Source organism: Mesoplodon densirostris, chromosome 8 (assembly GCF_025265405.1).
Source record: "Mesoplodon densirostris isolate mMesDen1 chromosome 8, mMesDen1 primary haplotype, whole genome shotgun sequence".
In the NCBI taxonomy this organism is placed as follows: Eukaryota; Metazoa; Chordata; class Mammalia; order Artiodactyla; family Ziphiidae; genus Mesoplodon; species Mesoplodon densirostris.
In genome coordinates, this window is record NC_082668.1 from 8,272,517 (window position 1) to 8,414,845 (window position 142,329).

A 142,329-nucleotide genomic window follows, 5' to 3' on the forward strand; every position below is an offset into this window, starting at 1 on the left:
CACTGTGACATTCTATCAGGTCCAGTAAAAATCAACCAATTGCTACATTAAAAAAACAAAAAGCTTTGAAGTCTCAAGCTATTAGAATAATGACTTTTAAGTACAAAAACTGGAATGTGGTTTGCTTTCAGGCAACCCAGCACATGAAAGATAGAGAAAACAGCAAATACGTAAAATATCACAAGCTGTTTGTCATATAAGCTTCTTTGATAACTACCCTTTCCTATCACTCTAAAGTTTGGGGATGGAAATTCTTGACCAGTGGTGGTCATCTTGGATTTGGAACACAACAGCCTGTACTTGGGGGCTTTGACCACCTCCCTAATGTTACCCAAGAAGAACCATAATGCCTCTCATCTGGAAAGAAAGTAAAGAAGGTCAAAGAGGACTTCAGGAAGCAGACAGCTTAGAGTTAAAGAAGGTAGCCAGAGCCAGGCGAAAAGCACTGCTACCAAGCGAATTGTTTCATACTGCAGTGTCTCCTTCCTGACCTAAGATGCTTCCCTGTTGCTGAGGACACCTCTTCTGAACACTGTATTTTTATGTAAAACACCTACGCACATTTCAGACCCAAGCCCAGCTGTCACAGCATGCTAGACGGGAAACTGCAGAGCTCGGAGGCCAGGCCTCCTACCAGAGTCGACAGAGCAAAGAACATTCCAGCTGTTCCCACAATTGCTGGAGCCCCACTGCCACACTCTCTGCGTCCATATAAAGGGGCTGGGTGGGTTTGGGAAGCAGAGGCTGCGATGTGTTAGGTGTCAGTAAAGAGCAAGATGAGCCCTCAGAGGAATAAGCAGCTAGAAGGGTACCAAGGGTCAGTCTGGGGAGCAAACTCTAAATCAGAATGCAACACAGGGAAGATGGCAGGGCACATAAGTAAGGAGATCCAGGAGTCTTCGTTTTACCACTGAACACCAGGGTACTTCTCACATGTAAAGTGAGGATGACTGTAACAATACTTACCCTTACCAACCTCAGGAGATGGTCTGGTGGAAGGGATTCAGTGACTTATTGTGGATGAAGACATTCTGTAGGGCACTTTATGAATGCTGTTCTTATTACTGTCATTACTCTTTTTTAAGGAACAGCAGACCCATGGAGAAGGTGAACCTAGAGCTTCCTAGGGCCTGGGGCAGTCAAACAACTAGTGGTCACACATTTCATACAAGTGAGTCACGCTTCCTACCTAGTCTGCTCCCCAGTGGGAAAGAGAAGGATGGAAGACCACTTGCAAGAGTGAGAGTGACTGTTTTGTGTCTAGAAAGAATAGTTGGAAAAACCTATAAGGCTGGGAGGTGTTTTTGAGAAATACGTTTCCAAAAATTTCCCCAAAATGTGTTCTACTAAATATTACCAAAAAAGGATTTGGTGGTGAAATCAGTGTTGGGAACAGGCTTCCTCCCCCAGGCCTTCTTTGAGACCTTAACAATGAATTTCCAGTGAGGATATGGGATGCAGGATGTGCCGAATTTATTTAACAACAGAACCCCTTTTCCACAGAGCATCTATCAAAGGGTTTCATGAAACATACTTTGGGAATTAAACCCTCCAGCTGGGCATAATGTTATATGGGGACATGAATCATAAAAAGGGAAACAAGAGTATTTTGTTAACATTTGATCAATGATAGGCAGCTGTTGGACATTTTGGAAAAAGGAGAAATCCATTTTTTAACCATGGCACTGAAACAGTATCACATTTTCCCTGAACCACCCTAATTCTAGCCCCTCAAGATCTACCAGCTATGCAACCTCACATTCCACAGTCACATACATTAAATCTACTTTTTTTTTTCTCCCTCTCTAAAATGTGCTTTTTCTCTCTTTAATATCAGTCCAGGACCTCCACCTCCCCTTAAAAAAAAAAAAAAAAAAACCCACCACACGCACACATACACACACCCCACCCTCCAACCAGGTGAAACTCCCCGGCGATTAGTCTATAACAAATATTGACACGAGGGGGAAAAAAAAGCATGTTGAAATGTATTAGAATCAGAACCTGTACAAAAAAAAAAAAAAATTAAAATATAACCTGAAACTGTTCAAGTTCAGAAAGGCTAGTCAAGTCCTTTTCTCTTGCCAGGAGAATGCCATCATCAGAGGGCTCTGGGTCACCGGTCAGGGAGGGTGGGAAGAAAGGAACAGAAGCAGCAACAGATCCTTCACCAGATAGAGGGGCCTCAACACCACCATCCCCACCACGGATGCAGCCGGGAAGAATTAAAGATCTCGGGAGAACAAGTGTTGGCAGACAGCCCCAGTGGGCAGCCGGGGGCCTTCCCACCAAAAACCAGTCTGAGTAGTCAGAGGCGGCAGGGAGCGAGGCCGGCGGGGAACACCAAGCCGGAAGAAACTTCCGCCACCCAGCAGACCCGCAGCGACCCCCACGGGTGCTCAGGTTCCAGAGGTTAATCAGCCCGGTGCTCGCAACTAACGAGAGATCGGAGCTGGGCGTAAGAGGCTGAAAACCCGCAGGTTTAGTAAACACAGCCCAGCATCACATCCCTCCATCGCCTGATCTGAGCTGCCAACAAGGGATAAGGCAGGAGAGGGAAAACAAAGCATTTGGATACCTGGCTAGGGCGCCTGCACCATTGTGGGTACTGTGGCACATGGGCTGGAGAAGGAGTGCCTCCCGTCACTCAGAGGGGGGCCTCCTTCGCAGTCATCCCTGTGGGCCAGTTAAAGCTGCTTCCAGCTTATGACCAGCCTGACAAAATGACACGAAGCAAAAGAAAAAATGGGAGGGATACAAGCCCTTAGACAGAGACAAGAACCTCCTGGAGGGAAGCTGGGCAGTGTCCGGCCCTGTTGGGATGGCATCCATGGAGCCCCTGAGTCTGAAGGGAGCAGCTGGGGAAGAGGGAGTGGGAGAGGGAAGGGAGTTAACGGTTCTTCTGGAACAGTACCAATGTGGGGGGAGGCGCTGGTGAGGGGACGGGCAGGTCTGGAACTCATGGAAGGTAGAGAGGGGAGGAAATAGGCCCTTGGTGTCCCCTCCCCACCTGACCCAGGCCTGGTGAGTGCCAGCTGCCCCAGCCGGCCCTAGTGGCGGCTGGAGACCAGACCTTTCACTTTGGACATCTTCTTAGTGGGCTGCCTCTGCTCAGCGTGGGGGGGACACTCTCGTTCAGCCAACTGTTGCTCCATCTCCTGAGCTGAGGAGGACGCGGTAGCTTTGAGTGTCTTCTTGATGTTGGTAACCTGGAGGGAGACACAGAATTGGTGTGATCAGCTTGTAAGCGCCAGAAACTCACTGCAACTTGTTCTCGCTATAAGGGGGGCCATGCAGGAAAGAAGCCAGACTCCTCTGCAAGAAAATCTGAGATTATCTTCAGAAACTCAGATGAGAAACAAGCAGGGGCTGCTCATGGAAGATACATGCAAATGAGTCAAGCAAAAAAGTCGAACTAATGCTTTCTTGGTTGAAAATGGGGAATAAGCCAAGTGGTAGTGGACCATTTGGCAAAAAGGTACAACACAGCAAGTGAAAGAAAGCACTGGTTAAAATGGCCACAGAAAAAGAAAGGGTGACACAAGGTGCTATACTCAGCTCATTACTGTTCACATACGAAACCACAGATATTTTCACCAGAACTTTGGGAATACAATTCCCAAATTCCCACGAGCCCTTCTTGAATAAGCAACTAGAGGATAAACTTCAGCCAACTAAGTGACAAATGACAAAAAATGTAGTAAAAGAAAAATGCGACCACAGTACTGTTTTCAGCATTCCTTTCTTCAATTAACAGAGAGGCTCCAAAATATTTAAGCAACTCCTAAACATATCCTATGCAATATCTGTGTATTGTTCTAGGATGAATGTTCTACCATTTTTTACTTAGTTCCCAGTTTGTTTTTCACTTATGCATGGTGCTCCTGTGAACAGCCCTCCATGTTTACCTTTGCATACTTTTGTGAACACCTGTGGAGGACATATTCCTAGAACTGAGCTTTCCACATCAAAGGGTTTGCACATTTTACTTTAGTAACTATTGCTATACTGCCTTCTGAAAAATGATTGTACCAACTTGTCCTTCTAGCAATTGCGTACTCCTGTGCCCGTATTTATACACATTCCCCAACACCAATTCTAATGGATTGTTCATGCCTTTGCCCTTCAGCTAGCTGAGGTGTATTGGTGCAGAGTGAGGTGTATGTCTGTCGGTAAGAAAGTAAGGGGGGGACTTCCCTGGTGGTGCAGTGGTTAAGAATCTGCCTGCCAGGGCTTCCCTGGTGGCGCAGTGGTTGAGAGTCTGCCTGCCTATGCAGGGGACACGGATTTGTGCCCCGGTCCGGGAAGATCCCACATGCCGCGGAGCGGCTGGGCCCATGAGCCATGGCCACTGAGCCTGTGCATCTGGAGCCTGTGCTCCGCAACGGGAGAGGCCACAACAGTGAGAGGCCCGCGTACCACAAAAAATAAATAAATAAATAAATAAATAATAAATAAAATAAAATAAAAAAGAATCTGCCTGCCAATGCAGGGGACACAGGTTTGAGCCCTGGTCCGGGAAGATCCCACATGCCGCGGAGCAACTAAGCCCGTGCGCCACAACTACTGAGCCTCCACTCGAGAGCCCGCAAACCACAACTACTGAAGCCCATGTGCCTAGAGCCTGTGCTCCGCAACAAGAAGCCACCGCAATGAGAAGCCTGCGCACCGCAACGAAGAGTAGCCCCCGCTCGACTCAACTAGAGAAAGCCTGCGTGCAGCAACGAAGACTCAACGCAGCCAAAAATAAACAAATAAAATTTTTAAATAAATAAATAAAAGAGATACTTGTTTTTGTTTTACTTCAGTGTATTTTGATGGCCTTGGGGGAGAGATTAAGAAATGTGATTTCTCCGTTATCACCGCTTTATAAAATAACAAGGTTTGTCCAGTTTGATATGTTTTCTAAGCATTCATTCAAATGCCTATTTACCTCCTCAAGTAGCTTTTTCTTATAGAAACTATCTCCCAGTAAGCTATTATTTCAGGTGCTCAGTGACCCTGGTAAGTCAGGAAAAGAAATGAGACTTACCCCAAGGAAAAACCTGGTTTGTTCTGCACTTCTGACACGCCACTCAAGACCCTGTACCTTCCTTCCCTTCCACAACATGTGCCCTCCACTCGAGCCACGCTAGTCCCCGGCCTCACACCCGGAAGCAGTCATTTCTTCTGCCTTGTTGCCTTTCCTGCACCCTGTTATTCCAGCCTGGGCAAGCCTCCTCCTTCGCTGGCCACCTCTGACCCTACCTCTTCCACAAACCTGTCCCGACCACTAACCTCCCCATAACCTATATTGCCTGGCAGCGCCCTCTCACTCTCGGATGATGGCCTCCTGTGTGCTGTGTCTCCTCTGTGTTTCAGGGGTTCACATCTAGCTTCCAGTAAGACTATGTACTGACAAAGTTGAGTCCTCCACAGTCAGGTAAACATGCCATAGGGAAAAAGAGGGCTTCTTGGGCAAGTGTCTCTTAGCCTAAGAAATGAGGTCCTTTATCTTAAACAAGGTCTCAGCCTGGATGGGGGGAATGACGTGGCTCACAGCGGGTACTATTATGGATATGTCGTGCTCAATCAGTTTGATTGTTAGCATTTTAAACACAGGGAACTCACAAAGTAGACTGCTGAGCCAATAACGGACTCTCATAGTTGAAGGGGAGTTAAGAGTCAACTAGCTTTTTGTAATAGCTGTGCAGGTCTACCTGCAGATAGCTCCTTCCGGGACCCAAGAGTGGCCACTCATGTAGGTCCACCAGTTAAGCCCATCTCAGCTTCAAGAAACAATCCTGAGAAGTGTAACTCCTCTTTCACAGAGACGCCCTTTAAACGATGACTAATATCCCGCAGACTTTTCTTTGGCCTAAATGCCCTTGACCCTTCTAATTTTCTTCCTTGAGTAGTCTGGCTTGCAGGCCATCCCCATCCCATTACCCCAGATGACCTAGAGTTTGTCAAGCCCCTCAAATCATGGGCCTCAGGAATTTTCAGGTGGGACTGCGCCTGCTAACAAAATCACAGCCTAGTTCTACTAGAGACTTTAAATATTCAGGCAAAAGGAGAAAGAAGAGAGTCTTAGGGTAGGAAAACCTCTTTGAGCTATGAGGGCAGAGCAAAGGGAGACAACGGAAATAGAGTGCACGGTGGGGAGAGGGCCACATAGAAAAGAAGGACGGGGAGATGGAGAGAAGCACTCTCCAGGAAGCACCGAGAAGCACACTCTTGGTGCAGCACACAGCCAACAGGCTCAAGATCTGTCACTAACTTAACTCCTGGGGCATTTTCTACATAAAGAAAAACAGAGCTTACTTTGTCCAATTATGCTCTATTACCTACCTGACTGGAACACAGCCTATTTTGTGAATGCAGCAAGAACTACAGATGGACATTCCAGAGAACATCAGACTTATAAGCACACTGAAATATGAAGAAAAATACACTCCAAAATCAAATGTAAATGAGGAGGTGCTTTGTGGAGGTGATCATTACCTCCCCTCCAGAGTATCTGCTCAGAGGTAATGAAACAGCTCATAATGTTATTGTTCTATCTCCTCCAGGTACGCTGGAATTGTAACTAATTATGTGCTATTTCTGTGAAAAACTAAAAGGAGAGAATATTCTTAGGCAGTTTGTGATAGGGCTGACTTCGTTAAGAGGGAAGACTCTTAAAGCTAATACTCAACAGAAGATAGCTGCTGTTATAAGATGCTGGGAGAAAAACGTCAAGTTTTCCCCTCTGGGAACAAGCAATCTAACTTAAGGACAAATAAAGAAAAGATCAACTCAGTTGAGAAAATGACTAAAAAAGTTAAGTCAAGAGGAACGGAAGCATAAATACAAGCAGAATAGGACAGAATTACAGCTGTGTTTGTGGTTCATCTGTTTTATTTTCAAGTCAACAAATACTTAGTGAGCACCTTCCACGTGCCTTCAGCTGGGGGACGGTCAGCATCCTACACATAGTAGCCAGATCATGCATTTGTGAATGGAAAAACTGTCAAGGCTCTGGGCTTTGACCATGCTCCTACTCTTCTCATACTTGTCTGTTCTAGATTTCCTAGAAGATTATTAAATTAGTAGACTGTTTTAATTGGTAGTGGAGGTGACCTTGGAGGTTTCCTCAAATGTCTTTCTCTCAAACTTAATCAAATCCTTACTGCCACCTGGTGGCAGCGTCAGGCTCTGCCAGCAGGAGCAGCTGTGTTTTCCAGCAGTGGGCCGCTGAGAGCAATCCAGGTGTGCCGGCTCTCATTTAATAACCATAATTTAAGGAGCCCACACTGTTGTCTACGTATTGGTCGTGCCTCAACATTAGGCAGTGCCTTCCTTCATCAGATGCCATTTTTTCTGGAAATAAACTTGAGCCATTCAAAATTCTAAAACTAGTATCATTCAGTTTTGCAAACGACCACAGTCAAGCCCACCACCTGCCACACAATTAGCAACAGTCCAAGCACAATGGGGCAGCCAGTAGCGATCAGACTCCTCCTCCTGGGCCACCAACCAGGTTTAAGTGTGTTTCAGGCTATCCCAGGTCAGGTGGGCGTTTCGCCTCCAAATCTACTGTTTCCAGGGTTTGATGTACAGGGAAGAATCAGTGAATACTGTCCTACTTTGCTCAGACATCAATCCCAGGTCAGAGAAGTGACCAAAATATTCAAGAGGGGGATCACAGAGCTTATTAGAGAAGCTGCAGGCTTACTTTCCTAATTGCATCTCTCTTTGACTAATGCTAAATTAAATATAGTTCACACTTCTTTGGCTAGAAGTAGAGTTAAAAATTTACAGTGGGGGCTTCCCTGGTGGAGCAGTGGTTGAGAGTCCGCCTGCCGATGCAGGGGACGCAGGTTCGTGCCCCGGTCCGGGAAGATCCCACATGCTGCGGAGCGGCTGGGCCCGTGAGCCATGGCCGCTGAGCCTGCGCGTCTGGAGCCTGTGCTCCGCAACGGGAGAGGCCACAGCAGTGAGAGGCCCGCGTACAGCAAAAAAAAAAAAAAAAAAGATTTACAGTGGATGGAACATTCACAGAGTAGGTATGCATATATATACAGGGATGTGTGTATCTGAAATAAATGCACTCTAGTTCATGAAAGCAGAGTTCAGCAGTCCACTGACACTTAGAGGGTGTGCCTGAAATATAAACACTCATTTGAGCACCTATTATGTGCTCATTAGGCATGGGACAAGGAGCTGGGCTTACAAAGACCAGGTTTTCTTTTCAAGGAGTACATACAACACAGCAGGGGAAATCTTCAAAGTTTACAAATCCCCCTTAGAAAGGCACAGCTACTTATTTCTTATGTTCCTTAGCTGTAACTCTGGGTCCCATTCTGCTACACTTGAGGATACCTGACTTCTAAAATTCATTAAATACCATTAATGCTTCAAGCTCCATCACGCTAGAAAAGGACTTTCAGTGCTAAAATTCTGATCTTCAGGGCTCCAAACAAATTGGGAGATGGTTCCACAGGTGTCCAGGCTATAGGCAGACAAACGCCCCTTAACTCAAGGGCTGGAGCCTGCGTCTCTCCCAGAGGCTGAAAATGTCTTGAACAACCAGGCGTCTAACACCACAATCACACACTTTTATCTTCACTTGCATTTCACCCACCGAAGTTTTTCCTTTTTCAAGATGAAACATATCATGCGTTTTAAAAGGTTACAACATACACATACAGATTAGAGAAGAACACAGTGAACACTGTGCACCCACCACACAACGTAAGGGGCAGAGCAGCACCGGGGCCCTGAAGCCCCACGTGCCCCAGCCCAGCCGCACCCCTCCCTCTGCCCCGCCTGGGAACCACCATCCCTCCATCCATCTTTAAGACCCATCCCCACACTCACTTCTTTTGCTCTACAGCTGCAAAGTGCGTGTAAACTGAGGAATTACAACAGTCCGCTCTCGGAGCCCGCTCACGTTCTGGTGACCAGGAATCAGAAACGAGACGGACAGCACCAAGAGGGGGGCCTGGGTCGCACTCACCTCTACCCCAGCACCTCGCCCAGTGCCCACTAGCAAGTGAGTACTGTTTCATCTACGCCAAGATCACAAGACAAGGGACAAACAGGGATAGCCTGGAGTGGGGACAGGCGTTCTCTTCCTCACCTCGGCCTCTACCTGCTGCTGAGTTCGGCTGTGGTTCTCCTTGTACTGGTTGGCTCTCAGAACTTGCTGCTCGATGCCCAGCAGGACTGCCTCGCAGCCATCGCACCTATATAAGAGATAACCAGCCCTGAGCCCCAGAAAAGCCTGGTAGTTGTCCTCCAGCCTCCCAAATCTCCCTCCCCAATTCCTTAGAGACTTCCTGTAACACTCCATCTGCCAGGGCTCTTGCCCCTTCACTCCTTCAAAAGACAGGTGTTTCTGAATACATAACATAAGGCATATGGAAACAAACATGGAGGATGTGGGGTGGTTTCTTAGAATACAGCTTTAAGTGCCAACCTTTGTATCCCATGGGAAAGCTTCACAGGCTGTGCAATTAAAGGAATTAGGAGAGACTTCACAGGTGGCACTGATTAATCAGTTTTCTCAACAGAAAAAATTATTTTCTAAAAGCATCCTATTTTGAAGATTGCCCTTTTTCTCAGAAGTGTGTTACTTCCCAACTGCCACCCCCTCCTCATTGTATCATTTTCCCCACTTTTTATTTTGAAAATTTTAATACGTTAAAAAAAAAGTTGAAGGTATAGTACAATAAACAGCCACGTACCCTCCACTTTAGAGTCAACAGTTGGGAACATTCTGCGTATTTGCGGTGCCACTCTACATACCAATTTTGTTTCAAATCTAACTCCAATGCATAAAAACAAGTTGTAAGAATTTGTACTAGTAAACATCCTGGAATGGGGGCTAGAATAGGCCCTCTGGGTGCAAACACGTTGAAGCCAGACTATGGAGGTGAAAAACGGCGTCAGTCATCTCAAAAACGGAAAAAGACAGCCAACTTTAGTGGGACTGGAAACCTAGATTTTGTATGCCAGACCATTTTCATGTTAGGGGTGTTTTCTAAGTTTATTTCCCATTTAGTCTGACTTCACTATTTTAAAATCTTTTGAAAGTTCCTGCTTGTGTCAGATGTTGTAAAGGGAAGGTGTCTGGAGTCACACTTGGGACAGAACCTGGGGTAAAGCGTGGGCAAGTACATGCCTGGGGATCCAAGAGTAGCTGAAGTGAGGGAAACTTAGGGGCTGTGGACCCCCAGAGGGTCAAAGCTAGGCTGTACATCCCTGGATACACACCTCTAGAGGCTAAGCCAGAGAGTCAGTCTGTACATCCCTGGATACACACCTCTAGAGGCTAAGCCAGAGAGTCAGTCTGTTTAAAGACAAAATGAGCCCCAGCCCTCTGCACAAAGTCTGCCTACTCTGCTTCATGACCTCCAACGTGCCATGTGCTGCCTGGGAACACACTCTCCTCACCTCCAGTTATACTCTCACCCTGGCCCTCCTTCACAACTCAGTCTTGAATAACACCATAACAAATCCGTGTAGAATGTGCAACAGCTCTTGCGAACATCAAATTCCATTAAAATAGAGTACATGCAAATGTTCCACTTCCTTTTATATACCAGAATATGGTTATCAAATATTCTGTATATGAGTCTGTGTTCCAACTTAGAATAACGCATTCCTTGTCTTCAATATCCGTCACAATATTTTACAAACACTAGCCCAATGTTACTGATGCCGAACTTGGTTCTCTTATCCAAAGAATCTTACCAACACTAATTCCCAAGCTTGGTCAAACACTGAGGATGAGTTTGCAAAGCACAGGATCAGTGTCACACAGCGAGGCTTCAGAGGCTCCACCTGCCAACTCTGGGCATTTTACAGCCTGCTACTAAATGGCCCCCAACTGCATAGAACAAGAACTATTTTACAACCACGGCACTAGGAAACCTCAAGTGATTCCTACTGCCACACAGCTGTAGTCACAAATGCAGCCCCACTCCCTAGCTTGCTGTCCCAAGGCCCCAGCTCCCAGGCAGCCCCAGCTGATACCTGGAGACCACATTTCCCCAAACAGAGGCATAGGGGATGCTAGGTATCCCCTCCCTAAAGAGGGGGGCACCTCCTTCTTTGAGCCTCACCATTCATGCAAGGTCTTGACAATATTATTGATATCTTTCTTTCGGATGTCACGGCCAATGCAGAAATCCACTTCCAGCAGCTGGTTTCGCTGATCCAGCTTGCCCTGGATGATATCAGTGTAGACAGCCTCGATGATGAGGTCTTCCAGTTCCCGGAGATTCCGCATCTCCAGGTCCTTCAGCAGCACAGAGTAGGGGATACACTACAGATAAGGTACATGTAATGTTTACAAAAACCATTGGTAAACATTAAAGAAAATTCAGGTTATTACTCAGATAGCCAACATATGCCTCAGGGCTTTGGGAAATGCAGTCTAGTGGTAATTATTAACATCTATGGCAACAAGAGATGGATAAATGAGCTGTGAGACCTGTGGGATCCAAACAAGACCCACAGCATCTAGGAACGCATTCTCCTCCATCCTCTGCCTCCTGGACTTTGCTCAGCTTCCAGCTTTCATGCTCTGAAGCATACTCTTAGAGATCCCAAAGACTCTTTCTAGAGGAGAAAGGGATATCCTCAGTATCTGGCACTCTGCTGCCTTTTGGAAGCTTGCAGAATTTGTATAAAATGCCAGATCATCAAAAAAAACTCCCAAGAATCTCAGACACTGGAGAACAAACTGGCTGCTTGCCCAGCAGAGCACAACTAAAAAAACTTACAGGCTAACGCATCCACCTACAGGTGGCCAGTGGATACCGCAAGCTCAGAGGTCATCCTGAAGTTTACATGTTTTCTGGGTCTCTTACAACCAATGTCAATTCCCCAACAGTAGTCCTGCAATGGACTGTACCAACATTCTGCATGACTCCAAGACAACTAGATATCTAAATACCAGTTTTCTGTAAATCCTATGATACATCACTATTAGTTTGAAAATTAACACAGCAATCAAATCTGCAGAAACAAGAGGAAGATGTATGAGGAGAAGAGGGCAAACATACCTGGGGAGTTTTCTATGACTAAAGGTCTGAAATCCAGGGTTGATACAGGGGCTTAGAATGACAGGTTGGACAAAGGATTAATCTCCGAAATATACAAGCAGCTCATGCAGCTCAACAGCAAAAAAACAAACAACCCAAGCCAAAAATGGGCAGAAGACCTAAACAGACATTTCTCCAAAGAAGATACAGAGATTGCCAACAAACACATGAAAGGATGCTCAACATCACTAATCATTAGAGAAATGCAAATCAAAAGTACAATGAGTAATCACCTCACACCAGTCAGAATGGCCATCATCAAAGAATCTACAAACAATAAATGCTGGAGAGGGTGTGGAGAAAGGGGAACCCTCTTGCACTGTTGGTGGAAATGTAAATTGATACAGCCACTATGGAGAACAGTATGGAGGTTCCTTAGAAAACTAAAAATAGAACTACCACACAACCCAGCAATTCCACTACTGGGCATATACTGTGAGAAAACCATAATTCAAAAAGAGTCACGTACCACAGTGTTCACTGCAGATCTATTTACAATAGCCAGGACATGGAAGCAACCTAAGTGTCCATCGACAGATGAATGGATAAAGAAAATGTGGCACATATATACAATGGAATATTATTCAGCCATAAAAAAGAAACGAAATTGAGTTATTTGTAGTGAGGTGGACGGACCTAGAGACTGTCATACAGAGTGAAGTAAGTAAGAAAGAGAAAAACAAATACCATATGCTGACACATATGTATGGAATCTAAAAAAAAAAAAAAAAAAAAACGGTTCTGAAGAACCTAGGGGCAGGACAGGAATAAAGATGCAGAGATAGAGAATGGACTTGAGGACACGGGGAGGGGTAAGGGTAAGCTGGGACGAAGTGAGAAAATGGCATGGAAATATACACACTACCAAATGTAAAACAGATAGCTAGTGAGAAGCAGCCGCATAGCAAGATCAGCTCGGTGCTTTGTGACCACCTAGAGGCATAGGATACGGAGGGTGGGAGGGAGACGCAAGACGGAGGAGATATGGGGATATAAGTATATGTATAGCTGATTCACTTTGTTGTACAGCAGAAGCTAACACACCATTGTAAAGCAATTATATTCCAATAAAGATGTTAAAAAAAAAAAAGGACAGGTTGCAGAAACGAGGGAAAAAGTCACTCCTACTCTTTGCTACACTTGAGAAGTTCATGATCAGGACAAAAAAAAAATTCAGGTCCTCATTTCCTAACAAAATAGGCCTCCCACCTGAAGTGCCCAGCTGAGAATCAGAAATTTGTGATTAGGCCAGATAAAATAATTTTAGCAAGTGAAACAGCAATCCAAGAACAAATATACATCTCTCCAGCTCAATCACAGAGGGGAAACGCAAAAAGCAAACTTTTTCAAAGGCACAGCCCCCCAAAAACTGAGACATTTAGGCTGGGATTGGGCAGAGAGCCAAAAATCAACTATAAATTAATCAAACCTGGATCTTCTTTGTTAATGGCTATGAGCAGTTGGTTGCACGTCTTTTTCTAAAAAGAAGAACTCAGAGGTATAGTGGAGTGGTATCTTACAGAAGGTTAGGGTCAGAAGTTAGCATAGAAGGCAAAAATTCCAATTAGTATAATTAACCTTGAAAATCCCCAGAGGAAGGCAGCATATTAAAAAATCTGCCTCTCAGTACGTTCAACATAGCAAGTTTTTCCTCCAGCACGGGAACAGTTCACTGTGCACTGAGCAACAGCTGAAGCAGTTAACTTGCCTTGAGATGTCTTGCTGTTTGAAAAATCTGTATCTTGAAATAGCAGTCTCCTTTAAGCATGGCAAAATGCTCACAGCACGTGGGGTATCTCGGCATGCCAGAACTGAGACCTGCTGATTCACAATCACTCCTGGGCATACTTTTCCTAAATGGAATGGTGAGTAATTATCTACACTATTTTAACTGTTATATTTTTCTCTTTTGTCCTTTGCCAGGCAAATTTTATGCATTTATGATGCAACTCTACTGTGTGTAGCTGGGAGTTCCCGCACTGATGCCAATGAGACACCTGCCTCGAGGTAAGGAGGAAGACAGGAAAGGATTTGGACCGTACCTTCATCCTTGACGCCAAGCTCACGATGGTAAGGTGTTTCAGCTTGTTCTGCTGAGCTGTGCTCAGTTCTGGCAGGCTCTCCTTGTTGGCTGTTCAGTCCCACCCACCACAAAAATCAAGACACAAAATAAAATTAGGATTTCTTCATGGAATAAGCGCACCAACTCCCCACATCAAACCTACTATTGAATCACTGTCATGACTCTGCACTTATTCACTAGGCAAATGTTCCATAAGCACCTCCCATCTTCTCTGAAATACCATGTCCTTCCAAAGAAGACAAAACTGAATCTCTACACACAAGAAGCTTAGTCTCCTAAGAAGCTGGGCATGAGTGCACAAAACGATATATGACAGTTCTCTTACTGGAGTACTATTTTCAACATGTCTTCACTGAGCGTCTGTTTTGTGCAATGCACTGTCTTAAGTGATTCAAGGGGAACAGACGGGCCTTGTCAGGGCTGCTACACTCCGCAACTCCAGGAGCACCAACTACCACCCAGAGTTGTGCAACTCAGTGGCCCTGGACTTGTCCTCAGTCTTACCATCCAATGTTTCAACAGCTACAAATGCAAGAGAGCTACCAGAAGAAAGGTACAAACTACCAGAGAGAACAAGAGGGTGAGGAGGAGGGGGAGAGGCAGAAAGGGAAAAAGAGAGGGGGAGAGAAAAAAGAGAGAGTGCAAGTGAGTGCAGTCACACTGGGGAGCTGGGGAGGTACAGGAGACAAAAAGAAAGAAAGGTGGACTATGAGATGATCCTTGAAGGATAGGCAAAATTTTAGCAATAACAATAATAGCAACAGCAATGGCACCAGCCAAGGCAACATATACGGCAAGCTTTACTTAGTGTAAGTGCACACACAGATCCGTTCATATATACACACATCCAGTTAGTCCTCACAACAGCCCCACAAGACAGATTCCAAATGTCTTCAATTCCTTATCCATAATGCTGGATTCCAAAAAGGTGAATCCACACTGCTTTTTCTCCCTTGAGCACGGTGCTGAAATTCATTTGGTGGCAATTCCTGACCTAAACTGAGTTAGGCTTTTTATCCCACTTGTTGTGAATATTCATTTGTTTTGCTGCAAAACTGTGAATGTGTTTGACTACCGGTGCTGCCCACATCTCTCGAGGGTGTTACATAAAAAAGTAGATGCATCATATTACCTTTTTAAAGTCCCCAAAATTCTAAATTATGAAACGTCTAGCCCAAGAAGTGCAGATAAGGGATTGTGGACCTTTTTATTACTCCCATTTTACAGACAGGGAGACTGAGGTACAGAAGATCATTTAAGTTACCAAAGAACACACAACTATTGAGGTGCACACAGAATATAATGCAAGAATCCTGGTTCTAGAGTCTGTAAAATGCTGCTCTTTAGTGAGGATGGAAACAAAGGATACACGCATTGGAACAAAGTGAAGGTCAGAAAAAGCTGGCAAGTGGCAACCTGTCCAGTCTGGCAGCAGCACCGAGTAAGTAGAAGTGACCATGGAGAAAGAAAATGAGAAAAAAGGGGAAGTCGAGGACATAGTAGAGAAGACCCTGAGTCATACCACTAAAATAAACTGCCAGGCCTATGTCATATCACTAAAATAAACTAGGGAAGCCAGACAAAAATGGCTTGGGTGGAAGGTAGGTTAGTGTTTGGACATTCATGCACCTCATTCCTGATATTTAAGATTCTAATTTATCAATACAATGACTCAAATGATCTACAAAAGAGAATGGGGTAAGTAGATTATGGAGTATTCGATTATGGAACATTAAAAATGACTACAAAGACTTAAAACATGGATAAATTCTTATGAAATAAGTGAATAAAGATATAAAATGGTATACATAATCTAATTACACCTACATATCAGAAAGCATAAGCACAAGGAAGAAAAGTCCAGCACCATAACGCTAACAGTAGTTTAATGGGAGTACAAGTGACTTTTTTTCCCTGTTTTCCAAACTTTCTTCAATACGATGATAGTATTTAGATAAAATTTACAATGCTTAAATACTTTACAAAGTATTCTGACATTTCACAACACTCCAAGTGTTCTACAAACACCAGTCCTCAAGAATCTCATCTGGAAAATAAACAAGGGCTATATTTATGGATGAGCATAAACATAGTCCCCATTTACCCACTGGGAAATAAAAGGTGGGAACGAAAGTCCTCATGGGAGGTCACCTACAGAGCACAGTAAAATGAGAAACAGCCAGGTTAGGAAGATACCACCCCATGTTTTATATCCCAGACCTCAGTGACCCTCATGAAGGCAACATATCCAGACAGAGCAACATAATTAAGCAAAGTCTTTAGAGGACCTTAACCAACTCACCTATGTAATCTGGGTATGTTCCATAGGCAAACAGGTTCAGCAACTGCAAATAAGCAGCATTACCTCCTTCTGCAAGCTGAGGAGGAAAAAAAAAAAGCAGTTCACAGACCGGGCTACCAATCACTGCAGTGTTCAAGAAGAGGGCAGGTGATCACGTGCCACAGTTCTGTACCGTTTTATTGCTTGGTCCCTGAGGTCCCTTCCAACTCTTTGAGTCTTTGGGAAAAAATAAATAAGGCCCCAAGTTTAATTTTTCTCTCTCAGGAATACATGCTTTATACTGCACAGAGCATGCCCAGGAGCTACTTTTGTCACACAGATGCACGCACACACACACAAAGCAGTAAGCACTGGGAGCAGTTCAGGTTTGCTCAGGATTCCCTTGCCATCAAAACAGACTGGAGGGGGCTTCCCTGGTGGCGCAGTGGTTGAGAGTCTGCCTGCCTATGCAGGGGACACGGGTTTGTGCCCTGGTCTGGGAGGATCCCACATGCCGCGGAGCGGCTGGGCCCGTGAGCCATGGCCGCTGAGCCTGCGCGTCCGGAGCCTGTGCTCCGCAACGGGAGAGGCCACAGTGGTGAGAGGCCCGCGCACCGCAGAAAAAAAAAAAAAAAAAACAGACTGGAGGGGCTTCCCTGGTGGCGCAGTGGTTAAGAATCCGCCTGCCAATGCAGGGGACACGGGTTCAACTCCTGGTCTGGGAAGATCCCACATGCCGCGGAGCACTAAGCCCATGGGCCACAACTACTGAGCCCGCGTGCCACAACTACTGAGCCCGCGCGCCTAGAGCCCATGCTCCACAACAAGAGAAGCCACTGCAATGAGAATCCCGCGCTCCACAACGAAGAGTAGCCCCCGCCCTCCACAACTAGGGAAAGCCCGTGCACAGCAACGAAGACCCAACACGGCCAAAAATAAATCAAATAAATAAGTTTAAAAAAAAACAGACTGGAGCAGCCTTGTCAATATACCAGCTTGGTGGGTACAGCACAAGCCACTATCAATCCAAACTGAAAAAAGTATAGGGTTGGCTCCAAGCTTCAGGACTACATGTGGACTGTGAATGCTGGAGATTAGCACAGCATAAGGTGTGACAGAACAGCCCAGCTGGGACAGGAAACCAGGATATCAGCCCCAAATAAAAATTTTCATTAAAATTACTTATTCCTCGCTGATGCTAATGGCAAAGAGCCATCTGCAGAAGAAAAACACAAGAGACACTGTTCTGCCAGGAACTGCTCTACCCTGCTCTGCTGCCGGTTACCGTAACTGGGTGTTTCCCTTACTCACAAATATGTACCTGTTACTCTTCCAATGTACCAAACTCAATAAAGTCTAAACAGGAACCAAGTGGTATTCTGTGGACACCAACAATAATACCACTTGATTTTAACCATCTTTTAAGAAAAGCTTCCACAAACGACGTCTGTAATTTCTGACCACTGAAAGGCAGCTAGCTTATTCCCAGCTCACATATGGAAAAAAACAAACTATGGGAAGATAAGGGTGATTCGCTACGCACTCCAGTGAGAACTCTGGCATCTGAATAGCCCAGCCTCTGTCTCAGGTTACCGAGAATCTCCTGAGGCCCTGAATCAGAAGTGGAAGAGACCATCAAATCTAGCCCCCGCTTTTCAGACAGACGATTACAAAACTAGCCATAAAAGACTATTTTCTCTAAAGCAGACACTCCAAAATTTCTCCCACTGGACTACGTCAACAAGGTCTTTCTGGCTTTAATTTTCATCCATCTCCTCTTATCCAAACTTCCATATGAAACAACCACCTGGCATATTCATTCAGGCTTTTCACAAACCTGAAGAGACACACTACCCTTTGGTCATCTCTTCTTTTGAAAAACGATGAGCTACCAAGCCATGAAAAGACAGGGAGGAAATTTAAATGCAATATTACTGAGTGAAAGAAGCCAATCTGAAAAGGCTCCATATGTGTGATTCCAACTACACGACATTCTGGAAAAAGTAAAAAGATCAGTGGTTGCCAGGGATTAGAGGGGAGGAAGGGATGAAGAGGCAGAACAGAGGACCTTTAGGGCAGTGAAATACAAGTGTGAACCCTAATGTAAACTACGGTCTTTGGGTGATAATGACGTGCCAGTGTAGTTCCACACTGGTGGCGGATATTGGTAATGGGGCAGGCTATTCATGTATGAGAGCACAGGGTATATTAGAACTCTCTGTACCTTCCTCTCAACTTTGCTGTGAATCCAGAAGTGCTCTAAAGAAATAAAGCCTATTAAAAAAACCCCTCAGTTTTCTTAAATTTCCCTCACAGGATTCCTTTTCTATCTCTGGTAATTAAATTTTTACTGAAAGCCTACTGTGTGTCAGGCTACATAATAAGCTCTAAGGAAACAATGGTGAGCACAATAGACCTTACCCTCACAAAGCTTACAGTCTAGCAAGCCAGGCTGACGTTAAATAAAACTTTACAATTAAAAAATAAAACTAGGGGCTTCCCTGGTGGCGCAGTGGTTGAGAGTCCGCCTGCCGATGCAGGCGAGATGGGTTCATGCCCCGGTACGGGAAGATCCCACATGGCGCGGAGCGGCTGGGCCCGTGAACCATGGCCGCTGAGCCTGCCTGTCCGGAGCCTGTGCTCTGCAACGGGAGAGGCCACAACAGTGAGAGGCCCGCATACCGCAAAAAAATAAATAAAACTAGGTCTTCCTGTTTCCAGCTGTTGCAGGGAGAGGAAGTGATGCCATATCCACACATCTGCAATGGATGATCATGGGGAACTGCTCAAGTTTACTAACCAAGAGGAATAAGCAGACGTACAGCAGCGAGTCCAGTAACGTGAAGACCCACACTCCTTCTGCTACAACGGGCTGATTCACAGCAGGGCTACGGGCATGGAGCCGGCAGCCAATGGCAAAGGTGTCCTAGTGTCATGAAGAGAAGAACTGGCCAGCAAAAGTCAGCCACCCCATATGTGTGGACCACCATCAACAAGAACGCCTGGGCGACGCTCAGTAGCATCGTGCACATGATCCTCAAGGACAAGTACTGCCCAGATCTGCACATGGTGGCCGTCAGCAGAGCAGGCACCACCCTGGGCAGCCAGGAAGAAGCTGTGATGGTAAAGAGGAAGCCAACCTACCCCACCAAGAGCTCCTGAGCACATCCTCCAAAGTAAAAAAGATGTCACCAGACTTTTCGATCAATCAGTATAAAAGTATCAATCAATAAATATAAAAATATCCAAAATGGGAAGTAGAGGTTGAAAAAGTATAGGTTGCTTTACATGTCTGTTCCACCTGGTTACTCTTCACCAGATCTTCTCATTTTTAAGGCACAACAACCAAAAGTGATACCCAAGGTTTTACTAACAACATCAAACAAGCAAACAAAGCAAAAAGGACTACTTCCCAGCTTTTCATGTCATATCTTTTTTTTTTTTTTTTTTTGCCAATGTTGGGGGAAGACGTGGAATCTTTTTTTTTCTTTAATTAATTTATTTTTATTTTTGCCTGTGTTGGGCCTTCGTTTCTGTGTGAGGGCTTTCTCTAGTTGCGGCGAGCAGGGGCCACTCTTCATTGTGGTGCATGCGCCTCTCACTATCATGGCCTCTCTTGTTGCGGAGCACAGGCTCCAGACGCGCAGGCTCAGTAGTTGCGGCTCACGGGCCCAGTTGCTCCGCGGCATGTGGGATCTTCCCAGACCAGAGCTCGAACCCATGTCCCCTGCATTGGCAGGCAGATTCTCAACCACTGCGCCACCAGGGAAGCCCTGTCATATCTTTTTTACACACCTTCTTCAGCACAGTACTGCCCTTTTCACAGGAACAATATATTCTTTTTTTAAAAATAAATTTATTTATTTTATTAATTTTTATTTTTGGCTGTTTTGGGTCTTCGTTGCTGCGTGCAGGCTTTCTCTAGTTGTGGCAAGTGGGGGCTACTCTTCATTGCAGCGCACAGGCTTCTCGTTGTGGTGGCTTCTCTTGTTGCCGAGCACGGGCTCTGGGCATGCCAGCTTCAGTAATTGTGGCACGCAGGCTCAGCAGTTATGGCTCGTGGGCTCTAGAGTGCAGGCTCAGTAGTTGTGGCACACAGGCTTAGTTGCTCTGTGGCATGTGGGATCTTCCTGGACCAGGGCTCGAACCCATGTCCCCTGCACTGGCAGGTGGATTCTTAACCACTGCGCCTCCAGGGAAGCCCAACAATATATTCTTTATTCATGCCCATCTCATGTTCAATAACAAACATTTTCTGCTATGTATGTACCTGACCAATTTTCAATGTCTATATTTGCACTGGAGGTTTTTTGTTCCTAAGAATGACTGAAACTACCCCTGTTAAACATCAGTCCATGCTTATACTCTACTTTTCTAATTTATCAGGTTCAGTTGGATTTTTCCCCTATCTTTCAAATTACTAGCAACCCAATCTAAATTTGCCCCCAATTCAGATGAAAACCTTGACCAGAAGGAGCCCAGGACATCATCCTTGCCCTCTTCCCCTGCCTCACCAATTCCTCAAAAGGATATCTCATGGGTCCACAATGCTTCAGCACTGAAATTCCTTGGAAACCTGGAGAATCACAGGAAGGTTGAGAACAAAGAAGATGGAAAAATTGTTTAGAAACTGCTCGTACCTCCTGCACATTGGCCAGCTCCAGCAGTTCTCCAAAGACATATACTCCAGGAGCCTCCAAAACTTGGCTTATGAGAGCAGTGAGGGCTGAGCCACTGGTACCTTTGGCTAGTAAGATAAACTGTTCCAGGAGGTTACTTGAGGGTTTCTGTTCACCTGCCATTCTCTGGTCTTGAGATCTGTCCAAAGAAAAGTATTTCAGTCATTCTTCCTTCTCCTTTGCAAAGTCTATGCCTAGTTAATGCTGGATCAGACATCAGAATACTTTAATTTTACAGTATTCAAAAAGAAAAAAACAGCTCCTCAGTCCAGATCTCACTTTGTGAGATGGGTAGCGTTTAACTGGGAGTTAAAGGGATTTTGTCCTTATTCAGAGGTTTGAAACACATTTAGTAAAAGCCACTTCATTCCATCTGGCCCTTTGCCAAAGGCAGCACCTTCCAAGCCCTTTAACCTAACCAGGACCTAAAGAAACACACAGGAGTATCTCAGTAGGTGTCTTATATCTACTTCATTTTTAGACTCTGGTTAAGAAGCAGAGAACCTTGCCAAAACACAGAGGCAGCAGATGTAAGCAAAAGTAATCAGTTACAGCTTCGGTGTGTCATTAGAATCCCACCTACAGCCAGATACAGATAAGGAAAGACAAAAAGCAGACAAGAAAGATGGCCCATTTATCAAATAAGTCATTGATCAGATAGAAAAAGGGGGAAATCATCTTGAAAGATAAGCAGCAACATATTCAAACTAAGAAAATACACACATACATGCTGTGTAAGTCCATGAGGAAAATCCCTTTATTTGGCCTCCTACGGATATGTGACATTTTACCAAACACGACTTCAGAATTTGTACAAAATCTCAAGAAAACAATAAAAAGACTTGAGAAAACAATAAAGATATAGTATTACCATCCTGAAGACATTAGGACAGGAGGGTCCCTCAACTGTATAATCTACTTACTACAAGCTGGGTGTGTGAACACACACACTGCGTATCTATTCTACAGGAGTTCTCCATGAGAAAAGATTACTCCTCCAAAAATGATATATACTGGGCAGTGTGACAAAATGAAGAAGTATAGTAGAGTGAAAAAGACAATAAATCAAAAAAGGTTAGCTTCGTGCAAGAGAAACTAAGTTTTCCTTTGGAGGCAGGCACCAAGAGTGGCAGCCCTTTCACAGTATTACAAAAGCAAGTATGTCGCTTCATCCAGGGTTACCTAAGAAGCTCTTGTCAGAAACAGCAAAAATGAAGTGCTAGGGAATAAAGGTTGCTGAGGGAAGGGGAAACTGGGGGGAGAGGGTAGGAAGGAGATGTCGGGGGAAGGTGATGGTTAGGAGAGGAAAAACAAAACCCTCGCTTCCAAGTGGACACGTGCGAAGACATTGAATGACAGGGCGTGGAGATGGAGAAGGGGTAGAAAAACGGACAGAACTTCGGTCCCTCAAAAAAACCTCGGTCTAAGGAGCAAAGCCCGCGGGGGCAAAGAGATGAGGAGGCGCCGATAATCGCTTTCTTCTGCAGCGGGAGAGCCCGAGGAGGCGGCTAGGAACTCAGGGGAGATGAATTCCCATCCTAGGGGGAGGCGCTACTTTGATGGACGGCAGAGGGGCAAAGGAGCAGCCTTTACGGGTGGGGAAGCGAGAGCAACCGCGGTACGGATGCTGAGAGTCGCGGACTGGGGTGGACTTCAGGGCGGGTGGCGTGTTCCAAGCAGAGCCGCGGGTGCAGGGTGATGAGCCGCGGGTCGCGCTCCCTGGAGCGGGGGCGGGGCGGTGTGGCCGAGGGCTTTTCCCACGGCTGGCGCTAAGCCTGAAGGCCCAGACGAACCTGGCACGCCGGGTCCCACCCTCTCGCCGGCCCCTACCTGTCCTCGCCGCCTCTCCGTCCTCTCGGTCGCTGGCTTGGCCTCCCGGCGCCTGCCCGCAGGTTGTCAAGCATCCATGATCGGCCCGGCGTCCGACGCTTTTCTGCCTCCGCCGACCCGTTGCCCTTGCGGCTCCCCCGGAAGCCTCCCGCCGCTGCACTCGAGTTCCGCCCACACTAGGTTCCCCCGCCGCGTTTGCCGCCTCAGACCTCCAGTGCGGCCATGGCCGGGGAAAGTGGGTCCCGAGCCGGGCTGTAGCCCAGGACAGGGTGGGGGCCCTGAGGAGAGGAATATAGCCTAGGTAGTACTTGGCCCCCCAACCATCGCCATCACCATCCTGGGCCCTAAATCCATCCTCTTTGGCCGAGCTTTACCCTCAGAACTTCCGTAGGGCGACTGTGGCTACCCTCGGGGTACAGAGACATACTAAGCCTAATAACTACCGTTTACTGAGCGTTTTTCCATGTGCCATGTGCTGTACATTGTCTCACTGAATTCTCATAATTACTCTAGGCCTGTAATATTATTCCCATTTTTCAGGTGACATAACTAAGGCTAAAAATCCAAAAGCCAGGGACTTACCTGGTGGCGCAGTGGTTAAGAATCTACCTGCCCATGCAAGGGACACAGGTTCCAACCCTGGTCTGGAAAGGTCCCACAGATCATGGAGTAACTAAGCCCGTGAGCCACAACTACTGAGATTGCGTGCCACAACTACTGAAGCCTGTGCACCTAGAGCCCGTGCTCCACAACAAGAAAAGGCACCACAATGAGAAGCACGCACACTGCAAAAAATAGCCCCCGCTCGCCGCAACTAGAGAAAGCCCTCGCGCAGCAACAAAGACCCAACACGGCCTTTAATTAATTAATTAATTAATTTAAAAATCCAAAAGCCGGTAAGTATCAAAGTCTGCTTTGAGGGCTTCCCTGGTGGCACGGTGGTTAAGAATCCGCCTGCCAATTCAGGGCACACGGGTTCGAGCCCCGGTCCGGGAAGATCCCACATGCCACAGAGCAACTAAGCCCATGTGCCACAACTACTGAGCCTGCGCTCTAGAGCCCGCCAGCCACCACTGCTGAGCCCACGTGCCACAACTACTGAAGCCCGCCCACCTAGAGCCGGTGCTCCGCAACAAGAGAAGCCACCGCAATGAGAAGCCCACGCACCACAACGAAGAGCAGCCCCTGCTCGCCGCAGCTAGAGAAAATGCACGCACAGCAACCAAGACCCAACTCAGCCAAAAATAATTTTTAAAAAAAAAGTCTGCTTTGAAACCCAGGCTATCTGAAGCCAAAGACCATGTTCTTCATCTTTATTCAGAAAATATTTTAAAATAAGCAGAAGATGGGTTGAGCCAACGATGGTTCTGTGACCAAAATGACATTCGTGGCGTTGCATTTGGTACTTACCAACTCCCCTGGAAGATGGATGAGAATGCCACGTAACTGAACACTTAGGCTGGTTCCTTTAAAGTGTACACCACAGACTTTCAGGTCTTGAAGATGAGAAAAAAAAACCCTATTTACCTTTCGTGCATTTGGGTGCAGAAATTCGACAGATGCAAAGGAGCTGAGCACAAACGCATTCATTTATTTAAAAAATTTCTTTAGCACGTATTACGTTCTAGAAGTTTATATGAAGATAAGACAAGGCTCTTGCCCTCAAAAAGCTTCAATGTGTTAAGTGCTGTGAGAGAGAGATGACAACACTTTGGAAGCCCAGAAGAGAACGTGTTAGGGAAGAGAAAGTGGGCATCTTATGGGCAAAAAGGGGAAGAAAAGAGGGCAGTGACCATAGTCACAGAGGCCTGCACTGTGCAGCATACACGAACGCAGAGAAGAAACCCACAGTGACTGGAACCCAGGGTTCCAGGGTAAGAAATGAGGGCTACAGAGCTGGAGTCGGGTCATCAAGGTTCTTGGAAACCACATGCACAGCCCTATACTCAGTAAAAACCTAAATACAGCCAAGTACCTACCTGGGAGAGCTCAAGGTTCCTGGGAGAGACAGGTCCATCTGACTAGGACAGATGATGCCACAACGAGTCCCAGGGGTACAGATAAGTCTCTCCTGGCTGTGTCCTGGAGAGAGGTGATTTAAGGAAGGCTTCTGGAGGAAATGAGGCTTGAGTTGAGCCTGGAAGAATGAGCAAGCAAATCAGAAAGAATACTAGCCATGTAAAAGAGCTTGTTTGTTTGTTTTACCTTAAGGGCACTGGGGAGCTGTTTAGGGTTTTTAAGCTGTGGAGGGGTCTGAATAATTGCCATTTTGGACACTAGCTGCTATAGGAAAGTATTGGATGTGGAGAGAACTGGAGGCTGGGAAACCCTTGAGGTGACTGATGTATTCCAGTTAAGAGATTGTAAGATCTTGAACAAAGGTAGCTGCAGCTGGGCATGAAATAGAAGGGTCATTGTCGGAGACATTTAGATACCTTAGAATCTATCAGACCTGGTGACCAGTTGAATGCAGGGATAGAAAAGGAAGACATCCCCCAGGATTCTGGCTGGGGAGGCCAGAGCTGTCTGGAGGTGGTGTTAGAGGACAGGGCTGCAGAGGAGAAGGAGCAAATTCGGTGGTGGAAGGAGAACAACTAAGTTCTGTTTAAGTTCATAAATATTCCAGCTGTGCCTCCACGTCCTCCAGAATAATGTCCAGACTCCAAGGCTGCAGTTAAAGCCCTTCTCAGTATGCCTCCCTCCTACCTATCCAGCTTTGTCTCGCCCCACCTCATTAGAGCCCAAATTCCATGCCTTCCCGGCCTAACAGGACTCACATCTTCCCTCTCTGACACCAGGGCCTATGCTCAAACTTGCTCTCTCTTCCTTTTCACAGTGCTCTTCCCTCATATTTGTTCAAATTCCACCAACCATGTAGACAAAGGTTTAACCAATGCAAAAAGCACTAATCATAAAAAGGAAGCATTGAACTATGGCACGTGATTAAAATGAAGAATTTCTCTTCTCAGAAGACACCAGTAGAAGACTAAAGAGGCAAGCCACAGACTTGGAAAAGATATCTACAAAGCATGTATCGGACAAGGAACTCCATATCCAGACTATATAAAGGACAACACATCAATAAGATAATTAGCCCAATTAAGAAAGTGGGCAAAAGACTTGAACAGGCACTTCACAAAAGAGGACATCAAGTAACCAACAAGCATATGACAAGGGCTCAACACCAAAGACAATGTAAATGAAAATTATAATGAGATACCACATTTAGCCAAAATGGCTAATATTTTAAAAACTGACACCACCCTCTATTGCCAAGGGTAAGAGTCAACTAGAACTCTCTCATGTTACTGGTGAAGGTGAAAATTGGTACAAACATTTTAGAAAACTGGCAGTATCTACTATTGCTGATCGTATGCCCTCCACACAAGCCAGCAACTCCTCTCCTAGAAATAAATGCATGAGTCCACAAAAAGAAACATTTAAGCATGTTCATTGCAGCTTTGTTAATAAAAGCCAGAAACTGGTAAATGAAAACCTAAATGCCCATGAACAGTAGAGAAGATAAATGGTGCTACATACATACAATGGAATACTACTCAGCAATTTAAAAAAAAAGCTACTGCTACATACAACATGGATGAATCTCACGAAAATATTGATGAACGAAAAAGGCCAGACTCATATTGCACTTACTGTATGATTACATTTAAATGAAATTCAAGAACAGCAAAATTGATCTATGGTAATAGAAGTCAGAAGAGTAGTTATCAGGATGGAAGGATGCAGCACTAACTGGGAAGGGGCACCCTGGGAAGGGTGCTGGAAATGTTCAATATCTGGATTTGGGGGTTGGTGACAGGTGTATACATATGCAAAAACTGTGCTCTTGCTGTATGTGTTACACTTCATTAACAAAAAAGATTTACAGATAAAAATTTTTAACACAGAAAAAAATCCTACCCATGCCACCTCCTCAATCAAGTTTTGCCAGATGAAATACATCTTTCCATGGGGGCCTCTGTAGCATTCTAATGTCCTTTCTTTTGTGCCATTCATCACAGTTCATCTTGAATTTCAGTAGAGTCTCTTTATTTCCCTAACTAGATGGTTATCTTGCTTGTGGCAGTGACCATGCCTTTCACCTTCTACCAACAGAGAGTCTGGCAAATAACAAAAGCTGAAAAGGGTGGTTGTTGAATTACATGGAAGGAAAACGTGGGTGGGTGCCCAGATAGGCGAAAGGAGTACAGGAAGAGGAAGGAAGGCCTCGGAAAAGAGATAGCAGATCTCCAAGGAAACCTTAAGCTATAAATTTACCTAGTTTCTGAAATCATATTAAATGTTGCCTTGAGTAAAAAAGAACAAATCAAAACACCAAGTCTTACCTAGACTGAGGATAAACAAACATTGCACCCCTTCACTTGCAGGAAAGCCACCAAATAAATGCTTACCTAATGTCGGCTGAAGAAAAACGCACAACCTAAAAGTTGTGAGTTATGTTTTATTTGGGGACCTTACTGAGGACTATAGCCCAGGAGACAGCCTCTCAGATAGCTCTGAGGAACTGCTCCGAAGAGGTAACAGAGGAACCAGGATACAAAGGAGTTTTTGCTGAAAAGAAAATATGTAATTGAACATCAAAAGATTACTGCTAATCAACAAAAAACAAACATCTCAAATAAATGATTTTAGTGCTTTTCTATGTATGGGAAGATGCAAGTGTCTGAGCTCATTGAAATTATTCCTTAGATATGCATCTTAATTATCTGGGGCAAGTATCCTGTTTTTCTCCATCCTGAATTCCCCTCTGGGCCCATCTTCAAGGGTGGCTTCAGTGGCTGATGGCTTGTTGGTGGCCAAAATTTGTTGTTGTTTACTGGAATGGCAGGCAACATTGTTTATTGAAATGGCAGACAACACCTCTGGGTGTTTCGACCTTGATGGGAAGACTTCACCAAGGAGAATAAGATCGCATAGCCATGCTGCTAAAAATATCATCACCCTAGTGTAGTGGAAAAAGCCCAGACTGCAGGAGACTTAGAGACGAATTCTAACTCTGCCCCAACTTGCTGTGATCCCTCAACAATCTCTTTGCCTCTCTGGGCCTCAGTTTCTTCATATGTAAAAATAACAGGGGTTGGATTAGCGAATTCTCTGAAGTCTGACTGTACTGATATTCTGAGTATACAATCGATATCTCTCTCAGTCCAACGCAGGAGCACACCAGAAAGCCCTGCAAAACACCTAAACGGCGCCCCAGGCCAACGAACAAGTACGACTTGAAGGAGTCATTTGTTCTATTATCTTTCATAATTTAATCAGTGTTTGTGTCTGTTGTTTCGTCCTTACCATGATTTGCAGGAGATTTCTGAGTTCCATGCAAACAGAAGTTACCTCTCTGTGGGCTGTCATCTTTTGAGGCTGAAGAGGATCTTCCCGCCTGGTTTCAAGTCTAGGGATTCAGAAACCACGAAACCTACAAGCAGGTTTATGAACTTGCGCGCACTGCGCGGCACACTGGAATCGAAGTTACAGAGGAATTGAGTGCAGGGAATGCTGGGATTTGTAGTCCCTGGGCTTTCTGTTGCGTGTTGGGATCTGTGGTCCCCGGGCTCTCCCCTGGAATGCTGGGAAGTGTAGTCTCCGCCACATCGCACAGGGCAACCTGCAGTTATCTCAGAGCCCTACTGTGCCCAGCGGCAGGAGCGGGCTCGAAGCGAGCCTCTGCAGATCTGAAGCCAACCTTCCGCAGGGGCAAACTCTAGGCAACACCAAATGAAAATTTTGTCCTACGGGACTTCCCGGGGAGGGCCCTTCCCATTGACGCTCTCTGTCCCCCTGCGAAGCCGCTGAATGTTTCTATTGGTTGATCAAGATGCCAATCGCCGAGGCGGGCTTTCCATTGGCTTCAGAGCGGGCGCTCCGAGGCTAGAGGGAAGGAGAAGGGATCCGGAGCGGGAGCTGAGGGGAAAGAGGCCGGTCCGGGTCTGGGTGCTGCAGCTGCTCGCCCGAGGTCTGCAGGCCGGGCTGCGGCTCAGTCCTCGGCTCCTGGGCACAGTCTACGAGGCTCCGCCGGGCCAGCGTGGGAGAGCCGCAGGCGGCGGCCGCCGCATCATGTCAACCAAGGACGAGCGGGCCAGGGAGATCCTGAGGGGCTTCAAACTGTATCCTCCCGGGAGCGGGCCTGGGCCGGGAGGACTTGGGAGGCGGCCGCTCGCTGAGGAGACGGGCCGGGGGCGGGCCGCGCCAGGTGGGCACCCGAGGAGAGGGCGGCGGGAAGGGAAAAATGGAACGCCGTCCCAGGCCGCCGGCGGGACCGGGCGCGGGAGGCCGGGAAAGGGGCGTCCGGAGGGAGGGAGGGGACGGTGATGGGAGCCCCGTGGGTAGAGGCGGAGGAGCCGCGGAATTGGGCTGAGAGAGGGGCCGGGCGTCGGAAACAGGTGTCGGGAGGCGCGCTTGGGTCCGAGAAGAGAGGCCGGGAAGGGGCTGCGGCACGCAGGGGAGGGCCGAGGGGGCGCGGTGGGCTGGCCTCGAAGCCTAGCTGCCTCTTTGGCGGGAAGCCCACCAGGGCAGCAGGGAAAAGTGACTTGGAGCGAGTGACCTTGTGTGGGACAAATGCAGACGCTGGTGTTGAACTCTCTCGGGTTCTCCCCTCCTCCCCCCCCACCCCCACCCCACCCCGGTCTTGTTTCCACAACTTCTCTTGCTCACTTGTGGCTCTTTCCAGGGTTGGAGCGGAGGAAGGTGGGGAGTGAGAAGTCCGAGGTGGACCTCATCTTAACTCTGTCTTGGCCCTTGGAGGCACTGGACGGTCGCTGCTTCTCCCTCAGCTCCTCAGTTTTCTTTCCAGCGAGATGAGAACCCTAAATTTGTGCGTGCGAAGCCTTGAGGAGTTACGGTTTTGCCCTGGGACTCCTGGCAAAGGTGTCTGCTCCCTGGATTTTGTGTGGTTAATGCGTAGACATGGTGGAGCTGTCCAGCAATTATTTGATGACGTTGGGGACACGGTAGCATTTAGCAGGATATCGAAATCATTGCCTCAGGCCTGTGGTGGGGCCGCGGGTGCAACCTTCTCCCCTTCCCGTAGTGAAGCTTTGTGTTTTAATGGAACGTTAATCTGTGACCATATGATGCAGGTGAAAAAACGCAATCTCGTTCATTCCAGTTTTACATTTTCCTGCGGACCTTAATCTCTTCTTACATCCTATGGCTACAATATGGAACACTCTTAAATTCGTCTCTCAGTGACGATGTAGGGTTCCTCTGCTGGAGGTTTCGTCAAGCACCGTTCTCTGAGCTGCCCGTGTGTTTCCACAGTGTCCATTTCACCCCTGCACATTTTAATTGCTTTGTCATAATCAGAAACCAAGTTGGTAGTAAGTTCTAGAACACAACAGCAAAAAAGTTACAGGAAGTTTTGGATGTACAAATGAAATTTTTCAATTGGAAGCCGACCTGCTGTGCTTTTTTTTTTTAAGGGAAGGCCTTCAAAAAAGGCCTTTACATACTGCCATTCAGTATGAACTTGCAGTACTTTTATGCAGTGATGTTTAGTAACAGCCTCTTTTGTAGCTCCATGTACCTTCCCGTGTTTCTCTTCATAATAGGGCCTGTAAGTAGATAGGCATGGCTGAAGTATTAGAAAAGCTATGACATGGATTTTATTTTTCCCTTAAGTAATTTATATTATTACTTAACGTTTATGCTGTAAACTGGAGACTATGGCGAATTGAGAGATTTCACAAGCCATGTTTTTGTCTGGAGTTAACACTGTTGCTGAAAGTAAGAGTCTTTTTAATGGCTTTGGAACATCGCAAAAGGGGAAAGTTTGAGCTTCTCACCTTCAGTCTTGTCTCTTGAACCTTGTTCAAGAGAAACTGTGGCTCCTGAGAAAGAGGCTAAGGGACAAATATAGAAAAGAATAGAAAGCAGAATCTGTGTCGTTTAGTGCATCGAGAAACAGGTTTTCAGGGAAAATTTGACCTGGGCTGATGAAATCACAAGGGAAGCAGCCACCAAAAAACAGTTAGCATGGGAGCAAAGGAATGCTTATCCTCTGGTGGCCTTTATTGGCATCTGAGAATTAAGAGAGAAAAGGAAAGGAGTGCTAGGATTTGTTACTACCTTCAAGAGAAAATAAAATTAACATTTTAGTAAGAAACTACCTGACGGTTGTCCACCTTTTATTGCATAAATTGTTTTTCTGAACTTTCAGAGCATCTGTTTCTGAAGAGTTTTTACTACAAAAAGAAATCGCCATTTTATTCTTTTACCAACAATGTTGATAATACTCATTTGCCACATTGACTATGTTGGTCTTTTTTATTTTTGTCAGTTTGAACAACAGATGACATCTTGTTTTAATTTGTATTTCCCTGATGCCTAGATCCCTGGAGAGGTCATATAGGATAGTGGTTCAGTGCTGTACTGGCCGGTAGAGCTGTACTGTCTGCATTGGAATGCTAGCCCTGCACTCCTGGTTGTGTGTCCCTGAGCAGCTTCTTTAACTGCTGCCACAATCTCCTCCGCTGTAAAAAGGGATAAAAATAATACCTTATCTCCTAGGGTTGTTGGGAGGATTAAATGAGTTGATATCTAAAGCACGTAGCCAAGCTCCTGATGCCGAGTAAGCATTATGTATTAGCTATTATGGTTGTCGTTGTTTTTAGTAGAGAAGTCACAGAATCTTCTGTTTGGCCATTTCTTTTTCTTCGTGAATTGCTTGTTGATATTGAATTGTTTATTTTTCTTTTTGCTTTATAGGTGTTCTTTCTTGTAGTATCAATCCTTTGCCTGTATTGTACGTTGCACATGTTTTCTCTCAATGTATTGCTTGTCTGTTTTTTGTTGAACAGAAATTTTAAATTATCACTTCAAATTCATCAATATTATTCATGTGGCTTCTGAATTTTGTGTCTCATTTAAGAAGACCTTCCTTATCTTCAGGTTAATTAAATAGCCTATGTTTTTTTCTCTTTGTAATGTTTAGCTCTTTAATCCATCTGAAATGTATTTACATTGATGGTATGTGGTAGAAATCTAACTTCCTTTGCTATTTGGATAGCCAGTTGCCCACTACTGTTTACTAAGTAGTTAGGCCATCCTTTCCCCTCTGTTTTGAAAGCTATCTTTGTCAAATACTAAGTCTCCATAAGACGGGTTTATTTTTGGAATATTTCTGTTTCATCGTTCTGTTTATCTCTTCCCATTCCTTTCCTGCACGCATTAGTTCAATTATTATAGTTTTATAGTATGATTTAGTACAGTTTACAATAGGATTGATATGTCATGAACAGAGTTATGTGTTTGAAGTCATAAGTTCCTTGTAAATATTCATGCCCTTTTTATACAAACAGAAGCTTGCCCATACGCCCATAATAGATACTCAGTAAGTATGAATAACATACTTCATAAATCAGGGATAGCCTTTGTATCTGAGAGAATTCAACATAAACTTTTGTATTTGTCATAAGTCTTTTCAAAAATAAAATATTTAGGACTTCCCTGGTGGCACAGTGGTTGAGAGTCCGCCTGTCGATGCAGGGGACACAGGTTCATGCCCCGGTCCGGGAGGATCCCACATGCCGCGGAACGGCTGGGCCCGTGAGCCATGGCTGCTGAGCCTGCGTGTCCGGAGCCTGTGCTCCGCAACGGGAGAGGCCACAACAGTGAGAGGCCCGCGTGCCGCAAAAAAAATAATAAAATAAAATAAAATATTTTAAAAGAATTTTTTTTTTTTGGCCACACGGGCTTGTGGGATCTCAGTTCCCTGACCAGGGATCACCTGTGCCCCCTGCAGTGGAAGCTCGGAGCCCTAACCACTGGACTGCCAGGGAATTCCCAAGATTTCTTTTTCACATCATCTTCACCCCACTGCTTTTAGCTCATACACATTAAGAGTCTTACATTTCTTTCTTGTTTGTTAAAAACATAACATTTTGTAGTTATAAACTAAAGTTATGAATGAAATATTACTTGGGGAACAAATATGATTCTCCTGCAAGGTTTTGAATTTGTTTTAAGTAGCTGATATGGAGATTTTGTTTGTAAATCCCGCCTTCCCCATTTCATTCATTCAACAAAGGTCTTTCGGGAGACTTCTGAACAGCCACTGTGCGCTTACAGGACATAAAAATGAATGAGTCACAGACCCTTCTTTCCAGAAGTCTAACCATCTTTGTGTCTGTTTAGAAGGGATATCTTCAAAAGCAATGCTTTTTTTTAAATAGTACTGAATTTTTCTTTTACAAACTCCAGCTACCTAGAAATGACCTTTGTTAATATTTCAATATAGCCTTCTGATGTAGCTAATGTGTTTCCTTTTATTAAAATGGAATCATAAGTATTATTTTGAAACTTTTTAACTTAATAAATTTACCACGTTCATAATTTTCGAAGATAGTTGCTTTCAGTTGCTTTCAGTGACATAGATTTGTCACTGAAAGTCTTCTTATGCTAGTTTTCTAGTATAGGCTGTAATGCCCTGTTCAGTCTGTTCAAATTACTTTTTCCTCAACATAAATCCATAATTTTATTAAATTAATACCAAGAAACTGACACATTGCCATAAGAAAGGATTATGCTTTTATGATTTCATTATTTTTGATCCATCTGGAATTTGCTTGGGTATAAGGTATGAAGCAGATTTATTTTTTTTAAAGATTAGCTAATTGTCTCCATTTCTTTCTTTACTTATACTCCAGATATTAATATAATATCCAGAATATAAATGACTGCCTGCAAATCAATAAGATAAAAATTTAACTCAAAATGGGCAAAGGATATGAACAAATAGTTCACAGAAGAAAGATGCAAATGACCAATGAATAAATTCAGAGATGTTCAACCCTATTAAAACAACAGACTATCCCTTTTTTCCCAATTAACTGACAAAAATTTAAAGACTGATAATATTCAGTGTTGGCAACTGTTGCGGAAAAGGGATGCTTCATTTGCTCTGTGTGTGTGTGTCTGTGTGTGTGTGTGTGAGAGAGAGAGAGAGAGAGAGAGAGAGAGAGACCTTTATGGAAAGTAATTGATATCTATCAAAAGTTTACGTGTAAGTGCAGTAAAGCAGAGAGCTGTCATCAATGGACTCTAGGTTCAGACTTGATTACCCCCACCACTGTGACCCGAGGCAAAGCACTCAAACTGTGAACCTCACTATCCATTTCATTTCTTTAGAGGGTTGATATGAGGATTAAATGAGACTGCATATAAAATGCTTAGTACAGTGCCTCGCACACAGTAATAAATGTTAACTGCTGTATTATTTTTTATTAATACTTAATATTATTGACGATAATAATAGCGTTAATATTTCTGTAAAACCACTTATTTTTCTGAGGTATAACCAATGACTTCATGCTATTATTCTCGTTCTAACTGAGCCACTGTAATATCTGTTTTGCCTCTGAAGAAATGATTCAATTGAGAAGCATTGATGTGTACCTAGTGTTTATCTTGTTTTCTAGCCTAGTTTGGCTCAGAAGGTTTCTGAAAGCACCTTTCACTTGTGTTCTTGCATTTCCTCTCCATAGTTTGCTTCTGGATCTCCCACATTCTCTTTCTCACAGCAACTTGATGTTTAACTTTACCTCCAGTCAAAAATAGTTGGCTTTACATCTTCTATGGACTTAGATTTCCTTGTTAAGAATAGTAGACTGTTGAACTTTTCTTGAATGTCAGTATTGCCTAAGAGGTGCCTTGGCCAAGTGTTAAAAATGAGTCTGGGGTTTATAATTCCTAAAATATAGTTTTTATCTTATCAACCCAAATTTTGGGAAAGCAACCAAAACATACCAGCCATACAGCCAATAAATACACAGATTGTGTTGAGCACAGATTGTCTAGTAATAGACTTCATGTAGATTGTGATCAGTAGTTTGTTCTCCAGAATCCTCCTGCATGGGCTCCGAGAAGTTGTTATCGTTATCCTGAATGGATTAAATGACTATAACATCCTCTTGATTTTGTTATTTAGGATTTTTAAACAGGAATTGCTGTTTTTGCATTTGGGGGAGGAATTTGGAATATAATTAGATACTTATAGTCTTCTTCAGACCTTCTAAATTCCTTTCCAGGATTGTATTTCTAGTGAAATATTATATTAACCTCTGGAAAAATGAAACAGAATATGGTAAGACTCTCACGGAAAATTCTGGTTGTATCATCACTATATTTGATAAAAGGACTGTCAATAGGGCTGGGGTTTGCCAGCTCTAGGTTCTTATTAGGCTTGACCTCACTTTTGCCTTACAGGCTTCACTTGTCAGCACTCTGCATCCACAAATCCCCATGTTAGAGGAGGCCTTGACTTCTTAAAGTATGGACCTGTCCCTATTCCTGAGCTTTAGCATCATAGGAAGATATTGTAAAGGCAAGGCCATCTTGTCTAGTAATCTGACTGTTCGAACCATTGCTTGAATGCTTAAAACTCAAATTATCAAGATTTTAGGAGCAACATTCTTCTTTTGCTTTTGATCTGCTGATAATTTTGAAGCTGAGAGGAAAAGCAAATATATTTTCTTATAGTCCAATATCCGTAAAGATCTTAGTGGATTGGACTAAATAAGCACGCTGTTTATAGAGGAATTTGCTTAGGCTGCAGTGGGGGGGAGGGGTACAACAAAGTGGAGCTGGTCCAGAGGAGAGGCACTTGAAACATGTCAGTACAATAACTGGAGGACTGAGGAGGATTAACCTGAAGATGAGTTGGGCAAAGGATATGAGTGTTCTAAAGTTTAAAAAACTGTTGTAGGGGCTTCCCTGGTGGCACAGCGGTCAAGAATCCGCTTGCCAATGCAGGGGACACGGGTTTGAACCCTGGTCCAGGAAGATCCCACATGTCACGGAGTAACTAAGCCCGTGCACCACAACTACTGAAGCCTGTGCTCTGCAACAAGAGAAGACACTGCAATGAGAAGCCTACTCACCACAACAAAGAGTAGCCCCCACTCACCTCAACTAGAGAAAGCCCGCGCGCAGCAATGAAGACCCAATGCAGCCAAAAAAAAAAAAAATCTGTTCTAAAGAAGAAAAAGTAAATGTGTTCTGTGTGGCTCTCAGAGGATACAAGGTTAGAAGTTACAGGGGACAGATTTTAGCCCAGTTTTAATAATTAGAGTTACCTGAAGAAAAAAATTGTTTCAGAAAATATTTTAAGCACCAGATGGATGCCTGTCCATCAGGAGTATTGCAGAAGGAAATTATGTATGCATCAGATAAGGCATTAGAGTAGATAAACTCCAGAAGGACTCAAATCCTTTCAACACTGCAATTCTTTGATTTGGTGACAACCTTTCTTAGTTAACAAGGACTCTTCAGCAAGTATTTCTATTAAGGTATGTACTACACCTAAAATAGGCAGAACATTTTTGTGTGTGATTTAATATAATTAAAACATGATATTGTTTCCTTTTTGTTTTTCAGACAACTCTTTTCAGATTAATACTACTCAGTATTAGTGATGTATTTTGTTTAGTGTATTGCGGATCCACTGATTTCAAAGTTAGGGAGAGCAATTTTTGCCTCTGAATTTGGATAAAGTCTAGAGAACTAAACATAAATAACTAATATAAATAACACTTTAAATATAGCCACAAGAAGAAAGGGGATAGCCTAATAATATTTGACATTCTTGTAGTCTTTTTCAGTTTTTCAAAGCACTTTCACATATTATTACATTACAACTCTACACATTATTATCCACACTTTATAAATGGGGGAAATAAGGATTGACGAGGTTGTCACTCAGATAAAGTCAGAACCTTAATTTAAACCTTGGTTTGTCTTTCTACAAACTACTGTTTTCTATAGTATACCATGATTCCTCTCTGGAGAATTTATTTTTGTTACCATATTATTGATTTTGACTTTAAAATTTTTCCTCAGTGTTTAAGTCACAGATTTATTTTTCACTTGAAAATTATTCTCTTCCATAGTGATCACATCCCCTATACTCTTCTTTGTTTTTCCTCAACTCTCAGATACAGAGGGCAGGATTTAGCTTGGGATAAGGAAGAATTTTCTAACAATTAGAGTTAGCTGAAAAAAAGACATTTTCCAGAAACTATTTAAGCAGCATGTGTTTTTCTGCTAGGGCTGCCACAACAAAATACCGAAATACAACAGACATTTATTTCTCAACAGTCCTGGAGGCTAGGAAGTCCAAACTCAAGGTACTGACTGATTTGGTTCCTGGCTTACAGATGTCCACCTTCTCCCTGTGTCCTCGCATGGTAGAGAGTGGATGGGCAAATTGTAGGAGTCATAGCTGTTATACCATGTGTGGCACCGCCACCTGTCTGACCGTTCCACTTGAAAAGGGTGGTTCCTAGATCACTGCAAGGAAAAGAAAAAAAATTTTAAGGGACTAAATGTGAGAATCAAGCCTGATCACTTACTTTCATGGAATAAGCAGTAAGAAATTTAAAAGCCTTTGCTTTTGAGCCACCTTCTGTGAGAAGGACAAAGGCAGAGGCCTTACCGCTGCCACTTACCTGGTAGTTCATTCAGACATTTGTTAGCAGGGTCTGTAAGTGCCAGGTAATGTGCTAAACCCAAGAGATACGAAACGATAAGCCAGTTTCTATATCCAAAGAACTTTTATGAGGGAGGGAGGGAGGGAGAGACAGAGACAGAGATGATAACACTCAAAATATAGTGTGATAAGTGCCTAGTAGTATGAAGTACTGTGGAACCTCAGAAGTAATGTGGGACCTGCTGCTGGAGGTGTTCTGGAAGACTTCAGAATTGTCATTTGAATCGGAGCTTGGATGATGAGTAGCTGTTGAGCAGTTTAATTTTAAAGATACTGGGGAGGACTTCCCTGGTGGCGCAGTGGTTAAGAATCCGCCTGCCAACGCAGGGGACACGGGTTCGATCCCTGGTCTGGGAAGATCCCACATGCTGCAGAGCAGCTAAGCCCGTGCGCCACAACGACTGAGCCCGTGTGCCACAGCTACTGAAGCCTGCATGCCTAGAGCCCACGCTCCACAACAAGAGAAGCCATCGCAATGAGAACCCCACGCACCGCAACAAAGAGTAGCCCCTGCTCGCCACAACTAGAGAAAGCTGGCGTGCAGCAATGAAGACCCAACGCAGCCAAACATACATACATACATACATACATACATAAGTAAAAATAAAGATACTGGGGAGTAAGAGAGGTAGGAAGGTGATGGCATGAAAAATGAGGGAAGAGAGTGTTTCAGAGGGAAGTTGGGGTCAAGAATGAGGAAGAATGAGGATCAAAAACAAGTCCTTGAAATTGCTGGAAATTTCATTCACTCATTGAATATTTGAGACTACTGAAAGTCCCATAATACCTTGTAGGTCACTGGTGATCTTTCTGAGAATAGCAGATTTTGAGAATAGTAGCTATTTGGGGAAACAAATTATCATTTGCCAAGATTAAAAAATGGATACTAGATGAGGAAGTAAATTCAGCAAGAATAGATTACTCTTCCAAGAAATCTGTTGACCTGAGAAAGCAGAGATTAGGGGAGTAGGTAGAGAGATTTTACTAAAGGATGGAAGTCACTTATTTAAGCTTATCCAGCTTTGTGCAAGTTGCTTAACACCTGTAAAACAAAGATGCTTGCTCTGTCTGCCTTACAGAGGTGTTATGAACTTTGAGTGGAATAATATATGCCAACTAGCTTTAAAAACTAGAGCTCTATAGATGTATTATGCTTACTATAACATTGTTTAAATTATTTATTTATCTTTGTTTTGAAGTTCAGGGTTGCTATTTTGCAAATTTGTAGGTTTCAGGTTTCGGGGTGTTGATAAAGCCAGAGTCTTAGTGATCCTTTTTTTTTTTTTACTCCAGATTAGACATCTGAAGCCTTTTTCACAATTCTGGGAAGTAATTATGGCTGTTGGAGTGATAGCAAAATAAGCCCCCTAGGGCTTCCCTGGTGGTGCAGTGGTTGAGAGTCCGCCTGCCGATGCAGGGGACGCGGGTTCGTGCCCCGGTCCGGGAAGATCCCACATGCGGCGGAGCGGCTAGGCCCGTGAGCCATGGCCGCTGAGCCTGCACGTCCGGAGCCTGTGCTCCGCAACGGGAGAGGCCACAACAGCGAGAGGCCCGTGTACCGCAAAAAGAAAAAAAAAGCCCCCCTACATGACACGTATGTCCCATTTGAAAGCCAAAATCATCTTTGGCTTTGCTTTTTTTTTTTTTTTAAAGATGGTTGTAATTTGAGGAAGTTGATTTCTCAGTACTGTAGCATTTTTAAAGCTAGGTAAAATTCAGGATCTCGGAATGTGGATTTCGATAGGATTTAAGGTAATATCCTCATTCCTCTGAATAATGTATAAGAAACAGTTGCTGATCCTTTTGGGGATGCACCTTAGGAAAGTGCCTTCTGTTATCTCTTCTTCGATCAGGAGGTTCTGGGAAGCAAATAAAAATGCAAAGGGAGTCTCTATGAATCTCTTTGGTTATATCTATTCTAGTTTGTTTCTGAGCAGTTTCAGGCACATAACTGCACATGTATCAGTAGAATAATAGACCTACTAGAAAAAGAAAGGTTTGTTTCATTGTTTGACTTTGCTAGTGAGAAGACAGTGTTATGTTTCAAATAGCGCTCTTTTTCTCATTACTAAATTTCTTGCCTCCACTGTTTCCCAGATCAGTTTGAATTTTGATTGTATGCTTTCCAAGCATAGTACCTCTGCCAGGGCCAGAGTATTATTTCACAGGCATATCACCACTGATTACAGTGCTGCATATTATGTTTCAAGGATACTGAAACCAGGTTTCTCAGGGATCCATTTATATTTTCTCACCTTGTCCCCATAAATAGGAAAAATACCACAAGGAAAAATCACTGGGAACTTATTGGTCAAAGAAAGATGTTTAAATGCCCATCAATTAGAACTGGTTCTTAAAATATACTAAAAAATAGGATGCTCTGTATAACCAATGCTAGTGCAGGAGGAGCCTAAGAGGAGGGCTTTGATATTTAAGAATTAATGAAAGTGGGAGTAGGGGAAGGAAGTGAGTTCAGAGAGTGAACAAGGAAGAGAGAGTTTGAGATGGGAGAGATCATGAAGGCAGAGTGTTAAAGGACAGAGAACAAGAACAAAAAGAAAAAAACACAACCAAAAACTATGTAAGCAGAGCCAAGAAAGGCATTCCTGAGATGAAAATGTTCGGGATACCACTAAACAGAAACTCCCTTTGTTTACTGCTGGTCATTGCAGCTGCTTCCACCCCAGATGAATGAGAGGGGGAAGTTTTTCTTCATGCCTGTGACAATGGTATTGGAGCTTTGCCTCCTATTACTCAGGTCTGCCATAGTAGACATTAGCATATGTCATTTGTGCTTAGTCAGCCATTCTGCCTGAAAATTCTAGCTACCTTGAAACTCCTCAGACTACAGGTAATGAGCCACATGCCCATGTATAATTTACAGGTACTCTGCCAAGTCGTGAATCCAACTTCAGAATGGGCTTTTAAACTCGAATGTGTTTCTACCTGCACTTTAGCTTCCTGACTCAACTGTTCTCCTTAAGGAGAATGGGGGTTTTTTGGTTTGCTGCTTTTTGGTTTTCACTGAGCTCCAACTCTAATCTGGCCTTTCTATAGCCTGCTGAACCCTGAATGAGCAGCTCTCCTTGTTTGGCTTCTAGACACTCTTCAGTGAGCCTTGATTTCTGGTTGCTCAGCCTGAATGAGAATTCTCATCAACCCCTCTGACTCGCTCTCTGATGCTCAGTGTGGTTCAACACATATTTGAGAGGCAGTTATGTGCTGAGCACTGAGAAGAGAAGGATAAATAATATACTGCCAATGGAATTTGACTTGCAGACTTATATGCATGGTACGTTCTGATAAGTACTGTGACGCAATTATAAACAAGTGTACAGGTGCACTCAGGGGGAATCAAAACTTTGCCTCAGGGTGTACCAGGGAACGTAATCAGAGAGGTTGACAATAGCACTGGGTCCTTAAGGAGAGTGCTGGAGGGTGGGATGCCCATTCTGGTGGGAACGGAGCAGCGGTCTGCTAAATACTCAAGCAAAAGAAGACGTTGTCTTTGGGAAGTTGAGCAATGAGGGATGGCTGGAGGATAGGCTGTGCCTAGCAGCTAGGGTAGGAGGTGACTGGAGAATGCAAAGGATGGCAGAGACTAGACTCGGTGTCTTCCTCCCTCCAGTAAGCCTTGAGTTACCCTATTAACTTCTTCACTCCAGACTTATAGCAGTTCATTATACCTGCTACCCTCCTGGTTGCCTGTTGATTTCCTGTTCTTTATTAAATTGTCCTTTCTACTTGACCTACCTTCCTATCTCACCCTTCTCCATTGTTCTTTTAACCTATTATTAACTTACAACCTTTTTTAAAAATCAGTATTCCCAAACCTATTTCCAAAGCCTGAACTTATATGTTCCTCAGAAATGTGTGTGTCTGAGGATGGAAGAATTTTTTTTTTTTTTCCTTTGGACAGTCACATAGGATTAACCGTGCCCATGTCAAGCAAGAGCAGAGGTCTTTCTGTCCTCTAGAACAATGCTTCTTAAACCATTACTGGTAACAAACCAGGTTTTTACTTCTAATCCTTTATAGACTGATATTTTTATAAAATAACTAAAATGAATTATTAGAAAAATGACATAGAAAATAAGTCAAAAATTTTATTGTTAGAATCAACATTCAAATTACTCTGCTAAATTGCTATTAAAATTTTTAAATACTTGTCACATATATGCACTACCAAATGTAAAATAGATAGCTAGTGGGAAGCAGCCTCATAGCACAGGGAGATCAGCTCGGTGCTTTGTGACTACCTAGAGGGGTGGGAGGGAAACACAAGAGGGAGGGGATATGGGGATATATGTATACGTATAGCTGACTCACTTTGTTATACAGCAGAAACTAACACACCATTGTAAAGCAATTATACTCCAATAAAGATGTTAAAAAAAATAAAATTTAATTTAAAATAAATAAATAAATACTTGTCACAAACTGGTAACCAATGCCTTCACAAACCAGCACCAGTCTGTGGACCATATTTTGAGTAACGCATCTGTAGAATCCCCAGGACAACTTGTGCCTGATACACAGTAGAATTCAGTGCATGTTTGGGGAATAAATATGTGGATGAAATGGTTAGCGTCATTATAGTAGTAGGAGGGTAAAAATGATAGTGGCAGCTCTCTTTGGAGAGTTGAAGGGAAATGATTTAGTGAGAAAGTAAAGAGTACTGTAGTAATGTTACCCTCCATGTAAAACAAACTTTTTGTCATCACTCTCTGAGCTTTGTTCCTTTGGCTCTCTAGTGAGGCAAATATGTACTAGTAAATCACCTGTGTGAATTTATGAGAAATATTAGTTTTGATCTTGCCAAAAAATATAAAAGTTACTCTGAGTGTTTGCAGAAAAAATGTCAACCTACTTATCTGAACTTCGTTTTAGGAGCAATTCTGCAGTTGGCAAGGATTGATTTCAAATACTAACCCCTGCTCTTTAAATGAAAGTATTTCTCTGTGTTATAATGTGGACCATACTGCCAAATGCTTTCCCTGCCTGAGATTTTCTCATTTCCTTTTGCATCTTCTCAGAAGATTAGCTGAATAGGATAAGAAGTCTTTATATCAAAAACTTGGTAATAAACAAGGCTTCTATGTCAATTAAGATAATTTCAGATTGCTTATAACACTGCAAATTTTCAGTACTTAAAAGCAAATTGTAAGGTCTTGAATCCCTTTCAAATAAGGAATTCGTGGCATCATTCAGGGAATAGAAAAGCAAGAGGTGTACTTTTTAGTATTTGAACACATAGCTGCATTTCAAGGAGATCATTAATTTGAAATATTTAATTAATTGAATGCAACTTATAACAGGGTAGTTTTATTATCATAAACAGAGTTTTGTTTCCATTGTGGATCAGTAAAGTCAGCCCTCCATATTCGTGGGTTCCACATCCCGGGATTCAACTGCATATCAAAAATATTCAGGAAAAAAAATTCCAGAAAGGTCCAAAAAGCAAAACTTGAATTTGCCATGCCAGTAACTATTTACATAGCGTTTACATTGTATTAGGCATTATAAATATTCTAGAGATGATTTAAAGTATGCGGGAGGATGTGCATAGGTTGTATGCAAATACTATGCCATTTTTTTTTTTTTTTTTTTTTTCGGTATGCGGGCCTCTCACTGTTGTGGCCTCCCCCGTTGCGGAGCACAGGCTCCGGACGCGCAGGCTCCGCGGCCATGGCTCACGGGCCCAGCCGCTCCGCGGCATATGGGATCCTCCCAGACCGGGGCGCGAACCCGTATCCCCTGCATCGGCAGGCGGACTCTCAACCACTGCGCCACCAGGGAGGCCCATATGCCATTTTATAAATAAGGGTCTTGAGCATCCACAGACTATAGTATGACAGGGGTCCTAGAACCAACCCCCCGCAGATACTGAGGGACAACTGTACAGCATCAGTAACTCAATACATAGTCCTTATTGTTTACTAACTATATCCCAAGAGAACATTGTTAGGAGGGGCAAAAGGACAATTTCTGTGGAATATTTGGGGATCTGCCTGCCTTTCTCATCCTCTCATCAGTTTCCTCAGCTCTTCTAGCACTGGAGGCCTGTCCTCACAAAGATACCGAGCACCTTGCAGCTGCCTGAAGCCACTTCTTTCCAAGAGTATGTAGTGTGGACAGGCCTCTGCCTGAATGCAAGCTATATTTACTAGCTGTGAGTTCCTGAGAAAGGTGTTTAACTTCTGAGAGCAGTACTGTTTCATGTGAGTGTCATTATTAAGTGAGATAAGATTGAAAAATAGAAAAGAGAGGGGCTCTTAGGACAGTGCTTAGCATGTTCATTGAATGTGGGTACTTAGATATTAGTTCTTTTACCCTGCCTGCTCTTTCTTTGGAAGACCAGCTTTAAGCGATTAATGTAGCCAGATGCCAGATAAGGCTGGAAATATTATTCACCTTTTCCCTGGCCTTGTGTCTGCAGTTATCAAGTTGAACAAGACTGCTAGGAAGCTATCTCTGAGAAAGGCAAGAGTTAGGGCTTTCTTTATCTCTCTGCACTGGTAATGAATCATAGATAAAGAATTATTTGACGTTTACAGCATTGTTAGGCTACTATAATCAGTGGGGTTTCCCTTAGCCTTTGGAGATTTTATAGAAACTCAGAAGAGAGACAAGAACCTCAATCTGAAACTGATTTCCCCCAATCCTGACTGGACTGGATTGTCCAGCATTACCTCTTAACATTTGAATGTAGAAGGGACCAACCCCTCAACTAGTACTAGATCTGTTATCTGGACATTGTTGTGGCTTTATTGATTTTATATAGTTAGAGTGGTTCAGTAATTTCTGGAAAGCTTGCCTAAGCTAAAAAAAATTGTGTCTCTAGGCACAGAGCCTATCCTCTGTAAATATGTCATCTATCCATCAAGGATATGTAAAAGATCAAGAATCAGGGACCCCCAAAAGTAAATGAGTTCTGACCTGTGGAATACACTAACAGCATTATCTGAGCTGGCATTCCACACCAGAAGGCATCCTGTATTCTGCAGTGTTTGAAGTGCCTTTCTAGCCTCATGTCCTAGAAGAACGGCTTGTCCTGTACCACAGGCTTAGGGATCATGACTTACTCTTCTTCTGTCCCCCAGTCTTGAGTATAGTTTCTCCCTGGTACAGACTGGGCATGCAGGAGGCCCGTTTATGTCATATAAATGTTAAGAGAATGGATGTTGAAATCAAGTACTCAAAAACCAACTTTATGACTTATTGGCTTTGTGACCTTTACGCATGGTACTTGCCATCCCTAAACCACAGATACCTCATCCATACAAGGGCTATAATAATAATACCTATTTCATAGGGTTGTGAGGATTAATTTAGATGTGGATAAAGCACTTAGCCAGTATTTGGCACTCAACACATGTTAACTATCACCATTATACAGTAAATTAGTGCTGAATATAAGGATCAGGGGACTATTATGGTTGTGCATGATTCTGCCAAAGATTCTTACATCCAAGAGATGTGTAACATGAATCATCTGGCATCAGAATTCTTCCATTTCTTGGTAAAGGCTTCCCCTTTAGTTTCTTCTGTTTATTTAAACAGAGGTTTTCTCAGATATGGCCCATTTGATAATGTCTGATAAAGTGTACCAGCTGATTCATATAATACCCCAGATAATTTTATATGAAAGTTTTCCTGTTTTATTGGTTTTAGAAATTATTTTGAAGGAATAACAGTCTGATGGCGACTTATGAATACTTTTATATTAAATACTTACTTTGTCATTCTAAAAAATATGCTAAACATTTCTAATTTCCATGGGAAAGCCCTCAGGAAAAAAAATCCCTCCGCCTTTTTGTTATATCTCTAGTGAAGTTTAGAAATTCGAAGAAGAGTATTGCCAAGAAGCTGCAAAGAGACCCCATGTTTGAGCTTCCCATGTTCTCTCTGCACACAAAGAGAAGCATTTGGGGGCTTCCCTGGTGGCGCAGTGGTTGAGAGTCCGCCTGCCGATGCAGGGGACACGGGTTCGTGCCCCGGTCTGGGAAGATCCCACATGCCGCGGAGCGGCTGGGCCCATGAGCCATGGCCGCTGAGCCTGCGCGTCCGGAGCCTGTGCTCCGTAACGGGAGAGGCCACAACTGAGAGGCCCGCGTACCGCAAAAAAAAAAAAAAAAAGAGAGAGAGAGAGAAGTATTTGGGCCAATAGTCCACTCTTTGTTGTTGGTTCCTAAAGCACTGCCAGGGGAGACTTATGCTCCTGGGGTCTCTTATGTCCCAGGAGGGAGATGATGGAGGATGATTATTAATCTATACCAACTTCAGTTTATTAGCTGTACTGGTTCCCAAACATGTTTTTGACAATGAAATATTCTGCAGGTCCTCTTGTGGTGTTTCTCTATCCATTTCCAGCACGGCAGCCAAAGATTTTATTTTTCCCATAACAATTTTCTACACATTTGATTTTTTTTTCCTCACACTGCCCACCTCTCTTGTCTTCTAAGCTTGCTTGCCCTCCTTTGTGCACACAAACTATATAAGCTCCAGCGACTGTTTTCCCCTGAAAAATGTAGTTATTCCAAACTTTCTTTCAGTCCCCTAAAATCTTATTTCCTAGAAACATCTTTTTCTCCTCATATCAATTCTTTGTTCATCTGCTGTAGATTACCCCTCCCTGTCTGGTGGCATAGAATATGGGCTTCAGTGGCTATAATTTTTTCTTTCCATTCTTTAAAATAGTTTTCTTTCCCAGAACCCTACAGCTACTCAGAATATGGTCCCTGAGCCAGTGCAGAATCTCAGGTCCTATCCTGAACCAGAATCTATATTTTGACAAGATCCCCACATGATTTGTATGCACATGAAAGTTTAAGAAAGCACTGCTGTAAATCATGTTTTGCTCAAAAGGGGGAAAGCTGTCCAGTAGTGGTTCTCAACCCTGGCTGTTTAGTGGAATCACCTGGGGAACTTTGAAAAATACTGATGCCTAGGTCCCATCTTCAAAGATTCTAGTTTAATTGGTCTGGGGGGTAGTCCAGACATTGGGAATTTTAAATGTTCCCCAGGCAATTCTAATACGCAGCCAAGGTTAAGAACCACTCTAGTGCATGAATCTTAAAATTTGCCCTAGTTTCCTAGAATAGCATTATATGTAAATCAGTGCAAAACTAATGACTAAGTAAAAGACTGTTTTTTACATTTACATTTATTGGGGGGACATATATGTACACATAGAAAAAATTGGAAATATAAACACTAAAATATTAAATGGTAATCTCTGGTTTATAGGATTACAGCTATTGTTTTTTTGTCCTCTATTTTCCAAACTTTCTATAATAGCCATGAATTCTTTTGGTAAAAAATCCTCATATGTGTATATATACTGTTTAACAAATGTGATCACATTATATGTATCTTGTAAACCTCCTCATTTTAAAAAAATGTTTATCCTTTTTCACACATCAGTATATTACAAATATTTTCTCACACCATTAAATATCATTTACATAGGCTTTTATATTGTTTAAAGTGAATCTTGACCCAGGATGACTGGATTTTTACTTAAAAGATATGTTTATATACTGACTAGAGTTTTTTGAGAGACTGACTGTTTAACTCTTGGGAACCTTTAGTGTTTGGAAGCTTTCCTTGTCCACAGAAGGGAAGATGTTTAAATGGAGATGTCAGAACTGCGGTGAGGTCAGATCAGACCTTCCCAGAGGCTTTTGCAACTGTCATCAATTGAGTACCAGCATTTTTCTGAGCACTTAAACCTAACACATAGAACTTGACTTTATACCATCGCAGAAGATGCTGTACCCTAGGGAATCCTTGATGATGTTTGTCTCGCAACCTACGTGTCCTATTGGAGGGCATTATATTTTTGAACTTCCTCTTCAAATCATTTTTGGTTTAGTTGGAATTGTGCTTCAAGACATCTAATATCTATTACAGTTTGAGTTTCCTCTGCATTAATGTGTACATTTTTATATGAAGAGCTGGAATATCCTTTGAGCAACATCTTGAAAACATCAGTGGTGTATAGTTGGCCAGGCTATGTTGTAATTAAAGAAAGTCAAGTACCTCTTTTTTCCTGAACTCGGGAATAAATAACCAGTCCTCCAGCTTCAAAAAAAAAAATGATCTGCCTTTTCCTCTTGGTTGTTCTATTCCTGACCCAGTCCAGTTGCATTGTATGGGAAAGGAATAATTTTGCTAGTGGTCTCTTTACAATCAGAGGAAAGGAGATACATTCTACAGTTGGGGAACCTTTTAAAAGATGCACAGTAGCTGACTCTGCAGGAGAAAAGTTCTGCTTGTCATCTTTTTACTTCATTTAACCTTTTCTCTACCAGAATCTATATATAAAAGGTTCAGAAATGTACAGTTTTTAATTTCAGAGAAATAGGCTTCATGTTTTATTCACAGATTTGTAGGTCTGACTAACAGAGCTTTTAAACGTAGCAGTTCTTCGAGGAGAAAGATTCCACAACACTTCACAACCTAAAGACTTCAGGAGCAGTACCTACTGACTAAGGTCATGAGGGGATGTGTGTTCCTTTGAGTCGTGTTTGATCTGAGTTCGTGCCTAACCGGAGACAGTAGTGCTATCGACCTTGGCTCTCTTACCTGGTTATGCAAATCAGGAAGAGAGGCGACACCTGGGCATGGCACAGTATTGAAAGATGATACAGGTTAGTGGGTGGATATTCAGCTTCGGAGGCATGTTTTAGACACTGATACTTATCTTATCTCACAAGACCTGATCACAAGCAAGCCAAAGAGGATACTTTGTACAAGCCTCCACTATAGATAGTACTTCTCACATTGCACTGTAATTATTCTTTTACCTGGTGGTTTTCCCTACCTGGAGGAGAACTCCAGAGAGCATGTACAGTCATGTCTTATTTATCATAGTATATCCTAGCCCTGAGCCTAACACTCATAAATGTTCAGTAAATGTTAGGCAAATGAAATGTCCAGTCAGCCATGTTATAATCCAAAACCCTTTGGTCATGCAAATGTGGATTAACTTTTTTTTTTTTTTTTTTTTTACCAATTGTAAGTTGATCATTACTTAACACCAGTAACTGTTTAACAACTGTATAGTAGATGACTATTCTGGACGTTCTGGAGGGAAAATAAAGAGGAAATAATTAGGAAAACTTCTACCTAAAATGACATCAAAATTTGGGGATTCGATTTTTAGACCACATTTATTTAGGTTCAGAATGGCATTGTGTTTCGGAGGATGTGCATATACTGCACTACGTGTCATTATAGTGCCTTAACTCTTAAATAAGATATGAAAACACAAATTAAGAAAAGAATATTTCCCTGGCCACTGATGTTAGTATATAAGGTAAATTAAATGGATGAGATACATGTTTGATGTTTGGATGCCTAGCAAAATTATTGCACAAAAGCATTATTTTGACTTCTTAGCTATTAGTCAGAAACACTGTAGTAGCTTAGAATTTGTTCATCCTGAGTAATTGTGTTTTTGGGTTTTTTTGGTCATGCCATGAGGCTTACAGGATCTTAGTTCCCCAACCAGGGTTGAACCTGGGGCCAAGGCAATGAAGGCACTGAGTCCTAACCACTGGACCGCCAGGGAACTCCCAAAGTAATTGTTTTTTTATTTTTTAAAAATATATGATTGAGATTAGTGTAGAATATATGTTATACTTCATATTAAACTATGTTCAATATGTACCAAATTGCTATTTCAAATTAGTGCCTAACACTATATGTAAGAGAAAATTCAACAAGAAAAAAATTGTATTTACTAAAGGAATATTACTGAAGGAATATTCTATACAAAAGAGCAATTTCTTTATAAACTTAGAAGGTGGCTTAGTAGAGCAAGACCTGGGTTCTAATCTGTCTATACTTCTCACTAGCTGTGAGGCTTTAAGTGCCTGTTAATGTCTCTGAGGCTGTTTCTTCATCTTTAAAATGGGGGTGATACCTGCTTCAAGAGGGTCAGCTGAGATAATAGTTATAAAAGTGATTTATGAACTTTAAGGTACTACGCAAATGAATGATGGATTTCATTGATGGCCTTAGTAGATGTGATAGCCTAATTCTGTATTTTATTATTATTATTAAAGCAATGGTTCAGAAAACATTAGGGTGGAAGGTGGATTTGGCATGAGAAATTACTACTAAGCTTTTCCTATATCTAAAGAGTTCATATGCAAACCATCCCTTTTTTGTCATTTATAAAATAAAACTTCAAGAAAAAGGTAGAACAGGTTGTGTTAGACTCTCCCGCTCGTGTTTTTAAAATTTTTTTTCTAAGTTTATTGAGATAGAATTGATATATAATATGTTTTGGTTTTTTAATTGAAGTATAGTTGATTTACAAAGTTGTGTTAGTTTCAGGTGTACAGCAAAGTTATATATATATATATATATATATATATATATATATTCTTTTTCAGATTCTTTTCTATTATAGGGTATTACAAGATGTTGAATATAGTTCCCTGTGCTATACAGTAGGTTCTTGTTGTTTATCTCTTTTATATATAGTAGTGTGTATACGTTAATCCCAAACTCCCAATTTATCCCACCACCCCCACCCCACCACTTTCCCCCCGTGGTGTCCATAAGTTTGTTCTCTACATCTGTGTCTCTATTTCTGCCCTGCAAACCAGTTCATCTGTACCATTTTTCTAGGTTCCACATATATGTGTTAATATACGATATTTGTTTTTCTCTTTCTGACTTACTTTACTCTGTATGACAGTCTCTAGATCCATCCACGTCTCTACAAATGACTCAATTTCATTCCCTTTTATGGCTGAGTAATATTCCATTGTACATATGTACCACACCTTCTTTATCCATTTGTCTGTCAGTGGGCATTTAGGTTGCTTCTATGACCTGGCTATTGTACATAGTGCTGCAGTGAACATTGGGGTGCATGTGTCTTTTTGAATTATGGTTTTCTCTGGGTATATGCCCAGTAATGGGATTGCTGGGTCATATGGTAGTTCTATTTTTAGGTTTTTAAGGAACCTCCATACTGTTCTCCATAGTGGCTGTATCAATTTACATTCCTACCAACAGTGCAAGAGGGTTCCTTTTTCTCCATATTTGTATATTTTCTTTGGAGAAATGTCTGTTCTGATTCTTGTCCATTTTTTTAATTGGGTTATTTGTCTTATTATTGAGTTGTAAGAGTTCTTTATATATTCTGGATACAATTCCCTTATCAGATTTATGATTTGCACATATTTTCTCCCATTCTGTGGGTTGTTTTTCCGTTTTTTTTTTTAATACTTATTAATTATTTATTTGTTTTTATTTTTGGCTGCATTGGGTCTTAGTTGCAGCACATGGGATCTTTGTTGAGGCATGCAGGATCTTTCCTTGCGGCATGCGGGCTCTTCGTTGGGGCCCATGGGCTTCTCTCTAGTTGTGGTGCATGGGTTCCAGAGCGCGTGGGCTCTGTAGTTTGCAGCATGCAGCCTCTCTAGTTGAGACACACGAGCTCAGTAGTTGTGGGACACGGGCTTAGTTGCCCCGCAGCATGTGGGATCTTAGTTCCCTGACAAGGGATGGAACCCATGTCCCCTGCATTGGAAGGTGGATTCTTTACCACTGGACCACCAGGGAAGTCCCCTGTTTTTGCATTTTCTTAATGGTTTCCTTTGAAGCATAAGAGTTTTTAACTTTGATGAAGTTCAGTTTATTTTTCTTTTATCACTTGTGTTTTTCTAGTCTGTCATATCTAAGAAGACTTTAACTAGCCCAAGGTCACAAAGAGTTACTCCTATATTTTTTCTAAGAGTTTTATAATTTTAACTCTTACATTTGGACCTATGATCCACTTTGAGTTAATTTTTATGTATGGTGTGAGAGTTGGGGGTCCAACTTTATTTTTTTTTTGCATGTAGATAGCCCATTATCCCAGCACCATCTGTTGAAAAGACTATTCTTTCTCCCATTGAATTATCTTGGCACCCTTGTTGAAAATCATTTGACCATAAATGTGAGGTTTATTTATGGACTCTCAGTTCTAGTCCATTGATATATATGTCTATCCTTATGCCAGTACCACACCATTTTGATTACTGTAGCTTTGTAGCAAGTTTTGAAATCAGGAGGTGTGATTTGTCCAACTTTGTTTTCTTTCTCAAGATTGTTTGGCTACTCTGAGTCCCTTGATGGCCATATGAATTTTAGAATCAGTCTTTTGATTTCTGCAAAAAAAGCCAGCTGGGATTTTGATACTGATCAAGTTGAATTTGGGAAATATTGCCACCTTAACGATATTTGACCAGTCCTCATAATTCTCTTTTGACCTGCAGGAGAGAATAACAAAAAGCATTGTAGAGAAAAAAGTTCTTTGCCCTCCTTCCACAAGCAAAGAGCCTCTGAGCAGAATTTGACAAGTGGATGAATGAAGGGCGAAACCTCAGGACCCCTGTTGGTCGTCCATCAGTCCCAGTCTCCCAACTCGGAGTTAACATACACTGAGCCTTAGCTCAGTGTATGTTAACTCTCCGAGACATGAGGAGTTTGCTTTTTGTTGTTGTTGTTTTGTTGTATGGCTTTTTTTCTTTTGTCTGGTTGTTTTAGAGGAGTTCTTTAACCTTTATCAGCCAAAACAGTTTTATCTTTAGAGTTAGGGAGATAAAATTTGCAGGTTTCACTCAGAGGCAGTGCTTTTTCACAGTCTGGAAACTATAGGCTCCTAAAGAGGCCTAATGTGTAATGATTCCACTGGAAATCAGTTTGTAAACATAATTATAGTATCAGTTAATGTAATGGTTCATTTTTGTCTTTCTTCAATTCTTACCAAAAAAGAAGAAATTCTAATTGCAGGTACTGGCACTGTCATCAGAGTGAAGAATAAATTAATAGTGAGGTCTGTCCTTCCCTTGCCCTTTAGGGTTTTGTCTTTCTGACTCTTAAGACTCACACTCTTTTAAATGTTACCTTTGGGAAAAGTTGGCCTCTTCTGTACTCAGAAGGCTGGGCTCTTTCTATTAAGAGCCTCTCTTTTTTTCTCCTCAGAAAAGGTGCTTTTTGCTAATGGAAACCTGGTTTTTGTTCTTGATGCCTTATGGCATGATTTCTGACTCTGGAAATGATCTTCCTCTCTTCTTATAACAAAACATGGGGCTGCTAGTATGCTTTCTTTCTGAAAGTCAAAGGGTCATGGTGGTCCCTGGAGGAAAGCCCAGGCTCTGGCTGTTTGGAGAGTGATGCTGAAGCCGGATCTAGTGACAGTGCTCAGTTCTCTCTGGGAGAAATCTCCAGGTGAGGGAGGACCAGACCTGACTCATTAGGACTGCTCAACGATCATTCATGAAAATCCTAGGCAATTTTCAATCTTAAAAATAGATCAATCAAAGAATCACCTGCATCTTCCTTCTACTCTTTACTAACTGTTTAATATTAGGTAAGGTTTTGTTTTGTTTTGTTTTTGCGGTACGCGGGCCTCTCACTGTTGCGGCCTCTCCCATTGCGGAGCACAGGCTCCGGACGCGCAGGCCCAGCGGCCATGGCTCACGGGCCCAGCTGCTCCACGGCATGAGGGATCTTCCCGGACCGGGGCACAAACCCGTGTCCCCTGCATTGGCAGGCAGATTCTCAACCACTGCGCCACCAGGGAAGCCCTAGGTAAGGTTTTTAATATCTCCAAACTTAGTTTTCCCATCCAGAAAGTGAAGTGATAGAGCGGTACCTAACTCATGTGGTTCTGTGTTTGTAAAGCACCTAACACAGGGCTTGGCACATTGAGTGTTAAGAAGTATAAAAAGTTTAAATATAAGAAAACAGCAGTGCTCAAAGCTATTACCAGCTAGTAAGAAAAACTTTACACTCAGAGAAAAGAGTGTGTTTGGACAATAATAAAGAATACTAATCTAGTGAGTTTCCAGGCACTACTACTAATCTGCTGTGTTCCAGGCACTGTATTAGTTTTACGTACATCAGTTCTTACTGAATCATCACAAAAGTTGTAAAAGTATTTATTACACTTTGGAGTTGAGGCAAACTAAGCCTTAAGAAACTAAGCCCAAGGTCACAAAACTATTAAATGACAGAGCCATGATTATAACCAGGGCTGTGAGTTTCCACACCTGTGCTTTAACCACATTGTTTACTGATGAGGGAATGAAACTGAACGTGAAAGGATGCTAGACTATGGAGAAGTAAAAAGGAAAGGGTGTTTGAGTGTGAAATCAGCTTAGGAAAAGCACAAAAAAGGTTTTGGGGGTGGTGTCACATATAGGGACAGGTCTGTGATTGAACCACTTTGGCTGGAGCAGATGTTTTTGAAGTGAACTGGAGACACCTCAGGGTGGCGGATGAGTGTGTGTGTCTGTACTTGATCCAGTGACAGTAGAAAGCACCGAAAGGTTTTTGATCAGGGAGGAGACATGATCCAAGTGATACTTTAGAAACAACAGTCTGGCAGTAGTGTGTAGATTGGATAGGGGAAAAAATGTGAAACTGCATTTTAATGGAAGAAAATAGCAGGACTTGGTGACTGACTGGAAAGGAAGGTCAGAAAGGTCAATGCCCAAGGAAACAAAGCCCTTGGGCAATTTTGGCACCAAAATAATTTTGTAAAGTCGGAAACCTTGAGAATAGGCTATAAATGACTCAGTGACTCCATAAACTTCCTGTACCCTCCCAGAATGCAGGCTCCTCCAGGCACCAGTCCTTCCTGGTGGTCTCATCCCCTCGCCTTACACTCCACTCAGTCCTCCCCAACACCACCCTGTCAGAAAACCCTTTTGCATTCTAAAAACAGCCTCTTCCCCCCAGGAGCTCTTCCTGGAGCCCCACCTCCTGCCTGCTTGCCTCTCTGAAACCTGATCCTCCCCCAGGGAGGCACCTCCTTGGAAACCCTGGGGAGACAGCTCTTTCTCCCTCACCTTCTCTGAGGGCCAGGCTCAGGGGGCCCGTTTGACAGGTGAAAACTTGCATTTCCCCCATGTTGCATTTCCCCCAATGGCCCAGTGTTCTTTTGAGCCATTTTGTCTTTTTCTTACATAAGTGCTCCTTGTATAGTAAAGACCTTGTCCCTTTGCTTGTCATATTATATTTTTCTAGTTTTTCATTTGACTTAACTTTGTTTATGGTGATTTTGAGGTAGCAGGTGTTCTATGGTTTTACTTTCTGAGATACTTTTTAAATTAAATTAACTCAAGTAATAAACAAATATATTCTTCTTGTAAAAACTTAAAACAGTTTGAATAAACTAGTCTGTTCTGATCTCTGTCCCCAACCCTAGTACTCTCACCCTCTGGCTGAAACCACTGGGGTCTTGAACTATTTTTTATCAAATTGTACACTCTTTACTCTTTTTATGATTTTTTTCTTTTGCATGTCTGTTTAGAGGGCTTTTTCATCCTTAGGTCACATAAATATTCACCTATATTTTCTTTATATCTAATTCTTGAGGCCAATTGTAGTGTTATAGTAAAGAATGTGAGATAATTAGCCATTTTTCTTCAGTGATTTGGAATATAGCGTATAGTATAGAAGTTTTAATATACGATGGGGTCACGGCTGTGTTTACTAGTATATCGGTCTGCCTTTTTTTATGCTAGTTCCATAACTAATTATTGTAGCTTGAAGTATTCGTTAGTGTGCTTCCCACTACTACCACCACGTTCTACATGTTTTTTCATCCTTGAGGTTTTTGAGGGGCCTCCATGTTGCATCCCCCTCTGCCATACCGTTACCAACTCTTTTCCCCTCCTCTCGAAAATAAAATTCTTTTTTTCTCTTAAATTTTTTTATGAGGTACCATTACTTTTCTAGTTACCTGGGTCCAAAATCACCACCAGCTGTTTAACTCAGCAGCTGGTTAACTGGTTAACTCTTCTACATCTTTCCCCCACGCCGAAACCTATAATTCTCAGCATGAGAGATAAACCACAGTCAAAGGAGGACAAGAAATCTCCTCCTTGTGACCCTTTCTACAGTTTCTCTTTAACTTCATTTGGAAATAAGGCCTCTGTTTGCCTTATTTCCCTATTGAAATCTTTGTTATATTACTGAATATCATTTACTTTGTTATCACTAAGGAAAAAAACTAAGTGATAAAGTTTAAACATAAGTAAAGTAAAACAACAATGGGATATTGAAGGCCATAAAGAAAAGCACAGCCTTAGAGTCTTAAATGCTGTCTTAGAAACTAGTAGTGTAGATGTACATATGGGTGTCTATTTTTTTATTTTTAAACTTCGTTTTGAAATAATTTTAGCTCACAAGAAGTTGTGAAAATAGATCAGTGAGTTTCCTTGTACCCTTCACCAGTGACCCTCAATGATAACAGCTTACATAGCCACAGTATATTATCAAAACCAGGAAATGGACATGGGTACAGTACCATCAACTATTGTTTTCCCTGGGTAACATACGTTCTAGGATTACCCTGAGAGTCCATTTGGTGAATAACCGTGCAAGACAGTTGTGGAACCAGCTGCTTTTCAGCTATCGTATTTACAGTCAGACTCCACAATGTGTATTAAAAGAAGTGAGAAGTGGAGCAAAGAAACATAGAGGGTAACCAGGAAGCTAGTGGACCTTCTTGTCAAAGCCAGCTCTACAGAATTTCCTTATTTTCCTTCCTCTGACAGACATTTCCATGTTCCCCAAGTGGCCAACCAAAAGTTTCATGGAATAGCAGATTGCTCGTCCTGTTTGGTATGTTCTGTCCCCAGTTTTACCCTGCTTCCAGGGGAGGAGCCAGGAGTCAAGTTAGGCAGGGGAGGGAATCCATAACCTCTGCTGTTGTTTCAAGTCAAAAGCAAACCCTGTAGCCCTCCCCAGTGGCTTCTGACTGAGACAAAGGAAAATAATGTGACAGGAGCAAATTGACAGCAGCCTCCTCTGCAGCAAATGCTAATATAGCAGAGAATTTCAGGTTCTCTTGGTTGTGTAAAGTTAGTGCTGCCCTGTAAGTTGTTTACCATATAGATAATTTGGTCTTGGCCCTTGCTTGAGGCCATATTGAAAGTGTATGCTAATTACAAGGTGTCATTGATGTGGCAGTGATGCACTCCAGGTTCTTTGGCTTAAAAAAAGGGAAAAAATGTAACTTTATGAAGACATCAAAGGAATTCTTTTTTTAAGAGAGAGGTCTTGTGTGGTAGGGAAAGATATATTACAGTGGTGTGACAAATTAAGTTCTGGCTTTTAGGTGGTTCAGATCTGAAATATGATTGTATCTAAGTGGGGTGTAATCTTCAGAAGTTATCCAATATGACTGACATTCTTTCCTATCACAGTGAAGACTTACCATGGATGTGCCCTGCCTGAAGAAATCACAGTAAACAGAAATTCACTTATAACTCTCAAATTAGGGCTTTAAACATTAATATTACAGAAAATTTACTCCATTTATAAGGTAACTTATTTGGTACCTTTAAAACAGTAAATTCCTGCAGAGCGTTTTAAACCATTTAATTTTTTTTAATTAAAAAAAAACCCTTTGTTTTCACACAACTGTTTTAAATTGCTAACATTAAATTCAGCTGTATGAAAAAGCAGGCTCACTGTCTCTGTTTTTCTTTCTCTCTCCCCCTCTCCCCCTCCCCCTTCTCTCTCTCTCTCTCTCTCTCTCTCTCTCTCTCTCTCTCTTTCTTTCTCTCTTCTCTCTCTCTCTCCCTCCCTCTCCCTCCCCCCTCCCTCCCTCTCCCTCCCCCTCTCCCTCCCCTCCCCTCTCCCCCCCTCTCCCTCCCCTCCCCTCTCCCTCCCCCTCTCCCTCCCCTCCCCTCTCCCTCCCTCTCCCTCCCCCCTCTCCCTCCCTCTCCCTCCCCCCTCTCCCTCCCTCTCCCTCTCTCTCTCCCTCTCTCCCCATCCCTCTCCACCTCTCCTCTCCTCCGCTCTCCCTCTTCTCTCTCTCTCTCTCTTCTCTCTCCTCTTATATTAAGGAATCTCACAGGATCTTAGATGTGGTACCTTTTTCTAGTTAAATATGTGCATTCCAATGACCAGCAAGCAGATATTTAACTTTACAAACTATCCAATCTCTAAAAATAGTATGAAAATATAAAGGAGACTGTGCTATTTATTTATAATAATAATTGCCCATTTAAAAATGATTCCTTATTGTAGAGCAATTATACTCCAATAAAGATGTTAAAAAAAATGATTCCTTTGTACTCGGTCACATTTCAAGCTAATAGAGCTAATGGTCTTTGTTGTTTTCTCTGGCATAGTTTAGGAATGTGCCCCTGTTTTGACTTTGGTAGCATCTTTAAGAGATTACATTTTCCAAAGTTTATAATTCTAAACTGTTACTAAAATGGCAGGAAAAGATTATTTCTAGAATTTGATTATTTTTTTAGGAAGACTGAAAATGATAACCAAGTTCTAAGTAAATAAGAACAGTACAGTAGGGACTCTCCTGGCTGTCCAGTGGTTAAAACTCCACACTTCCACTGCAGGGAGTGGTAACTAAGATCCCACGTGCCACAAGGCACGGCAAAAACAAACAAAACAACCCCAACTGTACAGTAACTCTAAGATACCTGTTAATAAGTGCCATGAAAAAGAGATAAATTGTACTTTACAAAGTAGAATAAAAATAAAATGCTAATTAAAAAATTAGTCCCTTTTTTGCCTTAATTCAAACATAATCCTAAAATAAAAATTCTTCCTAAGAAAATGTACCCTATAAAAAACTAATATTGACTACCATTATGTAGAGTACCCTAGACCTAATAATTTGTAAGCTATTTCTTCATTGTTCATCCTTCTTAGCCCTATTACTCCCCCTCTAAAATAAAATTTTTTCTAATGACTTTTAGCACACTGGAAAGGTACTGATTGATGTGACACAAAAGCCAGGAACTCACAGCCAAAGATTTCCCTGTTTTTTGCTATAAAGTCAATGAGTGGGAACACCTCTGCCCTCAAGAAACCCATAATCAAATTAGGGAAACAGTAACTAGTACACAAAACACCTGCTAAAAGCCTATGAGAGTTCAGAATAAAGGGAAGTGTAATGGGGAGCAAGTACCAGAAAATCAGACAGAGGAAGATAAAAATAGGCATTGAGGGGGGCCATTTGGCAAGTAGAAGCTCATTTTTAAATCTTGATGCGTTCGGAGATGTCTGGTTATAGTGTCTGTTTTAGCCAGGAGGTACAAACATGTGGCCTGGTAATTCTGCCCCTCTGTTTAAAGAAGCCACACACCACTGCCTTTAGTGAAGTGAGACTAGTGACACCAGAGTTGACATGGCAGAAGCTGCTGCAAAGATTAATCTGATCAAATTCAACAGATCCTACTGGAATTCTCTCCTTCTGCAGAAGTTACTATATATTAGAGTAGTGAGGAACCCAGGCCCAAATCATCACTAAAGAGAAAAGCTTCCAAAGAAAGAAAGAAATTCAAGTGACCTAGGGCATGAAAAATTAGGCCTGTCCTTTGGTTAATAATTAGGAAGTGATTTTTTTTTATTATTAGTTTCTGCTTTATAACAAAGTGAATCAGTCATACATATACATCTGTTCCCACATCCCTTCCCTCTTGCGTCTCCCTCCCTCCCACCCTCCCTATCCCACCCCTCTAGGTGGTCACAAAGCACCAAGCTGATCTCCCTGTGCTATGCGGCTTCTTCCCACTAGCTATCTACCTTACGTTTGGTAGTGTATATATGTCCATGCCTCTCTCTCGCTTTGTCACAGCTTACCCTTCCCCCTCCCCATATCCTCAAGTCCATTCTCAAGTAGGTCTGTGTCTTTATTCCTGTTTTACCCCTAGGTTCTTCATGACATTTTTTTTTCTTATATTCCATATTTGTCTTTCTCTTTCTGACTTACTTCCCTCTGTATGACAGACTCTAGGTCTATCCACCTCATTACAAATAGCTCAGTTTCGTTTCTTTTAATGGCTGAGTAATATTCCATTGTAAGGAAATGATTTTTACCGAAGTTATTTGTGACTTTATTTTTAAGTAATATACAGATTAAAATTTTTTCAAACAGTATAAAAGGTTATATAGTGAAAACTAAAACCATTTTTGTAGGCATTTCATATAATCCTGCAGTAACCTTAAGGCTTTGGTATTCTCGGTAGTTGACAAACTAAAACCCAGGCAGGATAAGTGACTTATCTAAGATCACACAGCTGTGATGTGGCAGAAATTGAACCCTAATCCAGGTGTTCTGCTCCAAAACAAGTTTGTTTTCTTCTCTGTCAGCTTTTCCTTGTGACTATATACTAATATCCATTGTGGTCTCTATCTTACCCCCCACAATCCAAATGAATCCCTGAGACTTACAGGTGAACATCTTAAATAAATATTTTTAAATAGATCACTTAGTGTTGAAACGTTTTCATGTTGTAGATAAAAATGTAGGTATCAGAGCACAGTCATTTGATAATAAAACCAACTGGACTGATACAAATAAATAATTGGATTTAAAAATAAATGGGAGAGGGATTTCCCTGGTGGCGCAGTGGATAAAACTGCACTCCCAATGCAGGGGGCCCAGGTTCCATCCCTGGTCAGGGAACTAGATCCCACATACATGCCACAACTAAGAGTTTCCATGCCACAACTAAGGAGCCCTGGAGCTGCAACTAAGACCTAGCTCAACCAAATAAATTAAATAAATAAATAAATATTTTTAAAAAAATGAATGGGAGAAAAGACCAATCTCCACTGCATAATTCCAAATAATTTATATAGTTATTCTTACCATAGGGAGGTGGAGTATAACTCCCACCCCTTAATTTAGGCTGTGTACAGCAACTACCTTCTAAGAGTAAAATATGGAAAGAAGGGAAAAAGACTGTTTACAATGGAGAAGACTGACAAGCACTACCTCAGCCAAGCGATTGAGGTCAACATCAACAGTGATAAGTCATGTTGATAGTATGTACCCTTGACACGATGTGATGAAAATGGCACTTTACATCAGTGATCTTCCTCCCCAAAACCCACAGTCATGAGAAAAAACATCAGACAAACCCCAATTGATAGACACTTGGGAAATACCTGACAAGTGCTCCTCAACAAGGTCATCAAAAACAAGGGAAGTCTGAAATTCTCACAGCCATTAAGAGCTTCAGGAGACATGACAACTAAATGTAATGTGGGATCCTGTGTGGGATCCTAGGACAGAAAAAGGACATTACATTAAAACCAAGGAAATCTGAACAAACTGTAGACTTTAATTAATGATAATGTATCAGTGTCGGTTCATCAGTTGTGACAAACGTAAATGTTTATAATAAGGGAAACTGGTGTGGGCTATATGAGAACTCTACTATTTTACAGCTTTTCTGTAAATCTAAAACTATTCTAAAATTAAAAGTTTATTTAGGGACTTCCCTGGTGGCGCAGTGGTTAAGAATCTGCCTGCCAATGCAGGGGACATGGGTTCAATCCCTGGTCCGGGAACATCCCACATGACACGGAGCAACTAAGCCCGTACGCCACAACTACTGAGCCTGCGCTCTAGAGCCTGCGAGCCACAACTACTGAGCCCACGTGCCTAGAGCCCGTGCTCTGCAACAAGAGAAGCCACCACAGTGAGAAGCCCGCACACCGCAACAAAGAGTAGCCCCTGCTCTCCACAACTAGAGAAAGCCCACACGCAGCAACAGACCCAATGCAGCCTTTTAAAAAAGACTAAAATAGAATAACACTTGGTAAATCAATTCCCTTCTTGGTGAATTGCTATGAATCAAAATGTTATATATCTTCCATCCTTAGATTGGTGTCAGGATTGGAGTTAATATCATTAGAGAATTATCTCAATATCATTGCAAATTATCCAGCTTGAGTATGAATTATCTTGAAAGAAATGAGTAAAGTTCTTTGGTTTTAAGTAAAGAAAACCCACAAAATTATCAGAATAATGCCCAAATATAAGGTGACCCTGAGTATAAGGCAATTTCTTATCTTTCCAATGAAAAAATATTTTTACATATATATTTAAGATCAATTTTAATAAAATAATATATGAATTTAGAAATATTATTTCCCTCCACCTGTCCCTTTTTATGAAACAGTGTTGCCTAAATTTTTTTACATGCAACTTTGATGTCAATATTTGGCACCTAGTAGGTTGTCAGTAAGCATTTATTGAATGAATGATAGTTTGAGATCACTGAGATATATAGAGAGCCCTGGATCGCTCTGTGAGGATCCATTGAAGGTTTTTGACCAGGACGCTAATACACCAAGATGGAGTGGTATTTAGCCTTTTCTCAGGGGAAGTGGAGATATCACAAATCTTCTGCTTAAGGGAGGCCAAGGTGTGGCCAGGTGTTGGCCTAGGGGCACAGACGGAGCCCTGACTTAGGAGTCAGGCAGATTTGGATTTAGAAACTGCTGGAAGGTGAGTGGTCCCAAGAGTCTCTCTGAGGAGGTGCCACTGAAGCCAGGACCTGAGGGTGTAAAGAGTAAGGGCAGAAGCTCTTGGATGGGCATCACACAGGCAGAAGAGACTCTACTGTCTTGGAGACAGAGGAAGGAGCCCACTGTGACCAGAGGATAGTGACTGGGGACCTTGGAAACCATGGAGAGGACTGCATTTTTTTTTTAAGTGGAAAGGAAAAAATGGGATTGACATCTAATTTGCAGTCCTAAAAAACCACTTCCTTCTGTGAGGAGAATGGGTTGGAGGAGGAGTCAAGAATGGAAGCAAGGAGGCCAGATTGGAGATAATAATTAATAATAATAATAATAGCTAACACACTGCTTACTAAATGCCCAGGGGCTGTTCTAAGCACTTTACATGAACCAACTCATTTAAGTGTGCTTCCCAGTTAGCACCCTCTTTCATTCTCAAAAGTACCACAGATTTTTTTTTAAATAAATTTATTTATTTGTTTGTTTTTGGGTCTTCGTTGCTGAGCGCGGGCCCTCTGTAGTTGCGGTGAGTGCTTCGTTGCAGTGCTCGAGCTTCTCACTGCAGCGTCTTCTCTTGTTGCGGAGCGCAGCTCCAGGCGCACGGGCTTCAGTAGTTGTGGCTCGTGGGCTCAGTAGTTGCGGCACACAGGCTTAGCTGCTCTGCGGCATGTGGGATCTTCCCGGACCAGGGCTCGAACCCATTTACCCTGCATTAGCAGGCATATTCTTAACCACTGCACTGCCAGGGAAGTCCCCCACAGATTTTTTTTGAAGTATAGTTGCTGTACAATATTATATAAGTTACAGGCATACAATAAATATAGTGATTCACAATTTTTAAAGGTTATACTCCATTTATAGTTATTATAAAATATTGGCTGTATTCACCATGTTGTTCAATATATCCTTGTAGCTTATTTTATACCTAATAGCTTGTACCTCTTACCTCCCCTACCCCTATATTGCCCCTCCCTATTCCCTCTACCCACTGGTAACCACAGTTTGTATGATAAATTCCAGGAAACTATGAATCAGCCAATTAACATTTTCAGAGGGCCTTGATAGTTGGAGTGGTCAGTCTCCTCTACCCATCATTTTCAAACCATCCTATGAAAGCCACTAACCAAGACAACTCTACAGTACAATATGAAAGTAGGAAAAACTGGAATCTCATCTCTAAACTTCCTGAGGCCCTTCCTTTTGTTCCCTTCTGTCTTAACCCTGTCTCTTGGTTCTGAGTTTATGTGGGCATTTCTATTTGTCTCTTTTTCTCAGTGTCTTTTTTTTCCCCTTTAACTCTCTCCCTTGAGTCTCTTTCCCTGTTTGTGTGTGTTCTGTGTTTCTTTCCTCTTTACCCTCTTTGCCTTCCCCATTCCCCCTCTCTATTCTCTTCCCTTCCCCTAATCTCACTCATTCTTTCTTCTTCCCTCAACTGGCTGGTGAGGTACTGGCATGTACAGTGAATCTGTTCTGCTTAATATATAAAAATTGATATTGACTATTTCCACTTAAAACTAATTAAGGCTCCCGAGAGCCAGTGTACTCCTTCCAAAATGCTTCTATAGATGATTGTCACAAAGTATTTTAAATCTTTTTATCCCAGTTCCTGCATTCACATCTCTGGAGGAAATTTACCTAGTACCCCACTCAGCTAACTGGTTTCTTCCAATCCCCACACCTTCCCTTCTCACTCCACCACCACCTGCCGACTGCCTTCTCTACTTCAGGTCTGTCCCCAGCTCCTGTGCTGGACTGCACCTAAATCATACCAGACCACATGTTGAGCCAAGTGTCTCTCATTCTTCCATAATGTTTGTTTTAGTTTCTTTCCTTTGTTACCCTTCTAAGGCTTGATACCTTACAAACTATTGCTTTTGCTCTGAAGCTTATTTTTAAGCTGCTCTTACTTTTACGTATGAGTGCTTCTTTTGCCTGCCTAGTTCCAAATAGCGGCTACCAGGGACAGCTCTCTTCCAAGCAGAGGCTCCCTTAATAACGAGCGTTCCTTTGTGTTCATCCTGCATATAAATCACCAGGGAGCTTTTAAATGAGAAAAGACCTGGCTGACCCAGAAGGTGGTATTTATAAATAGTCCTCCAGCCCCCACTCCTTAAAGCTTGTCCACCTAATCCTCTCCTCTCTCAAGATTGGAAGTGACTTGACCTTTGAGTCTTAAAACTCAGTCTCTTTTTCTTTAAAAAATCTGGTTGGCAAAAAGCTGTTAAAACAAAAATGTTCTCAGCAGGATGATGATCAGTCATCAGAGCTTGCCTTTCATTTCCAACATTTTTAGCCAAATATGCTTCCTCTTCTGTGGACCAATTTTTCACATTGTTATTATTTTAAGACACTTACCTTAGTAATTTTTATTTCTTTTTACTGATAGGCTATCATGGATTTGTATTTTTATGATTTAGAAAGCTGTTCCCAAATGACTGCATCTCTATCATGAACTAAGAGCCTTCCTTTTCACTCCTAAAATCACAGAACTTGGAGGGGCTCTAAGTAGCCTCCATCCCAGCATCACTGGATAGAGCTCTGTTATATTTCCCTAATGTTGTATTATTTACTGAAGCTAAAATCTCATAGGTTTTTGTTAGGATTATGAAATGAAGCACATGCTATAGACACTAATAGATAGTGTCTATTTACCTAGTACCCCACTCATCTAACTGGTTTCTTCCAATCCCCACACCTTCCCTTCTCACTCCACCACCACCTGCCGACTGCCTTCTCTACCTCAGGTCTGTCCCCAGCTCCTGCACTGGACTGCACCTAAATCATACCAGACCACATGTCTGATTAGGGTACATGCAGGAACTGCCTAATTGTTGAATTGGCCAAAGATTTTTTTTTTTTTTTACTATATTTCCCAAAAAGATAATTAAGTCCTTAATCTGATTATTTATAAAGAGAAGAGATGCTTATATTAGACAAACCATGTGTTTTTAGCAGCCTCTCTCCCTTGTTATAAAATGGAGGAAACTTAAATTCACTATCCACTAACTATCAGAGAGAATACTCTAATTTAAGGCTGTTTTCTTTTCATCCCCTAACAGATTGAAGAGTAAGTCCTGGTCCCAGGCTTTTCTTTGCTGACCTGGGCCAGGGGTAGTAATGCTTTTTCTAGAAGCTACTAGGTCTGATCCATCTGTTGCTTTGTGGGGAGAACCCCTTCCCCAAGGCTTTTCTTGCAGTAGTTTTGCTGGAATGTCCTACTTGCATGTGAGCCTGGAACTTTAGAAGTAATTTTAGTTCTGTTATTTAATTTAAGAAAGTTTGGTGTCCAGTGTGGCTGTATTTGTACATAAGAGACTATCTGTAGAAAAAGAATAAAAAACGTGTACACAGCAGGTTGAATAAGTATTGTGTCTTCTAAAAACCTTGGGCTTAAATGTCTAAGGCAATTCTGTTTAGATCAGCGCTCAGCATGGACTTGCTAGAGCAGTAGTATCTGTTGTTTTATTTCTCCAGTTGGGGAAGCTTTCTCTTAATATATGGAGACTCTAGAATGGGTAAGAATATGTGTAGTAATTAGAATTATAAGACATGGCCTAAGCAAGTATGGATACTTTTGACTTGCTTTTGGATTCAGTTGTTAAAAAAAAGTGGAGTGTAGAAATACGAAACAGAGGAGAGAAAACCACGTAGGTACAGCAGAGCAGCAGTATTCAGCCATACAATGAGCATACAAGGAGGGTTTGTTAGGATTACACACACAGAGAGGAGAGTAGCACAGCCAATACAACTTCAAAGCAATGGTGGGTTCATGTCGGGGGACAGTGCACAAGCAGACCAAGGGCATAGGAAGCTTAGGGTACCCATCACATTCAAGGCACACTACTGGATAACCCTTGGTTCTCTTTGGTGACTTTTTTTATATAGCAGCAAAACTTAGAAGGAATCTCTCCAGAGGGTTAAATGTAGTACCATTATGTACGTAATGATGCTAATCAACTGTGTTGTTCAGGGTTCTTCACTGCAAGCTACCAAACAATGGGAAAGGCCCTCAAAGGCTCTCTGGTGCTTTCAGAACTGACTGCATTTGGAGGAACAGGGGAAACACTGCAGAAAAGGTGGGGTTGGCACTACCTGCTGCCCCACCCTGAAGAAAAGCTGACTTTTCCTCAAATCCTTGTGTGACTACAGCTTCAGGGCCCCAGGTGTCCAAGCCTAGGTCCCGTGCTTGCCCCCAGCTGCACCATGACCTGGAGAGAAGGATCTGGATCTTCTAGTTGCTGTAGCGCAAAGCAGTCGCTGCCTCCCATGGGGGAAAGGAGGCGGCAGGGTGCTGGTTGGGAAGAAGGTTTGGTTGCTAGACAGCAAAAAAAAAAAAAAAAAAAAGGCATGTAAACTGTATCTATCCGAAGCTCAGTGTCTTTACAAATATTAACCATCTTTCTCAGGCTCAGCCAGCATGCATGGAGAATATTAATTTCATTTTCCTTTAATGATTTGTTCATTGTTTTTAAAAACAAAGACAAAAACACTTGGGACTATCTTTTTAAATTTAGTCTTTATCAAAGTTGTATGTGTACATCATTTAGAGTCATAGTTCTACCCAGTTTCTAATGAAGAACAGCATTCTATGTGCTCCCATTCCTATTTTCTACTCCCCAGAGAAAACTATTTTCAATTCTTTCTAGCTGATTTATTTGGTATTTATCTTGATATTTCTAAATAGCACACTGTGGTTATGTCTTAATGTTTCCGTTTTGGGCATTATTTATCAACTTCCCACGAAGGAAATGAGTTTTGTTCTTTCTCAACACTTTATGCTTACTCACACATACACTCTCTTCTCCTTCCCCCATCCTCCCAGGATAATTGTATTGGATCCATAGCCTGTGTTTTTATTAGCATTACATCAACACTGTTTGCAATGAAGCCATGTAGTATAATGTGACTACTACTTTCTCCCAGTACCACCCTTGATTTTTCCCTGATGTTAATAATTGTTTTGGTTTTTTAATTCATTTGCTTCAATTTTCTATACTTCTCACTGATGTGACCCCCAGATCTCCCCTAACTGAATAAATCCTCTTTCCATATAAACACATTAGATATTCTATGAATTTCATCTTTTTTTTTTTTTTTTTTTTTTTTTTTTTGCGGTATGCGGGCCTCTCACTGTTGTGGCCTCTCCCGTTGCGGAGCACAGGCTCCGGATGCGCAGGCTCAGCGGCCATGGCTCACGGGCCCAGCGCATATGGGATCCTCCCAGACCGGGGCACGAACCCGTATCCCCTGACTCGGCAGGCGGACTCTCAACCACTGCGCCACCAGGGAGGCCCTATGAATTTCATCTTTTTTTTTAAATTTCATCTTCTTTTAATTTTTTTTTTTTTTTTGGCTGCATTGGGTCTTTGTTGCTGCGCGCGGGCTTTCTCTACTTGCGGCGAGTGGGGGCTACTCTTCGTTGCAGTGCGTGGGCTTCTCATTGCAGTGGCTTCTCTTGTTGCGGAGCATGGGCTCTAGGCATGAAGGCTTCAGTAGTTGCAACAACGCGGGCTCAGTAGTTGTGACTTGCGGGCTCTAGAGTGCAGGCTCAGTATTTGTGGCGCACGGACTTAGTTGCTTCGTGGCATGTGTATCTTCCTGGACCAGGGATCGAACCCATGTCCCTTGCATTGGCAGGCGGATTCTTAACCACTGTGCCACCCGGGAAGTCCAAATTTCATCTTCTTAAAAAGAAATCTCTTCCTAAGTGTTCTGACTTGCTCCTGTCTGGACCCTGGACCAGTCACCCTCCAGGCCTGCTAAGGAGCTATTGTCTTGGGGTCTCCTTCAACATCACTCTAAGGACCCCTTTACCTGTCTCTTGTTTTAGATCCCTTGCTTCCTCGATTCAGTGTCATCCTCTTCCTTGGTCTTCCTTGTCATTTTGAAGGAGCATGTTACCATTCGTTTCTTTTTTTTTTTTTTTTAATTGTTTATTTATTTTTGGCTGTGTTGGTCGTTGCTGCTTGCAGTCTTTCTCTAGCTGCAGAGAGCAGAGGCTACTCTTCGTTGTGGTACGCAGGCTTCTCATCGCGGTGGCTTCTCTTGTTGCGGAGCATGGGCTCTAGTTGCGTGGGCTCTAGTAGTTGTGGCCCACGGGCTTAGTTGCTCCGCAGCATGTGGGATCTTCCTGGACCAGGGATCAAACCTGTGTCCCCTGCATTGGCAGGTGGATTCTTAACCACTGTACCACCAGGGAAGCCCACCATTCGTTTCTTGAGAAAGTAAAGGTTTTTTTAGTTTTAGGAATCATTTCCTTGAGAATTTTAAAGACACTGCTCCATTTTTTTCTGTCCTCCAAAGTCCCTGTTGAAAAGTCTCATTCATTCTGATTTTGACCCTTTGCGTAACAACTTATTTTCCCTCTGGAAGCTTCTCTTTAACCTTGATGTTCTGCAAGTTCACAATGATGTGACTTGGGCCCTTGCTGGACCTTTTCGTGAATTCATTTGTTTGATGACTTCCTCTCCGTGGTGTTTTCTGTTCTTTCTCAAATTCCTGCTAGTTAGATGTTGGACCTGTTGTACTGATGTCCAGTTTTTGCACCTTTACTCTCCTGTTTTCTATCCTTGTAGTCTTTTTCTTTTTCTTTCTGAAATAATCTCTCAACTTTGTCTTCCAACCCTTGCGTGGAGTTGTTTGGTTCTGCTATCAAAATGTATATTTTCCTAGAGTTTTTTTTGTCCTCTGAACATACTTTTTTAATTTAATTAGTATTGTTGATACATTTATTGTATGATGAGCAATACAGAAACAAGAAAATATAAATATGTAAGTTAGAAGGCATTTTCTGACTGAAAGAGATTATCAGTTGGCCACTCTCAAAAGTTGTAACTTTGAGCCAAAGAAAAATCACCTAAAATACACAAAATTCAATGGTATACAATTTTTAGTACAGTATTTATAAGGATTATGTTTTTTTTAAGATTTATTTATTTTATTTTTGGCTGCTTCAGGTCTTAGTTGTGGCACACGGGATCTTCCTTGAAGCATGAGGGATATTTTATTGCGGTGCACGGGCTTCTCTCTAGTTGTGGTGCATGGGCTCCAGAGCGCATGGGCTCTGTAGTTGTGGCGCGTGGGTCCCAGGGCACATGGGCTCTGTAGTTTGTGGCACTCGGGCTGTGTAGTTTGTGACACTCAGGCTCTCTAGTTGAGGTGCATGAGCTCAGTAGTTGTGGCGCACTGGCTTAGTTGCCCTGCAGCATATGGGATGTTAGTTCCCTGACCAGGGATCGAATCCATGTCCCCTGCATTGTAAGGTGGATTCTTTACCACTGGACCAGCAGGGAAGTCCCTGTAAGGATTATGTTTTGCTGGTTGTTTTTGTGTTTGTTTTTAATGCTCATTTTTAAAAGTTTGTATCTTCCTCTGTAGTCTTTTTTTTCCTCTAAGTTGCTTTTCTTCCTCTTTGTTTTGGTCTGTCTTTCATAGTAAATGCTTTCTTGAGTTTCTAGTGATCCTTGGTTATCTTCTTATATTTAAGAGCAGGCCACTAAAAAGCTACTTGAGAGGTCTGGACTTGTGAGTAAAGCTTATGGACTGTGATCTTCACTGTAGGGCAATCTGCCTGAGTCATTTACTGGAATTTCTCTCATATCTGTTTCTTTAGGTCTTTTATCTTGGCTGGTCATATTCTGTTGGAAAATTTTAAATTTTGCACTGTTCATTTTCTACCTCTTTCTTGCAATTTCTAGATGTGTACAGTCTGAGTTCTTATGTTGTAGACAAAAATATCTCCCCTGGGTCTCTGCTTTTTCCTTTAAATGCCTTTTGTACTCTCCTAAACATTCTTTTTTTTTTTTAATAAATTTATTTATTTGGCTGTGCCCGGGTCTTAGCTGCAGCATGCAGGATCTTCATTGCCACATGCGGGATCTTTAGTTGCGGCATGTGGGATCTAGTTCCCTGACCAGGGATCAAACCCAGGCCCCCAGCATTGGGAACATGAAGTCGTAACCACTGAACCACCAGGGAAGTCCCTCTCCTACACATTCTTATTTGCTTTCTTGGCACTTAGCAGTTAGGCCCACTTGCTAAAAAATAAACAAGAGCCGATAGGAGCAAATCTGAAACACCTAGAGTACAAAGTAGGAGTCACTTCAGTGCCTTGTTTTTCCTTAATATATTGATGAGAAATTGGATGAACCTTCGGGATGCTGAGACAGGGAAGATACTGTGGCAAGGAACAGAAGACCTGTCAGTCCCTGGAGTGGAGCATGAAGGTACTTTCCACCCTTTGTCTGCACAGGGCTGATGACGCAGAGCAGGCCTAGGCATCAGGGAACTGAGTTAATGGAGACCCACCAGGGGATGGGCCTCTGCAGGCATAGCATGTCAGTCCACATGGTGCTGAGATGTCTAGTTTCTTTCTTATGTTTCTTTCTCCTACTTCCCAAAACCCACCTCGTGCTGAACTTTTAGCATTAGAACATACCCTAAGATACAAAGATCTCAACTTTTTTCTGAAAGAAAATTTGTGTTTTTATCTCCCTGAAATAAAAGAAAAACCAAGGGAACAGAATAGAAAGAAGGTTCCCATTCAGCCCCTTTCCTGATAAGAGGAGCTGGGTAAGGCCTTTAGATGCACTAAATCTATTGTTCCTTGAAGATCTTTCAGTCAAATGCACTGGACCAGTTTTGGACCTCTGCCTTTAATTAAAGTGTAATTCTGTTACCAAGGCATTTTATGAAATTTAACATAGATAATGTAGGCTCTAAATCATGTCTAAGAAGCTCCCAGAAATGCTTTCAATATTTCTTTTTCCTTACCAGCCCGTGTTCCCAAGAAAATCCTCAAGTGCAAAGCAGTGTCTCGAGAATTGAACTTCTCTTCAGCAAAGCAAATGGAAAAATTCCGCCTGGAACAAAAAGTTTTCTTCAAAGGGCAATGCCTCGAAGGTATTCTGCTGCCAACATACCTGAAATCTGGGCTTAGGGACAAAATCCAGACAGGGCCAGAAGTCAAGACCCAGTGAACTAAAGCACTGCTTTGATGACATTTATTTTGCAGCTCAGTTTGTGATAGGGTTCCTACACCCTGGCAGATTGGGGAGCCCTGGCAAAAAGAAGCAAAAACAAAGCTGGCAACTACAAGGGGCTCTGAGCCCAACAAAAGGGTTACTGACCCTGGAGGGCCTGAGGTTGGTGCCTGCTTTGTCACTGGCGTGGTATTATAACATGGTCACAAGGAAGCTGCTGGTTAGGGCCTGGTACAGTGCTCTCCATACAGTCTTGTACAGATTTGACTGGCAAGGCCACTGTGCATTGAGTTTTTACCATGAAGTCTAAGAGTGTACATACGTGTCTTAGAGCTGAAATTCCAAGTGAAAAGGCCTATTCTGTACTTCCGTTTATATAATTTACATCCAGCCTACTTCTAAGAAAATATTGCTGGTCCTAGTCCTTTAGATCCCAGAGCATAGGGAGCAGGCCTCTAGTGTGGTTCAGGGGACAGCCTGAAAGGGGCTTCCATGTCCTTTCTTTTGCCTCTGGCCTGGGCAGTTTCTGATGGCTTCAGTGGTGGTTCTTGGGGTAGGAAGAGGCTTGCTCTAAAGGATGGGGACATGGAGCCCTGAGACTCTGCCCAGGGCGCCAGCTCACCTGCTTTTCCTTCTTCCTTCAGAATGGTTCTTCGAGTTTGGCTTTGTGATCCCTAACTCCACAAACACCTGGCAGTCCCTGATAGAGGCAGCGCCCGAGTCCCAGATGATGCCAGCCAGCATGCTAACGTGAGTGAGCGGGCCGCAGGAACTGTGGAGGTGTCTAGAAGCAGGAATTCCAGGCACGTGGGACTGGTGGTCCCATTCAACAGGCAGGCAATCTAGGTTGAGAACAAGGGTAAAAGAGTATCCAGGGGTATCCGAAGTTACAGCTTACTGACTTTTGTCATGTGAAAAAGACAGTGTGATAGAATGGAAAGAATTAAAAACTTCAGATTAAACCTTTAGACTAAATTCCTGATTAACCCTGACTAGTGGCTGTGTAATCTTGGACAATGTACTTTACCTCTCTGGGCCTTATTCTCCTCCTCTCTAAATGTAGAATTAATCATTCTCTCTCATAGAGGTACAGTGAGGATAAAATGAGATGATATGGAAGGAAACTGGCATATAATATATATTAAGTCTATACTAATTTGCTCCCTTTCCTTACTATCAAACTTCTGGTACTCTGTACTTTGTTTGAATGGCCTTCATTGGAATCTGGCAAAGTCCTAATTCTGTTTTAGAGGATAATGTTTGGTTATAGTTTTTCAGAGACTAACTTACAATTTTAATAGATATGCTTCCAGCTCAAAGAATAATTAGTTTGTCCTTTGTCCCCAAAAGTCAGTCAATAACTGCCTACCTACCATTTTTCTCTTGGGAAAAGATTTTAATCTTTTAAAAGCTTTAGCAATATTGCCTAGTAACAAATTATTCACACAGATAATTGTGCAATATTGGATCATCTCTTTAAACAGGTCCTTTATGAAAGCCACATTGAATTTGTAAATAGAGGTTATTTATTTTATAAGTCTTGAATAGATTTTTAATTTGTATAATAGTAGGTATTTTTATATTCCATCAACCAGTCAGGTCTTGAGTTCCTTATTTTCCTATTTTATAATTAATTACTAGCAAGAAGATATCTGCTGGATATTAATTACCCTGGGAAAGTACAGTGTCATATGTAGCAGGGCATTTTTTAGATTTTATTAACCATTGTTTGACTTATTCTTGTCCAGGCCTGATTTCTTTCAGGTATGAACACCACTAAGTCTGTGATAACATATTTAGGTTATTTAAGTTATGTCTTACTTTTTAGAACCCCAGAGTAGTACCACTGTTGCCTTTAACTCAGTACAAGAGTAGTTTGATTTGGAAACACTGAGATAACCACCAAGAAAAATGAAATTGCACACTGTATACAATACAGGTGTATTGTTTGGGGTTCTTAAGCCGTAAGCCATAGAAACTGACTCTGGCTTACAGGACAGCGTTGAAAGGGTAGGGCTGAGACCTGAGAAACTCTGAAAGATGCAGGTGGCAGGAACTGTGGATGGTTTCCTCAAGGAGTAGCTGTGGGAAGGATCTTGCTCAGGGGAGAGAGTCTGATTGGCCCAAATTACATCCTGTGCCCACCCCTTTGCCAGGCGAGGGCGGGGCCACTTGGTTGACCCATGGACTGGAGATAGGGTGGTTCCCCAAGAGAAGAACAGAGTGCTGTTACTCAAAGTGAGGAGAATAGATGCAGGACAGGCCAACCCACAGCTGTCCACCAGAGTAAGTTTTATAGGAAAAAATATGTCCGCAGGTTTCCATGTGAATCAGAAAGTCAGTCATATTTATAGGCACCCCTGTGTGCAAAGCACTCTAAGGGCCTTAGGTATCCTGTGGATTAAGACATGCTCCCTCTTATGATTTCTGAACTTGAAGAAGACCTACCTAGTCACATAAATGTCATGTTAGACATCTAACCCCATATGGACACAGATTTTAATATCCCCAAGCCAAGGTTATAGGTGAGTGCATGTCCACAAGCCCAGCAGACCCAGATTGAAACCACTTTGTGGAAATGAGATCTGTTGTCTAACACGCTCACTCTTTCGCCCTCTCTTCTTACTTGTAGTGGAAATGTTATCATAGAGACAAAGTTTTTTGACGACGATCTTCTTGTAAGCACATCCAGAGTGAGACTTTTCTACGTTTGAGAGAAGAATATGTGTGCATTTCAAGAATTCATTTTTTTAGGGGGAAGGAGGAAAGTGTTTACTTTTTTCCTCTATACATTTGATTTTTGACACTTCCACCCCTAATTCCCTCTACGGCAAAATCCACCTGCGGCCAACAGGGGACCAGCTCTGTGTAGGTAACCAGATGGCTTTTTTCTCTCAAGCCACCATCTTCGACTGACCAGATTAAACTCCCAATCCCAGACCAGGGCAGAGGGCACGCCTCAGCTCCTTCTTGGAGTAGACACGGGGACAAACACATACCACAAGCTGTTCCCGTCACCCTCCCTGCCTCCTTCTTGGGCCCTGCAGGCAACACATCTTCCTTTGGCCCCTGGTTTTGGAAAAATTCAAGTTCCTGACCCACATTTAGTTTTTTTCCTACCATTTCTATTTCATACATTCTCATACATTTAACTTGTAAAATAGACTGTGATATTATTGTTACATAGTGAATTAAAACATATAAATTAGGGCCTTCCCTGGTGGCGCAGTGGTTGAGAGTCCGCCTGCTGATGCAGGGGACACGGGTTCGAGCCCTGGTCTGGGAGGATCCCGCATGCCGTGGAGTAGCTAAGCCCATGAGCCACAACTACTGAGCCGGCACGTCTGGAGCCTGTGCTCCACAACAAGAGAGGCCACGGCAGTGAGAGGCCTGCGCACCGCGATGAAGAGTGGCCCCTGCTTGCCACAACTAGAGAAAGCCCTCGCACAGAGGCGAAGACCCAATACAGCCAAAAATAAATAAATAAAAAAAATTTTAAAAAAAGCATATAAATTAAAATATTCCTATGTCTTTAGCATGGCATTGCTTTCATCTCTCCTTTTTTTGGAATGTGAACCTGGCTCCATGATGGGAAGAAAGACATTTAATAGAGCAGACCGTAGGATCACAGCTATATTTTGCTCCAGAGATCGACTGATAGATCTTGTGGTTCCTGAGCGCTTCAGTTGCTGCTTTCCAAGAAGGTACAACATACCTGAACAAGACCCATGACCTTGACATTTGTCTTTTAGATGTGATATTTCGTGGTTCTCTTCCACAACATACATGCACCCTCTGCTTGTTTGTACTGTTTTTAACTTTTTCCCTTCTTTTATAATGTGCATTTGTTCAAGAGATTTCCAGAAAGGTTAGAAGTTCTAAGTTGGTAGAGTAAGGACCCTTATTCCTAAATGAGAAACTAGAAGTTACAAAATGAAGAAAAGATCTCCCTAAACTCAACTGGAGAACAATGGGAAGGCATCTAGGATGGGGTGGGATGCTGAGAGGCCTTAAAACCAGTGGTCAGAGGAAGCCCATGTGGCAGAGAAGTAGTTATATCTGCAGTGCTTCCAAGTCTGACAATAGAAAACTAAACAGGGCTCTCTTTCAGGAACTTACCTCTGAGCTGCCAGTAACCTTCACTGTCCTTGATAAAAGACCAACAAGTAGAAGGTTTCTGGTTCCTCCGGTAGTAAGGTCTGAGGCCAGAGGAGGGAAAATACACCGAGAGATGGGCTCTGCTTGGTGTAGCCCCTGCTCCTAGATTCCTGCTCTCCTTCCATCTGTTACCGCAAAGGGCCTGTTTGCATATGTGGGTGGGGAGGAGAAGCAGTACATTTTTAGTATACTATCACCATCTTTCAGTGATGACTCCATTCTTCACATTAGATCTGTTATCTTCAAAAGCTAATTTTTAAATACCAAAGGTTGGATTTTTAAAAAAAAAAAAAAAAAAAAAAAAAAAAACAAGGTAAAAGTGAATCAAGCTTTTCTTTTGCTTTCCAAAACTGCCACGTCTTTTCTCAGAGTGAACCTGTCTCCTTCCCTCTTCCTGGACTCTATCTTCTCCCCAGAGTCCCATCAGGGAAGGCTGTCAGGGGCCTGGACACATTCTGATGGAGAAAGAACTTCCCAGGGAAGGCTTCGCCACCCGCTTAGACCTCCTTCACTGCCCTTCTCCACTCACGCACCCAGCCAACAGTCAGGGACACACTTCTTTGCTAGCCACTCTGAGAAGAACAAAGAGAATCGTAGTCCATTCATTCTTAGAAGCTTACCATCTCTCCAGGTACATGTGCTCAGGCAAAATTGCTCATTTTATCATGAAACAAGCAAGACAAAAGAAGCGTGTGCTTCAGGCACAATACTGATCAAGGGGTTCCAAGCGTGGGTGGGATTTGAGCTGATGGGGAGGATGGCTGAATGCTATGGTGGGAGGAGAAGGGAAGTGGTACAGGCCAGGGAAGAAGTCAGGCAAAAGGAGATGGAGGACACGGGAGCTGCAGGGACCAGGGCCCTAGGTAGGTTAAGGTCAGCCCTTGTAGGGTGGGTGTGGGTCCAGATACCTGAAAATCTGGAGGGTTTGTGGATATATTAAAGGCTACAAAATGTTATTGGAAGGAGAAGCATACAGATCAGGCCTGGCACAGTGTACAGCCACTGGTTCTCAAACATTTATGGCACCTGCCCACACCCAGAGATTCTGACTCAGTATGTGTGGGTCCCAGAAATCTGCCTATGGAAGCACCCCAAGTGATTCTGCTACAGGTGTCCTGTGGACCGTATTTTGAAATACTGGTAGAGGCATTTAGTGAATATTAAAGACATACCTGTGTACACTGGTGGCCGTAAGATAAACTGAGATCTCCAAGCATGCTTAAGGAACAAAGGGTGGTCCCAGTTCTGACCTGTGCCAGTGAGGGGAAGCTTTCCGTTGCTCAGGGCAATCAAGAGGAACTTTAGAGTCTTCAGAGGAGAAGACAGAAGAATCCCAGGCAGCATGGCCTTTGAGAAAGACTTGGGAGAACTTAGAGAATCTGTCAAACATAGATTTCGATTTAGAGAGTTTTGGTTAAGGTTTCCTGTGTGATGTGAGTAAACAGTCTCGTCCATCTTCCCATCTGTGTTACTGGCCAGTGTGCTGAGTGACTTCTGTGATGGAGCACATGGGGAAGCACTGAGTCTGGCCCTGGTTGGGCATGAGGGGGTGGAGGAATCACAGTCTACCGAAGAGGATCTAGCCACATTCAGGCCACACTTACAGGCCTGTTATGTGTATCAGGAAGATGTCGTGTGAGGCACAGGCCTGCCTTTCCTGAGCTTTGTCCCTCGTTGAGCAATTATAAGTGCCTGCCGTAAGAGAAGGACAAGGTGGGCATTTAAAGGAAGAAAAGATTGCATGCAGTTCAGAAAAATCAGGAAAGCCCTCTCTCCTCTGGATCCTTCAACTCTCAGCCTACAAAATATGTTCAAGTTGCCCTAAAAAAAAATAAGCTTTTATAAATAAGGCTTTCCTTCAATCCCTCATGGCCTTCAGCTCCCGCTCCCTCCTTTTCTTTCTCTACAGATCCAAACCTTTCGGAATCGTCTCCACTCACTCTTTTTTTTTTTTTTTTTTTTTTTTTTTGCGGTACGCGGGCCTCTCACTGCTGTGGCCTCTCCCGTTGCGGAGCACAGGCTCCGGACGCGCAGGCTCAGCGGCCATGACTCAGGCTCAGCGGCCATGGCTCAGGGGCCCAGCCACTCCGCGGCATGTGGGATCTTCCCGGACCGGGCTGCGAACCTGTGTCCTCTGCATCGGCAGGCAGACGCTCAACCACTGCGCCACCAGGGAAGCCCTCCACTCACTCTTTACACCCCCTACCTCTCATTGACTCCTCAACCCACGGCTTTGTGGCTCTGGCCTGTGGCTTCCTCTCCTTCGAGGCATCGGTGAACTCCACTGAGCCACTGCCCCCGTCCAGTCCTTCTTGCTTTATCTGCTGGGACTCTGGGAGCCCCTTTGCAGGCTCTTCATTTTCTTCCAGCTGCCTTGTCCCTAAAATGTTTGTTGGTGGATTTGAGATTTTTTTTTAGCTATTATATATTGAGAAAATGCTTGTGCAAATTCTTCTTCTTTTTTTTTTTTTTTTTTTGGCTGCACCTCACAGCATGCAGGATCTTAGTTCCACAACCAGGGATCAAAGCCATGCCCCCTACAGTGGAAGCTCGGAGTCCCAAACACTGGACCACCAGGGAATTCCCACTTGTGCAAATTCTTTAAGCATTATACATTCACTGCATGCATATTTATTGAGCACTTTTTATGTACCAGACACTTGTTGGACAAGATGAGTGAAGTCCCTACCATTAGATTCTAATGAGAGGAGACAGAAAGCAGATAATTTTAGATAGTAATCAGTGCTCTGAAGAAAACAGGACAGTGCAAGGGCAGCATGTCTGAAATGAGGAGGTGAAGAAACGGAAAGAAGTCAGCGTTCAGCTTTTGACCCCAAAACAGGATTGACAAGTTCCCAGCAAGCCAACAGTCTGGAAAGCCAGGATTTACTCAAAGGAAAAGATTTTTTAAATTCCTTAACCTATCATCAACAAAGTAAGAACCAGATGTGCCACACTTGATACTACAAAGGACTCAGGGTATGACAGGGAAGGCCCTGCCCTGTGGGGGGGAGTGACAGCCTCCCCTTCCACCCTGCGAAGGATGGAGAGGAGGAAGCAGGGCAAAGAGGCCCAGGGCTGATGTCCTCGCTTTCCTCCACCCCTCAGGCCTGGATGGAAAGGCTGGATAGAAACATCTGCCCAGGTGTGGGGGAAAGATGAGAACTTCCTAGAGGTTAGTGGGGAGGGTCGGCTGCCCAGCAATCCAGTAGACGGAGGCCTGTTCACTTAGCTTCATAACCATCTCCCCTATAGTGTCTTCCATCCCTACCACCCCGGCCGCAGTTCCTATATCCATCTGGGGCCAGTCCAGCTGATGGCATGGCCTCCCCTTGTGATTTATCCTTCACAACCAGAGAGCCCCAGGATGTGCATCTGCTCACCAATTCCTGGGTATTGTCGAGTTTATTTTTAGAATTTCTTGCTAGTGACCTGGTAATTGTTTTGCAGCATTCAAAATGCACTGTTAAAATGGTCCTCAAAGTGAAAACATTAAATGGCTTAGCAGTTCTTTTTGGTGCTTTTATTTGGTCTGAAACTGAGCAGCTTCAACTATAGCTTTGAATAAACTGAGGGATGCAATACAGTGGACTGAGAAGCAGAAATCTGGTAAATATATTTGGTTCCCAAACCATACACCAAGGCACCCCAGGGCACTGCAGCAAGTTCACAGGGGTGCCATAGGATCTTTTAGTTTTTAAAGGAAATGCAGTGATATGGGACATCTGTCATACACTGCTCAAAATCCACGTGAACAGGAAATGAGGGGAGTGGTGTCCAATCTGATTCCAGGTTTGAGAAGCTGTGCAGTGCCCAACAGGCACACACACTCCATTAGTAAGTCACTGTGATGACAAATGAAATAAAAATATTTTTTTCTCTCAGTCTATGTGGCTTTTGTTTTTCCAAAATAATACGACAGCTACTAAGTTAGGACATAAATACTTCATAAGTTGTTTGGACCTAACTACTTAATGAGTAGAATTGTTATTTGTTTTGACCTAGTTGCACTGTGAAAACAATTGCTGAGACACAAAGATGACTGTCAACGGAGAGCATTCAGGGATCTCTGATAAAGCCCTTAGTTTAAAATTATGCCTTTCAGAGGGTTAGAAACACACATGCAGGGACTTCCCTGGTTTCCCAGTGGTTTTCTGTGCTCCCAACCTCGGGGGCCTGGGTTCAATCCCTGGTCAGGGAACTATATCCCGCATGCGGCAATGAAGATCACGCATGCCACAACGAAGACCCAGCACATCCAAAGGAATTAAATAAATAAATTTTTTTTAAAAAAGAAAAGAAACCACATGCACACAAACATCACCGACAGCAGTAGCATCAAATGCATATTGACCACCCAGCTCTGAACTCTGAGACAGTCTTTGGTTCCGTGGAATGCTTTTTTTTAAAATTTATTTTGGCTACTCTGTGTGGCATGCGGGATCTTAGTTCCCAACCAGGGATTGAACCCAGGCCCCCTGCATTGGGAGTGCAGAGTCTTAACCACTGGACCACCAGGGAAGTCCCCCATGGAATGCTTTTATTTTTTTTAATTAATTTATTTTATTTTATTTATTTTTGGCTGTGTCGGGTCTTCGTTGCTGCACGCGGGCTCTCTCTAGTTGCGGCGAGCAACTTTGTTGCGTTGCGCATGCTCCTCATTGTGGTTTCTCTTGTTGCGGAGCTGGGGCTCTAGGCGCACAGGCTTCAGTTGTTGTGGTGCATGGGCTTAGTTGCTCCGTGGCATGTGGGATCTTCCCAGACCAGGGATCAAACCCGTGTCCCCTGCATTGGCAGGCAGATTCTTAACCACTGTGCCACCAGGGAAGTCCCCCACCATGGAAGTTCCCCACCATGGAATGCTTTTAAATTGTTGCACTTGTTGAAGGAAATGTATTCAAAGTAAAAAAAAAAAAAAAAGGGACATTTACTCAAATTTCTTAGAATGACTACATAAGTGACTTGGTTTATTCAAATCATCCCCCAAATAACTCCTCAATTACAAGAGGATAAACAAGATTATTGTCACTTGAATGTTTCATATATATTATAATTATCACTTTTGTGTTGGGCTAAAGTGTGTATTTTGAGCTATACAGTACGCTGTCTGAATGGTGCACAGGACACCCCTGTATAATCAAGCCGTACATGACTGGTCTACCTATTTACAGAACTGGAATTTCATTTCACTGTTTTGTGTTATTACAGAAGCTGATAATAGTCATTGGTTTTCTTTCATGGTACATTGTTGGTCATACGTATTGGTTACTTGGGGCCCAACCCTTGGCCAGAATTGTAATCCACATTATCTCTTCTGGCAGATTGTCACTGATTATTACTCTTTTAATTGGCTTGTATTCAGCAACGATCTATAATGCATCTGGTAGAATTAGGCTAAGGTTTTTCTTGGAGGGTTCACATTTACTTAAAAGTAGACGTTTTATGATATTGAAATGGTTTTATGACCATAGTGATCCTCAAGCATTTCCAGGCTCAAATGATATCATTATGGCACAGAATTCTGGGAGCTCAGTTGTGGATTTGGTGGCGTTTTGAAGGAGGCACACAATCACTTGCAGAGGAAAACCTTGCCTCTGGCCACAAACACCTCCTCCGCCTACCAGGGAGTCAAGTAGCCACTAGGAGTGCCCACTGAAAAATGTCATTGCATAACAAGAGACTACCATTCAAAAGTCAAGGGACTTCCCTGGTGGCGCAGTGGTTAAGAATCCTCCTGCCAATGCAGGGGACATGGATTCGATCCCTGGTCCAGGAAGATCCCACATGCCGCAGAGCAACTAAGCCCGTGCGCCACAACCACTGAGTCTGCGCTCTAAAGCCCGCGAGCCACAACTACTAAAGCCCACGTGCCACAACTACTGAAGCCCGCTCACTCTAAGGCCCGTGCTCTGCAACAAGAGAAGCCACCGCAATGAGAAGCCTGCGCACCACAACGAAGAGTAGCCCCTGCTCGCCTCAACTAGAGAAAGCCCGAGACTAGAGAAAGCCCGTGCGCAGCGAGGAAGACACAACACAGACCAAAAAAAAGTCAAGTCACTGTTGGTGATTTTGGCAGGCGCCCTGAGCAGAGCAGGAAAATAACAGAAAGCCCACCCACCTAATACTGGGACACATTTGGTGCCAAGATCAGTTAATATTCTTTCTTTAAAATGGATTCAGACCTCACTGTCTCCAAGGAAAGGAATGAGCTTCTCCTGGGGAGAGATGCTCACCGCGAGGCTGACTAGTAGAGCAGCTCACCAGGGACAGTGTTGACAGAGGGGTCAGACTTGAAGAAGCCACTGTCACTTCCTCCCGCAACTGGAACCCACCTTTCCTCAGCCCCTTCAAGGCTAGGTGACTGCCCAGCATCGCTATCCAGCAGGTCACGGCCCCAGGCTCCAGTGGAAACCACAAGAGTCAGACTTGGGACATTGGAGGGAGACTGGCAAAAAGGAGAGAGAATAACTCTGTGAGAACGGGTAGAAGTTTTCCTAGGGTACAGAATGGCATTGAAGCTGAATTTCTATGTCAGGAAAGTACGTACATATTTTGTGAATCTTGATATATAGGGTCAAATGCTTTCTAGAAAGGTTTGTACCAGTTTCCACCCTTTGCTGTCCCTCAACCTACTGATACCAGTCACCTCCTGGGCTGTGTTGACAAAGGGCACTGCCATGAGCACAGGGCCTCCGACCACCTGACCACCTGCAGCCGAGGGAGCCTGCGTGAGGCTCGTGCAGGCCTCTAAGAGCCAGGCTGTGGAACCGCTTCCTAAGAATCCTTTCCCAAAGTCTGCTTAGTTCAGCAAATATTCCCTGAGCCCTGGTGATGGTCCTTGTTGTGCAAGATCAGCTTTTTCTGGACATGACTGTCCTTCAATATGTTAATAGGCTTTCTGTGAAAAAAGTCCAGGTCAAAAGAACTTGAGATGAGCTGCATGCTAAACCTTATTCTTGGCGACTCCTTGGTATATTAAAAACCTAGTGAGTTCCATGGAAAGAAGACACTTTTTAACACTGTTTAGCCCAGCACTTATCCAAACAGGATATCACCCCTCAGGCACAACTTGGGGCAGAGAAACAGCTGGGAGGCACCAGGCTGCATAAAGATGACGGGTCTCACCTCTTATTCAGGAGCCTCCCAGAGCAGTTGAGTTAGTTCAATGAGACTGTTTGGTTATGAGGCACAGCTGGGAACACTGGAAGTTCAATGAGTCCCTGGGAGATCAGAGGACCAGAGAGTACTGGGCTTAGAGATGAGGGAAAGGGGCGCTCCAGGCTGGTGATGCAAGAGGGGCAGCTCAGATGACCCTGGGCCCTCCCTTCCCCCCTGGCTGGGAATGAGTGGAGCAGTACTCTGCAGTCCTGCTGAGAGATGGACAGTGAGCATCACAGCCTCTTCTGAGGCTGATTCACCTCCCTCTGTTCCCTCTCAACCTGGAAACCACACCAGAGAAGCGATCCCCCACACATATGTGCTCCTCCCTCTTCAAGCTGTCTTTGTTCATGGAGGCCTGGTTGGCCTTGGAGACTGGAACCTGGAGCCCTGTATTCTCCTGTTTCCTAGTATGACTCAGAGACCACAGAAAACCCACCCTGAACCAGCCCAAGCGAGGAAGAAATTTACTGACTTGTATAATTTAAAAGTCCAGAGATTGTTCTAGCTTCAGGCATTGCTGGACTCGGGCTCAAGCGATGTCATCAGAACTTAGGGTTCCTCTTCCTCTTGGCTCAATTCTGCTCCTATCTGTGTGGGCTACAGCCTCAGCTTCTCACTCAGCTGCCTAAGTTCAAGGCTCAGGCCCAAGTTTGTTCCCTACCCAGCAACTCAATCAAAAATCTCAGGGCTCACTCTGATTGGATCAACTTGGGTCGTGTGCCAGCTCTGAGCCAATCAGTAGGTATGGGGGGGTGGGAAGGCTTCAGGTACTGATTGGCCAGGACTGAGTCACATCCTGCCTGTGGGGCTTGATTAAGATTGGGGGAGAGGAAATTCTCCAGGAGGCAAACTGGACAGTTTCAGGAAATTATTGCCAAGAGAAGGGTGAAGGCTGCTGGTGGCAAAAACAACAGATGTCCCCAGTACCTTCTGGAATTCTCACCAGCATCTGCTTCCTGCAAGGGATCTGCTCCCTGTCAAGAGCCTCACAGCTGGGCCCCAGCATGGGTGCCTGTGAAATGAGCTTGTCTCAAATGACCACCTGGCAGTTCTTGTTGCCATGGGCAGCAGGCTTGATGGAGAGCTCATGAGGGCATACACCCTTCCAAGCTGGGTTCTTGGCTATGCCCAGGACTTCACGGAATCCACACCAGCCACTGGCTGCTAGGCCCTCTCCATAAATAATGCACATATCATTCACCCAGTATATAAGGTCAATGTCCCAAGCAGCCTTAGAATGTTTCAGCCGCATTTTGTAATTTGAGCTTTCATCACCTCTCTGAGCTCAGACCAGACCCAGGCTGAGGTCTCTGGAGAGGAGGTACCCGAGGACAGCCCTGCCCTTGCTTTCAAAGGCTTGAGGTTGGGAGGGACAAGCAGCCACACTGCAGAACTGGACTGCCCCCAAGTAAAGCTGTTACCGGGCTTTTCATCCTCCTGAAGCAGCTTCCACCAGGAGGGAACTACAGGGTGGCCAAGGGCCTGAGGCAGGCAGGGCTGGCCTGCATCCAGGACACAGGAAGCCACAGAGGAGGCTGGACATCAGGGCTCTGGTAGGACTGGATCTAGGAGGGCTTTGGGCCCCTGGGCCAGCAGTGGAGCTGTGGAGAGGCGACTCCAGATGCTGACACTCAGGTCTGGGGCAGACTGGCAGGCAGCTCAGAGTTCCAGGGAGTGCAGCTGGGAAGCCCCGATCCCCACCCCCAATTCCAAGCAGCTGAAAGCCCTAAGGCTGCACTCAGGGCAGCAGCCACTGTGAGCCATCCTACCATAGGGCCCAGAGACAGCCAAGAGCTGGGCCTGCTCAAGGAGGGTGTTCTGCACACGAAGCCTTTGAACAGAACTAAACAAGAGGGAACCCAGGAGTCCAGAACCCAGGGGTCCAGAACCCAGGGAAGGTCCATGGCTCCACAGGAGCCAACCCTGGCCTCAGCTCTGGCTCTGTCTGGGGAGGCCTGGGGTCTCCCCTCCAGGAAAAGAAGGACCAGACCCCTGAGATGGACCATCAGCTGCCCAGAGGGAAGGCTTGGGAAATGAGCACTGACTTTCATGTCTGACTGAGGTGCCAGCAACAGAGAGGGAGGAAGATCATGTTGTTGGGGGCTGGGAGTTGCTGTGGCTGCGTTTCCAAGGTCCAGGGGCCACTGAAGGGCTCTTTCCTGGACTGAGCAGAACGCAGGGGAGCCGCATGCAGTTCCCTATGCCCACCAGAGGGCGCCTGTTCCTCACAAATCTTCCAACTTGGGCTCCTTGGGCGCCCTGTCTTTGCCCTTGGAGGGGACGTTAGGAGTAGGATCAAGGTGACCCTGGACCCTGAGGGTCCCAGGTAGTGATAAGTTGTGTACTAAGCTCCGGACTAGAGAAAAGTGGGTTCTGCTGAAGGCAACAAGGGCTGTTCCAGACCAAACCTTTGGAGGTATGAGGCAGTGCAGATGGGAAAGGGGAGCTTTCCCGGGAGCTCAGCGCAGACGTGAGACCCTCAGAAAGGCAGCTCTGGGCCATGGCACATGCCTCATGCTCTTATTCCCTTCCTGCAGAGGAGGAGATAGAGGCCCAACAGAGTTCCGTCACTTGCTCCATACGAACATGGCTGCACGTCTGCGTCTGGACAGGGCTTCTGTCCTCCTTTCTGGGGCGTTTGGGGGTTACAGTTCCAAACTGGGTTACACCTGATCCAGCTCCATATGTCGTCTGTTATGTGGTCTTCCTAGACCCTTCCCCTGCCTTAGAGACCGCCTCTAGGCCCCCTCTAGGGCCTTGGAAACATCCGCAGGATGAGCCGCCCTGGGCAGCAGGACAAAGAACATCTGGTCTTGCCTCAAGGGGCCAGCAGCCCAGCCTGGCAGGGCACGTGGGATGGGCACACAGGGTCAGAGGGTCCCTGGTACCATAGCCTTGGTCTGGCCTTGACTCAGCCGTTAGGGGACAGCTCAAGGGGACACAGGCAGCCTGGGGCCTCCACACTGCATCCTCACTGCACACTCCACAGGCTCCAGCTCCTGTGAAGGGCGAGGCCCTCCCAGAACACGGGTGCCTGGCAGAAACCACAGGTGGGGGAGAGACGAGGTGTGGAATGCCATCCCACCACCAGGAGGTGTCCTGCTCTGTTTTTCCTGCTCCTCTCCGGATGTCTGGAGCCTAGAACAGTGCCTGGCACAGACAGAGCATTTGGTAAGTAAGCGAGTGGAGGGATGAATGAACAAGTGAATGGAATGGACAGAATCCTTACTATGTGCAGGAAAACTCGGTGAGTAAGAAGTGGCCCCTGACCTCAGTGGGCGACAGCCGAAAAGCACACAAACAGGTAAATATACAAGCTGACACTGCTTATATGAGAATTGCTGTGCGGCCAAGGAGAGAACTGGGGACTAGGGAAGGCCTCTCTGGGGAAATAACGTTAGTACTGAGGCCTAACAAACACAGAGCAAGTAGTGAGAAGTCTGGGAGCAGGCATTCCTGGGGCGGAAAGAGCAAGTGCAAAGGCCCTGAGGGAGGACCAAGCTTGCCCCGGGCACAAGGAGGCTGATGTGGCTGATGAGTAAGGGAGGCCGGGCACCAGGCAGGGGGAGAGGTGGCCCTGGTGTCGGAGCCGGCACTTACTGGGAGGGACTGTGCCCAGTTTGCTGGGCTCCCTGGTGTGACTAGGCTTGTCTCTTCCGGCTATGCCCTCGCCCTGGCCCACTGTGTTCACACCTCAGCCTTGGTGACTCCGGCCTGTCCAGACCTCTCTCCCGCCCTCCAGACCTGTGCACACAACAGCCTCAAACACAGTGAGGCCACCACGTGGCGCCAGACCTTCAGTTCCTGCCTCTTTCAGGTGTGCCAGAGGGCTCAGGCCTGAGCCTGGGATCCTTGGTGGGAACTGCGTCCAACGTCCAATTCATTCATCCCTGAATCTAGACGCTTTACCCCACGTGATTACCCGGTTCTCTACCTCCCAGCACCTTCCCTTAATCCAGTCCCCTCCCCAACACTACCTCCGCAGATGTCACTTTAGTGCTTCCCAGGGATTTTTCCTATTTAAAACCTCCATGCTTCCCCAAATCCTACCTCTGTACCTGGCTCAGATTGCCTGTCCCTGCCTCTCCCTTTTGCCCGTGTGCCCTCTGTGGCCTCCTGAATCAGGGCTGCCTACGCACTGCTCCTCCCCCACAAAAAACACCCCCCCACACACGCATCTTTTTTTCATCCTCCTGACTCTTCCAGTCTCAGCGTCAGTGCCACCTCCTCCGGGAAGCCCTCCCTGCTTTGTCAGTTCCGAGCACCCGTATCAATGGCCCATCTTAAGGAGTTGTAAATGGATACCTGGTTATTAACATTTGCTCCCCCCCCCATTCACACACCCCCATCAACTTGTCTTGAAGACAGTTGACTCCTTAATGCAAGTGGTGGGGGCCTGAGAGGGAGGGAGAAGGGTGTAGATGAAATACCCCACAATGTCTCCTCCCATCAGGAGGCGCTGGGGTCCCAAGGGCTCTCCCTTGAGATAAAGCAGTGCGCCTGCACCCCAGCCAGCTCAAAGGCTAGGCAAGGAACGCCACGTGGCCAGTGTCAGAGGGCAGGGGTGAGGAGGGAGAGTGTGCAGCTTCTGAGTCCCTACCCCGTCCTCTGCCCACAGTCAGCCCGGCCTGCAGGACAGACTCGGGTACTCCAGGCTGAGGACAGTGCATTCAGGAGGGACGAGGCAGCCAGGGTCATCCAGCCGGCAGAGGTGGGTCCTGCAGGCTCTCCACCTTAAAATCAAAGCAAATTCCAGGCTCCCCCAACCCTGGGGTCTCAACCCTCCCTGACCCCTAGAGAAGGCATACCACACACCATGGGTGCTTGCAGGGGGCTTCAGCCCATGAAGCTCATCTGTGGACCCCAGAAGTTTCTTAAGAGTGCTCTGAACAGTCACCTCTCTCCCTGAGGGCCTGAGTTTGAGGTCATACTTCCTCCAGTTTGCTCTCCTGACTCACTGCTTACCTGTCTTATCAAAACAGCTCACCTACCACCCCTGTGTTTAAGGGGTAGGGTGCTGCCCCCCGCCCACCCCCACCCCCCACCCCCAGACACCAAGGTATTTGTTTCTCCTGGAGATCAGAGTTTAGAAAATGAGGGCAAGGCTGCATTATTGCCCTGGAACTATGTCCTAAGGGACCAGAAGATACCACGTGTCACCACCAGGGGGAGCCATTCTGTGGCCAGCAAAACCCAGTGAGGCCTTTGAGGTGAAGGGCCAGCTACCAGCTGCCCATACTGGCAAGTGGCATCTCTGGGATCTTTAGCCCTGGGCTCACACACACACACCACCCCAACCCCTGGTTCCACAGAGGGCAGCCCCACTCATAGCCCATTCCCCCAGAGTGCCTGGAGATGTATACACCTCCTGCCAGGGCAACCAGGTTAACATGGCAGCACCCAATGACAGGGTCCTGAGAAGAGGCTCCCAGTACAAATCGGTAAGAAGGGCCCAACCTGGTAAGTGGCTCCCCTTCCAGCCCATAGTCCCAGTGCTCCCACCACGCCCCACCAGCCAACTGCAGCTCAGTCTTACTAGCATGGCCACCCACCAGACCCTGCTGCCCAAGGGACACATCTCCCCCGCCGCGACTGGTGTCTTCAAATCCACTGTCCCCAGGAAGGACAGCTGGGCCACAGTTCAAGATCCTCCCCTCTTCTCCTTGCCCCCAAAACCAAAAGAAGAAAAACAGAAACCAAAACAGAAAAACCAGGCTTGAGACAGCTTTGTTAGAACAACTCAGCAAAATAAAATTCCGGTTTATTGTTGGACAACATTGTTTCACACATACATCAAACAGGCCAAAAAAAATAAACAGCAACTTCATAGACAAAAAAAGGAAAAAAAAGAAACCTTTTATCTTTGGCCTTTTTAACCATCTCATACAAACCAACTACTTATAGTACAGCTAAGTACATACACAAAAAAAGTTACTGGAATGCTCGGAATAAGATTGTTTTTTTGTTGTTGTTTTTGCTTTTTTTACAAGGTTTTTTTTCTCCTTTGAGATTATAATGAACATGGTCACACCACAAGTAAAGTCAGAAGTAGGACAGAGAACGCTCCGAAGGCTGGTTTGGTCATCCGAGATCATTAAAAATGGCTGACCCCCTAACAATATGTACAAAAATATAAAATGTAAATAAAAAATACAAACAAATTTTCCTTTTTAAAGTACTTTAAGAAAAAAAGCAGGGCCTTGGAAGTTTTGGTTCTTTTTTCCTCCCCTGTTGCAAATTCGCGTTGTGGTTTTGGTTGGGTGGTGGAGAGCGCGTGTCATCTGCGGTGGCGCTGCCCGCAGTGGGCGGGCGGGCAGGCTGGACTCTCTACTCGAAGGTGACCACGTTTAGATTCTGAGACGGGAAGTGGAGGGTGAATAGGTCACGGTGGCCTTTTAAGTTTAACTTTTCCTTTCTTGCTGTCTAGTCATCCTCATCGGTCTTCTGCTTCTTGGTATCAACATCGTCATCCTGGGAAGGGAAAGATGGTCAAGGTCCCTTTTCAACCCACCAGGCCCACCCACCACCTGCCTCAGCTCCTGCTGGCAGAGCCAAGACAGGCACAGGCAGCCCCAGAGGCCTCTGGGAGGCTGGGCCCATGTTCCTTCCTGTTCCTGCTCAAGATGAGAAGGGAACCACTCGGGACCACCCACCACGCCAACTCTAACTACTTAAGTCCCATCAGCCCCTCCAGCTTTAGTGCCTCAGACCCCAACCCTCTCACCACGTCAAGCCAGACCAGACCCACCTCGTCATCTTCAGCTGCCCGTTTGCCTGTAGCGGCCTCAGCCTCCTCATCTTCATCTCCATCCTCTTCCTCACCTGGAGAGAGTATAAAGCCCAGGTAAAGCACTCTGCCTGCCTTAGCCAACCAGGGAGGGTCTTGGTACGCTCCCACGCAGTGGCAGCCAGAAACGGGGAGGGGGACAGCAAAACTACAGCTCCTTGGGCAATCTCCCAGTAACAGTCTTGGCAGGATGGAGTGCCCCTGATCTGTCTCTGCTGCCTGACAAACTGGGCCGTCAGGGTACCCACACTGCCCATCGCAGACATCTTGTCTCCAGAGAAAAGAAGGCGCAAGCAAAAGCCAGAGAAGCCAGACCAACTGATCAGTGTGTGGACGGCACTCTCCAGTGGGGGTGTGACCGTGGTGTTTGGGGCACAGCTCCACACCACTAACCTAAAGCAAGGAAAAAGATGCCGGCTCTGCAGGTGCAAGCCCAGTTGTAGGTGGTCCATTCGATCTGCCCCCCTGCGGGGAGCCCCCAGTCCCTCCCCACTTGCTAGAGGACAGAAAAAGGTACCCCCCCCAAAAAGAGACAAAGCTACTCACCATCACCTTCCTCCTCCTCCTCCTCTTCCTCCCCACCTTCCTCCTCTTCTTCATCTACCTCATTGTCGGCCTCCTGCTCCCCATTTTCCTCGTTCTCCTCGACAGAAAACAGACCAGCTTACGGACGAGGACAGAACATCCCTGCCCCATCCCTTCTTCCAGACCCTGCCCAATGCTTCTACAGACCAGACCACCTAAGACACGCCCCCTGAAGCTCCACCAAGAGGTCCTGACACATAACTGTCCAAGGCCTCAGCACCCCCCCCCACCCTGGATTAAGCCCAAAGTCTAAGTAAGAAATCTCAGCCAGGAGCTGCTACGGGGTCATGTCCAAGGTGGACACTCACAGCATTTCCGTTAGCAGGTGCCTCTCTCCCATTCTCCGCCTCCTCCACAACTTCCTTCTTCTCTTTTAAGTCCTTCAAAACGGAAAAGGAAGCCAGTCAGTCTTTTGGGCAACCCAGGGCTGCCAAAGGAGCCCAGGCCTTCAAGTACGAGGGATGCAGTGCTGATCTGGATGTCCAAAGCTAAAAGCTGAATGTTACAGGTGGACGGAGCACAGGATACTGAGTGTCAATGGTCAGGATTTCGTCCTACTTCTCAACCCTTAAAAACAAACACACTTTTAAAAAAAGGGCCCACGACGGCTGTTCCCCCTGCGGCTTTACTCATGCTTCTTAGGAAAGGAGCCATGTGGCACCACAGCCCGAAACCTGTCTGGCCGGGCGGACGAGCCTGGGAACACTTCACTCACACACTCATCACGTACTTGTTTCCAACGAGAGGGAGCTCCGCCTCTCACAAATCCTTCTTGGAAGACACCAGGTATGTGCCGTAAATAAATAAGGCAATGGGGGGAGGGCCCTGACACTGCGGGAGTCCTCCCGTGGGTGGACTAGCCTGGGAAGGGGATGGGAGGGAGCTAACCGGCAAAACCGGGGAAGCAGCCTCACCAGCCAGAGGCCCCGCAGCCGAGCTCGAGCTCCAAGCCCTCAGTAGCGCAGGACCTGGCAAGCGCACGGTTTTGTTTTTTGTTTTTTTTTTTTTATCTGAAGGAACCGGAATCCCACCAATCCCTCCATACCCAACAGCTGTCCCAGGAGGTGGCAGACCGATGCCTGGAAATGGGCGCGGGCTCAGGGGACGCTCTCTTGGGCCCGAGAGAGGCCTCTTGGCACTCAGGCGCGCCGCCCGCAGCGCCCTATTTCCGTCCCTGCCTCTCTCGCCCGTCCGCGGGTCAGCTCTGTGTCCGTCGGACCGCGCCTCGCAAGGCGGTCACGGCCCGGGTTCCAAAGGGCAGCGCCGCCGCGGACACTCCGAAGCCCCGTAACTTTCTCAGCGCGGCAGACTCCGCCGTCATCACAAAACAGACGTCGAACGGCGCGGAAGCGGAGGGCGCTCAGCCGCCGTCCTGCGAACAGCCCCCGGGCACCTGCCGGCCCCGTCCTCCAGCTTCTCCCCGTGCAGCCCACAGCGGACTCCGGCGCCGCCCGCTCCCGCCCCCTGGTGGCCGGAGCCCCGGGGAGCTGTGGGGGCGGGGAGGTCGCGGTGCGCAGGCGCGCACCCCCGCCCGGCGGGCTTTGCGCGCGGGCCTCTGCACGCACCGCGCGCGCGGAGCACGTGGCCCGGAGCAGCCGAGTGCGCCCCTGACCCCGGAGACCCGGCGCCCGCGGGCGGCAGTGGCACCGCCGAGTGCGCGCCAGTTGCTTTCCTGTCTTTCCCGGCCTCTGGACGCCCCCGCCGCCTCCCCGCGCAGGCCTAGATGCGCGGTATCCAAGTCTCTGCATTTGGCGGGCAAAGTCCCGCGGGAGGCTGCCCCGAAGTCCGCGGGGCCTTTTCAGTCCCACAGCCCGAGGCCGTCGGAGACGCACTCCACAGGGCTCTTTATTGCTCTTAACGGGAAATCACCTTAGAGGAAAGCGAAAGCCCGCGTTGGGTAGGGCTGATCCTCCCCTCCAAACTAGTTCCCGGGCTGGGCCCAGAGAGGGCCGGAGGGAGCCCCTGCGGAGATCCGGGTCCCAATCTCCGCTCCTTCGGGGGAGTCGCTCCTGGGAAAGAACCAGAGGTGACGCCAGGGGTACAGGGGTTAAGGAGACGCCAAGGTGACTCGCGCCCGTCCCTGCAGGGTCACTACAGAGGCGCGGAGAAGGGCCGAAGGATAAAAAAGCGGTCCCTCTTGAAAGTACCGTGCTCCCGCCGAGGGCGGAGACACTCCCCGGGGCAGGCAGCGGGACCGATGCGGCGCGCAGGAGCGGAGCTGCGCCAAACGCGCAGGGCCTCAAAACCGAGGGCAGTGAACCCGCAGCACCGGGCCCCAACAGCCTCTGGTGCCCAATTCGACCCCGCAACAAGCCAGTCGCGGCCGCAGCTTTTGTTCGCCCGCGTAGCCTCCGGAGCAGCCGCAAATACGGTGCCCCCGGGCAGCCGCGGGGGGCGCCCATCATCGCCCCGGCGCGCCGCTCCTTCACTTTCCGTTTCCTCCCCTCCGGCGCGTGGGCTCGCCTCCTCCTCAGTCAAGCCCGGTATTGCTGGAGAATTACTGAAGCTGGGCGGCTGCTCCCGGCACACTGCCCCCCACCCCGGACGCCCACCCCCACCTCCCCGAGGGCACCCAGGGCGGAGAAGACCTTCACACCTCCGTGGAGACAACCGACGTCGCGACCCGCCGGCGGGCCGGCCCACTCCGCCTTATCAGAGCTTAGTCCAGATAAGCCTCCTCGGACCCACTACAAGGCGCGAAACGCGGCGGTCCGGCGCCGAACAAAGAGCAGCGCCGCCGGCGGGCGCTCGCCGCGGAGCCGCCACTTCCCGCAGCCGGTCTGCGCCCGCACACGCGCCCCCCCCCAGCACTTCCGATTCCAAACGCGCTGGAGTTTCAAAGTTATTTCCGTGCGCCCTGCGGGCCGACGACCCCCAGCCCGGCCCCTATCCTCCCGCCGCCACTCAGACGAGTCACAAACAAGTTTCGAGAGCCGTGGAGCAGCCTCCCCTCGAGCCTCTCAGCCTCCGCGCCAGCCCCTCCGGGTCCCTGAGGGCCCCCGGCCCACTCCCCGACGGGCATCACGTTTGCCCGCGGTGCTTCCCGCCCCCTCCCCCGCAAGCACAAAGAGTGGGCTGCCTGGGGGCCTAGGCTGGGGGCGGGCGGGCTCCCCGCATAAGGGAGCAACAGCGGGCTCGGGGTACCCAGGTGCCGCGCGCCAAACACCGCTCCGGTGGTGGCGGCGCGCGAACCCCAAAGGGGCGGGCGGCGTCTAACCTCACCTTGGTGGTAATTTCGGAGCTGGTGTCCACGGCCGCGTCTGACATGATGGGGCACGCCGGTGATCCGATGCACGGATTAAAAAGAAAGCGGGAATTCGACGACTCTGGCGATAAAGCTGCCGGAGCCCGCGGCGGCGGAGGAGGCGCGCGGCGGAGGTGGCTGCGGCGAGCGGGGAGCCGGACACGGGAACAATGCAAAGATGGCTTTTCAGAGCAGCCAGTGGAGAACTCACGCGGCGCCAGAACCTTTAATATAGATTAGTGGGCGGCGCTCGGCCTCCCTTGCCCGAAGACTATTGGCTTACAGCAGGGAGCGGGCGCTCACTCATTGGCTCGATTCCGAACAATGGGCAAGCATGCTTAAAGCGGCAGTGCCTTCGTGCGTCCCGCGCTGCGCAGTCGCCGACCGTACTGTCATTCAAGGCCTGAGTTTGCTGGGTCTCATGGGCACCAACGCCGTGGGGGAGGGGCGCGCGCTCGCGCTCGGGGCGCGCGCTCCCGCCGCTGTTTTGCTTGAGGTTGCTGACGCAGAAAGCCAAAGCGCGGCAAAGCTGCGCGCCCAGCCCCCGGTCCTCACCCCTCCCAGCGCTTGCTCGGAAGAAGGGGGGGGGGAAAGAGGAGGCGGCTGCCGGCCCACACGACGGCTGCCAGCGAGGGGGAGGGGAAGGCCGGGTGCTGGGCTGTGCTCGCCCCGGGCGGTGCCCTGCACATTTGCCCGTATGCCCACCCCCCCGCGCCTTGGCACATCCCACCATGAGCTGTCCCAGCGCAAGTCGGCGGAAGCCCCACGACGAGCAATGAGGGCGTGAGGCTAAGACCCGCGTATTTGGGGCGCCCCGTCTTCTACCACGTCCACCCCCTCTGCCCAGCTCCCGGCGCCCGGAGTCTGGGGAGGTGACCCCGTCGTCCACTCCCAGCCCCGGCGTCTGCCGCCTAAGCCAGCCTACGAGTGGGTTCCGTGCCAAGCACACACACTCGGGGATTCGTGCATCCAGGGGACTTGAGGGCCTGTGTAGGCTCTGACCTCGAACAGGACAGCCCGCGGGCGTCGCACCACACAACGGTCCCCGCACTTTAGGTTTCTGGTTTGCGCCTGCCCCGAGCGGTCACTGCCGTCGCGACAGCTACTGGAATCCTTCCAGGGCCCGGCCTTCGAGTCTATCGCCCTCCCACCCCGCTTAAGACTCTGCCAAGGGCACATGAACTTATTCTTTGCAGGGTTATTCGAGGGGTAATAATCGTCCCTTAGACCAGTTGATCTAGTCCTTGGGGGCTCCATGAAGTTTGGGGCGCCATTTAGGGAACACGCGGAGCCCGAAAAAGGGAACCATTAAGACGCCACACTCAAGATGGCGTTGGACTCGGCAAGCCTGGCGTGACGTGGCGACCCAACCCACTCAGACTATCTGAAAACCGTCGGCGACACTCTCCTTATCACCATCGCATTTGGCTGTCGAACTGAAAAAACAGCTGTGTGGGAGGAAAGATTAGAATAAGTGGAAAGACGGTCCAGGAAAATACCGGTGCCACACACAAGATGGCGACAGATAGGGTTCATCCCCGTGTTGCCAGAAGGGGGCGCCCGACACGGAAGGCGGGACTCGGGAGAAGCGAGTGCACACTGGCTGAGAGTGGCGGGCGAACACAAAGTTGACGCTTTGCGTCCTGCCATTGGCAGGTTCCGCTGTCTGTCTCTTGGGGCCGCCGATTTGGGAATGGAGAAAACCCGGAGTCTGGGATTATGGAGGAGGGACGGATGCCAAGTCCTGCAGTGCTTGAAGTCGGGGGCGAGAGGAGAGGCTGAGTGGGTCGCCCTTCTTGGTTTTCTTAGGTCAGGGGCCAACTGGCCCCATTCCCACCGCGAGACCCCCTTAACTGAGCTCACCCCGCGCTCTCCCGGCTGCCTCCCCAGGCCCCGGACTCGGCTGCCCAGCCGCGAGCAGGCGCGTAGGGCCACCCACTCCCCCTGTCCCTCGCGCCTCAGGCCCGCATCCCCTTTACATCTGCCAGTCTGGCCGCTGGCCTGTGGGGGCTTTCCCGAGCGAATTGGCCTTTAGGGAGAGAGAAGCCCGGGCTCCCTGTCCTTTGGCGGGGAGAAACATGGGGCAGGTGCTGGACAGGGCAGGGGCACGGCGCCACCTCCCGCTGCCTGGCGGTCGCCATCCCGTCCCGGTTATGCAGCGGCGGAGGGGGCGCCCTCCGGGTCCCCGCCCTGCCCCAGGGCGCCCCAATGGCTGGAGGTGGGATTTTCCCCAGGGCGGGCGCGCGCCAATCCAAGGGACTCGCAGTGGTGAGGACCACGAGTCCAAACCTTTTGTTCGGTCCACTCCCGCCCGCCATCAGTTGCCTTCATTGCGACGCGGACCTGAGGCCGCCCTTCGCCCCAGAGGAGGAAGGTTCTCCTTGGCCGTTGCAGCCGCGACCTTTCCTTTGTGTCACGTTATCCGAGAGGTGGAGGGATTGTGCGGTATCATAAATGGGGTAGAGGAGAGCCTTTTACCTGCGGCGCAACCATTAAACTCTGGTTACCCTGGAGGGGATTGTTTGGTTCACAAAACCCGGATGCGTTGAGAGCTTGTTCTGTGCCGCATTTAAGCGATTGAGTCTTCTTCCCTGTCTGGATAGTGGCATTGGGCAGTTTTCTCTATGTCCACGGCTGAAAACTGGACATGACTGTTCTGGATTCTGGCCATTTTGGGGGGCCAGGGGTGGGGGTGGATCCAACTGGATGAATGTGAATTTCCCTCGAAAAACTGCTTTGCCTGGCCCTGTGCCTATGCAGCTGACTTTGCTAGAAGTGGGTAAGGAAGGCTCATGTCCACCTGGTTCTGGAACCAGCATTTACCTTCACTGAGCACTCACTGACTGCCTGGTGTGTACATGGCAGTGAGCCTTTGGCTCATGCTTCAAGCATTTTCATTTATTCTCCACACCTTCCAAAGTAGGTAGGACAATTATAAGGTTGAATTATATGAAATTGATGGTTTTTTATAGGTCAAAACCAGTTGAAAATCAGCAAATTTATAGGTTCAGCGTCTAATATGATATCACTCTCCTTTTAGCAAGTCAAGAAAGCCGACCAAGGGGGGACTTCCCTGGTGGTCCAGTGGTTAAGACTCTGCACTTCCACTGCAGGGGGCACGGGTTCTATCCCTGGTCAGGGAACTAAGATGCCTCATGCCAGGCGACTGACCAAAAAAAAAAAAAAAAGGAAAGCAGACCAAGGGATTATAGCAAGGGACCTGGAGTAACCAAGTGAATCAGTGACTAAGTTGAGGCTAAAAGCCTAGAATGGAGGAATCTGCGTTTTTAGATGAACGATGGATCAGAAGTGGCCTTGGAGGACTTCCCTGGTGGCGCAGTGGTTAAGAATCCACCTGCCAATGCAGGGGACACGGGTTCAATCCCTGGTCCGGGAAGATCCCACATGCTGCGGAGCAAGTAAGCCCGGGCGCCACAACTACTGAGCCTGTGCTCTAGAGCCCACAAGCCGTAACTACTGAGTCCGTGTGCCACAACTACTGAAGCCCGCACACCTCGAGTGTGCTCCGCAACAAGAGAAGCCACCGCTATGAGAGGCCTGCGCACCGCAACGAAGAGTAGCCCCCCGCTCGCAACTAGAGAAAGCCCGCGCACAGCAATGAAAACCCAACGCAGCCAAAAAAAAAAGTGGACTTGGACCTCCATCTTGCCATAGAAGTGTGGTATTTGACAGCTCATAAGTGAAGGAGTTATTTAGGCTAATCAAGAGCCTCATTCCTCCAGTGACACGCAACCCCTCCCCTCCTTTGCTGTTTCTGAACGGGGTGTTCTTCCTGTCCCCTGTCACTTTCACTTAGTGGATGCACCTCTGCCCTTTGCTGCTTCTGTAGCCTTTCAAACTCCCCCCCACCCAAAGACAAACTGGTATGCCCTGGTAGCCCACATTTCCTGTCCCTGGTCTGTTTACAGCCTGAGGTGCACTGGGCTTAGGTTAGAGCTGCTCTAAGCCCCGGGACCCAAATGGCCTCCAGGCAAGTTTTGTTTTTAGGGAATTTGCATTAGGGATACCTCTGGATTGGTTGCCTACACACTCTCAGTTGGACAGCAGGCCTCTCTCTGCAGGCCTGAGGCACACATTTATTTCACTTGCCTGACCCTGTAGGCACATATGTTTGCAATTCTTGCTCCTAAGCCATTTTCAACATATTCCTAATTGTTCATCTCACAGTTTTGATTCCCAAGAGACCAGAAAGAATATAAATGCTGCTAAAGCTGCCTGGGTTCAAATCCCAGCCCTGCCACATGCTAGCTGTGTGAATTTGGGAGAGTTACCTCCTCACCTCTAAAAAATGGAGATGACAAGAATAGTACCTACCTTCCCCAGTTATGGTGGGAACTGAACAAGTTAATATTCAGAAAGTGCTTAAAATAGGGTCGGGCACATCCAGGAAAACTGTCAGTGTTCTCAGGATTCCATTTTCCAGCTGCCATCTGTACCTAAGTGGGCTGGTTTCATAGTTTTTGCAGGACTCTGGACAAAGGAACAATGTCTTCAGAAAATTCTTCCCATACTCAGTGGGAGATGAGGGCACCAGCCTAGGTGAGTTTCTGGAAGCCTATGATTCGGTGCCCAACATGTTGGCAGCCCCTCTGGCCTCAGAGGAATGACAGAGTCTGAGAGGCACCCTGAATGGAACAGGCCTCGAAAAAATCACGCCTTTAGAAACCCAGGACTTTCAGGCTGTGGTTTCCTTGCCCAGGCATCAGGGCCTGGGGAGCTTCCAGGGGCCTTTCAACATTCCCGCCCTGCTGAGCCCAGATGGGATTGTGTAAGAGCACTCCCCACACGCCTGCTCTCTCGTGCAGCACGCTTGGGCCTGCCCGTTCTCCTGGGGAGCTGTGCCAGAAGGCCCTGGTACCCACACAGGTCTGGCCACCCAGAGTCTCCTTCCTGGCAGGGAGAGGGTGGAACATCTCTTGAAGTTCAGGGCCTGCTTCCAAACTGATGCCAAGCTGGAGTCCTGGTTGGAGGCGGGCTGAGGGGGCAGGGGGAGGTGTGCGTGCTCTGTACACTCATGCCATGGTGTCTCCAGGAATCGTCTGCTGGCCTGTGCCATTTCCCAGTCCCTCTTCCCTGCATCCATCGAGTGTGTGGGGGCCTATCTGCATAGCTCAAGTGGGTGTTTTGCTTAAGCTCTGGGTACCATTTGTGAGTGCGTGGGCCCAGCATCACGGGGGCAGGTGAAGGTGCCAGCTGGGGGAGCACGTGTGTGGGCACACGCCCTGTAGCCCTGCCTGGGAATGCCTGTGGAGAGCACTGCGCGTGAAGAAAGGTTAAACACGTATAAGGAGGCAACCCTGTGCAGCAGCACTCAATGTGACCACGAGGAGGCATTTTACGAGGCGTCTCCACACCTGTCCCTTCCTGCCACCCAGCCCTGCATGGAAACCCAGCGAGACAGGAGCCGAGAGCGGGCCCCAGCTGAGGGTCTAGGTGCTCTAGGCCAGGCCAGAAATCCCAGTCCAGTTAAGCTGGAAGTTGGGAGAGGCAGGCTCTTTGACATCTTGAACCTTCCTCTTTCCTCTTCTCTGTTCAACTCAAATGGGGGGCTTCCCTGGGGCTTCCCTGGTGGCGCAGTGGTTAAGAATCCACCTGCCTGTGCAGGGGACACGGGTTCAAGCCCTGGTCCGGGAAGATCCCACCTGCCGCAGACCAACTAAGCCTGTGTGCCACAACTACTGAGCCTGCGCTCTAGAGCCCATGAGTCACAACTACCGAGCCCACGTGCCACAACTACTGAAGCCTGCGTGCCTCGAGCCCGTGCTCTGCAACAAGAGAAGCCACCGCAATGAGAAGCCCGTGCATGACAACGAAAAGTAGCCCCCGCTCGCCGCAACTAGAGAAAGCCTGCGTGTAGCAGGGAAGACCCAACGCAGCCGAAAATAGAAAATAAATAAAAATTAAAAAAAAACAAAACTCATATGGGTCTTTTCCACCTTTCCTTCACCCCTGGCGGAGGAGCCCCCGCAGTCTTGTTTGGGGGAAGAAGGTATGAGGGATGGAGGACCCACCGCCAGCCAGGAGTTGCTCACTGTCTCACACCAAAGGTGGGTACAGACAGGGTGACCAACTGTCCAGGAGGCAGAACTCTCAGTGCTACAACTAGGAAACTCCTGGATGCACCACCGGACACGCTGATTACCCTGGTCGGGTCCTTATTCACACACTGGTAAGTATGGCATTTCTCAAGAAACCTATGACGCACTGTCAGGAAGAAGGGTCCTGTAGCCCTCAATCCCAAAACAGCTTCCCGCTTGGATTCTGCTTCTCTGCCGTGGAGAAGCCAGGGTGGCGCTGGGAGCGTTTGGTTTGCACGTGGTAGAGCAGAAGGACTGAGGGGCTTAGGGAAGACCACAGAGCAAGCTGGTGGTCTTCCAGGACTTCCCGCACCCTCCCAGGAGGGCTTGCAGATGCCACGTGCCGTGATGGTCGCGAGCCTAGGAATCTGTTGGTTTCCAGATCCAGGTGGGAGCAAGGGTCTCTAGAACTGGGGGAGGAGATTTCGGTCTCCTTTAAAAAAATGTTCTCTCCTCCAAAAGGTTTTCTGAGAATTTCACAGGGGACAAAAAGTGAGGCTCGGGCTTCCCTGGTGGCGCAGTGGTCGAGAGTCCGCCTGCCGATGCAGGGGACACGGGTTCGTGCCCCGGTCCGGGAAGATCCCACGTGCCGCGGAGCGGCTGGGCCCGTGAGCCATGGCCGCTGAGCCTGCACGTCCGGAGCCTGTGCTCCGCAACGGGAGAGGCCACAACAGTGAGAGGCCTGCGTACCGCAAAAAAAAAAAAAAAAAAAAAAAAGGGAGGCTCTCACTTGGACAATTCTATAGGAAAATCTCAAAACAGGACGAACCATTACCCCAGAACTCAAACCTCCCCAGGGAAGGGAAAGAAAGTTGGCAGCACCTTTTCTAGGGAAGTGCCAGCTCCACGTGTATTTAAAGCCTGAGAGGAAAGCCAGAGCTCACGCACCTGAACTGAGAGCTCCCCAGGCCTCCTCAGCTGCAGTGTGTTCTCAACACGCTGCATCATGGCCAGGCCTGGAATTGTACCGTTTACTGGCTCTTAGCAGTTTTCTCCAGGGCAGGCCACTCTCTCTTGCCACTCAGGTGCTTGAAGAGTGTTGCCTCAGAAGCATAGGCCAGACGTCTCTGCATCCACCTGGCTGCTGGCAAGGCCTCAGTCCTCCCACTCACTAAGCGGAGGGAATAATATGCCACAGGTCCCAGGGAGAGAACAGCATGGCTGTTGGTCCCCACTCCGTCCTGGGTTGTTCACAGGGCCACAGTGCTCTGAGGTGCAAAGTCCTTGGCCAACACATGGTTTTGAGACCCCCTGAAGTATTTATCACCTTGGTAGTAATCAGTCTCCTCTTGGGCCATATGTGATAGGTTGGAGGCTTCCTCAATTAAGATTTTCAGGATGATAAAATGTATTCCAGAATGTTCTTCAGAAGCCACCACTACTATTAAACAAGGGGCATTCCATGATGGAAGTAAAATGTGTTCTGAATACCTGTAGAAACAGATAAAAGGGAAATTAGAAATTAATGATTCATGTTAATAAGTGAGCCTGCATGAAATGAAACAGCTCTAAAGCAGGGCAGGACAAGCGTTAAGAAACAACGCTTAGCTGAGAACCCCAGCTTCTGATTACTTAAAGCTTTCAGCTTCGTGGAAGGCCATCACCTGGCAGTGGTGGGGATTCTCCATGATTCCTCTACTCAGTCCAACCTTTCTTCCTCATGGGGCCATCAGTAGGAGTGGGGCACACCAGGGGCTAGAGGATCCATTCCTAGGCTTGATGGACACTCGTTCTAAGCAAGTCCCTTTACCCTCCCCACCTTGTTCGCATCATCTGGGCTGAAATGAGAGGGGATTTCTGGGCATACTGTGTAAGCATTCCCCTCCCTGCAGGCTGGGGGTGACAGGGGCAGGTCTGGTTGTGTCCTCGCTCGGCATGGCCCTGTGCCTTATACATCTGGCAATACTTCAAGAAATGACAATTCAGTTGCTCTGAATCAAGTGGAACTGGGCCCGATGTTCCACTGAGCCAGCCCTGATCCTGGGTGTTAATGCCTGCCCTGTGCCAGAGGAGAAGAGAAAAATCGAACACGTTTCAAACAGTTATGGCAAGCGCCCCTGCAGATGGAGAGGATGGGAAAGAGCCTCGTTTTACAGATGGAGACCCTGGGACCCAGAATAGGAGCCCGATTTGCCACCAGCGTGGCCCCTGGCCAGGACTAGAGCCCCCTTGGCCCTGGCTGCCAGGGCTCCACGCCACCCACCCTCCTTCTCGATGAATGATGGGCCATGGCTGACACCAGCTCTAAAAACCCAAAGGCCAGGGCAGACCACAGGGGTCAGGGGTGCTTCCTCGAGCAAGTAGGGCTTGGCAAGAGCCTGAAGTCGGGGTAAAAGGTGAGGGAGAGAGCAGGGCCGAGACAGTCTGGGCAGCTCCAACATGGCAACAAGGCACACGAACAAGAACGTGGGGCAGGAGGGTCAGAGGGAAGAGGGTGCTTCTGAAACCTGCCTTGCTCCAACCAAGCAGAGACATTCCAAATGTGCCCTTCCACCTTAAGGCATGGCTACTAGGCTAGAACCCTGAAGACCTGCCGCACCAGGGACTGAGCAAGTGACAGAGCTGCAGCCCCGGCCCGTTGAGGTGTGAGCGGTAGAGAGGCCATGTGAGAGGGGCAGCTCCTGTTTACTGAGCAAAGTCTGTGTCAGACATTGTTCCGCCTCCTAGACCCACAGTAAGTCATTCAATCCTATCTGGCTTGTTATCCCCACCTCACAAGAGAGGAAGCTGAGGCACAAAGTGGGTGGGTGTTGCCCAAAGTACATGGCAGAGCTGGGCTTTAAAACCAGGTGCAGGGCTTCCCTGGTGACGCAGTGGTTGAGAGTCCGCCTGCCGATGCAGGGGACACGGGTTCGTGCCCCGGTCTGGGAAGATCGCACATGCCCTGGAGCGGCTGGGCCCGGGAGCCATGGCCGCTGAGCCTGCACGTCCGGAGCCTGTGCTCCGCAACGGGAGAGGCCACAACAGTGAGAGGCCCGTGTACCGCAAAAAAGAAAAAAAAAAAAAAAAAGGTGCATATATGGGAAAAGAATTTTTAAAAGAGTGGATATATGTATATGTATAACTGATTCACCTTGCTGTACAGCAGAAACTAACACAACATTGTAAACCAACTAGACTCCAATAAAAATTTTAAAAATAAAGAACACAAGTGCTCCTCTCTCTCTCTCTCTCTCTCTCTATATATATATATATGTATATATATGTAAACAGGTGCAGCCCCAGCTTTCAAAGGGAAAAGTCACTGGTCACAGGCAATCCTACCCCCATCAGCCTGTGCCCACCCCCCCCATCCTCGAACCATGGACAGGATCCTGGGCTTTCCTCTGTCGATGAGTAAGGAGTTTATTTTCACCAGCTGAGGCGCTCGCTTATCCCCCAGCAGATGCCTCTCAGGTTGCAGAAGGAGCAGGGAAACCTCCCCAGATGAGTGCTTTCTGGTTGGGAGGCAAGATTCTTTCTGGAGGGATATGATAACCTGACGGGGGGGAGGGAACGGCGTTTTGCAACTGTTTGCTGCCAAAGGCTCACCAGAAAGTTAGCCTGCTGAAAACTAAGTACTCCCAGGCTGTTTCATTGAGCTTTTTCGTGACATCAGTAGACAATTGGCAACAATGCCTTAAACATTTCTCCAGGCTACCATTGACCACGGCCTTGCTCTGGGCTGTGGAAGCACAGCATTGCACAATGTTCATTTTACAGCGACCCACGGGACAAATTCCTCTCAGGCCTCAGCAGGGCAGTGTAGCCCTGTGGTTAGAAGCACAAACTCCAGGTCCTCCCGCCCCGTCCTCTTGTCGGGGGCAGGAACCCATCAGACCAGGGTTCCTTCTCTCCTGCCTCTGTGGCTTAGCATGAGTTCTTGGACACGATTTAACCTCCATGAGCTTCAGTTTTCTCACCTGTAAAATGGGAATCAATTACACCCTCCTAAGACTTCTCCTGGGGAATTCCCTGGTGGTCCAATGGTTAGGGCTCCTCACATTCAATGCCGAGGGCACGGCCAAAAAAACAAAGACTTCTCCCGAATAACTTGCTTCAGTTTTTCTTTATAGATCCTCTGTGTCTTATAACTAAGTACATTTCCTTCTCTGTCTGGGCTGCCAGAAGCCCAGCACCCGCCTTGAGGGCACCTCTGGGTCCCACCCCGAGGTTGATGGGACTAACTAACGCCACCCCCTCTTACTTCCTACCCTATTTTCCCTTAGCGCAACTTCTTCAGTGATTTTTTTTTCCTGTTGGCCTTTAGGTATTTTTATGAACTTTAGAACCAAGCCCTAAATTAATGAACATGATAATTAAACAAGCTGGAGCCCTTTATACCAAAGCACTTTCTCTCAGGTTATGCCTTTTAAGCCTCACACCAATCCAGGTAGATGCCCCATTATACAGAAAAGGAAATGGAAGCCCCCGGAGGGAGCTGGTGGGGTAGAGACAGGTCATTCCACGTCACCCCAGCCGCCCAGCGCCGGTGTCCCTTGGCCCCTGCCCTGGCCCCTGAAGAGGCTGCCCCCAACTCTTCCAGCCCTTCCCAGCATCCCCTACCTGCCCCTCCCTCACACTTCCCTTCCATCCCATTCCATTTCCCTGTTATCATTCTTTTGTCTTTTGGGGGACTTTCCAAGAAATGGCAAAATTCATTGCATTATTTAAGGATGAGTGAAAAATCAGCCACCCCTCTCCATGGCCCCCTCTATGGCACTTACACCACATAATTCAGATTTGGCTCTCTCGTGACAGGAATGTTCCAAATGCTGGCGTGCTATTCAGCCCAAGGAAGTGTGGTCCAACCCTGCCAGGAACAAGCCTCAGGAGCTCAGAACACAGGAGCCACCCACAGCCTCCCTGCCCCTTTCCTGGGACTTTCAACTTGGATGCTCCCTGGCTGAGCCTGGGCTGGTCCTTCAGAGAACCCAAAGGCAGGCTGGGAAGACCCACCGCCCCACCTGGCTCCCTGTCACTCCCTGAACTGGCTTCCTGGGGAAGGCCCAGGACCCCGAGGGGCTCACAAATTCTCAGTGAAATGCAGAGGGGACACTCTTCAAATTCAATACCCAGCTGCCATCTGAGGCTCAGAACCTTGAGTCCAGCTGAGCACGTGAAGCCCCGGATGTGCACACATGGGCCTGGAGCTGAGTTGGGGTCAGATGGAGAGAGTGGAATTGCTTGCAGAATATGGGGAGGGGGATTTGAGCTCTTCCAGGACACTGGGCGGCGGTCATTTTGTTCACATCTCAATAGGAAAGCAACCCATGCATTTCCTGGTGGCGCAGTGGCTAAGAATCCACCTGTCAATGCAGGGGACACGGGTTCGAGCCCTGGTTCAGGAAGATCCCACATGCCGCAGAGCAAATAAGCCCGCGAGCCACAACTACTGAGCCCGTGTGCCACAACTACTGAAGCCCGCGCGCCTAGAGCCTGTGTTCCACAACTAGAGAAGCCACCCCAATGAGAAGCCCTTGCACCACAAAGAAGAGTAGCCCCCGCTTGTCGCAACTAGAGAAAGCCCGCGCACAGCAGCGAAGACCCGATACAGCCAAAAATAAATTAATTTTTAAGAAAAAAGAAAGAAATCAACCCACAGCTTAGAGCTTGTTGGTAACTTTTATTATTATTACTTGGTGGTAGTTTTTGTTCTCGGCATACAAAGCTCATGATTGTTGCCTTTCAAGAAACTGTGGCCATGAGCTTGATGGTGTTAGCCTCAAGTCACCCAGCTCTGCCCTGAAGGCTCTGATCCCTGCCCTGGGGTCCCGCTCCCAGGGGACCTCAGTCCTCATCTGTCCACAGTGGCTGCAACCGTGTGTAAGTCACCAGGAGCCGGGGCTGCCTGCTGCTAGGAGGCAAAGGGGCCGGCAGGAGAGGCCAGGAAGTGTCACAGCCTGAAACCCCAGAAAAAGGGTCAGGGAGCCCCAACCCTGGTGCCTTACTCATGGGCTCCCAGTGATGGGGGAGCCGGCCTTGCCTAACAAGACAGAGGCACGGGGTGAGAATGGCAGCCGGGGGCAGGCCTGGTGCTGGCCTGGAAACCCTCAGCAGACAGGCACACGGCAGGCACGCTGCAGCCACACCCCTGGCCTTGGCCCAGCTTCTCTCTTCAATGGACCAGGCCCCGTTCCAGTTTTCTACCTCCCGATCACGGGTGTGCACGTGCCTTTAAGTGCAACCGTGAACACGTAGCCATGTCTGGTGACATGTTTCGTGAGTGTGAGCCAGACGTGTGTTCACGCATGTGCAGACATAAGCATGTGCTTACAATGTTTGTAGTCATGCAAGCATCCCTCCCATCTAGGGGCTGGAGCACAAAGCCGGTCTCTGCAGGTACACAGGTGTTTGCTTTATTTTCCTTTGTGCTTTTCTGTATTTTTAAACCTTCCCGATTGTTAACATTCACACACACACACTCCCTGCCCTGGTCACCACCCAGTGAGGGAGGCAGGCACAGAAGGGAAGGTACACACTGAGTGACGAAGGCCACAGCAGCGAGAACCTAGGGGAGAGAGCAGACAAGCTCTGCCTGAGCAGTTAGGGAGGGCTTCCCAGAGGAGGCATCTTCTGAGCTGGGACTCAAAGATGAGGAGGCTGATCCGGGTGGGTTGGGGGCCTTCCCTGCTGATCACTCCTCCCTGCCCCACCCCCTTTCCTCCAGCAAAACCCTCCCTCCTGTGGCCCCTTGCTTTGCTGTCTCCATCTCCCATTCTCATTCACTGTGCCTCTGGGACAAGTCCACGTACCTCCCTTGTGCCTTGGTTTTCTGACCAAAACAACAACAGCAAACAAGCAAATCAAACAAACAGCTAATAATGCAGCGTATCTGGGTGAGAATGGATCCTCAGCTCCAGTGGAAGCATTTCATTTGGCCCAGTCTTTTTCTAGATGGTGCCGACTCATCTAAACCTAAGAACAGAAAGGGACTGTGGAACTAACCCAGTTCCACATCTCACCCTGGGAAGCATGATCCCTAAATAAGCCCCCCTTGGGGGTCACCTGGTCTCAGCCTGAATGCCTACCTGCACACACAGGTGAGCACACAATCCTGCACGGATGCCCTTGCACCTAGTGAAATGCCCACCTCCCCACCGGCCATCAGATCCCGGGTAGCTTCCTTGACTCCTGCCAAGCTCCCTCCCGGTGCCTCCCTCCCCTGCCTGGGACTGAGGACACAGTGGCCTGGGGACCAGTAGGAGCTCGGCCTCCTCCTCACTGTGTGGTCTTAGAGAAGTCAGTTAACTTCTCTGAGCCTCAGTTTCTTTTTGTAAAGGTGGGAAGGGGATGAGAGAAAAGTTACAGTTTGCCAACTGTAAACTGCTCTGCAGATGCTACTTATTATGATTAAACCATTTGAGAGCAATTACAGAGCAACCATCAAGGATTATAGAACAATAGAGGGGAAATTGCACACATATGTGCTAGAGAGGCCCCCCAGGAAGAGCACTTTGAGCGAGTCCTCTGTGGCTGCCTTTGGGTGGTATCTCTTGCCCTGCATTCCCTGCACAAGATAAAACACCTCTAATCCTCACAGCCAACCTGGAGACGGCCCAGCCCCACATGACGACGGGGACCTGTTGGCTCAGAGGAGTGATCAGCCAGCGCAGGGACAACAGGCCGGCCCCGGAATTCAGGTTTCTGGCCACGAAATGTGGGTGCTTTCCACTCTGTAGTGCAGTAGGACAGTTTTCAAGCCAGAGAGATTTGACAAGATATGAGTCACACGCGTTGATGAAGAGAAGTCACATTTGTGGTGAGGGAGGGCAGTCATTCATTCAGCAACACCTGCTTCTGAACACCTATCTCCTGTTGAGTAAATGACAGCGAGGAGGGGGGCCATCAGAGGATGCGTGTGGGCTCCTAAGGGCTTCTGTGGCAGAGACCAAGCTTGTGCCTTCCCCACCCGCCTGAGTTCTAAGCAGGGCCCTGGCCCGAGGCTGGCAGGGACTGGCCCCAGGCAGTTACCAGGAGCCTCCTATACATGGGCAGAGCCTCTGGTTTTCATCAAGACCAGTTAAGTGGATCCCAGGGCTTCGGTTCAGGGGGGCAGGAAGGCACAAAGGGAGGAGGACAAAGGACGAGGAGGCCTCCCTTGGGTCACTCAAGGTGCCCGGGGGACAGAGGGAGCGGGATACAGGGCCTGGTGGGGTGGGCCAGGTTGGCGGAAGCAGGGCCGGGCGCAGGTCCAGGGCCACCAGGCCTGCGTGTGGGAGGGGCCCGCGGATGGATGCAAGTGCCACCCAAGGGAGTGGGGAGCAGCCTGATTCATAGGATGGTGGGGCATTTGGACGGGCAGCCTGGGCTGCTCCGGGCACCAGCCTCCCGCTCCCCAGCCTCCAGTCTGGCCGGTGGGCTGGGGGGCAGGGACTCTGCTGGCCTCTGGCAGGGGTGAGCCTGCGGTGAATGAATCACTGGCCAGTGCCAGGAGTCTGCAGGCCTCGGCGCGCACTCCCCGAGGACCAGCTAATTCACTTGGAGAGAGGCCGGCCGCTAATGCTCAGAGCAGCCTGCCTGGGCCCTGCCGAGCCCCACGCACGGCTGACCGCTGAGCAAGGGGCCAGGCAGCCGGGGACAGGAGGGCCCACCCCTGCCGCAGGCTTGGCCAGGGCTCCCCACCTGCCTGCAGAAGGCGCAGCACTGCCCTTGGGGGAGAGGAGACTCCCCCCTCTGGGCGAGCCTGAGCCTGGGAGTGGAGGGGAGGCACGGACATCCTCTCCTGAGCTGCAAAGAGCCTCATTATGGTGGACAACTGGGAAGGAGGTGGGGAGGAGCGGATGGGGAGGCCCAGCGCAGCCCTCCCCTCCTGGAGAAGAAGGAGGAAGAGAGCTCAGCCCCACCAGGAATAGACGCTCACATCCCCGAGAACCAACCGCTTGAAAAACATGGCCTGGCCTCTTGCCAGCCTCTCCCTGACATGTGCTGTTTGCTGATGGCACAGGTGCGGCATCCTCAGGCTGCCCCCATCCTGTTCATGTCCCAGGGTTTAGTGAGCACATACTGCGTGGCTCTCTGCTGGGCGTCCTAACGCTGCCCCAAAGGCTCAGCCAGAAGATGGGTCAGCACACAGCAATCGCAGCAGGGAACCAACTTCTACACACTGTGTGCTGGGCCCCAAACCAGGGCTCTGCTGCCTTGTTTGTCCTCACATCCACCTGCAAGGAGGTATGAACTGTTAAGGATGCCCATTTTACAGATGAGAAAACTGAGGCTCAGAAGGGTAGAGTACTCACCCAAGACCCTTAACTTGTAAGCAGCAGAGGCAGGTCTTGAATGACTCCCGTGTGTAAGCTACTTAGCACAACTCCAGGATTCTGGGTTTCGGAATGGGAGGTGAGGGAGACCTCAGGCGCCTGTCTTTAGGAAATCAAAGGCCTTACCGGTGGCTCGATGGGGTCAGAAGAGCTGGGCACTGGCAAAAGGGGAGGGTGTAAGGCTTGCCTTTGGGATTCTTGCTCCCATTTCAGCGTTCCTGGGCAGTCCCCCTCCAGGGGAGAACACTGAAACACGAAGGGAGACGGTGGGGCAGGAGGAAGGGCTGCAGGCCTGTGAGGGGTGTGGGCTTGCCGGGCCCTGGGGGCTGCACGGTCCTGCCTGGACAGGCAGTGGGCGATGGGCTGGCTCTCCTTCCTTGTGGTCACTGCTCTTCCCGTGCCCGGCACCGGCCTTGAGCCTCGGTCCTCCCACTGCCCGGTGGCCCCCGCAGGCTCATCTTCGGGGCCGAGATGAGTGTGAACGATCAGGGCCCGGAGGACTCTATGGCTGGGTGCTCCCCAGGCACATTGGCCTCCTTCCGGGTGGGGGAACAAAGGCGACCTAGCTTGGGAGGGTGGGTGGCAACCGCGCACTCTCCCTCCTGCCAGGGCTGGGTCTGGAGGGAAGAGGCCTCGGGCGCCCTCTGCCGGCCTGGGGGCTCTGGGAGGAAGGAGGTAGCAGCTGTGGCCCTAGATCAGCAGGCCCTCCTCCTGCCCGAAGGCCTGGCTGGGTGTGCACTGGTGGGTCCCAGTGTGTGCACGTGTGTTCTGTGTGTGCAAGTGTATGTACATGTCTGCGAGGGTCTCGTGCACGTGTCTGCAGATATATGTCTGTGTGCATATGTGTGTGTAGGTGTGTGTATATCTGTGTCTGCATAAGAATGTGTCAGTGTGTGCACATCTGTGCTTGTATTTGTTTGTGTGTGCAGGTGTGTTTGAGTGCCTGAGTCCATGCCTGAGCGGGCCTGTGTCTCTCTGTCTGGTGGGTGCCTGTCTGTGTGAGGGGGTGTGTCAGAGCACACATCTGTCCCCCTGGGCTCGGGTATGGGTGGAAGGAGCCTGGCTTGCCTTGAAGCAGTTGCCTGCTCTGAAGTCACTCTGGCCAGGTGGTCCCTGGAGTGGACAGCTCATGTGGGCATCAGCGGAAGGCTGGGAGGGGCAGAGTTGGCCAGTGGCCACTCTAATGTTTATTCGGTGCTTATGAGGAGAAAGAGAGGAAGATACTGAGCCCTTTGTCCCTAAGGAGCTTTGCATGTGAGCAATTATAATCTAGCGTAATAATTAAGATGATAAGGACACTGGAGGTGCCTGCAAAATGCAGGGAGAGCCCAGGAGGGCCTAAACTGGCCTGGAACAATCCCAGAAGGCTCCATGGGGAGGCCAAGCCTGAGCTGAGGCTTGAGGGGGAGGTAAAGCCTGAGAATTCAACGGGCGGGCAAGGTGGGTGAGGCTGTGAGGACCCAATGCGCTCAGGGCACAGAGAGCAGAGAGTCAGAGCGGGAGGCGGGGGGGCGTGCCAGGCAGGCGGAAGCTCTTCGGGGAGTCCAGTGGGAAAAACAAGGCCTGACAGGTGCCCTGATCCTGCCTGGTGGCGGAGGGTCACTGAAGGAGTCTGGGCAAGGTGGAGACTGTCCATTATTAGCGTAGATGGGGGCCCTCTGCCTCCTGGCAACACCTGGAAGGAAGGTCCAAGGTTTTTCCTTCCGGGGTGTGTGGGCCCTGAGTCAGGCACCCCTGCCTGCCACACGGAAGCATCTCAGGTTGAGGATGCTTGGGGCCCACACACTGACCACAAATGCTCAGACTTGGGCCCTGATGTCTGATGGAGGTTTGAGTGCTGAGGGGATCATCCTTCTCCCCGTCCAAGGCCCAGCAGTGCCCACGTTGCACCAGCTGCAGAGGCCTCCGGGCGCCTCTTTTGCCATCAATGCCTCCTCTGTGGCCTGGGCCTGGGAGGGTGGGCCGGGTAAGGGCTTGGGCCGCAGCCAGCCTGGTCCCCTCTCGGGGTGGCACCAGGCCGGCCTTCTCAGCACTGGCCTTGGGGTCTTGTGGGCATTCTCCATCCTTAGGGCTCAGTGCCCCTGAAGCCCCCTGCCAAGGCTGGTCCTGTGCTCACTTGTGAAATCCCTGGACACACACTCATTCGGGCTCAACAAAACGGGTACCTGTGCACACACTTGGGATGGGAGAAGAACAGCTTTATTTCCCTGCCCTCCAACAGCCTTTGACGTCAAGCCCCGTTCACCATCTAGAACATGGTGGGGTGCTGCCTTCTTGATCCCACCCCCCCACCCACCTTTTCCCTGTGGCACCCAGGCCTTGCACGGGGGGCCCTGGAGCAGCTGGAAGCGGTTTGCCTCTGCAGGCCACCACTCCAACATCCCTCGTTCTTGCTCAGCCACGCCCCTGCTCAGGCTGAGCTTGGGCTCAGGGACACATCCTGAACTTCTGGACCGCCCCCCGCCGGCCCGCAGCCCATCAGTGTTCTCACTGTGTGCGCCACCTCTCCCCACCCCCAGGAAGGGCAGAAAGCAATGGCGCGCTCCTCTGACCACGCGGAGGCCGCCGTGTGACTCAGGAGCCCGAGCCCCCATCCAAGCCACCCTTCCGTCCCACTAGTGACAAGAGTTCGCTTTCAGGAGAGCTCCCGCGTGCGTTACATCATCCGATCCTCCCAACTAACCTGCAAGGGAGGCCTCATCGTGCCCCCAAATTACAGCTGAGGGAGCTGAGGCCCAGAGAGGCTCAAGGTGCGGATTGGAACACAGGCCTGTGTGACACCCAGGACCCCTGCTGTTACCCCTGCACCAGGCCCACTTCTCCCGCACATCCAGAGCCACCTTCCCTCATCTCACTGGGCTGTGGTCGCCGTCTCCCCACTGCCCTGTCCATCTCATGGCTCCTTGCTCAGCATCCTCTGTGGTTCTCACGGACTCCAGGATAAACAAATGCCTCGTTCACCCTGGCATTCAAGGCCCCTCTGTCGCCTGGGCCCAAGCCTCCTGCTGGCTGTGCTCCTGTGCCCCTTCCAGTCCCGTTGCCAAGCCTTTGCCCTGCTCTCCCGCCTCCCTGGACTGCCCTCTCTTCCCTTCCACCGCATCCATTCTCATTCCAGCCTTGAGAGGAGAGTGAACCGCTGAGAAGGAAACTGACGGGAACAGTCCTCTCCCCAGCTGTGTTCTGGCCACAGGGTGGAGGCTTCCTTGAGGCTGCTCCCCGTGAAGTTTGGGCCCCGGCTCCTTAGGGACCGGCCCGCAGAAGCCCAAGGCCCCAAGACATGCAGTTTGCCAGATCCTGCCTCTGTCTTTGGAGACTGGCGCCAGGCTGACCCTCTTTTGGAGCAGGTGTCGACAGGGAGCTCAAGCATCGGGGGAAAGAGGAGAGGTGAGTGGAGGGGATGCACGGGAGCGGCCATCCCCTCCTGGCGCTGCCTTTCCCAGCCCCTGGGAGCTGTTGCTACGCTGGCACACACTCTTGCACAGGCACAGCACGTCAGCTGCACCCACAGCCCGCATGGCACAAGCTGGCTGTGGGGAGGGGGCAGCTCTTACCCCTGGGGAGAGGCCAGCAGGCCAGCAGGCCAGCCAGACCCTGGGTGCCGATGGAGCAGGGACCTTCCGTGACCCTTCAGGCGTCGGTCACCGGTAGGCGTTCCCACTCCTGACACCCAGGGTCCCAGCTGGTCTTCCTCGGGCCTTGTTTATCTGCACCCTGTCTGATGGGCCACCCAGGGGCCCTCCTGGCTTTACTGGGGGCCAAGGAGCTGCCAGGAGCCTCCCAGCCTTCCCCCCAGCCCTGGTCTACCATTTGCCCCTGTGGGGAGGCCCCAGGGCCAGAGAACTCTTCCAGGCCTCACGGCTGGGAGCCTCCTCTCCTCTCCAAGCTCCAGGTTCTCAGAGCTCCTTTAAGGGCCTTCATTCTGACCAGGAGCTCAGAGACTGGGGGTCTGGGCCTGCTCTGAGTCCTTGGGTGCCCTTGGGCTCCCGTGGGCTCCAGCCCTTACTGTGGGCTTCCCCAGGGCTGCTCTCAGGATGTGTGTGGCCTGAGGGGGGAGGATTTGAGCCTTGGGCTGAGGGGCCCAGATCACCCACACTAGGCCCTTCCTCCCTCCCTTGCTGCAGTCCTAGGAGCAGATGTACAGCTGGGTGCGAGGAGCGAGGGCCCAGAGCGGGGGGGGGGGGGGGGGGGGGCAGTGGAGGGAGGGGCACGATGATGCTGGGCAGACTCTTCAGCTGGCAGAGGTTCCTGCCAAGACATTTCCCCGCCCCTCCCCCGCCCCTCCCCTCATTATCAACTTGGGGTTTGTGTGCAAACAGCAGCTGGTCTCTTTTGTCAGCCTCCCCACCCCCTCTCTCTCCCCTGCCCCTTTCCTCCTCCCCCAGGCCTCCCAACTGGCTCTTCCCTCCCAGGCCCTGCCCAGCCCCCAGGTGATTTAGAAGCTTAGGCTCTGGGGAGTACCTGGGAGGCGAGGCAGCCTCTGCCCATCCTTGGCCCTGGGTCCTAAGTTCTCCTTTAGCCCTTCAAAGAGACGATATTAAACCCATCTGGGACACGAGAGCCAGAGAAGGTAACAAAGCCAAAGTCACAGAGTGGGCAAGTGCCGAGCCAGAACCCAGACCCAGGTGTGCCCATTTGCAGAGCCTGTTTGCTGAGCCTGTTTGCTGAGCCAGTCCACTCCCCAGCCTTAGCTGTTCCTCTGGTCGCCCCAGTACCTGGCATCACTCCTTTTAGGGGCCCTGGGAAGGTGGACCCACTCCCAACCTCCTGGCTGTGTCAAGGGCTTCAACTGAAGTAATTCTGTGTGCCTGGGGCTGTGACAGGAAGGCAGGCAGGGCCCTGTCAGTTACACCCAGGATTTGGAACTGGATGCTGAGGGCAAAGGGAGGAGGAATCTTGCAAGCAGTGGGCCCTGCAGACTGTGGAGACAGAGAGCAAGAGGCCAGTTAGGAGAAACGGCAGAAGGAGAAGAGCGTGGGCCAAGGCACTGGCCCTGAGAGAGTGGGCAGCCAGACCCGGGGCCACAGACGTGGTCACAGTGGATGGTGAGCAAGGGGGTGGGTGGGGATGGCACCTGGGTCTCTGGGCTGGGCAATGGCAAGGATGTGAGTCCTTTACAGATGTAGGAGCAGGTGTGGCAGGATCAAGACCCTGAGTTTGCGACAAACTGGGTTTGAGCTGCTTGAGTGATGCCCAGGTGGATGTCTCCAGGGGACCCAGGAGACAGGTGCGGGCCGGGCAGGTGGAGTTCTGGGAGTGGGTGAGCTCACGGAAGGTAGAGGAAGTGAGGGGCGAAGGGGACTGAGGGTGGAGTCCTGAGCAGAAGGCTCGGGGCTCACGGGAAGGGACTGAAAGGAGGAGGAGGAAGAGCAAGAGGAATGTCCACTGGATTTGGGAATTCGGAAGTGGCAGGCACTCTGGGAGGACAAGTCCATGGCATGGCTGGGGCTGCAGCCTGTGTGGTGACCAGGCACTCACTCTGTTCTGTGCAGATTTTAGCTCTTTTAATCCTTACAGCAGGCCTGGGGTAACAAGCTTCAGCCTCAGGTGGAACCAAGATTAGGCCTGAAGGTGCTGTGTGACCCCCAAGTATCTGGGATGAGGGCTTGTTGCTGCCGAGTCTAAGTCCCTCAGTGGTTGATGCAGATGCCGCAGACCCAGACTAAAGGGGACCACGTGATGGGTGAGTGAGGGGGATACGGGAGGGAGGCATGTGCCACCCCACAGGCGTCACAGAGGATGCAACCGCCAAGGTAGGTCTGGAAGGAAGGCTCTGAGTTCATTAGGTGCCGGGATCTGAAAGGCAGCAGTCAAGGAAGCAGCCCGAGCAAAGGCAAGGAAGCGGGAGAGAGCGAGGAAAACCGCGGCCCAGGAAGGAAAGGTGGGGCCTGGGCTGGACCACTGCCCAGTTCTGGTGCTCACTCGTAGCCCCCAGCCCGTGATCAAACTCCAGCCTCTCCAAGGAGCTTTTCTGGGATTGGCCAGGCCAACTAGGGGCAGCTGTGGGCACACGAGTGTGCAAGGTCTGCTCTTGGCAGCCGGGCCCAGAGTGCTCCTGGGGCAGGCAGGGCGGACCCGGCACACACGCGCGTGCACACACCGCATACACGGACACTTGCATGCAGCCCGGTCCGAGCTGGGCGGAAGTCGCAGGGCCGGAGGCCGGGAGCCTGGCCGCAGGGGCCGCGCCGGGGGCGCCGGGGCTAGCGGGAACAAAGGACGCAGCAGGGTGGGGGCGACCGGGCCGGGCCGTGATTGGCTGCTGGGGTCGTGGGGGGGCCGGGTCGGGCGGTGATTGGCCGCGACCTCAGCGGGCCCCTCGCGGCCGAAACCAGAGCACCGAACTGTGGCCCGGGACAGCTTGCACCCCTCCATCTGCGCCGGGGGTGGGGCGCAGGCGGGGGTCGGGTTTCTGCCCAACCCCCCCTCGGCTGGCCCTTCTCAGAGCCTCGCAACCTGTGCACGCAACCCCACCCTCACCCCATCTCGCGCCCAGCTGCGCGAGGGGTCTCCCGGGACCCAGGCCGGGAGGCCTGGGCCACCGCCCCGCGGGGACGCCCGAAGGGCAGGGTCTCCAGCACCGGAGGGCCGGGGTGCCCAAGTGGAAAAGGGCTAGGGCCCAGGAACCTGCCCCTTCCAAGAGGCTGGACTGGGAGAGGGGTCAGAGAAGGGAGAACACTCAGAGAGGACGAGCTGGGGTTAAAACGAGCAGAGGCGGCCGTGAGCTGAAGGATGGCTCAGAGGAGGGTGTTTGGATGACCTGAGGCCCGGGCACCCAAGCCTGGCAGCTTGGGGAGTCGCTGGGGCTGATAGCGCCGCCAGAACGCCAGGTAGAGTCCCGGCAGGGCTCGGAGCACGGGAGGGAGTTAACTGAGCTCACAGCCAGCCGTTCCACGGCTTGGTGCTTAAGGATTTAGGATGAGGGGACTTCTCTACTCCAGCCCTCTTTCCCAGCTGCCTGGGAGGTGAGAGAGAAGGGGTGGAGCGAGGGAACCAGGCCACCAATCACAGCCTCGGCTCCTCTTTGAATCTGGCCTGGCGGGCTCGGGCTGCCGGGCGCCAGGTGTGCTGCCGCCCTCTTTGTCCCCGCTTGCCTGCCCAGGCATGTCCCACTCCACCCCCCACCCTTTGGGAGGCCCTGTGCCCCACCCATCTGGTTCCCCTGTCTGGGACTGAAGCTGGACCCTGCTTCTGTCCAAGGACCTGAGTGCCTCCGAACCATGCCCCTCTCCCAGCCCCATTCTCAGCTCTGCACAGAGTCTTAAGCTACAGGGCACAGCTGCCTCCATCTCCCCAAGATGGCCGCCAAGGGTCCAATGGTGCTGGGAGTGGAGAGGGTCAAACCCCATGATTTGCAGCAAGCGTCCTGGCAGAGGGCTGGTTCAGGCACAAGCTGTGGGACCCAGGGCAGGCCCCTAACCTCCAAGGTGGCTCCCTCAGTTGTGAAACGAAGATAACAAGAGCCTGATTCCAGTTTGTTGTGAGGACTAAATGAGACCCTGTAAAGGAGGGGGCTTTGTGAGCCCGAAGCCTCAACGTTTAGGAGGGGAAAGGGATGTTAGCAGTCTGTCCCAGTGCTGGGGAACAAGTAGCCAGACAGGGTGGGTGGGACTCCTGGGTCCTGCCCTGTGGGCAAGGGCCAGGGTGCCAGGTAGCATGGGAGAGACCAGTGCAGGGCCATCCCCGTGGAGCCCAGAGCCCCATGGGCCCTAACCAGAAGGGAGCCAGAGTTGAGGGTTCCTGGCCCTCACACCATTCCCAGGCTCTCTGGGAAGGATGGGGCAGAAAGATCTGGGGGCTGCTTTTCCTTTAGCTTCAGCCCCAAGGGTATGGCGCCCTCTCCTAGGTCAAGGCCAGAAGGCAGGTGGGGGACCCACACGTCCCTACCCTCTCCCCACTCTGCTTCCCCATCCACTGCTTTCTGCCTCCTCCTTCCCCCAACTCTGGCATGAAATTGGGCACCAAGACCCTCCAGGCTGCTTCCTTAACGTCTCTCAAAATCTGTCTTCTCTTTTCTCCCCTCCACTGCCATCCTAGTCATATCTGGGACCTTGGTAACAGCCTCCACCTGACCAGTCCCCCTCCCACCAGGCTGGCCCACCCTATGGCCAGCATGAAATGCAAATTACGTCTTGTCCCTTCCCTGCTAAAATTCTCTCTCCCCAGGAACCCCTGATTGGACCTACCAGGGAGTTCTGGTAACGGGGTAAGCCCACACTCTGGAACCAGCCTGCTTACGATGGCCTCCTTGTTAACTGGGCCTTATTTTCCCCATCTGTAAAATGGATATGATGATATGAACAACTGGGCAGCGTTCCAAGTGCTTTGCACATAATCATATCGATCCATTTACTCCTTATAACAACTTTATGAAGTAAGTAACTATCATTATGCCTACTTTACAGCACCCACAATAAAAGTAGAATAACGTAGTACCTGTTTCATACAGTTATGGATTAAATAAGTTAATGCGTATCGAAATTTCGAAGACCTTGGAACACAGCTGGTGCTCAGTACAATCTAGCTGTTATTTTGGACCCAGCCTCTTCTGCCAACACCTTCCCCATCCAACCTCCAGTCCTACTGAAGCATAGGTACATGCCTGTTCCCTTGCCCTAACCACTCCCCCCCCCACCCCGCCCTTTCTTCTCTGGGTCCTTTCACCTGGCACAGCATACGTGATTAATACATATTTAGCAATGAATGAAAGAGGTTTTGGAAAGAGGCTAGGCTGAAAAGGATTAGTCAATGCTCGTGCGCCCCCTGGTGGCCATCCTGGGCATTCCGGGCCTTGGCCCATTCTTTAAAATAAATGGGAAGGCAGAAAACAGTCTCAAACCCGGGAAGGTGGGAGGCCATGCCTGAGAACAGACTGCAACCTGGGGGGTTGATCCCAGGGCTTAGGCACAAATGTCTATGTGGCTGCAAAGATTCCCAGCCCCTAGCCAGCTTGACCTTTCTTCCCCTTCTCTGAGACCTCTGTGTGTGTGTGTGCTCGTCAGTGTGAGCTGGACTGTGTGCCCAAGAGGCCAAGAGTTCAGCTGTGTCTGCACAGAACAGATGGCAGCAGAAGGTTCTGTCTTCAGAAGATATATGTGTTGGTGGGGCGTGTGTCACCGAGCCTGTGTTCATGTGTGTGTCCCCTGCTTCTGTGTGTCTATCACCAAAACCTGTCTGGGTTGAGAATGCTGGGCCTCAGCTGCCACTGAGCCGAGGGTAGGCTGCAGCCCATCCCTGGAACTTTCTGGATCTTCGTGTACAGCATGGTGTCCAGGTAACACAGTACCCAATATTGGGTCACCCTGGGCCTGTCTGTGCACCTAGGAGGGAAGAGGATTTAACGCTCCCTTTCTCTCATATATGTGTGTTCACTGTGCTTGCATAACTGGCCTGTTGTAGTTCCACTTGCTTCTGCCGAGCACCTGCTGTGTGTGCTCCTGGGGTAGGAAGGAGTTGTCTGCCCTCATTCATGAGCATCTCATGAGTATACTCATGTCTCTCCTAGTTATTTCGCCAGATTATCTTCCTGTGAATAGGCAGGCTTGCATAACAGCAAGGAATTTGGAGTCAGACATGTTTGAGTTCAAATTCAGACTTCACCTAGCTGTGTGATTTTAAACAAGGGATTTAAACAACTTCACCGAGCCTCAGTTTCCTCATCTGCTAAATGGGGATATTAATAATGCCACTTCCTAGGTTGTTGGGAGAAGTAAAGAGTTGAAGGATGGAAAGCCTGGGGCATGGTGACAGGCACACCAAAGGCTCGTGATAAATGGTAGTGATTACTGGTGCTGGTGTGCTTTTGGCTTCTTAGCTGGGCCTCTATGCTCTGCTTCCTGTCCCCATGTCTGCGTCCTGTCACCCATGACACAAAGAAGAGTGTTAGGACAGGTCCTGCAGACAATCCTCTACCAGCATTCAGAATGGCTGCCAGCAGTTGCCTACAGCCCGGCTAAAAGTACTTTACACCTGGACCGCACTCATTGCCTTTTTCATACAGCTGTGAATACACATCCAGGTGACCTGATTTTCTGAACCCCAAACTGGAACGCCTGGTCTGACCATGCAGAAGTATTTATACGGCTGAAGGGGCAAGATGTCTGAAGCGAGTCCTTGCACATTCCCCAGATTCAGGCCCTGGCACATTTGGCCACCTGGGGGAGCCCTGTGCCCCCTTCGGTCAGAGGGAGTGGAGGGGGGATGTGTGAAGAGGGGAGGGGTGCCAGCTGCTTTGGGGATCTAGGAAAGGCCAGGAGTGGAGGGGGGAGCTGTGTGCCCTAAGAAGCATCCCTTCCAGGACCCCGGCCAGAGTTAACCCATCTGCTGCCAGCCTCCACCCCTTATGCTCCAGGGGCCTCCGGCTTTGTGGTGGGGTGGGCTGGTGTGTGTGTGGGGTTGACCTCCTTGGAAGCAGTGGTAGCAGAGGGGAGAACATGGTATATTGTGCCAACGACCGAGCCCCTCAGTTGCACCCACTCCCGTGGTGGCTCAGGGAGAGTAAAGCATGGTGTGTGTGTGTGTGTGTGTGTGTGTGTGTGTGTCTGTGTCTGTGTGTGTGTGTCTGTGTGTGTGTGAGACTTCTCATATGGCTGTGATTCCCAGGTCAGCCAAACTGTCTGCCGCCCTGGGACAGCCTCAGTGAAACTTCGCGGGGTCCCGCAGGCAGAGCTCAGAGCTGGTACTCCCTCCAGCTCCTCGGAGAAGCAGCTGTCCTGGGCCGGCCCCAAATGAGGGAGGGCAAGTGCTTCTAGACCCTCATGGGACCTGGCAGGTCACCTCCATGTTGGCCTCCCACTTTACAGCTGAGGAGGCCGAGGCGCAGAGGGTGAAGGACCTTGCCCACGGCCAGCCAGCTGGTAGGCAGCGAGGCCTTGTGGAACCCAGGGTGTCTGACGCCAGTGCCCTTGTCCGCCCCCCCGACACACACACCTTCTGCCACTCTAGCACCGAGACCCAGGCAGACAGAGGGACCCGCAAGGAGGACAGGAAGGGCCGGGGAAGCAGAGAAGAGGAGGGAAGGGGAGCACGGCGAGCGGGACCTGGCCCTGCAGAGACAAACCTCTGAGTGGTCCCAGGGCGGCCTCGGGCTGAGGAAGGAGGAGGCCGGAAGGAAGCAGAGGCAGGCGTGGACAGCTCTTTCAGGAGGGTGGCTGAGAGCAAGGGGAGCCAAGGGGCAGGCTCGGGGCCCTCCCGTTAACGTGGAGGGACTTGGTGGCTTCGGTGTCGACGGGAAGGAGCCGCCACTGAGATCAAATGTGGAGTCGGTGCCGGAAAGGGGTGGGGGAGGGGGAGCCAGCGCAGTAGCAGGGCCACAGCTCAGCTTCCTCCTTGGGGACAGGGATCTGAGCTGTGTGCAGGTGACAGAGGCAGGGAGTGGGATGCCCTGTGGGGACGGGTTCTCTTCTCTGGGTCCTGGATGGTGGGGACAGGGGACGGGGTGGGGCTTTCTAGCTGGGGCGGGGCTGGGGGGAGGTCAGAGGTGAGAGCCCTGAGGGGCGGTGCCCAGAGACAGCCTCCCACCCCCTGTGCTTCCTTCCTCTGAGGCTCTCACCCAGCTCTTCAGGGGGACTCCAGAGACCCTCAAGAATGAAGGCTCATTGATTTGGGTGGAAAATATGAGTTTCATTAAAATGGGGACCCCTGTCCTTGTCCAGGGCCTGAGGGGGCTTTGAAAATGCCAGGTGGTCTAGGTCCAAGGTGTTTTGGGTGCCCTCTCTCAGGCAGGGGGAGGGAAGGAGCTGGGGCGGCTCCCCCCATCTTCCCATGGGGGCTGCCCCTCCTTTCCTGGCCTCACTCCCTCCTTCCACCAAACTCCCAGGGGCTTGCTCTGTGCAGGTCTTGGAACATACCTCTCAGCCCCTCAATCCACTGAGCCCCCAACCATGAGCCCCTGGAGCCCATTCCCAGAGGAAGGAGGCCTGAGGGGCAGCCCTGCATGCTGGTGCTTGGAAGGCCCTCCCTGTAGCCCATTCTGCTCCCTGCAGCCTGGGGAACAGATGGCCCCTGCTCTCCCTCCCCGACTCTTCCTCAGTAAACCCTGGGGGGTCCTTTGCTTCCTCCTTGTGGCCTACCCAGTCTCCTCCTCCCACTTTGGGAAGCAACGAGCTGAAAAGAGACAACATCTGGGTCTCCCCAGTGGCCCCAGGGGCCCAGCTGTCTGACTGGCCAGCAGCCTCAGCAATACCACCCCGTCTCCCAGTGCCGGTGTCACCCTGCCTGGTCTCATGTGACTGCCTGGCATCCTTTGAAGCAGGGTCTCAAGCTTGGCCCCAGGGAGACCGCTGCCCAAAGCCACAGCTGTCCCTGCTTTAGTGGGTGACCAGCCAGCTCCTCAAAGGTCTTTGCCATATGAGCCCCCAGACCCACAGGGCCAACTCAGGCCCAGACTGAAAGACATTCCACTCTGAGCCTGGGGTGAGGACAGATGCCACCCACAGTCTTTGGGATGACACAGGACACAAGTGATTGCAGAACGGGCAGAATACTGTGTGTTTCGTTGGGCTGGGGGCCAAGGGCCGTGGGCTCAGGCAGCGCAGGGATGGTCAATGCCACCATGACCCCAGGTGCCCAGCCCACTTCTCTCTGTGAGGACACCCAGGTGCGAGGTCACAGGCACTCTCTGAGGCATTTGGGTCTCCCTGGGTCTTGTCAGAAGAGAAGGAACAAACACTGACTGATTTACATATTGGGCTCCCACTTGCTTTTCACCTGGGCTCTGACCTTGACCTCCTCCACCCTGCTCCTTCCCAACTGGGCAAGGCTCATACGGCCCACCCTCTGAGAATCAGAGCAATTACACATTGGCCAGCAGAGCTGGGATCCAGGGGCTGAGGGCCAATGAGCAGAGTGACCTGCCTGAGGTCATCCAGCCAGTTAGGGTCAGAGCTGGACCTCAACCCTGGCCTTGAAAGCCCATCCAGGGTTCTTCTCCACCGCTGCCCCACAGCCTGCCTTAGGTGGACCACCAAAGGCTCCAGGGTGCTCTCTCAGGCTCTCTAAGGCCTGGGGCAGGACCAGAGGTCTGGGCCTGAGCCTGTCTGCAAATCCATACCACTGTTAGCAGGCAGGGAGGGAGGCACCTGCCTGCACTCAGAGTCAGCCCAGTGGAGAAAGCTTAACAGAGTGTCATCGAGAGGGAGCTGGGTGGCGGGCAGGGGATGAGAGGAGGCTTCTGGGGGAGCTCCTGCTCGCCCTGGCACATCTGGCACACCGAGCCCTCGGGGGGTGGGGGTGGGCTGAGCCGTTGTCTTCCGGGAGCTAAGCTGGGCCCGTGGCCCCAGTGCCCTCCCTGCCCTCTGCCAGGACAGAGCTGGATTCTGCTGACCTGTGAGGGGCCTCCCCCAGGCCTTCCTTTCTTAGACTCCGGTGAATTTTATCTTCCTTTCGGTTGCCCTGCACTGACCTTGTTGGTTTCTGGGGTTTCCTCTCTGTCACAATGATCCTGCAGTTGGTGTCCGCAGGAGAAGTGACCCTGCCCCTCCCTCCCCCTCTGCCCTCGTGCCCCTCTCCTGCTGGCCAGGCCACCATCAGGCACCTGGTGATCTGGAATGCCCCCTCCCTGGCTGACAGTCATTCTAGAGGGTGGGCACTCTGGGTGGCATAAAGCCGCTTCAGGGGAGGAAAACCTCTCTGCGCAGAGCCTCCCCACGCCCACCCCCACCCCACACCCAGTCCTTCCTGCAGGGGCTTTGTAGACCTTCACCTGCCTTCCGTCTGCAAGTTCAGGCCAGGCCTGGTCCCAGGAGGACTCCCAGTCCACCTGAGGCAGCCTCAGGGCTAGAGCCTCCCCTCTCCACCCTTCATCAGACCCACAAACTGAGGGCAGGAGGTGTGCTTTTGGCCTGGCCCCAAACTGCAGGGGTGGGGGGGGGGGCGGGAAGGAGCAGGTGTCCAAGGTGTGGACACTGACCCAGGACTCCTCTCCACTTCCTAGCTATCCAGGAGTCAGTCAACAAACACATATTAACCCCTAGCTGTGTGTTGACAGCTACCCTGCACCTGTTCAGCTTGTGGGAGGGCAAAGCTGAGCCACGGCATCCAGAAGCCCTGGGGCCCTGGGGGGCTCCACCAATCATGCTCAGGGATCTGCTGATTACCTGATTACGGGTCTTAGCTTGGGGTCTTGGGGAGAGCCCCAAAACTTGCTGAGCCAAAGTCACATTCTGGCATCTTCTTTGCCCACAACCAGAGTGTCGGCCTCACGAACAGGTCCCGCACAGGGGCACCGGGGCTGCCGGTCCCCAGCCCTGCCCCCTGAGATGGGCCCTTCCTAGGGCACAGCACCATTGCCACGTGCAGCAAGCAGCCCTCCTCTTTGTTAAAATTGTGAAAGTTAAAGTTATAGCTGTGCCACACAAAGGACAAGTCTCAGGCTCAGAGAGAAGCAACCACAGCAGGATGCTGAAAATAAGGTCTTACAGGAGCAGGCTGTGTGGATGACAGCACAGAGCACACAGTGAGAGAGATACGCCCCACTCCACTGCTGTGCTGCTCACTTTGGGGGGCGCGCAGCTGAGAAGAAACACTGCCACCTGGATGCAGCAGCTTGGTGGGAAGGATGAAGAATGTTCTGGAAACTGCATTACATATGGGATGGGGGAAACGCTGGTGTGGTTTAGCCCAGAGTGGAGGGTTTCCAGGTGGCACTTGAGCAAACATTCACTATTGCTTCATCATTCATTCTGACAACACATTCACTGACCACCACTGTGCTCCAGCACTGTGGGTGGCAGCAAGACTCAAAGGGACCCTGCCTTCACGAACACACAGTTCTGAAGATGGATGTTAAAGAAGGTATATTTCAACTCTGTATAAGATAGAACACACTAGGGACTTCCCTGGTGGAGCAGTGGTTAAGAGTCCGCCTGCCAATGAAGGGGACACGGGTTCGAGACCTGGTCCGGGAGGATCCCACGTGCCACGGAGCAACTAAGCCTGTGCGCCACAACTACCGAGCCTGTGCTCTAGAGCCCACGAGCCACAACTACTGAGCCTGAATGCTTAGAGCCCATGCTCCGCAACAAGAGAAGCCACCGCAATGAGAAGCCCACGCACCACAACAAAGAGTAGCCCCCGCTTGCCGCAACTAGAGAGAGCCCGAGAACAGCAACGAAGACCCAGCGCAGCCAAAATAATTTAAAAAAAAAAAACAAACAAAAAAAAACCACACTGAAGTAGTGAGTTTCCTGCCACTGCAGGCAATCCAGGAATTCAGTAGAAGAGATTTCCGCTTCAGGTATTTGGGGTGAATGCGGAGACTACTAAAATCCCTTCTAATCTAAGACTTGGCCTTTTCATCCGCATACGGATTACAGAGTGTCTCGTGCTTTTGAGTATCCATTTCCCCATCTCCCTTCTTCAGATTCCATGGGGATCTCTCCCCAGTGTGAAAGGAGAGTCTTAAAGCTGGACAGTCTATCCACCGATGTACTGTTTCAGTGCCTTGGGAAAGGACAGCCATTGCCATCTACTGACAGGATTCTTTAGCTCCTGGAACCTAATGTCCTACGGAAGAATGTTCCTCTAATTGGGGCGCTTGAATCCTGCCCGGTCCCACTGAACCAGCATAGGGCTGGAGATGATTCTCCCAGTGTTGGGTAGTTAGGGCAGTAGCTGAGGAAGGCAGCTTGGGCATGAGTGCCCCGAGACTCCTGAACAGAGCCCAGGGAGACAGGGATCAAGGGGCTGTCGGAGGAGGGATGGGAGTCACAGGAAGCTGGTGAGGAGGGCAGGGAGCCAGGCCTAGGGAGTTTCTTTCCACTTAGCCTGGTGGGAATGGTGCAGCAGGCAAAGCCTCCCTGACTGGATGAGGATTATCTCTCAGATGCAGCCTCAAATTACACTCCCTGAAAAAAAAAATTACACTCCCTGAAATTAGGCCTATTAGAGATTCACTGAAGTGAACGTCCCACTAAAAGCCCCAATTGAAAAATATGCCATAGGGAACTTGCCTTGTCAGATATCAAAGTCTGCTCAAAGGCTGCAGTACCGGAGAAGTGAGATACTGGCCCAAGAATCCAGGACCATTCAGGGAGTCAGAGCAGACACCCCAGAACCTGGCCTGGGAGGTGTCAGAGACAAGGGTGCACTCATCAGGCTCTGGGAAGCTGCGGTGCTTGCGCAGGTCGCTGTCCCTGTGCCCCCAGTGCAGGGACCCTGGAGTCCTGCCCTTGCAGTGGGAAGGCAGCTCCTTCTCCATGTTTTGATAGCCAAGCCTTCTTGGAGGGCTAGAGCCTGAAGCCCACCTGGAACAGAAACGAGGAACAGAAACCAACGGCGTTTCCAGGGACGCAGCTCACCTACTTCCCACCCTCGGGCTGTCCCTCCCATGCGTCACCCTGTTATCCCCCCATGGCCAAATACAGCTCCCAAGGCCAAGGAGGGTGCTGCATTGTGGGCATTGTGCGGACGGGCCTGGGAGGCGCCAAGGTGGTCCCTGCACCAGGGGGGCAGGCAGTCCGCACCACCAGCGCCCAGGCCCGAGGTCTCCGCCTGAACCTCAGACCTCAGGGACACTTTCCCACAAACGCAGGGGAAGTTGGGGAGAGAGAGGGTCCGGCCGAGTAGCAGTGACCACTTCCTCCTAGGGGAACGTGGGACGTGCTCCAGGGGGAAAAGAACAGGGCAGGGGGCCTTTCCTCTCTGTCTAGTCCACCGGACGAGGCCGAGATCCCGAGACTGCGATCACCCGGGGCGTGTCCGGCCGTCCTCGGTAGCCCCCCGGGCGCCGCCCTGGCCCTCGGAGCCACCACATAAGGCAATGTTTGTGCCTGGGCGGCGCGGCCTCTGGGCAGTGGCTCGGCTCACCCTCTCCTTCCGCCCCGCCCCGGCCGCCCGCCGCCCGCCGCCCGCCGCCCGCCTCCCGCCTCCCGCCTCCCGGACGGGCCGGGCTGGGGCGGTCTGACTCCCAGAAGCACCGCCCTGAGAGGGGCGGGGGGACCCTCCCAGCCCCCGACTGGCCTCGGCGGAGGGCGGGGAAGTGGGCGGGCAGGGGCCGTGATCGGTGATCTCCGTGCCTCGCTGCCCGAAGGGGACACCCCGCCCGGCTGGGAAGAGAGCCGCCGGAAGCCTTCTCCTCCGCCCTCTACCCCCAGCCAACTGCCTAGAGCCCGAGGCTGCCTTGGTTGGGGGCGGGGAGAGGGCCGGACACCACTGGGACCACCAGGACCTGGCTTTGCAATCTGAGAGGCGCCACGCCCTGGAGTCTCCACCCAGACCCGCTGGGGGCCGCGGGGCCCGATGGTCTCCCGGAAGAAATCCGCACAACCCCCCCAAGCTGTCCCTCCCCAAGAGCCCAGAGTTCTGTGTTTTATTTCTGTGGGTTGTGACTGAGGCATCCTGACTCCCAGCCACAGCTTAGAGAGGAAACATTTCATAACCTGTCTGCTGGCTGGCAAGGTCAGGCTCATATGGGCTGCGTCCCCTTCTGGAGTTTTCCATTAAATTATTTACACAGAACAAGCCCACAGACCTCTGCAGTAAGTTGGCAGACACAAGGTGGCATTTATTCTTCTGCAAACAGTCTCATTTTTCCGAGAGATCCCTCCCCTCTTAGATGTGACCCTTTGGAGGTAAGAAGCTGCCCAAGGGTGGAACCTTCTAGGTCCTTGTGGTTTATCCTTGGAAAACTAGAGAACTTCCTCACCAGGTGTTTCTTGGGCACAGACTCAATGCCCATCACAGAATTCAGAGGGGGCAGCTCTAGCCCCTGCTCAGGGGCAGGAGGGCGGGGAGACCACCTCTGGAGCCCATGCTCCAGGAAAGGGCCACTGAGGGAGGGTGACATCACCCAGATCCTTGGACCTTTGGGAAGAGTGAAATGTAGAGCAGTGATCCAGTACAGCTTGCCCGTTCAGCAGGAGAGGAGGTGAGATTACCTCACCTCCTCCCAGGTTACAGAGTTTACTGAGATCAGATCTCAGGCTTGGAAGCTCCAGCCAGCGGCCCTGCTGGTAGATTAAAATGGTGGCAAAACTTGCCCCAAGCCTGAGTGACACAGGAACAACAAATAGCTGCTGATCCCCAGGCCCCACCTCCCAGGCAAGCAGGGCTGCCCAGAAGGGGCTGCTGAGAGCGCTCGGCAGAGGCGGCCCACCCCACCCGTAAGGACAGCCGGGGGTGTTCTCCGTGCCCACAGTCCCCATCTGAGGAGGGCCCCTGCCGGTTTTTTCTGCAAGTGGCCGGTGCTTCTGAGCATGCGTCAGCTCCCCCGACCCCCAGTAGCATGGACTATGGACCATGCCCAGGCCAGGGGCAGCTGTGAACAGGGTGGGGGAGATGGAGGCTGTGCTTGACAAGGTCACTCCCCCCTTGTGTGTGTGTGGGTGTGGGGGGGTGAGTGTGCCCATCCAATCCCCACCCACACAGCCCCCTACAGTTTTAATTCAAGATGCATCGGGCAGCCCAATGGGCTGTAGTACACACTGCTTGGACTTCCAGCATGAACATATCAAGTATGATGCAGGGGACACGGGTTCGAGCCCTGGCCCGGGAAGATCCCACGTGCCGCGGAGCAACTACTGAGCCCCTGCGCTACAACTACTGAGCTCACGCTCTAGAGCCCGTGCTCTGCAACAAGAGAAGCCACGACAGGGCTTCCCTGGTGGCGCAGTGGTTGAGAGTCCGCCTGCCAATGCAGGGGAAACGGGTTTGTGCCCCCGTCTGGGAAGATCCCACATGCCGCGGAGCGGCTGGGCCTGTGCGTCCGGAGCCTGTGCTCGGCAACGGGAGAGGCCACAACAGTGAGAGGCCCACTTACCGCAAAAAAAAAAAAAAAAAGAGAATCCACGACGATGAGAAGCCCGCGCACCGCTTGCTGCAACTAGAGAAAGCCGGCGCACAGCAACAAAGACCCAACGCAGCCAAAAATAAATAAATTTATTAAAAATGTACCTAGGAATACTGAGCACAATAGAATATCCCTAACCACAGGAAAGATACACAAATGAGGTGGTTCTCTGATAGAAGGGAAAGGAGAACCAGACAAGGGGACTTGTGAAGTCGGTCCAGTTCAAGTGCTAGCATCCTATGTTCACTGAACACTTCCTCTGTGCCTGCACTGTCCTCTTGCAAGCAGTATCTCCCTCCAACCCCACTGACATAGATGCTTGCGCAGGGGCCCAGCTGGTAAAGGGCAGTGCTGGGGCTTGAGTCTGTGCCCCTCCCCTGGGGAGAAGAGTGTGTGCAACACAGGAGCAGCAGGAGGTGTAAACCAGAGACCACAGTCCCCCATCCTGCTTTCCCTTCCCATCTCCTCCCTGGGGAGGCCAGGCCTGCTGAGCTGGGTCCCCAGGTCTTTCGCCTCCTGGGCTCCACATAGAGGCCTCCTTTTCCCACACGCTCTCCTCTCCATCACCTACCCACTTTACTTCAACCCCCTGTGCTCTCTCAAGTGCGAATTTGATGGTATGTCCGTCGAAATGCCTCCTAGAATAAAGTTTTCAGTCTTGAGCCCGAACTTGGGGCTTGACCCCTGATACTCTCTTCAGCTAAGGCCTGACCGGCTAGTTTGGCCTTGGTTCATGGCTTCCTCCAGGAAGCCTTTCTTGACCTTTTTGGACCAGACGCCTCCTTCAAAGCTGCAGCATGATGCCCTTAACTGCCCATTTCTGTTTCCCTCACTAGTCCTGCACCATTGTCACCACATGCCCTCGGCGCAAAGTCAGGTCCACAGCAGGAGCCCAATAAACGGGGTGGAAACATAGAAAAAGTTAAGAACAACATAGGGTAGCAGACAAGTGGTTATGTTTTGCGCATAAACTCAGCAAAAGAGAAAAGAATCTAAAACAGGCCATAAACGGGGGGATAGTTTTCGCGGGTGCCCCAGATCGCGGGAGGCTGGGATTGCACTCCTGGGTCTGAAAACATCCTGGGCCACGCAAACAGGTTGGTGAATACACAGATTCATGAGTCCACGCGTCTATACACATACCGGGTTGGTGCAAACACGAGTCCGTGCACAGCCGGACCTGTGCAAGCAGCCAGGCAGTTCAAACGCAAGAGTGCGCATACTCAGGTGCGAGCACATTCCCGAGGTCGTGCACACAATACTGCGTGGAAACCCACGGGTTTGTGCATGCCAGAGGGTGCAAACACGAGTTCGGGCATACTACGGCTGTGCAAGCTCCAGAGATTGAGCAAACACGGAAAGGTGCACACTCCCGATGGTGCACACACGAGGCCCTGCGCGGCCCTGACGCCAACCGAAAGAGGTAGAAGCGTCCATTTTCCCCCCCTAATCGGGCATAGCTGCAGTCTCCGAGCGCCATCTTCGCCCGGCGGGCAGCGGAAGGACCTGCAGCCCGCGCAGCCCTGGCGCTCGGGCCTTTGTTGTCTTGGTTTCCGGGCATCCATCACGCGGTATCCGCGCGCGCCGGAGCACGAAATGGCGGCTAGGGGGCGGGGCGAGGGCGGGGCGTCCGGGAGCAGTACCCATTCCCGATTCCCGGCAGGGCGCGCCATCCGCCCTCCGGCGCAGGCGCACAGCGCGGCGCGCGTTCCCGCGTTTCCTCCGACGCGCGCCAGGACACAAAGGGCCGGAGGGAAAGCACGGAGCGCGATAGCACGTACGGAGCGGCTGGCGGGCCGGAACGGCCTGGAGCGGACCGCAGGGCCGGAGCCGGACTCGCCGGAACCGCGCGCTCGGGCGCGGGGTGGGGCGTGGTGCGGCGCTCCTGCCCCTCCCCTCGCCCGCCCTCAACAGCCGTAAGGGCCTCGCGGGCTGGGGTGGGCGCGCAGGGCGCAGGCGCCGTGCTCGTGGCCGCCGCCGCCGCGGGGCGGGCCAGGAACCTCCATTTTCCCTCGCGCGTTCTAATGGCGGGAGCTAGGCACCTTTCCCCAAGAGCGGAACAAGGGCTCGCCTCCGGGAACGCCTGAGGCCTCCAAAAATTGTTTCCTCTGTCCACGCACTTTAGCGCGGAAGCGGGGCGATGTAACGCTTTGTAAAGTTTTTGGGATGTGACTCGCATCGTTTTTCATAAAAGAAAAGCACCTTCCGCAAATTACTATAGTTTGCAACTTCCTACTTCAAATTGGGACTGTGGATTTGGGGGAAGGGTGAGGACACCGATGAACAAAAAGTAAATTTTTTTTCCATTAAAGAGAGGTTTGTTAGGAGCAATAAAACATTTTAAAAACCATTTTTCGTCATACAAGGAATACATGTTCTTGGTAGAATATTTCGCAAGAAATAATAGCCGGCATTCACCGACTACTTATATGCCAGGTCCTGTTTTTAAGTGCTTTGATTTTCATAACCAGGTACAGATGGAAAAAGTGCAGCACAGAGAGGTTAAGTACACAAAAGTACTTAAAGTACAGGAAAGCAGGAAAAGTAGTGAACCCACCTTACAAGACAACCATTCTTTAATAAGCTGGCATGGCTCACGCCAGTGTTTTTCTTTGCCTTAAGAAATTTGGTTCATGTTATACATGCCCAGTTTTTGATTAACTAGGAGAGCTGTAGGTGGGCAAATGGAAAAGGCTACGGGGCCTGGAGGGGCCGCGGAAGTTCCTGGTGCCCCTGTTTCTCGGTGTCTGGGGCTTCTTGGTCCTGTGAAATTCGGAGACAGCATTAGGTGGTTTGTTTTTTTTTTTTTTTTTTGGCCACAACTTGTGGCATGCGGCATCTTAGTTCCCCGGCCAGGGATCCGGGCCATGCCCCCTGCGTCGGGAGCGCAGAGTCTTAACCCCAGCCACGGGACCACCAGGGAAGTCCCTGCACTAAGTGATGTCTGAGGAGCCCCCCAGCTCTAGAATGTTGGCATCCGGTGATCCCAGAGAATTCTCGTGACTCGTGATCATTTCTGGGGCTTGGGAGGAAAAGCCTCCTTATTCCTCCGTCTTTTCTTTCCCCTGCTATAGCACGTTCTCAGGTCATAACTGCCTTACTTGAGTTTCCCAAGCTCGTTTGCTCCTGTGAGGAATGAATTTTTTGCAGATCAGAATAGAGTCCTTTCAAGGTAGAGAGGGCAGGAATGATTCCTCACTTACAGATGAAGCAGCCGAGATTGAGGGTTGTGAGTCTTGCCCAAGTTCATCAGCTAATGGACAGTGGAGCAGAGATGGTTCATCCAACTTGAGGCATCTGCTTTGCAACCTCAGTCTCCAGGTCCGCCACGTCCATAGGATCTATAATTAAGTCCATGCTTATTTGTCTAAACTTTCACAAGGCGGGGAACCCAACACCCAGCATTACTGATCAATGGTAGGTGCTTCTCTTGCTTAGTGAAAGATTGTCTATTTTTTTTTTTTTAAAGAAGATGTTGGGGGTAGGAGTTTATTAATTTATTTTTGCTCTGTTGGGTCTTCGTTTCTGTGCGAGGAGTTTCTCTAGTTGTGGCAAGCAGGGGCCACTCTTCATCGCGGTACGCGGGCCTCTCACTATCGCGCCTCTCTTATTGCAGAGCACAGGCTCCAGACGCGCAGGCTCCGTAGTTGTGGCTCACGGACCTAGTTGCTCCGCGGCATGTGGGATCCTCCCAGACCAGGGCTCGAACCCGTGTCCCCTGCATTAGCAGGCAAATTCTCAACCACTGCGCCACCAGGGAAGCCCAAGATTGTCTATTCTTAACAGTTGAGGGGAAGGCAGATAGCTCTTCTCTCTTAAGAAAGTAGCAGGACTTCCCTGGTGGTCCAGTGGTTAAGACTCTGTGCCACAGTGCAGGGGACCCGGGTTTGATCCCTGGTCAGGGAACTAGATCCCGTGGGCACAACTAAGATCCCGCACAGTCAAACAAACAAACAAATAAATAAGACCTGGAGCAGCCAAATAAATAAATATTAAAAAAAAAAAAGCAGGATCAACTAGCTGGTTGCCTTTGAGAAAACATTACCATAGCTGCCTGCAGATCACAGCTGTGTGCCCAGCTCTACCCCAAACAACATCAAGACAAGGAAAGCGAAGTTTTAAAATTCACTTGAGAAACAAGTCAGTTGCTTGCTTGGTGAATCAGGCATGTGTGTTATCTGGAGTAAATAACAAAAGGGCTATGTGAAATGGAGCCGTGTAAGGATGGGGCTCAAGGTGAATTGCAACCCTGAGAGGGAAGGCCCCCTGCCCTCTCAAAGCAGCAGGGCCCTCTAAAAGCCACAGAGCTCTCTCTGCGACGGGACCCTGACGTCTCTGTTCAGCAGATTTGGAAGTGCCTCCTCTATTCGGGTGCTGGTGGCAGGGGGTAGAATAGTGAACAAGACAGCCCATCCCTGCCCTCATGGAGCCTAGAGTTGAACAAGGAAGCCAGATCCTGAGCAAATTACCAGGGTGGTAAGTGTAGGGTGATGAGGCTGTGCACAAGGCGGCGGTGGCCCTGACTTAGGCAGAAGGCCAGGGAGGCTCCCTGGAGGCAGTGATTCCCTTAGACTCTGAAGAGGGAAAGGGCACATCAAAGTTGAGGAACTGAAGGAGTCCAGAATGGCTGGGCATGGGAGGTGGCATGGGGGTGGATTGTGGGAGAGGGGCGGGGTGGGGAGTGACAGGTACTGAGACAGACACATAGGAGCCAGACAGCAGAGGTTTCTGCAAGAGTAGGAGAAGAAAAAAAGTCTTTTTCTCCTACGCATCCTAGGTTCTCTGACGGGAGCCCTGAACACTAAACTAACAAAAGGCAGATTACCAAGGGAAAAATAAACAGAAGTGTATTAAAATGTGCATGGCACGGGGCTTCCCTGGTGGCGCAGTGGTTGAGAGTCCGCCTGCCGATGCAGGGGACATGGGTTCGTGCCCTGGTCCGGGAAGATCCCGCATGCCGCGGAGCGGCTGGGCCCGTGAGCCATGGCCGCTGAGCCTGCGCTCTGCAACGGGAGAGGCCACAACACTGAGAGGCCCGCGTACCGCAAATAAATAAATAAATAAATAAAAAGTATATGTAGCTCAGTTGTTTCTAATGTGTTCACAAAGTCGAGCAGCCATCACCCCAAAAAGAAACCCAGCACTGCTGAGCGGTCATTCCTCATCTGCCCCTCCCCTCAACCCCACCAGCAATCTGCTTTCTGCCTCTGTGGATTTGCCTATTCTAGATATTTCATATAAATGGAATCCACAATATGTGCGCTTTGTGTCTGGCTTCTTTCTCTTAGCAGAATGTTTTTAAGTTCATCAGGGTTGTAGCAGGTATCAGTACTCCATTCCCTTTTATGGCTAAATAATACTCCAGCGTGTGGATATGCCTCGGAAGACTCTAGAGGGTTAGGCTTTCATATCCACGTTGGGACAAGTGCCCTGGGGCCCAGTATGAAAAACACTGTGCTTAAAACAACAATGGACTGCCCAGGCTCTCCTCCAACTGGCTCTGTGAGCTCGGCAAGGCACTTTCTTTGAGCTTCATTTTCCTCTCATAAATGTGAATAATAGTAGTAACTCTTGTAGGGTTGATGAATAAATGAGTTAATGCATTTAAAGGGCTTAGAAAAGTACCTGCTGTGAAAGTCCAGTGGTTCCAATGCGGAAAAAAAGGCTGGCAGGTGCAGAGCTCCCTAATGACTACTTAGCACGTTGCCCTTTATTCCAGAATCTTCCAAATGGCTACAGGGCTACTTTATAAAACTGGAAATTACAGCTAGATCTGATATAAGAGGGAATGAATTGAAGATAGCTGTTTCTATGCCTTCCTTAGGCATCTAGGGCTTTGTAGTTCTTCAGACTTTCAAATTTGTTATGAGTGATGATGAACCAAGAGACTTTTTCTTTATATGTACTTTTAAGGTCATCTGCCTTGAGAACAAACTGCTTTAAATTGTAAAAAAATTATATAAATTTTCAACACATGAAAAAGTAGAAGAGTATGATTCCCCGTGTACCTTCAACAACATTTATTCCCATTTTTCAATTCTTGACTAATGACTTTTGTTCCACAACTGAATGGGGGAGACACACCCAATAGGTGGGAGCCATCTTGCAAGGACCTGGGGAAACTGGTTTGATGGGCAGGTTGAGAAATGTATGCTTGCCTAGGTGCTGAGGCACTTCATGGATGGTAGGGATGGAGAGGAGGGCTGCAGTCTCCATACAGCCCAGACGACTCCGTGGGACCAGGCATGGGATGAGAAGGCTCCCTCTGGGCAGCTGGCACTAGTAGCCTGATGGAGTTGTCTCCAAACTCTGCCAATCCATCAGGAGTAAGGGATGTGGTGGTCCAGCTCATACTGATTGCGCCAGGAACGGTCTAGCAGCCACATTTTAATAGATATTGACAGGCTGTGGAAATGCAAAGGAGCAAGATCAGGAGGGTAGGGGGCCCTCTAGGTCAAGTACTCCAGACCCCCCCTACTCAAGTGAGGCCGTGGGCCTGGGAGCTGGTTAGGAATGCAGAGTCTCGGGCCCCACCCCAGACCTACAGAATCGGCATTTTAACAAAAGCCTCCAGCAAGTCCTTGCACGTTTCACATTGGAGAAGCTCTGCTCTAAAGCACTCAAAGTGGGACCTGTTGGAAGGAAGGTTTGGGGTGCTGGCACCCCAGCAATGCTGGGTTGGAAGCAGCTAGTGCAGCTCTTACCTGAAGATGGATAAATTCCTTCAACAGCGTCCTGAAGAAGAGGTCTCCGGACAGTCCAGCAACACCTGCATTCACAGGCAGCTCACTAGCTGGACAACAGCTTTCCATCTTTGATAAATGACTGTTGGAAGGCAGGCTGTGCGTTCATGTTACATCTGGTTTGGCACCAGGAACCTTCTTAACTAAAGAAGACCCGGCTGAAAATATCCCTTTCTGTTTTCCCTGCTGGAAATTCCAAGCCCTCAATTTAAAGTTTGAGGAAAACTGCCTGTGTTAATTATAAACCCATTTTCAGCCCCATGTTCAATGGGCTGACTAATATCTGAGGAAAAGAACATATTTGAAAAAGACTTTTTCTTATTTTAATAACGTTTTCTATGTCCAACGGTCGTACATGTTTGTTAATTTTTTTTTTAATGCTGACACCTATAAAAATAAAATGCAAAAGCCCTTGTCTCAGCTCGCTGCTTCTGCCAACCCCCAAGGGAGGGGATCTGTGTATCCTTGCAGATCTATTTCCTTGCATTTAAGAAGACCACACACCGACACACACACACACGCACACGCACACACACACGATTCCTGAAATCTTCCCACCAGACTTTTGCACTTTCTTCTTAAGAGATAACTACTTGGAAATTCCCTGGTTAGGACACCGTGCTCCCACTGCAGGGGGCACGGACTTGGTCCCAGGAAATAAGAACCTGCAAGCCACTCGGCACGACCAAACAAACAAAAGGAGATCATTACTTGAGTGATCAACCTTCTATTGGCTAAACTCATTAACTGATTTTCAAAAAGTGGGTGAGTCCTCTGGATCTAACGGCTTTAAGGGAGGGATGCACAGAAGGCAGCATTTTGTAAAGAGAACTAATTCTGTCCTAAAATCTCTGTGTGTGTAACTCATTAATCCTCATAGCCACCCCATGAGGTACAATTATTATCCCCATTTTACAGAGGAGGAAACTGAGGTCCAGAAAGGTTAAGACACTTGCCCAAAGCCACCCAGCTAGTAATCAGCTAAGCTGAGGTTTGAATCCAAGCAGCCAGTTCCCAAGTGTGTACTCAGGATACCCAGCTGTATTCATGGAGATTCATAAATCTCGGACCGTGCCTCACCAGTGTGTCCTTTCCAGAGTGGACTTTTCAACCTCTGGGTTCCCAGGTCCTGAGGTGGGGGACCCCTTCCACGTGCAGCCTGCCTGCCCCACCCCTTCCAGGCCTGCCTGTGCTGGAGGATCTGCTCCATAACTCTCTAGCTGGATGAATTTAGTTAATGTTTACTAAACTGTGTAGAATGGAATAATAGTACTTACCTCCTTGGGACGATCAAATGATCAAATGCACATAAAGTGTCAGTAAATGGTAGCTATTGATTTTATTATGCATATGTGTTTTAAGGGTGGGAGAAGAGTGCAGGGTGAGGGGGCACATGAATTGACATAAAGACGTCTGGGAGATTAGAGTTAATATGTTAAATTCCAGCCCAGCGATGGATACGGAAAAATGCTTGATGGAGCAGAATGCTTCTGCCCAGGAGATCTTTTCTTGGACGTTGGAATTCTCAAGGACCCTAGACCCCTTTATGAAAAGCCGAGGCGATGGTGAGGGCGTGGACAGTCGGCTCTTGTTCTGGTTTGTTCTGGTGGGCATCAGCGTCCTGTCAGTGAGGTGCTGGGATGCTGCCCAGCAGGAAGTTCTGCAGGCCATAGCACAGGTGCCAGGGCCCTGGTGTCCCCCCAGCCCCGTAGCAGGGACTGGGGGAATCGGGCTGTGGAACCTCAGCACTTGAGGGCCTCCGGGACTGGTACTGGTGGGGACGAACCTGGGACCAAAGAGCTCTATCCTATCAGGATGGCCCCCAAAGTTGTCCATCTGCCCAAGGGCCACATCCAGTCTCAGGCCCCTGCTGCCCTGGGCCCAGGGCCCTGCAAGTAGTCCTTGCTCAGTAACAGCGCTGGTTTTATGGATATTTTCTGTAGGCTCTCATACAGAGGCAAACGTTTGTGGGGCAGAGAATAAACACGGAATTGTGAAACCAGAACTCCTTAAACCCCTAAATCCCAGGACCCGCTTCCCAGTCAAGCTGTATTGGCCATTTTAGACTTTAGATGAGTCCTAGGTAGGATGGTTGTAAAATTTATTGTCCATACTAGTGCTTCTCATTGGTTTGCTAATACGTTTTTTGGTAAGTTTTTCGGTAAGTTTTTCTGAAAATAATTCCAAACCTAAAGAAAAGTTGCAAGAATACAAATAGTGCAAGAACACTCCTACGTCTTTTACTCACATTCACCTATTTTAACACTTTCCCTATTTTCAATCTTTCTCTTTCTCTCTCCATATATATACACATATACAATATGTGTATACTCACATATACGTACATATGTTTACATGTACATATGTGTACACACACTTTTTTCCTGAAACATTTGAAAGTTGGTTGCATATACGTACATATGTTTACATGTACATATGTGTACACACACTTTTTTCCTGAAACATTTGAAAGTTGGTTGCATACATCATGGCCCCTTACTCCTATTTATTTCCTAAGAGTAAGGAAACTGTCTTACATAGCCACAATTTAAAAAATCAACTTGAGTAAACATAACTTTGACAAAATATTTCTATCTGCTCTACTATTTATATCCCAATTTTATCAATGGACCCAAAGATGTCCTTAATAGCATTTTTTTTCCCTCCAGTGTAGAATCCAGTCTAGGATCAGATATTGCATGTAGTTGTCCAAACTAGGACTTTTGGGAGTGATAATTATTATGCTGGGAAGGGACAAATAAAGCCACTATTGCAAAAGGACGAGAGTTGTACAATATGGGAGTCCATTTTAGCTACTTTTATGTATGTTTAAAATTTTTTGAAACACAAAGTGGAAAAGAGAATCAAATAAACTAAAAAATATATACATATACATTTTGGCATATATATATATATATGCCAAGCCCACAGATCCACAGATGTAAATGTCTGGCCTCCCTGTTTATAGATTCAGACTCTCAGCACCTGCTCAGGTGGAGGCACAGCAGAGGGGAAGGACTTCCCCCACTTTCTTGTTGTTGGCCCATTATTGAGGGGAAGTGAACCACCTTCTGAGGGGAGGAAGAGAGGCTCTGGGCTCTTTTTTTGTCTCCCCTGAAGTGAAGTGAACTGGGGTGGCCTTGGAGGGGAGACAGAGGAAGGAGAGGAATGGGAGCCCTGATTTCCTTTGTCACCGAGGGCCTGGAGGCTGAGGCAGCGCTTCCATCCATGCAAACTCCACCCCTGTTTCTAGCCGGGGCAAAGTGTCCTGGCAGCAGCTAGACCAGCCCCCAGCATTCCTCATCTCCCCTGCCCCTCCTATGCCTTCCGGTCTCCGACACTTGATTTGAATGGCAAACATGAACATTGGTTTGGGGAGGTGGTCTAGAAATCCATCCTTTCTTCCCTGTTTGGTACCCCGTCAAATCTTCACTCAGATTCTTAGCCTGTGGTTAAAGTCCTAGGAGTTGGTGAACTTGGACAGGAAAAATTTACATGTCTATGTTCAATAATCTTTAATTGAAATCTAGCATTTCCTTCTATTGTGCCTGTAAGCATCTCACCACAATAGTATAGGCGGTTCCTGGGACCTTGTCACAATAGAAGTCACAGCTATTTTCATATCACAGCGCAGCTGGTGAAGATAATTTGAATATCGTCTACCTTCATCGTGACTTAAAAAATCATAGTCGTTACCAGGCCCACCACCAGATCTGGTCCTGATCTAATACATTAATAAAGAATTACCAATCACACGTGGTCATTGTATTTCAGTATATTTTGCTTCCTTGGTAACCCTGGGTATTTTACTTTATGCATTTAAAAATCTCACTCTGAGGTGGGATGGGGAGGGTGGGAGGGAGGCGCAAGAGGGAGGGGATATGCGGATATATGTATATATGGCTGATTCATTTTGTTATACAGCAGAAACTAACACACCATTGTAAAGCAATTATACTCCAATAAAGATGGTAAAAAAAAAATCTCCTAGTAAACGTTCTCACTAATAAGATAGACTTTAATACTTCAGAATGTTTGCTGTCTTTTTAAAATAAATTTATTTATTTATTTATTTATTTTTGGCTGCGTTGGGTCTTCCTCTAGTTGCGGCGAGCAGGGGCTACTCTTCGTTGCGGTGCGTGGGCTTCTCATTGCGGTGGCTTCTCTTGTTGCTGAGCACGGGCTCTAGGTGTGCGGGCTTCAGTAGTTGTGGCACGTGGGCTCAGTAGCTATGGCTTGTGGACTCTAGAGCACAGACTCAGTGGTTGTGGCACACGGGCTTTGTTGCTCTGCGGCATGTGGGATCTTCCCGGACCAGGGATTGAACCCGTGTCCCCTGCATTGGCAGGCGGATTCCTTACCACTGCGCTACCAGGGAAGTCCCTTTGCTATTTTTTTTTTTTTTTTTTTTTTTTTTGCGGTATGCGGGCCTCTCACTGTTGCGTCCTCTCCCGTTGCGGAGCACAGGCTCCGGACGCGCAGGCTCAGCGGCCATGACTCATGGGTCCAGCCGTTCCGCGGCATGTGGGATCCTCCCGGACCGGGGCACGAACCCGCATCCCCCGCATCGGCAGGCGGACTCCCAACCACTGCGCCACCAGGGAAGCCCCCTTTGCTATCTTTTTGAAATAAACATTAACCTCTCAAGAGTCTGTAATTATATTTGGTGGTCCTAATCATACATACATTTAATTTAAATTGTCATGTTTTATGAAATGTACACATATATGTACAATTTTTGTTAAAATAAAGGATCTGGCTTAAAAAAAAAATCTCACTCTGAGAGAGGTCCAGAGGCCTCACCAGACTCTAGAGGGGCCTGTGGCACAGAGATGACAAAGCGCGCCCAGCCTGCCCAGGGCACCGCCCACCCTCACAGTCTACCCTGCCAGCCTCTCTCCAGGCGTCCAGTCCCCACTCCGGTGCGCTGTGTGTGGCTGGCACCATTCCTTGGCCGCCTGGCCACACACCGCCATCTGCTGGGGTTGGCCCGCACAGCACGCTTGTGGCTTTGGTGAGGGGCTTGGGGTCCTCCTGACCCTTCTGGGCATGGTGAGGAAGCCCATGAAGATGCGGGCCCCAAACTCGCTCCAGAGGACCACGTGTGCTGCTGCCCGCACCTGCTCCCTTGCCAGGGTCCTGGGTTCCCTGGCACGGATGTGCAGTGCTGCCTGACCCACAATGAGGACCTGGGAGCCAGGTTAGCGGCAGAGCACAGAACTGGGTCTGAGAGCTAGAGGCAGGAGCCTCTGCAGTTTAATAGCAGGCCAAATGAAAATTTAAAAACAAATTGTTGGGCTTCCCTGGTGGCGCAGTGGTTAAGAATCCGCCTGCCAATGCAGGGGCCACAGGTTTGATCCCTGGTCCGGGAAGGTCCCACATGCCGTGGAGCAACTAAGCCCGTGCACCACAACTACTGAGCCTGCGCTCTAGAGCCTGCGAGCCACAGCTACTGAGCCGGCTCACCTAGAGCCTGTGCTCCGCAACAAGAGAAGCCACTGCAATGAGAAGTCCGCGCACCGCAACGAGGAGTAGCCCCCGCTTGATGCAACTAGAGAAAGCCTGCGTGCAGCAGCGAAGACCCAACGCAGCCATAAATGAATGAATGAATGAATAAATACATACATACATACATACATACATACATACATACATACATACATAAATGTAAAAACCCCCAAATTGTTTCTGGAATTGATACAGGAGCACATGGGACAACAGTCAAAAGCTGAAAATAGAATGTGGTAAGTTTCTCTCCTTTCATGTCCCTCAGCCTCAAACTTTACCAGCTTCTCTTTCCTTCCAGATCCCAGGCCCACCCAGCAACCTTCTTGCTGGGGTGTAGTTTCCTCTCAGATTCATACACTGGGAGAGAGAGTGACTGTCCAGACCTGCCCATGTGAGCATCTTGTTGGCCAGACTTATCTGAAAAATAGGAAGATAGCATTCTGGTTTTTACATCAGTGCATGGTGAGTTTGGTTAGTGTGAATCAGTCCTGCTGAAAGGGATCCCCTCTGGCCCATAGAGCTAAGGGCTGCACTGCAGACTGTGGGGAATTCCCCACAGTAAGTGCCCATTTACCCTCTGAGACCAGCTGGCCCTCTGCTTGGGGCAGTGGCCCTTCCTGGTGGGGCCTTTCTTTCAGCTAGAAGCATGTTAATGAGGCTGAGGGAGCCGGTTTCAGTATATATTACCTTTGTGTGAAAGAAACTCAGTTGCAGAGATTATAGTGTCCTCTGGTGCACAGGGACCAGGCAGAAGAAAAAGGAGCACAAATCCATTCTGACAATCAACAACCAGCCAGGGGTTGGGACTTCCCTGGCAGTCAGGTGGTTAAGACTCCGCGCTTCCCCTGCAGGGGCACAGGTTCCATCCCTGCTTGGGGAACTAAGATCCTGCATGCCTTGTGGCTCAGCCAAAAAGTAAAACAAACAAACAAACAACAACAACAACAAAACACCACCAGCCAGGGGTAAACAGGCCCCCTCCCATCTGGAGGACAGGACCACCAGTGTTTCTCCCTGCAGATCTAACTCAGCATTACCTGGGAGATAGACCTTTTTCTCTACCTTCTTAGGTTCAGTACTTGGGAACCTGCAAATTAAACTGGCAAAATACAGATTAGCAAGAGAAAAGACAGATGTCTAATTCACATGTGTGCATGGGAGTTCACAGAAAAACATGACTCAAGGAGGTGGTTAGAATTGGGGGCTTATATATCATCTTAGGAGGGGAAGGGGAGAGGGAAAAAGGCATTTATGAGAAAATAAATGACTTTTAGGAAAGAGCCCTTGGGAGAATAGATGAGAGATCTGATAGTTTTGTGACTATTTATTTCTGTGATTTCTTTTTTTTTTTAAACATCTTTATTGGAGTATAATTTCTTTACAATAGTGTGTTAGTTTCTGCTTTATAACAAAGTGAATCAGCTATACATATACATATATCCCCATATCTCCTCCCTCTTGTGTCTCCCTCCCACCCTCCCTATCCCACCCCTCTAGGTGGTCACAAAGCACCGGGCTGATCTCCCTGTGCTATGCGGCTGCTTCCCACTAGCTAGCTATTTTACATCAGGTAGTGTATATATGTCCATGCCACTCTCTCACTTCGTCCCAGTTTACCCTTCCCCCTCCCTATTTCTGTGATTTCTTAACCCAGTGTAGACTTCTCTCCAGTGATAAGAGTCAGTCTTCCCTGGTTGCAAAACTTTTGGGGAGGGGAATTATGATGGTTGTGTGCTTTGAGGAGGCACTGCTTTTAGATAAGGGGAAAAAAAGCAAAAACCAAAAACTAAAACTTTTCACAGTGGGATATTCTGGATCCCTCCGCAGGAATGCACCTCTTCTCTCCCTCAAAGGCCAGGCTGTCTGGGGTGAGCTGGCGAGAGCTAGGGGTTTGACTCAGCATCGCTGAGGCTGGCTCTGGGAGCTAAGTGAGCAAAAGCTGAGTGAGAGCGGTGGTCTCCTCAGCAGAGGATGTGCAAGGCTGCGTTCCCGTGGCCAAATCGGTGTAGCGGTTGAGGGCGTGCACAGGACCACTGACTGCCGAGGTCCAGCTGTGTGTTCTTGGGCAATATTCTCAACTTCTCTGGGCTTCCTTCTCCTACTTGGGTAAAAACCCTCATAGGATTGTCCTGAGGATAAGATTAGATAATGCATTTAAAGCACCTCATACAGTGCCTGGCACATAGCAAGTGCTCGGTTATTACAGCTAACGTCTCTGGGTGCTGGGGATATGGCGCTGAGCAAAACCAAGCCCCTGCTCTCCTGGGTCTTCCATTCTGGAGAGGAACCTGCTAGACAAAGGAACACAGGCCGTTATCAGAGGACAGTGCACAGTAGGAGAAAAGGAAGCAGGTGAGGGGCAGAGAGGGAGAGGTGCGCCGACTTGGCTGGTCAGGGAGGGGACATCCGTGCAGCAGAGACCGCATGGAGTGGTAACCCTAGGCACGGTGGCTGCGTTATGCTGATGTCCCTCCTGCACGGTCCCACAGTGCTGCACTTGGTCAGCCCTTTTCTCGTCTGAGGGTGAACGGGGACCACGATGTGGACATAGGGGTCCCAGGTTCCAAAATGTCAGTGAGGGTGGTGGATTGATCTGCCTTTGGTCTTTCTTCCATTCCTCTCTGCCTCACCATTCCACAGCGCCACAAAACAAGTCTTAGGACACTCCTCCAGGAGAGGAGCTTACTACACACTGCCTGAGAGGGGCAGTTGTGCTTAGGGAAACTGGCTGGTTCTACAGCTAGAGGGTGAGGCCTGGGCTGCAAGGACCAGAATAGAAGGTCTAAATTTAAACTGTGTCTGGAGGCTTCAGGAGCCAGGGGCCTATGGGCCCTGGGGCGGCTCCCTTCCAGGCCGGGCTCCAGGAAGGCAGTGCGGGCCTCCTGCCCTCCTCCCTCCTCCCTCCTCCCTCCTGCTTCCTTCCTCCTCCCTCCTCCCTCCTGCCTCCTCCCTCCTGCCCTCCTCCCTCCTACTTCGTCCCTCCTCCCTCCTGCTTCCTCCCTCCTGCCTCCTCCCTCCTCCCTCCTGCCCTCCTCCCTCCTCCCTCCTACTTCGTCCCTCCTCCCTCCTCCCTCCTGCTTCCTCCCTCCTGCCCTCCTCCCTCCTGCTTCCTCCCTCCTGCCTCCTCCCTCCTGCCCTCCTCCCTCCTGCCTCCTCCCTCCTGCCCTCCTCCCCCACCTCCTCCCTCCCTCCCAGAGTGGAAACTGTTTCCTTTCTGGCTGCTGAGAGCTGGTTTCCTCCCAAGGAAATAATGTCTCACCGCAGCCGAGGCAGGATCTGCCC

At 48.4% G+C, this 142,329-nt stretch overlaps 3 protein-coding genes across 5 annotated transcripts; 1 reads left to right on the forward strand and 2 right to left on the reverse strand.

Annotated features, from left to right (window-relative positions):
• Positions 1-1,967: 1,967 nt before the first annotated feature.
• Positions 1,968-28,339, reverse strand: COPS7B (COP9 signalosome subunit 7B). Of its 3 annotated transcripts, XM_060106073.1 has the most exons (8): positions 28,258-28,339; positions 24,927-25,084; positions 21,079-21,256; positions 16,460-16,535; positions 14,117-14,205; positions 11,091-11,293; positions 9,104-9,209; positions 1,968-3,209 (listed from the first exon to the last, which is right to left on the reverse strand). In XM_060106073.1, the coding sequence occupies exons 1-8, from the start codon at positions 28,318-28,320 to the stop codon at positions 3,051-3,053; spliced, it is 1,032 nt and encodes a 343-aa protein (XP_059962056.1). In that variant the 5' UTR covers positions 28,321-28,339; the 3' UTR covers positions 1,968-3,050. The 3 variants fall into 3 exon arrangements, with proteins under 3 accessions (XP_059962056.1, XP_059962054.1, XP_059962055.1); XM_060106071.1 differs by lacking the exons at positions 24,927-25,084; positions 28,258-28,339 and adding an exon at positions 22,948-23,054; XM_060106072.1 differs by lacking the exons at positions 21,079-21,256; positions 24,927-25,084; positions 28,258-28,339 and adding an exon at positions 19,583-19,647.
• A 422-nt stretch (positions 28,340-28,761) lies between these two features.
• On the forward strand, positions 28,762-74,573 carry PDE6D (phosphodiesterase 6D). The gene is made up of 5 exons (XM_060105918.1): positions 28,762-29,072; positions 69,896-69,984; positions 70,535-70,660; positions 71,385-71,490; positions 73,373-74,573. Exons 1-5 carry the CDS (start codon positions 28,762-28,764, stop codon positions 73,452-73,454), a joined length of 714 nt encoding a protein of 237 aa, XP_059961901.1. The 3' UTR covers positions 73,455-74,573.
• Positions 74,574-87,785: 13,212 nt separating this feature from the next.
• On the reverse strand, positions 87,786-92,890 carry PTMA (prothymosin alpha). The gene is made up of 5 exons (XM_060106337.1): positions 92,654-92,890; positions 89,740-89,811; positions 89,393-89,486; positions 88,808-88,881; positions 87,786-88,530 (listed from the first exon to the last, which is right to left on the reverse strand). The coding sequence occupies exons 1-5, from the start codon at positions 92,696-92,698 to the stop codon at positions 88,483-88,485; spliced, it is 333 nt and encodes a 110-aa protein (XP_059962320.1). The 5' UTR covers positions 92,699-92,890; the 3' UTR covers positions 87,786-88,482.
• Between the last annotated feature and the right edge of the window lie 49,439 nt (positions 92,891-142,329).

Bases quoted from the DNA above. Each gene is read 5' to 3' on its own strand.
- PTMA (XM_060106337.1), bottom strand. From the start codon at position 92,698: ATGTCAGACGCGGCCGTGGACACCAGCTCCGAAATTACCACCAAG. The intron at 89,812-92,653 runs GTGAGGTTAGAC...TCCGTTTTGAAG, and splicing joins GCTCCGAAATTACCACCAAG to GACTTAAAAGAGAAGAAGGA. The intron at 88,882-89,392 runs GTGAGTAGCTTT...TACTCTCTCCAG, and splicing joins GGAGGAGGAGGAAGGTGATG to GTGAGGAAGAGGATGGAGAT.
- PDE6D (XM_060105918.1), top strand. From the start codon at position 28,762: ATGTTTCTATTGGTTGATCAAGATGCCAATCGCCGAGGCGGGCTTTCC. The intron at 69,985-70,534 runs GTACTTTCCACC...TTTCCTTACCAG, and splicing joins CCCTGGAGTGGAGCATGAAG to CCCGTGTTCCCAAGAAAATC. The intron at 70,661-71,384 runs GTATTCTGCTGC...TTCTTCCTTCAG, and splicing joins CAAAGGGCAATGCCTCGAAG to AATGGTTCTTCGAGTTTGGC.
- COPS7B (XM_060106073.1), bottom strand. From the start codon at position 28,320: ATGACAGCCCACAGAGAGGTAACTTCTGTTTGCATGGAACTCAGAAAT. The intron at 14,206-16,459 runs GTGAGTTGGTTA...GGGACTGAACAG, and splicing joins AACATACCCAGATTACATAG to CCAACAAGGAGAGCCTGCCA. The intron at 9,210-11,090 runs GTGAGGCTCAAA...TCTCTTATATAG, and splicing joins GTCAAGACCTTGCATGAATG to GTGCGATGGCTGCGAGGCAG.